The sequence below is a fragment of the Phoenix dactylifera genome, chromosome 8 (assembly GCF_051530095.1).
Source record: "Phoenix dactylifera cultivar Ajwa chromosome 8, Ajwa_hap1_PhDact_Kaust_v1.1, whole genome shotgun sequence".
NCBI lineage: Eukaryota > Viridiplantae > Streptophyta > Magnoliopsida > Arecales > Arecaceae > Phoenix > Phoenix dactylifera.
In genome coordinates, this window is record NC_143197.1 from 8,146,389 (window position 1) to 8,289,219 (window position 142,831).

At 41.9% G+C, this 142,831-nt stretch overlaps 11 protein-coding genes and 2 long non-coding RNA genes across 25 annotated transcripts; 6 read left to right on the top strand and 7 right to left on the bottom strand.

Annotated features, from left to right (window-relative positions):
* Positions 1-4,596: 4,596 nt before the first annotated feature.
* On the bottom strand, positions 4,597-4,971 carry LOC148702641 (putative ribonucleoside-diphosphate reductase small chain B). The gene has a single exon (XM_088702062.1). The coding sequence runs from the start codon at positions 4,969-4,971 to the stop codon at positions 4,597-4,599; it is 375 nt and encodes a 124-aa protein (XP_088558188.1).
* Positions 4,972-11,643: 6,672 nt separating this feature from the next.
* Positions 11,644-12,559, top strand: LOC148702642 (uncharacterized). Its single transcript, XM_088702077.2, has one exon. It carries the CDS (start codon positions 11,726-11,728, stop codon positions 12,293-12,295), a length of 570 nt encoding a protein of 189 aa, XP_088558203.2. The 5' UTR covers positions 11,644-11,725; the 3' UTR covers positions 12,296-12,559.
* Positions 12,560-15,795: 3,236 nt separating this feature from the next.
* Positions 15,796-25,262, top strand: LOC103720044 (uncharacterized). The gene is made up of 6 exons (XM_026809585.3): positions 15,796-16,123; positions 16,668-16,837; positions 16,931-16,989; positions 17,114-18,886; positions 24,170-24,311; positions 24,395-25,262. Exons 2-6 carry the CDS (start codon positions 16,732-16,734, stop codon positions 25,060-25,062), a joined length of 2,748 nt encoding a protein of 915 aa, XP_026665386.3. The 5' UTR covers positions 15,796-16,123; positions 16,668-16,731; the 3' UTR covers positions 25,063-25,262.
* A 3,019-nt stretch (positions 25,263-28,281) lies between these two features.
* LOC103720038 (uncharacterized) lies at positions 28,282-29,697 on the top strand. Its single transcript, XM_008809559.6, has one exon. The coding sequence runs from the start codon at positions 28,457-28,459 to the stop codon at positions 29,534-29,536; it is 1,080 nt and encodes a 359-aa protein (XP_008807781.3). The 5' UTR covers positions 28,282-28,456; the 3' UTR covers positions 29,537-29,697.
* A 7,171-nt stretch (positions 29,698-36,868) lies between these two features.
* LOC103720037 (desmethyl-deoxy-podophyllotoxin synthase-like) lies at positions 36,869-38,947 on the top strand. Its single transcript, XM_008809557.6, has 2 exons — positions 36,869-37,800; positions 38,179-38,947. Exons 1-2 carry the CDS (start codon positions 36,928-36,930, stop codon positions 38,845-38,847), a joined length of 1,542 nt encoding a protein of 513 aa, XP_008807779.4. The 5' UTR covers positions 36,869-36,927; the 3' UTR covers positions 38,848-38,947.
* Positions 38,948-56,511: 17,564 nt separating this feature from the next.
* Positions 56,512-67,332, bottom strand: LOC148703548 (uncharacterized). The gene is made up of 5 exons (XR_016396139.1): positions 66,986-67,332; positions 65,607-65,657; positions 61,586-64,232; positions 58,057-58,107; positions 56,512-56,682 (listed from the first exon to the last, which is right to left on the bottom strand). It is a non-coding gene; the product is annotated as an uncharacterized LOC148703548 (long non-coding RNA).
* A 2,733-nt stretch (positions 67,333-70,065) lies between these two features.
* Positions 70,066-72,149, top strand: LOC103720036 (desmethyl-deoxy-podophyllotoxin synthase-like). Its single transcript, XM_008809556.6, has 2 exons — positions 70,066-70,982; positions 71,316-72,149. Exons 1-2 carry the CDS (start codon positions 70,110-70,112, stop codon positions 71,982-71,984), a joined length of 1,542 nt encoding a protein of 513 aa, XP_008807778.5. The 5' UTR covers positions 70,066-70,109; the 3' UTR covers positions 71,985-72,149.
* Positions 72,150-74,894: 2,745 nt separating this feature from the next.
* Positions 74,895-75,663, bottom strand: LOC148702643 (uncharacterized). The gene has a single exon (XM_088702675.2). It carries the CDS (start codon positions 75,536-75,538, stop codon positions 75,032-75,034), a length of 507 nt encoding a protein of 168 aa, XP_088558801.2. The 5' UTR covers positions 75,539-75,663; the 3' UTR covers positions 74,895-75,031.
* Positions 75,664-77,238: 1,575 nt separating this feature from the next.
* LOC103720033 (uncharacterized) lies at positions 77,239-87,585 on the bottom strand. Of its 4 annotated transcripts, XR_015967890.2 has the most exons (5): positions 87,319-87,585; positions 86,523-86,575; positions 86,365-86,444; positions 86,062-86,232; positions 77,239-79,336 (listed from the first exon to the last, which is right to left on the bottom strand). It is a non-coding gene; the product is annotated as an uncharacterized LOC103720033 (long non-coding RNA). The 4 variants fall into 4 exon arrangements; XR_015967891.2 differs by lacking the exon at positions 87,319-87,585 and having other exon boundaries at positions 86,365-86,439; positions 86,523-86,823; XR_606071.5 differs by lacking the exon at positions 87,319-87,585 and having other exon boundaries at positions 86,523-86,663.
* A 28,523-nt stretch (positions 87,586-116,108) lies between these two features.
* Positions 116,109-127,507, top strand: LOC103720032 (protein FAR1-RELATED SEQUENCE 11-like). 3 transcript variants are annotated; one of them, XR_001880128.5, is made up of 6 exons: positions 116,109-116,711; positions 118,320-118,443; positions 120,125-121,132; positions 121,382-121,825; positions 121,903-122,845; positions 124,373-127,507. XR_001880128.5 is itself a non-coding variant. In XM_008809554.4 (5 exons), exons 1-5 carry the CDS (start codon positions 116,599-116,601, stop codon positions 122,761-122,763), a joined length of 2,550 nt encoding a protein of 849 aa, XP_008807776.3. In that variant the 5' UTR covers positions 116,109-116,598; the 3' UTR covers positions 122,764-122,982. The 3 variants fall into 3 exon arrangements, 2 of the variants coding, with proteins under 2 accessions (XP_008807776.3, XP_026665379.1); XM_008809554.4 differs by lacking the exon at positions 124,373-127,507 and having other exon boundaries at positions 121,903-122,982; XM_026809578.3 differs by lacking the exons at positions 118,320-118,443; positions 124,373-127,507 and having other exon boundaries at positions 121,903-122,982.
* LOC103720030 (uncharacterized) lies at positions 125,714-133,260 on the bottom strand. 8 transcript variants are annotated; one of them, XM_026809580.3, is made up of 10 exons: positions 132,966-133,207; positions 132,481-132,871; positions 132,126-132,256; positions 131,949-132,034; positions 131,513-131,607; positions 130,106-130,202; positions 127,937-128,051; positions 127,186-127,340; positions 126,943-127,068; positions 125,714-126,068 (listed from the first exon to the last, which is right to left on the bottom strand). In XM_026809580.3, exons 3-10 carry the CDS (start codon positions 132,217-132,219, stop codon positions 125,844-125,846), a joined length of 993 nt encoding a protein of 330 aa, XP_026665381.3. In that variant the 5' UTR covers positions 132,220-132,256; positions 132,481-132,871; positions 132,966-133,207; the 3' UTR covers positions 125,714-125,843. The 8 variants fall into 8 exon arrangements, with proteins under 8 accessions (XP_026665381.3, XP_008807768.3, XP_088558802.1 ...); XM_008809546.5 differs by lacking the exon at positions 132,481-132,871 and having other exon boundaries at positions 132,966-133,260; XM_088702676.1 differs by having other exon boundaries at positions 132,481-133,232.
* Positions 133,261-134,875: 1,615 nt separating this feature from the next.
* Positions 134,876-136,181, bottom strand: LOC103720042 (protein DOG1-like 4). The gene has a single exon (XM_008809565.6). The coding sequence runs from the start codon at positions 135,838-135,840 to the stop codon at positions 135,190-135,192; it is 651 nt and encodes a 216-aa protein (XP_008807787.3). The 5' UTR covers positions 135,841-136,181; the 3' UTR covers positions 134,876-135,189.
* Positions 136,182-138,203: 2,022 nt separating this feature from the next.
* On the bottom strand, positions 138,204-142,674 carry LOC103720029 (uncharacterized). Its single transcript, XM_008809545.5, has 6 exons — positions 142,154-142,674; positions 141,851-142,065; positions 139,711-139,951; positions 139,546-139,631; positions 139,371-139,462; positions 138,204-139,007 (listed from the first exon to the last, which is right to left on the bottom strand). Exons 1-6 carry the CDS (start codon positions 142,469-142,471, stop codon positions 138,739-138,741), a joined length of 1,221 nt encoding a protein of 406 aa, XP_008807767.3. The 5' UTR covers positions 142,472-142,674; the 3' UTR covers positions 138,204-138,738.
* Between the last annotated feature and the right edge of the window lie 157 nt (positions 142,675-142,831).

Consider the following 142,831-nt stretch of genomic DNA (forward strand, 5'->3'; position numbering starts at 1 on the left):
TAAGCTTCCTCAAATAGGGCCTTAGTGTCTCTCTCTAGTTGATCCGAGTAGGTAGCAACAAAGACTTGGAGGACCTGGTGATGGACCCTTAGTGGACGCCGGTAGGCGGTTTAGGTTACTAGTCCACTGTTTTACTTTTTTTTTTATAATCGAGTTTAATTCTGTAGAGAAAAAGTCATCTGTGTAAGGAGGTTCTAAAATCAAGATCAAAATTGAAAATCTTGATTAAATAAATAAAATCCCATAATCCATTAAGACCATTTCATTGATCAGGAATTTGAGCTATATTTGCAAAGCTTGATTTGGCAGGTTCTACTCGGGCTCGGCTTCAACTTAGTTGCTAGCTTAAAATTCAGTTCCAGGTATTATCGTCCATCTTTGGTTGCTTTAGATCGACTCAATTATGCGCCACCTGAAAAGTGGCTTGAATCAATCACAGCAGCCGTGTCCCAAAAGCTCCCAGTTAAATTATGACCAAGTGGCCAAGTGCTGCAGCCTAATAGTCCTTTTTTTTTTTCTGGCAGGACATCCTAATAGTCCTTCCGAAGATCCAATCAGCTGACTCGTTACGGCCTCTCTGTACGCATGGAAATATGAACTGCACCAAGGGCATGATGCATAGCCTATAGGCCGTAAATCCACCAGAATTAATTGGTTCTTTGTATACAACAGTTCAAAAGTACTAAAAATGAGACAGAAAACACGGCAACGTAAAGGATTTGTGCCTAGAAAGAAAATAAAAAAAGATTCCAACCCAAGTATATTCTTTTAAATGAATCGGACTACCAAAATTTTTAGATTCTCTTAACTTGATTGTACTTATATAATAGCTATATAAAATGCCAATTTTATTAAAATAATAAAAAAAATTTGGACACCCCCCCCCCCCCCCCCGTTTCTCCCTTCCCAATTATGTCTAACATTAAGAGTAAACCATCCACTCAAACAGAGCCAAGATGACTCCATGCCTGCATGGCTACACGCACGAATGCATATGGAAAGATAAGATGGAGCTGCCTACGGTCCTCCATGATGTATTAATTTTTATTTTTTTTTTTGACTATTTGTACATGTTATATATATATATATATATATATATATATATATATATGTATATATATATATATATATATATATATATAATAGCAGGGAAAAAAAAATAGAGCCAGGACGACTCCATGCCTGCAAGCCTACACACACGAGTGCACGACACCTATACATTCCCATGCACGCAAGAAGAGGAACAAAAACAGGAAAAAGAAAAAGAGAAAAAAAAAAGGAGGGGAGGAAGAAGAAGAAATCCACATCCCCTCATCACACACCCGGTTGATGATTATCCCTGCAGTGCAATCGACTCCAAAAGCTGCTGCTCGTAGAACCTCGCAATGAACTCCTCGGCCTTTACATCAATCTCATTCGGCTCTGCATCACCTCTATCATCACCACCATCTTTCTCGGCATCACGCTCGCCATCTTCGCCTGTGTCGAGTGCATGGAGGTCTTCTGCGGACGCATACCTGCTCATGCCATCGACCGACGAGTGCAGCGGCGATGTCGCGGGGGTGAAAACCTCGTGGAAGTAGTCCACCTTCGTCAGCGGCAGGGCCGGGAGGGCCGCCACCGGCTCTGGCGGCGCTACCTCTTGGTGCTCAAGCTGGTGGTGGTGGAGGGGACGCACGCCGGCTACTAAACTCTTCCAGAAGCTCGTCCTCCCTGACCGCACCACCTCATTGGCCTGCGCAGGCGCCACCTTCTTTGACGTCGACTGCCGGGTCACGAAGAGCACGGCCCGGAGGAGCCCCAGGGCGCTGCTGCGCTTCCTGGGCCTCGTGGGTGCGGTGGGTGTTGATGAAGCCTTCTTAGGGCTCATGACCATGTCTTTACTCTCTTCTTCCTTCACCATTGGGATGGAGTAGCAAGAGAGGGACATTGGCCGGCCGAATGGGTTTCTTGTCACTTTAGTAATGAGGCTTGGAACAAGAGTTGGAGCACGCAAGAGATTATATACGAGGGTCAAAAGGGGATGGTTAGAGGGGGAGAGAAGTGGTATATATGGGTCTGTGGAGAATTAATATTCTTAGAATGTGGCCGGCGTAACTGGTGGAACGGAAGGAGAACGGACCGTGGGGTCTGATGGCTCGGTTTAGTGGGGTCTCGTGTGGAGTTCGTGGGGACGGGACGAGGGAAAGGTGGCAACGCGGTTCGGGTGCTGAAGTCCTCGGCGTGGAAGAAGGGGAGATCCCGGGAGACAGGAGGTGGGAGAGCGATTCCAGGGAGACTGTTGAAGAGGTCAGCATTTGTCTCAGGTTGGCAGACCCAAATGCATGCTCAGGCTGGGTCGTGTTGTTGCTGGTTAGGTTCAGTCACCATGTATTATTAGATAGTCCTCAAGAAGATTTTGAATTACCACCGCTTTCAGTAAAAAAAAAAAAAAAAAAAGGAAAAGAAGAAGAAGAAGAAGAGTTTGAATACATATACTATGTAAAAATATGAAATTTCCGACTTTTATTTGCCGACACTAGAAAAAAGCATTGGCAAAAAATGCTAGATTGCAAAAAACTGCCGACGGTTGTTTGTAACGTCGGAAGTTGACGACGCTTATAAACGTCGAAAGTTCACCCAAAAGATTGATGACTCTTATAAACATCGTCGGAACCATTTCCGATCGCTAAATCTACCGGAGTGCCCACTCGGCCTTCTTCGCCACCGTCAGAACCATCTCGACAGCGCGAAAAAGGCGGTCTTTGTTGTAGGATTTCAGCATAAGAGATACACAGGGGCGGCCCGATACATTTGGGGGCCTAAGGCGAATCCAATGAATGAGGCCTTTTTTTTAATAATAAATTTTTTTAATAAATATAAAATATTTAAAAAAATAATATGAAAATAGATAGCTATCAAGTATACTATTTCAACAAAGATACATGAATCTAACAAAAGTAGACAAAAAGTTTTTTCAGTTTAATATAATTTTTGAATGGAAACATAGAAATGTAATTGCCGGGCCATAAAACTGATTAAATAATTGAGATAATGCTGGGCAATACTGTTTACCATGTCAGGCAAGAGCAGGATAAGAAAAGGTCATCCCGTGGCACTTCATGGTCAAGGTAAAGAAAAGAATTTGTCCAGAAAGAAGCCTCTCTATAAGAGAAAGTAGGGGCATTATGGGAAATTCACTCCATCTAATTAATAAAAGTCCCGTCCCACCATGGGTGGTTCTATATACACCCCCCCTATTGCTTCAGGACACCCCCCAAAAATTAAAAAAAAATTAAATACTCTCTACACCCCCCCATTTGCTAAGGACACCCCTAAAAAATTAAAAATTCCTAAATTACCCCCCACCCCCTCACCTAAATTGCTCTCTACACCCCCCAAACCCCCCCCCCACCCCGCTCTTCCCCTCCAAAACACCTCGCCAACGCCCAAAACCCCCCGTTCCCCCTTCTCCCTCTCGTCGCCGGCATTCTCCCGATCTCCGACCACCTCGCCGGCTTCTCCCGGAACCACCTCGCCGGCTTCTCCCGAAAATTTTTTTTTTCACGGTTCGTGCTCCGTTCGGCACTGGATCGCCGAACAAAAGGCTTCTGTTCGGCTGAACAGTGCCGGACAGAAGCCTTCTGTTCGGCACTGTGCAGCCGAACAGATCTGTTCGGTTGAGGGTTGCCGAACAGAAGGCTTCTGTTCGGCACTGTTCAGCCGAACAAAAGGCTGTTCGGCGATCCAGTGCCGAACGGAGCACGAACCGTGAAAAAAAAAAAATTTCGAAACAAGGTGGAACACGTACCTTTGCGGCCGATTCTTCGTCCCAAATCACTAGTTGCTTGTCCATGCTTCGAATGGGGCTTAAATCTCCTTCAAAGATCGCCTAAACGATGTAAATGGATCGAGGGGTTTAAGGGGGGTTTGAGGGGGGGTTTTTTTTTTCTTTTCAAAACGAAACGGAGGAGGAGGAAGGGGGGTGTATGAGAAAATTTCAAGGGCAATATGGTAATTACACTAAAGGTTAGTTTGGGTATTTTTTTTTTGGTTTTTGGGGGGTGTCCTGAGCAATAGGGGGGGTGTATATAGAACTACCCTCCCACCATCTCCCCTTCAAGTGAGTACCCAAGCAGCAACTGCAACATCACAGCACAGCAGCCATTCAACCCCCTCCCTCCTTTTCTCTCTCTACCACCCAAGAGGGGAGAAGAAACCCAGAGGAGAAAATTAAAAGAATCTCCACCCTCCAAGAACTCAAGAAGTCCATCTCCAATCAGGAGTAATGTGAGGGAAGGAAAACCAAGACTAAAACCAAAAAAGAGAAGGGATGAAAGATAAGAGTGGCTTCAGGCGTGTATCAAGCCAACCAAATCCCTCCTCCTCCTCTCTCTCTCTCCACCCAAAACAAAACTACTGTCCCCAACTTCCCAAATTGCCTCTCTGCAGGCCAGGAAACTCTCCACCTCCCTTCCATCAAGGGGGAAGACTCGTAGCCTTCCATCAAGGGGGAAGCTCCTGTTCCTGTTTTCACATGGGGCCTTTGCTTTCTTTTGGTCACGCCTCCCGGAGGCCCTCCATTGGCATGAGGCCTTAGGCGACCGCCTCGGTCGCCTAACGCTCGGGCCGGCACTGGAGATACATCTCGGAGTGGATGTTCTCGATGGCTATCTGAAAGCCGTAGAAGGCGCGGGCCTCGGCAATCTGGACATCGGACATGAAGCGGGAGGCGAGGTTCTCGAGGATGATGTTGTCGGAGGCGGCGAAGAAGGCGAGGATGGGAGAGGTGAAGCAGCGCTCGTTGGGGATGAGGGTGTGGAGCCAGTGGGGGAGGTCGGCGGAGAGGTCGACCTCTTCGGCAGTCCAGAAGGAGGCGACGGCCTTCTTGTACATCTCCCACACTTGGAGGTACCAAATTGGGAACATTGTGAGGCGGTCGGGGGTTGGGGCGAGCGGCTCCTCCAGCTCCTCAACGGCACGGGTAGGCATCGGCGACATAGACAGAGATGAGATCTGGGAAGAAGAAGAAAACCTAGAGATGGGGGTGTTTTCATAATTCGAGAAAGGGTATGTGGAGGGGACCTTCAGGGAAAATGTCCAATCGGATAGGTACTTGGCTTCCGACGACGCTTATAAGCATCGTCGGAAGCCAAATTCCCTCCTCCCACTTCTCTGGACCGTCGGATTCCGATGAGGGAAGGAGAGAGATGTCAAGAAGGAGGCCACGGATAGATGGCCATCGAGTTAGTCCCACATCGGTAGATCGATCGGAATAAAAGGAGAAAGAAAGGAAGCAACTCAGGAGCGAAAGATATGAGAATAGCTCCTCTGTCGCCGACTCCGGCGTTTGCTCCGCGCTCTTCAAGGATGGGGCCCCATGCGCGCCCAGACCGCCGCTGCCGAGCTCGCCGCCAACTATCCACATCTTCGCCTACGCGACGCTTTTAAGCGTCGCTAATACGCAACGCTTTAAAGCGTCATCTAATGCCGACGTAAAAACTGCGTGTCGCAAAAATCCATTTCTACGGTTGCATAGCCGACGAGATTGCCACGCTTGAGGGTGCGTCGAGAAGAATTTTAGAGACGCCTTTCAGCATCGGTAAAAGCCTAAATTAAAAAAGCGTCGGAAAATATTGTTTTTTCTGTAGTGATAATATCTCATTGTAGGTAGGTATCTGGCCCATTAGGACACCTATACTAGTAACGGCAGGGACGGGACATAATATGTTCCTCGAGAGTACTCTAGGTTTAAATGCAACCTAAGTAATAATTTTCTTATTTTTGATGCACGATGGCCGTTCAGTTTTTAAATAGTCGGCAAAAAGAAATATTTTAGGCATTTAAACGGACCACCATGTTCATGGCATCAACCTACGCTGCTTGCCTATGATATTTCTAAATTAAAATACTTGCCATTAAATGACTAATATAGTGATTATTTGTGGTTAGAATTCCTAACACCAAGGAATCTTAATTAATTTTTATTGTGGCATTAATATGGGTCTTATGACGACATGTAGGTTAGGTGCTTAATAGCCCCTCTGTTGATGTAACTAGTGATTCGTGGGTAGACGCCCTTCTTTTGAGGTGCTGGCCGACCATGGTTGATATAGAGGCAGCGGAGGGGCTGCGGGTGTGCGACCTCCTAGCACCAGGAGGGGTAGAGTGGGACGGAGCCAGACTTCGACAGCTGTTCGGGGCACACCTAGCTGAGAGGATCTATTCTATTCCGGTACCAGCATGTGGGGGGCCAGATGTCAGGGTGTGGGGTACCTCGTGTCGGGCCAGTGTTACATTGGATGATCTTTCCCGCGTTATCTAGCATGAGTATGAGCCGGGGCCGGATTGTACTTGGATCTGGAGGTCTGGGCTCCACCCAAGGATAGCCCTCTTCTTATGGAAGATGATTTGGGAACGCCTTCCGACGAGGGCAGTGCTGAGTAGGCGTGGCTTGGGGCTCCCCATAGAATGTGAGACATGTGGAGCTGAGGAGTCGGTGGACCATGTGCTTTTCCAGTATACATGGGCGAGGTCGATATGGCAGTGATCAGAGATCCCACAGGAGGCTTGGAGTGCGAGGACACAGTTTCTACCGGTGATGAGACAGTGGCTAGCCAGTTCGCGGACTTGTCAGAAGGCTATTAGAGCGACTTGCACGGCACATCAGATCTGGCTCGCAAAGAACGCTCGCATCTTCGGTGAGCATAGAGTGTCATCGAGGTTTGTTGTGGAGTTTGCTCGGGCACAGGCCACGGAGATCAGGCCCACCCACCCTTCAGATAAACCTTTGTTAGCTTGGGACACCTGGGGTTCTCCCTCTGCTTCGGCAGCTCCTCAGACGGTGTTTTTCACCTGGGAGCCCCCACCCCCGAGCTTCTTCCAGGTCAACTTCTATGGGTCGGTGCTGGATGGTGGTATGCAGGGCGGTACAGACTTTGTGATACGGGACCCGCAATCTAGGGTGGTGGTGGCAGGCGGCTGTCAGCTGTTTGACATGACGGTTCCAGGGGCAGAGTTGCAAGCAGCCTGGGCAAGTCTTCGACACGCGCGGGTGGTACTGCAGGCCCGATCGATTATTTTGGAGGGCGACTCGGCCACAGTCATCGGATGGATTCGGAGAGAGTCGAGGGGTGAGAGCACAGATCACCCCCTGATCCGAGACATAAGGATGATGATGAGAGATGGGGGGCCCTTCAGGCCAAGCATGTATTCAGAGAAGCCAACGGGGTGGCTGACTGGGTGGCTGCCTACCACTCAGGGCATACCTTTTGGTCCGAGGAGGGAGAGTTGCCATTGGCACTCTGTGAGCTGTTGTATTTTAACTTTATTGGGTGTATTCGTATACGTATGGTATGAAGCATCAAGGAAAAAAAAAAGCACGTACCAAGTGGCAAGTGTTGTGACCCCCCATAAGTAGGACTTGGACCCACGAGCATGCAAGGTGATGACCGATCAACAATAAATACAAATTAGTTTAACAACAATCCAACAATTCAAATTTTTTGAGTTCCAGCAATTTATACAAAACCAGAATATCAGAGAGAGCTGCAAGACAAAATCGTGACCTTCTATATCTCGGGCTTTGGAAAGAGAGAGAGGAAGGGTGAGCTGAATGCTTATTAATAAATTTCATATTTAAATATTTTCAAATAGCAATAAACAAATTATTTTTCAAAACCCATATTTCATATACAATTCAAAAGGACAGTTTATAAGTCTGTGAATAATAAATTATTTTCCAAATCAGTATTTTACATATAACTATAGTAAGCAGTTTATAAACTATTTTTTTCAAAGCCACTATTTCACAACTCATCAGCAATAAGACTGAATGCTTTATCTCTATCAAGGACCGAGAGTATTGCATTCAACCTCTATAGAGTAGGCCTAATATACCATATTTTGCCCCCTATAGAGTAAGTCCAGTATACACCATTTAACTCTTGTGGGGTAGGTCTAGTATATCACATTTAATCCTCATAGAGTATGTATATATATTACATTTAACCTCTATGGAATAGGTAAATTATAGTTTGAAAAGATAAGTGCCAATATATAACTCCTATTGGCAAGAACCAAAATATAGGCACATTGAGAGTCAAAAGCAAACACGAGTCCAATTATTTGGCAAATATAGTTTCATATATCTTCCAAATTATAGTGATGGCTCAAGCAATTTATCAAAATCCTCAATCATATAAGAGCATCCAAAGAGTTTCAAATATTTTTAAAACATATAAATATTTCAAGCGCACTCAAATATATATCATTTAAAGAAGAATCCATAACAGTTCCAAATATATGAGGTTTGAAGGATTCATGCAATAGTTTTCATACAATATTCCCTTTAAACAAGAAAAAAAATCATGCTTATGCATGTGCATGATTTTAAATATATTCAAGAGTTTAATTGCAATGATATTTACTTGCTGGATCCAACCTACTATACGTGTTCAAATGCTGGATGGCCTGCTCGGCCCACTCAAGCCTGAAGAGTGTCGAGTGGGCTTGAGTCTCGGTCCTGATCCTTCATTCTCTTCTATGGAATCTGTTCGCTATTTCGTTCTATGGCATGATGCAAATCCTCAGCTTTGAATCTGCATCTTCGAACATGAACTTGTTCTCTTTGTGTCAATGTTTGAGAATACATTCAAAGGGCTCGGCTTGTGTGATGCTGTGCTTATGATTCTGTTTCTTTAGAGCAAAAATAATTGTTCAAGAAGTTGGCTCGCATGATCGATGGTAAAAGAGTGAGAGTTCGTACTATTATTTATAAAATTGTTTATCGCCCAGTTCAAACTAAACGTGATGTAATAAAACTTATAAGCTCGACAGGCCGGGTTTGTCCTGAAATTTGAGCTCGCCCATTAAATGGGCTCGACTCGGGTTGTTGAGCTCGGTCGGAACTCAGAATTTATGTAATACATAATATATATCATATAATATAAAATATAATAGAAGGCTCACCGTAAGAAAGGCCTCAAAGACAAAATAAAAGATAAAAGCCCCCCTGTGAGTTCGCTTGAGACCGGCCCACTATAGAGAAGGCCTCAAAGATAAAACGGCCTTAGGCCCTCAAATACATTGGGCCGCTCCTGATCCTCAAACCTTGGCATCTCGACAAAGAGGAAAAGGAAGGGGAGCCTCTTTGACGTGGTGGACGAGTTTAGATGTTCCGTGTTCAATACTATAGATCGGAACGAGGTTGGAGAGAAGTGGGCCATCAGGAAGCTCGAGGCCTGCCCCGAAGCGCAAGCTCGAGTAAGGATCAGGATCAAAGCTAGGAAGTAGGCATAAAGGCCTCGCCGGGTTGGGCCTAGGCCTGACTCATTTTAGTTACTCCTTGGACTGAGCCCTGCTCGAAATGCAGCCTGGCTCGCTTGTTGAACAGGTCTAATAGCCACTCGATCCCTTGAGGGTTAACTCCAACAAAAATCAACCCTCTGCCCTTTCCGACTTGATACCATCCAAGAAAACTCTAATATGACCATTGAATCCAAAGGCATTAACATAATAGCATATGCTAAATGCTTTTGAGAGCAGTCATATACCTCTGGAAATAAAAAAAGTAGAATCACATACCATCTAAATAAGCTCCAATTCTGAATTTTAATGTTTGGTTGGACGGTTGTATATGTTAGTTTAGAAAGAGAGGTTTTTTTACCAATATTGTGCTTAAGTTTCTCTTCTGATTGCTTTGCACGCTCAATATATTTCACACGTCCTATTTTTATCTTCTCTAGTTCAGCCAAAGCAGCTACCATGAGAAAGCATGCATGCGAGGACCTCCCAAGTACCAAAGTAGGCTAGTGTGGCGAAGGTTTTTTTTTTTTATTGGGTGCAAGGGCGGTTCATATCCTGCGAGTGTGGATGTGGCCAACAAAATCAGAAAACAACAAAGATGATAAAAAATCCGACACTCTATCACGCTTCATCCATACAAGTCCGCAAGAGTGGTGGGCTATATAGGATGCAACCTAATCAGCTGCTCCATTCGCTTTCCTGTAGATGTATATGGTCTGGTGGGCATCATACTTCTGCAATAGTCTGTGAATGTCGAGAAGTAGCGGCTTACTTTCACCTGCATGACTCCGACTCTGGACCTAATCGATCACCATGGCCGAGTCGCCCTTGAGAATGAGCCGGACCGCACCTAATGTCCATCAGGCAAAAGAAATAAGTTGTTAGGCGACAAGAGCCGTTAGTACCGTAATACATGAAATGATAATTAAATTTTTAGATTTGCGTGGACGCGGTTTGCATGCGTTCCAACGGCCAGCACGTCTCCCTTCCTTTATCATTCATCAAACACAGCTTGCTCCCTCCGAACGACCAAGCCTTTTTAGGATCCTTCCTGCCTCCTACTAATTGATAAATACACAAGTACAATAAAAAATCATAAGCTTATGTAACAAGACAATCATATATAGTTATTAATTAGCAGTCATGTTGCTTGAAGAAATGATGTGGAGGCAGCTTCCAGCCGAATCAGAGGAAATGTGACACTGGTTTACACTACTATCTATCACTCTACTCAAATACCCCCCTTGATTGACCTTCTACATCATAGTCGTGCTAATTGTTACCATTTGGTGTCGTCCCACACAAAGCCAACCATGCATTTGTTTGTTTGGAGCTTTGATTGTAAATATGGTTTGAGTATATCCACCTTTCTTTTCCAATCATATCAGTTACAAAAATATAAATTTTGGATCACTATCCTTTTTACTTCAGACATGATGAATTGGAGAGAGCCAGTCTTCCAATAATGGCCGTGCATGATTGGTACGACAATTGTGATCCTATAACCCCAGTGTGGCATATGAGACAATGCATCTCATGAAATCTCATTGGCTCCTTCCAATCACGGTCTATCATACCAATCATGAATGGCAGTGTTTAGTGGATTGCCCTCTCTAGTCTATATCAAGAGATGAGAGGATCCAATCTGTTAGTTTTAGCGTACATGTAAAACATATTCTACAAGTTTATAGATCTTCTTTTCTCTGCTAATGAAAAAGTGGCACAATTATCAATTAAAAATTTATATCATTAATACTTCTTGGGAGCTATTAGTCCTGCCTTCTCAGTGATATGGAAGTTTACCCATGTCACTCTTTTTCTTTTCTTCTTTTGTTCATGTCAACTACCCAATCATCCTTCCCACCCATGGACAATGGACTTGAATGTAGATATCAACTACGAACATGAATAGACTTTACTAGCCGGTCAACCTTATTGCAAGTTTATCAGTATGTTGTTCAATAAAGAATCCAGATTTCCCTGGTATAGACTCCCTTATTCCATAGTCTTGGAGGCCACCTTCCTGGAAGAAACGTTCGACTTGACGTAACAACCATGCAATTACCTGGAAGTTAATCTTGCTCAAAATATTTGGCAAGTCAAAAAGATCTCATAGCTTTCGCTCGCATCTACAGGGTACTTTTGGAAAACCAAACCCCCCGCGTTAATAGCAAACCGTGTCTGAGCCCACGAAAACATCCAATTCCGCCGCTCCTGTCCACACTTTCCACTCAGTTGCGTTCATGCTCCTAAGCACACCCCACCCCCGTTCTCCTTGTTTCTAAGCTACCGCGTCACCCATCCACCCTTATAAAACCCACCGCTCACCCCTCTCCACCCCCAGCAAACCTCTCCTTCCAAGCCCAAAAGTATCCTTCCCTTCTATCATCACTGCTATCTCTATTCTGCTGCTGCTACTGGCACTAATAGAGACAAGTAGATGGGCAAGAAGAAAGTGGCAATGGTCGGCCGGGCATGGACCCGGTTGCGCTTGGCCCTCCAATGGGTTCGGAAGGGTGGTGCCTTCAAACGGGTCTTAGTGCTCGACCTCCGCCTCGTTCATGGCTACCTTAAGAGCCTTAAGCCTGGTGGCGGCCACCCCGATAGGTTTCACCATGGCAAGCGCGAACTCTCCTTCCAAGAAACCCCTGCCTTCCATTTCAAGACCCCATCCATGCGGCTCCCCCGCTTGCCCTGCATAACTCCTGCGGTCGACTTCGATAATGACGATGACTATATCTTCTTCGAGTGTGAGAAAAAGAATGAATTCTTCGATAAAGAATCGAAAAAAGAGTGTTCTATGGACAGTTGTGAAGGTGGTGAAGATGGTGATGTCGATAGTGATGATGATAAGGGAAGCAATTGTGGGGAAGTGATCGAGGTGGAGGAAGAACTAGGAATTGATTCGAAGGCGGAGGAGTTCATAGCTAAGTTCTATGAGGAGATGAAGCTACAACGCCAGTTCTCGTTGCTTCAATATAATGAGATGCTTCGTAGAGGCATGAGTTGATGGGTTTCTATTCAAAGAAATCGATGTGAAGATTTGAGTCGCTATGTTTTCTTACATCTCTGTTTGCTCCTCATACTTTCAATTCTTTTATTGCAGCGGTGGTGTAAATATTGAGAGCTTTCACGGGTGAGCTTTTGATGTGTTTGTGAGTTTATAAATAATTCGAGTTTTCTTGAGGTGTCATCTGGTCCCATTTGTTTCCAATTGAACTAAGCATGACATGAAATTATGGATGTTTGGATTGGCTTTTTTTTCTTCGATAAAAATGTTTGCGACTGTTTTCAGTGGGGAGAATATGCATGCTTGAGTGAGCCTTGGAGGGGAGTAATGCATTATAAATTTGGTAAAGAAAGAACAAGATGGGGTTGGCATATACAGAAGTTACAAGTCAGGCTGATAGCTGGAAAGACAAACGCTGTGCTCTGGTTTCCATCACCCTCTTCGTCCTTTCCCTCGCTCTCTTTCCTTCGTCACTTCCCCTCAATCCCACCTTCCCTCGCCTGCTGTTCCTCAAAACCCTAACCCTACCCCTCTCCTTCGGCCCCCTCCCTCCACCCTCTCGCTGCCAAGTCTGTCCTCCTTACTCTCATCTTCCTCCTCCGCTTCCATGCCCTTCGCTACTACGGTGCTGGCGTCTCCATCCTCGCTGATACCCTCGCTGCCAAATCTCTCCGACGATCTCTGCTCCTTTGTTGGCCCTTGCAGTGCCCACTACTGCCATCAACTCTGTGACCTCATGGCTCTACTCGTCATCATCTCCCTCCTCTCCTCATGGCCTTGCAGCCCTACTCGGCGTCCCCATTGATCCACAAAGATTGAGGAATCCGCTCTTGTATGGATCCGATTTGCGGGCGCTAGAGGCAGCACTCCGCACCCGATTTGGCCCCCATCACTGCCAGAGGCTCCCAAACGACCCTACAACACTGCGGTGAGAATAAAATTCTTCCAGAGTTAGATCTTGAGTTCTATCAATTTTTGTCTTGAGCACCCCACCAAATTTCTCTTGGATTACAAGCTGTACTTTATCACAGTCTTATCTCAAAGAAAACTGCTAATTTGATTTATCTATTTGGAGGTTTAAATATCATTTTATTCTCCTAAACAGCTCTTTGTGTCTTTTAGGGATGGATGCAATATTTGTCCAAAAAAATTATCCAATTTCAAAGAAAAGCGCCCCTTAATATGATGAAGTTATGGCTCCAGAAAGCTTAAGTACGTAATTAGTATAGTAAATCTTGTTCCCAAATTATTCTGTTCCAGACCTATAGAAATAGCCAGAATGATCTGGCGATCCTTCTAGATCACTATTGTAATAACTCAGGACCTCATCCAAAATAGCTACATGAAAGATATTATTTGGATTTCTTGATCCTATATAAGTACCCAAGATTTATCCAGCAAATAATTAATACTGGACTAAACAAACTCCCGCTTGGATCCTCACATACTCCACCGTTTAAGCGCTGATGTTTTTATCAGACTAAGGATTCAAATCTATTCAAATCTAATCATAAGCAACACGATTGATCCGTGGTTAGACCTAATGGATCCGTGCTGTAATATCCCCTAATCCACATAGGTTATGGATGGACCGGGTCTGCTCTGATACCATTTGTAACAATCCAATATTTTACCCAAAATAGCTAGCTGAAAGATATTATTTGGGTTCCTTGATCCTGTATAAGTACCCAAATTTACCTAGCGAATAACCGATGTTAAACTAAACACACATCCACACGGGTCTTCACAACTATATTCACAAAGATGTGGATTATTTAAGTAGGGTTTAAGTATAATGTTATTGAAATGAGTTAAGATTAAATATTGTCCAATCTTAGTTTTGATCTGGATGGGTTATGTTTTTCACTAAGATATACCTAATATTTGGCTATTATGGATTTTATTTTTGTAAATACCTGCTGCTTCACTCATCTGTTACAAGGTAACTCAGCTTCACCATAACCTTTCTTTAGCTATTTTCGCGCTGACGATTGCTATTATTTTCCAAAGATGCTTCATTAAGAGATTTAAAATATTTGCATGATCGCAGCTTAACATATGTGATACTTTGTTATACTATCTCTTACATCATTTTTTATTTTTCTAAAGCAACCTAATTTATAAGTTTGGGTCCTTTTATTTTAGCATTGAATTTGAGAGATTCAATACTACAAGCACGAGTATTCATGTATTGTACAAAGACCATGATAATATGGGCTGACGTGCTATACATGAGGGGCATTGTCTCGTATATGGTAAAGGTACACCATCATTATTACGATGCAATGCATGAACGGCCATGATCACTCAACCTCCGCAATTTAATTTCAAGCCGGAACTTTATAGTTTAGACACCCAACTCTAACAACACTAAGGGCTCGTTTGGTCCGCGAAAAAGAAAGAGAAGAAAGTGTGGTCCATAGGAAAGTAATAAGATACCTCTTGTTTGATTGGAGTTTTCAAAAGAGAGAGATACAAAAGTTGTATTTCCATAAGGATATAATTCCCACATTTTATGAAAAAATCTTTTCCATGAGAAACATGAGAAATTTACTTTTCTATGAGTCAGAAATTATTCTATTTTTATTTTTTTTAAAAAAAGCCTTTCAGCACTAAAGAAGCATTAAATACCTAATTTTTTTTAAGAATATAATAGGAATTACACAACTTTTTTAGAAAAATGGATGGTCAACCAAACATAAATATTGTATAAATATAGAAGGAAAAATACTTTTTGCGAACCAAACGAGCCCCAGAGATAACATGGGAATACATGGAAACGTCTTAGTTGTGACATGCGAACCAACGCGTTCGGTTCACGTGTCCAACGCTTTTCTGCGTGTTACGCCTTGGCTAGACATGCTCCCATTCAAACGTCTTAGTTGTGACATGAAGTATGTACATCAGACGGCTCTGATCAAAGTTCTGGCTCCGGTTGTGCCCTTCTTCTCTAATCCCGGGATCATTTCAAGCGTCGATTTTAAAATGGTCTTTAGGTAATCATGGACGGACGGTGGATTCACCGCTCAATAATAGAGCATCAGGTGACTTTCAACGGACTCCAACATGTGGGCCCTGTGCCCCGAGATCCAACTGCTTTATGAGCCCATCGGGCCCCACCGGCCACCTTAAACCTGCCTTCAAATCGAGTGGGCCTCTCACCCGCCTGTCCGCTGCCAAACAGCATTCACTCCCACGCACTGACGTGTCCTCCCTCGCAAACCTACACCCAGTAGGCCCCACCGAAATTCCAACGCTCCAAATCGCGAAACGCGTACCCGTTCCATTGTTCTTCCAATCCTACGCACAGAAGTTCTTATGCGACTACTTTGTTTTATGTATCACGTTGAGATCGAACGGAAGAGATAGCTTTCTATGGTCGACACGGACGGCCGATTTATTGCTCGCAGAAGAACTTTTATGCGCGTGGTTGGATGGTATGGAGAACATTAGTGCCGTTTGGAATTTCAAATGGGATTCCCTCCCCCCCCCCCAAAAAAGCCGTTGAGCTCTCGTAGTCTCGTTCGCCCCTCTTCCATTTTATCCTCGTTTTTTAATCATTTTCTTCAATTAATTTATTGCTCCTATAAAAATTTAATGTTCGATCTCACGGTGGCACCTCTTCTCTCGTCTCTCGCCATTAATGGTCTCGACCTGCAACTCCATCAATCCTGCCGTCTTCTGTTCTGTTCTTTTCCTCTCCTCTGCCCTTCTCGCTCGGAATCCCTAAACCTAACCCTAATTTGAGAATCGATTTTGGAAAGATGGGCGAGGTCGCCGAGGTCTGGCGGGGCGTCTGATCCCGCGTTTGCCGAGGTCTTCTTCGAGGTTCGTATTCTAGTTGATATAGAGATCTTAGGGGGTGGATAAAATTGGTTGCTTTCTTTCCTAGTTTTTTGTTTTTGTTTAGGGGGTTAGGGTTTTAGAGAATGAGAGGGGGAGGTGGACCATTGTGCAGCAATTAGTCTGTTTTTGCTTGTATTCTTGCTTCTTCTGTTGACGTTTATTGTTTATGGAGTAATTTGGTGAGTTTAGGCGGTTTCGTGAATGGAAATGAGGTTTTTAGTGTTGTTTCTTTCATAAGTAGATACAAAGCTGGTTCATCTGTTCTAATGGATATATCATTTGATTTTCTCTTGTTATTTCCGATTTCACTATATCTTTCTTGTTTTCATTATCGATTATGGAATCGATTATTTCTCTGCATTCTTCCTGCTCCATTTTATCTACCCTTTTTATTCGATGAATTAGCGAAGTATTAGGGTTTTTGTGGGCGAGTTAGCTTGGTTAAGTTTATGTGTTTTGTAGTTTGAGAAGTACGGCCTTTTGGTGAACTTCTAAGTACTTCAATTCTTTATTTTTGTCAATGTAGAAGGACCTTTGTTAAGAGTATAATAAATGTGGCACTGAAGAGTTCTTAAGATCACGGAGTGAGGATGGGTGCAGAAAAGGGAAGATCGAAGAGCAGCGGTTTCTTTCATCTGTTTGATTGGAACAGGAAGTCCCGCAAGAAATTGTTTTCAAGTGGAACCAGTTCACCTGGTAAATCAATATCAGTACAATGCTTGAAAGCAGCTATTTTTTTTCTTACTATTAGGAATTTCTTTTCCCTGACCATATGTGTTTACCTTTCAGAGGGCTCAAAACAGGGAAAGATAAGTGATTGTAATTTGCCAACAACACGATTCCAGTTGGTGGGTAGCCTGCTCTTTCAATCTGTTCTATTGTTTTGTATCAATGTAATTGGAATCAACTGCTTATGCTGTGTAAAAGGAGGTTAGTGTTTTCTAATATCATTCATTCGTTATATCTTGCCAGAATGGTGAGGATGAGGTCATTGGAGTATCAAGCATGAAAGGAAGAATTGACTGCAGTGGCGCTTCATCACTGACTGAGGAAGAAGGAAATGAGATTAGGGCCCCAGGAGTTGTGGCTAGGCTTATGGGTTTGGACTCTTTGCCAACATCAGGTGCTTTAGAACCCTACTCCACTCCTGGTTTTGATTCACGATCTCTTCGAGATAACCATAACCTGAAAAGAAGTCCTGAATTCTCCATGAATGATCAATTCAACCCTGCAGCCCATAGAGCTGAGGGCTATTTTCGGAAGCCAATAGAATTGCGGTCTCAAAAAATGCCAAGCAGCCCGATAGAGAAGTTTCAAACGGAGACATTACCTCCAAGATTAGCGAAGTCTCTCTCAATAGCCCACAACAAATTGTTGTCACCAATTAAAAATCCAGGGTTCGCTTCTGCTACTAATGCAGCTCAAATAATGGAGGCAGCAGCCAGGATTCTTGAGCCAGGATTTCAAGCCGGTACCAGAGGCAAAGTTTCTTCCTTAGGATCATCTTCAATTCCATTGAAGGTTCGTGATCCAAGAGAGAGCATGGCAGCCTCTCGGAGGACTTTAAGATTGCTGGAATTATCCAGAACCACTGTTCAGTCAACTGACGTCAGGTTTTCTAGAGGACAATCCTTGAATAGGGCTTGGAAAGGTTCAGAAGATATTGTCATATTTAGGTCCTCTCCAGATCCTTGTGGAATTAATTCAGCTAGTGCAACAGGTAAGGGTAAGTCCATCTCTTTAGCTATCCAAGCCAAGGTGAATGTCCAGCGAAGGGAAGGCTTAACTACATCTGGTAGGAATGCACTAACCCGGAAAGAGCATGATGAATGTAAATTAAACCAACCATTTAAGAGCCAACAGTATAATCAAAAGAATAAGCAGCAGAAAAAGCCATCAACAGCCAATGCTTCAGGGGTCCTGCGGCAAAATAATCAGAAACAAAATTGCCAATCCACCAAAGGCAAGTTGGCTTCAAAGCAATCCAATTCTAGTCAGCAGGGGAGGAAAATTCTTTCTGGAGATTCATCTTCTGGAAAGCACAAGAATGTAAATAGGCTCTCTGGAAATACAAAAAGTGGTTACAGGAAGGAAGTTTTAGTGACTGCTGATGTTGAAAGGGAAGGTTCATCAAGTAACAAGGATTTCCCTAGAAAGAAAAGATTGATAGAGGGACGTTTCAAATCAGGGAAAAGTGGTAGCATAGATAACTTGTCTATGGACAGACATGTGAAATTTGTTCAATCTAATGTTGTGATTGATGAATATTCTAGGTGGGAAGAAGATAATAGAAATGCCATGGATGTTGTATCCTTTACATTCACATCCCCCTTGATCAAACAATTGCCTGGATCTCAACCTTCCATTCCGGTGGTTGAAAAGGAGGATAAAAATAGTGGGCACTGTTTTGATTCTTGCAGTGAAAAGGATGCTTCAGATGCCAAGAGTAAAAGATTAACGTCGCTAGGATTGAATGTTATAACGGGTGATGCTTTGAGTCTTCTTTTAGAGCAGAAACTGAGAGAACTGACATCTGGGCTGGAACCTTCCAGTAACTTTCTCAGAGGAGGGAGTTTTGCAGCTTCTACTCCTCTTCTGCAAGAATCAAAGTCTGCTTACAATACTGAGGCAACACAACATCAGGAGTTCTTACTTAGGCATTGCAATGATAAAGCTGATGGCATATCTGATTCTAACTGTTCTTCAACTAATAATCAGATGTTTGAGATGAGCCATAAGCTGCGGGTATGTTGTGCTTTATATACCTGTGCTAATCTTCTTCTTTTTTTAAAAAAAAAAATTAAACATAATTTCTTTTGTTATCATATAATATTGTACGTTTAATTACCAAATGTACTTGTGCACCTCAACTGATTGATTCATGTGTAAGGAAAATGGATTTCATAAAATTCCTTTGATAAGTATTTTTATCTACTTCTGTCCACTAATTATTAAATTCTGCAAGAGTTATTATGGGAAATTACTGAGTAATAAGATACTTTTGTTTGTGTCTGCTTTATAATTTATGAGTTGTAATTTGTTATTATGTGTCAATGATGAGATATGCATTTGATGTAGATTTACAAGATACCTCTGCAGTTATTCATGTTCTTTGAGGGGCCCTGCTCTTGCATTATGTTATGTAATTCAAGGCAGGTTATGCCTCGCAGTTTTTCTTTGGAAGTTACACACTTGCTGAAAGAATCATTTATTTTTTTCTTTTAATTTACATCATCACATTTCATTGAATTTTTTCAATAGCATTACCCACACCATGGGAGCTAGGTTAGCTGATCAAAGAGTTTTGATATCCCTAATTCACTAATAGTTAAAGACACAAAGATTGAACGCTCAGAAATCACTCTTTTATATGTTTTATATATATATATATATATATATATATATATATATATATATATATATATATATATATATATATATTCAGTTTTTGTAGTTGGGCTTGTGAATTAAGTTCAGCATTATCTATCAAGTAGTTGTATCTTAGTAGCAGGAAATTTCTATCTAGGGTGATGTGCCCACTTTGAGAACTTTCTGGAAACTCAAATCTGTGGTTGCTTCCTAAGCACTCATCTGTTTTCTTGCACCTGCACTGATATCCGCTCTTGCACCCCTTCCCAATTCTAGCACCCAGGAGCTGGACTTATGTAGTAAACTGACACATTGTCATAGACATCCAACTTCGCAAGTATCGTTAAGGAGGAGAACCTTAAAAGCTTTACTACTTTCAATATCTATGCTTGTCTTATCTGGTTATCATTTACATACCGTGATCTTCATCTTTGAATATCTATGCCTGTGTCTGTGTTCACTTTTAAGAAGAAAGCTTTTGTTCTTGAGAGTCTGTGGTTTTGCATCTTGTTTTAGAAGAAAGCTTTGATAGAGTTATCACCACCAAGAAAGCATTAGTAGACGCAATACCAACCCAAATGAGACATGAATTTGTAAGAAAGAATATGTACTACAACTACATTTCTTCACCATGGGATAATCTTATAATGTCCTTGGTGTTATTAGTATAGCATTGTCTCATAAATCTAATTGTGATAAACCTTTTATGCAATAGTAGAAGAAACTTTTTACATGGTCTGAAACATTCAAAAGAATAGTGATAGATGGCCAATAATTTAAACCACCACTTTTAACAAATCCAGCAGCCCATTGATGTGTTCGGCATGTGTGAGGCATCAATTTATAAGAAAGAATATGTATTATAATTACATTTCTTCACATTGCCATAATCATATAATGTCCTTTGTGTTATTAATACAGCATTTTGTCTCATAAATCTAATTGCAATAAACCTTTTATGCAATATTAAAAGAAACTTTTTACATGGACCTGAAACATCCAAAAGAATAGTGATAGATGGGCAAGGATTGTGTGTGTGTTTGATGTGTGCATGTGCATGCGTGCATGCATCGTATATTTGTGTTTTCTATGTTCATAAGAGAATACTAGAACACCGCACACCTGGATCTGTGATTTCATGTTTGATCAAAACCCTTTTTTCCTGAAGATATTACCAAAAGAATCCCTTGTTAGGTATTATTTTTTCTCCTAACACTCTCCAGGTTTGAGTAACAAAAAAATTCATGGCTCAGCATATTACTATAATAAACATTTGATTGACAGTAATGTCCTATGTTGAAGGTCTAATGCATACTCAGCTGGATTCTCAAGACTGATGATTCACTTCAATGGTTTATCATAGATCACACTAAACATAGATTATGTCCAATATGGTGTCTTGCCCCCAACCCGAAATAGCGAGTTGGGTTTGCAGCAATTGCCGCATACTTATAGGAAACTTTTTTCATAAGCATGCAAGGCATCTCATCACGATATCATAAAGCAACATAGTGGAAAGAATTGAATTAAGTAAAATTTAAAATTCAATAATTAACGAATCCAACTGATAAATAAAGTTCAAGTTTCTTACATCAATTAAACCTCAAATAATAAATCTAAACTATATCAATTTTGTCGAATCTCGTTTTCAGCCTTACTCCCATTGCAGTACCTACGTTCGCATCTAAGTATCTGAATCTATAAAGAAAGATAAGATAATGAGCTCGATAACCTAGTAAGCAATGAACGCATTAACTAGATAAATCAGGCAATAATAACAATTTTATAGAAAATAAGCATATAAAATATGTCAATTCAAACTGAATCTAGATATGCAGCAATATAAAAACATCATACTTGTGAATCAAATTTGATAACAAATCTAATTTCTTTCAAAATTTCAAGTTCATCTCTTCAGTAATGAACTATGACCATATTTATACTCTGTGGCTAGGCCAAATAATGAGCTCAAAAATAGTCAAAGTGCCAATATATAACTGACAACGACAACGTATCGAAATGCCAATATTTAATCCCTATTAGTAGGGTATCGAAGTGCCAAGATATAACCTCCATTGAATGTATCGAAATATAATTTGGCTATGAGCCCAAATCTATCTTGAGTCGAAACTCTTTCTCAAAAACATATTTCATATTTTGAATTAAAAAAAATGCATAAAATCATATGGTATCAAAATTAATTGACATAATCCATATCAAAATTAATTAATCCATATCGAAATCAACACATTCAATCACGAGTTATATAATATTCCAGAAAAGGGCTAATTCAATAATAAACACCATGCATCAAGTTTATAAATCATGAATAATTTGATTCATAAATATCTTATATTTGTTGATAAATCTAAAAAAAGAGTTACATTACTTACCTTACAAATAGAATCAACCGACAAATCCAATTAACTCCGAAGATCCCCCTTAAATCCTAATATTCAAAGATTATATTTTTATCAGACATTTAGCTATGATTATTTTAAGAATTAATGCCCTCACAAGGTTGGCCAAGTCAGAGTGCCCGATGTTCCGGTCAGTCCGATCAAGGCAATTTCATCAGATCAAGATTGGACCAGGATACAGGTGGCTCAAAAAAGATTGGAGGTGATCAAATCTAACGGTGTCTAACAAGAACCAGGGTGGAGGCTCGCATGCTGCCCGATGGTTAGAGGTCAGGACATCCTTTATAGGGTCAATCAAAGTTATTGAGAAAAGACCCTTCTCTAGCATCCAACAAAACCTTAAAGAGACTGAGAGAAAAACCATGTAGAGAGAGAAATAAGAGAGAGAGAGTAGGAAAGAGAGGAAAAAGAAAGAATAGAGCCTCTCTCTCTCTCCTTAATAAATTAAGAAAAGAGTCATGGGAGGGTGACTGCCGGCCGGAGGGCCAATGATCGACCATTATGAACTACGGTCGGCGACAATAAATAGCCGGCAATGAAGAAATCAATCGGAAAAGGCAACCAAAATAGGCTTCGGCCCTAAAGCTAGGTAATCCATGGTATTCGGTGGTTAGGGCTGTAGCCATGGTCACAAACTGGCATGGAAAGTCAAATGAAGGCTTTAGCGATGAGCGCCAGTAGCAAAGTTAGCCTGAAAAGAAAGAATAAAGTTAGAAAATCCAAAAACAGAAAAAACAAAGCACCCATTTTCTAGCAAATATCCGATGATTAGCTGGCCGAAAATCAAGATCCAACAGGTAAGGAGAATTGAAAGGAGAACTAATTAGATGATTGATGGGTTGTTACCTGGTTTTTGGCATTGTTTGGCCATGGTAGTGGCCAACGACATTCGGGAAGAAGAAGATCAACCCAACGATTTTCCGATTTGGATGCCTAAAATTCGGGGAGATCAAGGGGAAGCCAAGATTGGCTTAAATAGAGATGGATTAGAGGGAGTCTAGAGCTCCTGAAGCTCCATAGTAATCGGACTCCTACGTGGAGTGGAGAAGAAGGCAACTCCCATCGGGAGTCTACCTCTTCTCCTTGCACGTGCGGCGTACGTCCCATTTTTTTTTAAAAAAAATTCTTTTTTTTTCTTTGTTGATTCTTATATCTGGGTCGGTCAAGTGGACCAGGCCTAGCTCTCAAATAGGCTGGGTGTTACATATGGCTATTGCGACCATACAAGTGAGGTTCTCCCTCGATCTCACCATAAAATTTTCAGGCATGAATTACTAAAAGGCTATCCTCTTGCTAAGTCCCAATTTAATTTCTTGGTGCACGACATAGCTGAGAGTGTTAATGTCATTTCAAATTGATGTGTTAATAATGTTCTCGGTTTCTATGGATACTTTTATTGATGAAGTAAATGATATTTTTAGGCACACTTGAACACCAGTTCTATTAGATGCTGTATTAGGTATGACAATGACTCTTGGTTTTAAGACATTTGCATGTTTGGGATGCTGAAGAGGAATGGTAGAGGGCATATTTATTTAAATATAGTAATTTTCCCTAGTCCTTATTGGGTGTCTTTCTCTCACCAATTTAAGTGATGTCACTTTCTTGGTTGATTTGGAGTTTGACATATGCATTTTATGACAAGACTTTTCCTTGGCCTGGTTTACACTACGACAGTCCATACTCATTATAGTTCTAGCCATTAGCTGCTTTTGAAATTTTCTATGGCTATTCGTTGGATTCATATTATTTTTGACATAGATGCATACTTGGTTTGAGACGTTAGATGTCAGTTATATGGATCCTCTAATTAACTACTTACAAGCATGACTAGATTGCAATTTGTTGACCACCCATGGAATCCCACGAAGACACCTAAACCATGCGACTCTCAAATGCAATCCTTCTCTCTGGTCTTGCTTGATGTTTGCACTGGTCTTCTATTTCATGAATATGATTTGACATGTTAGAAGAGTTTGCTTCCACGTTCTATCATGATGGGATTGCTTGCCTAAGTGGTTATTCTGGTGTGCAGGTGTTAGAATTAATTTTTAAATTTTCTTGAGGAAACAAACCTAATATTTCCTATGAACCTTTCTTTTTGATGTTGTGTTTATTTATTCTGACTTACACAATCAAATAATTGTTGAGACTTTCCATTTTCAAAGTTGTAACTTTGGGAAGTTTCTATGCTAATGAAGAAAGCTCCCGATGTCACCATCTACAAATGTTGTTTCAGATACCAGAGGAGTTGGATTGTATCAGCAGCAGCACTTCCCGGAAGGAATCAGACCACCAGCATCCAAGTCCTCTTTCCATATTTGATGCCTCCTTTTCGAATCAAACTTGCAACTCACCGGAGAGCTCTGGCAGCACTGCTGGTAAAACACTACCTAGCAATTAGTCTAATACTGTAAACTGTGAAAATTGCTGTTTTCATGAATAAAACCTTTCTAATTCCCAGGAAGCAAGCTGTGTTCATCTTATGTCCAAGCTCGTAATGTTGCTCCCCTGAGTTGCTCAAACAAAATTTCATCAATGGAAGCTGATATGGAGTTAACGGATTCAGCCTCCTATGCCTTTATGGATTTGGATGCATTAGAAATTGGCAGCGCTAGTCTATTGAAAGTGAACAGCAAGGATATGGATTACGTGAGGGAGATATTATGCAGCAGAGGGTTGTCAAAGGATTTAAGCTCATGTTGTTTAAATGATGCTGGTGAGATCTTGGATTCCCTTCTTTTCAATAAGTTGGAAAATAAGAGAAGTAGGTCCATACTTAAAGGGGATGACAAATATGGTAGGGCGAGGAGGAAGGTCTTGTTTGATTGCATGAATGAATGCTTGGAATTGAAATGTAGCAGTTACTTCCGGGCAGGATATCGTGCATGGAGCAGAGGTTTGGCAGTCATTGGTAAGGATCTGGCAGAAGAGTTTTATGAGGAGATTTTGAGGTGGAAGAGCATGGGAGACTCTATGGTGGATGAGCTTGTGGACAAAGACATGAGTACTCACTTGGGTAGATGGGTGGATTTTGAGATTGAGGTATTCGATGCGGGAGTAGAGCTCGAGGGAGAGATACTAAGCTCCTTGGTTGATGAAGTGGTTGCTGATTTATACACCAAAGGGTAGTATGTTTGCTTTTGTCTGCATGGAGTATGTCTACTTTGTTCTCTAATGTAAGTTGATGTCTACATTTTTTCCCCTTCTCTTTCAATTTGTGTTCCATATCTTTTTCTTCCTTGAATTATGTCCATTGTAAAGTTAGTATTAGATGCTACATTTGTGGTTCGTCATAATGATCAGATGTAAATGCTTAGTTTGGACAAAAACTTAGTTTGCTGATTGTGCATTTTTTGCTTTGGTAATCTCTGGTCTGTTATGTCTCAACTTCGTCTTTTGAGTGCTTAGCTCGGACTAGAGCCTGTCTCCTGCAGTCGGGCTGCAGGAAACCTTTCCTATTCCTAGAACCATAACCAAGCCAACCCTTCATCTAGATGGGCAATAGTCCTCCTTAACAACATAAAACCCATTTCTAAGCACAAGTCGACTCCACCCATTAGTTAAATAATATAATGTCCTGTAAGCCTTCGTTTTTTGGGGCTCTGTATCGTGGAAGGCATCTAATGATTACTGTAAATTGTACTTGAATTTTAACGAATGTTGCTTTGGTGAGAGTAGTAGTTTGCATTAAAGGCATGTTCTCTTTTTTTGTGCTATTTGCAGTTGATATAATTAAAGAATAACACTGCACCAAATTGTATGATACCGCAATATATTCACTTTATGAACACTTTGCAAACATCTGTACGTGTTTGTGATAATATCAGGGATCGAACTGTGCCAGATGATAGGGAAGAAGAAGAGAGAAAACCGGTCATCATTGTGGAAGAAGTCATAGAAACTCTTTGTGCTGAAAGCTCCAGACTTTCCATTTCCAAAAAAATAAAAGGTCGCTGTCCTCTGAAAGCTGTATATGCAACAGAATACTCCTCAATTCAGCTGGTTCCTCCTCTTCATTCTTAGTTATTAGATACATCATACATGAACTTGGGCCAGATGCAGGGAGATGAGGGACAGATTTGATATTCCTTGATCAGACTATCAGGATTGGCTGCAAGCTTGAGAGCTTAAGAGCAACTTGAGAGGTTTATCTCCAATCAAAGCATCATTCAAGAAAAGAGTGCTTGCCCCGTTGCTAACTCTATTAGCAATGTTAGAGAAGAAGTTCTTTCCACATGGGAGAAGCCAACCTTTTAAGGAAGTGCCAAAGCAACTCCATCTTCTCGACCACCATTTACTAATGAGAACTTCACTAAAGGAAGATAAGTCTTCAATCCTCAGACCAACCTCCTTTTTGGATCTGCAAACAATGTTCCAATTAGCTAGACGGAGGCCTTCCTGCATTGATCCTCTCCCCCTCCATTAAAAACTTCTTTTGATGGGGCCAATCTTCCTTCCAACCCAGACTGGCAGCATAAAAGAGAACCTAAAATAAGTGGGAAAGGCAGTGAGAACTGAATGCACCAGTGTTAGTCTGGCCCTATAGGAAAGAAATTTGGATTTCCACCCGGCAAGATGCCCTTCAACTTGAACAATCAGAGAAAACCAATCTTCTTTACTGAGCTTGGAGTGATGAAGGGGCAATACGAAATATTTGGCGAATCTCTCGAATCTGTCTGAAGAGGAACCCAAGTAATACAGGGAACTTTTGCAGATGCTAATTCTCAAGCCAGACGAAAGCTCAAAGCCAAGAAGCATAAGCTTCAAAGTGTCGATGGAATCCTCATTAGCATCACCATCACATAAGATTAAGGTGTCATCAGCCTAAAAGGGAGGACCAAAACTAAGAGGGCTACCACTTAATCCTTTCTGGCAGAGGAGTGGAACTCACTAAGTGCATATTCAGGATCGTGTCTAAACTGATCAAAAGTGATTCTGGGTCCAAAAACAAAATTTTGAGGGTTGTCTATAATCTAAAACTAATTTCGAACTGCGTTGAAGATCCTCCAAAATAGCATATTGTTTTTTATTTTTTTTTTAAAAAAAACTCGGCATAGTTCAAAACAAAGCAAGCATGTGCCACGTAGCTTGCTCATGGATTCTTTCATGGAGTTTGTATCATTCTCATGGATACGTTCTAAGTTATATTCCTGCAGGTGGCTGATGCTATTTGACAGCTTTTGTTGAAATGGCATAATGTAACAGCAAAGTTTTGGAAATATAATTTTTGTCTTGAAAGTCGTGCACAAGTCGAACATATGCTGCTGCCTTTGGGGGTGGGAGGAACGAACCCACTGGCCACCGCCAAGCGTGCCGCCCGCTTTCTTCGGCTCTTCCACCCACCCATGCATTCCCACAAACACGACACCTCCCTTCGGACATTGCCCAATAAAGTCAGGCTGTCGGACCGGAGAGGCCGGTCTTCCCCCCAAGCGACCAAGGCCCTTGTCGGCATCTCCGGAGCCGGGTCACCGGAACCAACAAAAAACTCGAACAGTGGGGTACTTCCGTAATTTCATCCCTAGAGAATGAGGCTCAAGTCGCCTCCTTGAACGAAAACAAGGAGAGCTAACTCCGTCCTCTCGGATCTCAGGGGGCAACGCCGGATGCCTGTGGGTCCCACTCAAATCTTCTGATGTTATCGACTCGACTCGACACGTCACCAACCGCGATCAAAGTCTATTTCCTTTTTAAAAAAAGTTTTGACTTGTAGCTTAAGAACCTGGTGCTTGTCTCTGCTGCACAATTTTTCAAGCTTGACAGTGGACACCATATTTTGACACGTGTCTCTAGATAAGTGCAAGTAGAAGAAAGTTCTTCCGCGAGTTCACGCTTCTGAATCTCCAAAAGATATGGTCGAAATGATAATTATATTTGGTTCTCGAGGAAATACCATCTTTTATTTTATTTTATTTTTTCATGCGGTTTAATTGCACTGCAGTCTGCATGCCGCAGCCAAAAACACCACTGAGGCGGTAGCCTAGTGAAACCGTGTCTTACTTCTAATCAAATGGTTCCAAATTTGAAACGCACGGATGTTAATTAAATTGTAAATACCAGATGTTCTCTGCTCGGATACATGGTTTGAGAGGGCTTATTGGTCTGTTGGTAGCCTTGATGGTACTAGATGTGACGTACTCACATGGAGGATAATCGTACTGGAGCCCAGATGGGTAATGAGCCAGACTCACGGATGGACAGGGTATGAGTAAAACCGGCCGGCGTGCCTGACACACGATCATTTCTGCCCGCATCAAACATTTTCCTGGGATGGAGGCTGTCATGCGGGAGTGGGCTTATCCTTTCCTCCTTCCTTCCCGTTTTCCTAAGCAAAAAAAAAAAAAAAAAAAGAAAAACCTCAGAAGAAAATGCCATTTCCGATATTATAGCAAACTGCAAGGCTTTAATTATTGAACAGTTATATCGCCCACCCTCGTTTCCATTTATAAAAACTAGCCTGCCTCTTCCCCTCCCTCGCGTTCTCTCGTCTTCTCCTCTCTCACCTCAGTAAGCGAAGCAAAATATGGAGCTCCGAGACCCCAACAATGGTGAAACGCAATCGGAGCTCGAAAACCATGGCAATGGAGGAATCCGTGATCTACCGGGAGCCCCTCCCGGCTCCGACGACGTCGACAGCTCCTTCTCCACCCCCTACGTCAGCGCACCCTCCAGCCCCGCCCACGACCCCGGCAGCTACTACTTCAGCGAGCCGGCGAGCCACATGCACTTCATCCTCTGCTCCCCTTCCTACTCTGCCGCGGCGACCCCGTCCACCGAGGCGGCGGCCTCCTCCTCCGGCCACTTCGAGTTCGAGTTCGAGATGCCCAAGCGGTGCCCCTCGGCCGGTGCCACCTCCGCCGGATCGATGATCTCCGCCGACGAGCTCTTCCTCAACGGCCAGATCCGGTCGATGAAGCTCTCCTCCCATCTCCAGCAGCCCCCAGCCCAGCCCCAAGCTATAGCCCCTTTACTAGACCTGGACGCCGAGGGGGAGAAGGAGGAGCAGGAGAATCCAGAGGTGGCGGAAGCTGGCGGGAGAGGGAGAGATCTAAGGATCAGAAGGAGATCGCTTCATCGGAGGACCAGATCTCTGTCTCCCCTGAGGAACCATAGGTTCCAATGGGAGGAAGAGGAGGAGCAATTGAGAGCAAAGGAGGCGGAGGCGGAGACGCCGACGTCCTCGCTGTCCTCGTCCGCTGGGAGGAACTCCTCCAAACGGTGGATCTTCCTCAAAGAGCTCCTCTACCGGAGCATGAGTGAGGGGAGATCCAGAGCCACGGGAAAGGAGAAGTTTTGGCGCTCCATTTCTTTCTCTCTGTCATCGAAGGAGAGATCCAAACCTCCGCGAAAGAAGCCCGGTTCGTCGTCGTTGTCGTCGGCAGCGAATGGGGCGGCGGGGAAGCGGAGGGGACCGGGCCCGGGGCCGGCGCCGTCGGCGCACGAGAGGCACTACACGGCGAACCGGGCGCAGGCGGAGGAGATGAGGAAGAGGACGTTCTTGCCGTACCGGCAGGGGCTTCTCGGGTGCCTAGGGTTTACTTCCCGGAGCTACGGCACCATGAATGGCTTCGCCAAAACCCTTGATCCCGTCTCCTTCACGTAATCCCCACTCACTCCCTATTTAGAAATTATATATCAAGTTTAAAACACTATAAAATTAAATGAAACGACCTCTGTATAGTTTTTTCGCCCCTTTTTTAAATCCACTTCATTCTCAGAGACACAAAATTGTAGCTTTTCGATGAAAAGACATGGTGATTATTAGCTTGTGTTCTTCTAAGATAGTGTGATTATTAAGAAAATTGATTATTAACTCGAGCTGCAGTTAGTTGTTATTTTTAGGTAATTGGATTTTTAGGGATTCAAGGATTATAGGTTGGAGATATAATTTTGTCAATCTCTAAGGATTATTAAGAAATATTATATATATATACGCGCATATACATATATGAATGGGTTGATGCAAATCGGAGCCCGGCTCGTTTGAAGAACGGGCCGAAATTCCCAGCCCAGTTTGGCCGACTGTCTGAAAAACCAGGCCTAGGCCAGTCCTAGATGTGCCGGGCTTGGATGAGCCACCCGGTTTTTGAGCAGGCCTATTTGAGAGGTGTTACTTGCATAGGAAAGGGACTCGTCATGCGCATGATTTGCCTGGAAATTGTTATGTATAATGTCATCTTATGAATAGAGTCATTTCTGGAACGGTAATGTGAAATTATTGATGTATTCTGGGAAACAGATTTTGTGGAAGGGGCTAAGGATGGAACAGGGGGGAATCGTGCATTCATGTATCTTGCCGGAGGTTGTGTTTTTGTTACAGTGGCCTATATATGAGTTGCAACTTTTACTATTTTTTGCTAGCATTACGCCTATGAAATTTCATCGTGAATGCAGAAGCGCGAGATGTTAGAAGTATTCCTGGAATATTTCATCATTGGGAAAAATTATAGTATGCACCAACGTGCACACCACAAATCACCGAGGTTCATATCTATAGGCCAGTCATCGAGATAAGTGCATGATGAATCGAATCTGCAGCCCCAACATGCATGGTCATATAGTGCATGTAGTGTACTATTATTGGGAAAAATGCACAAGCGTGCACACCACCAATCACCGAGGCTCATTTCTATGGGCCAATCATCGAGATAAGCGCATGATGAATAGAATCCACAGTAATACGCCCCCATGATTGGTGGGTGCATGAAGTATCCCATTATTGGCCAGCAATTTTGATAGGGATGGATATGGTGGGTTGTGGAGAAATTATTATCTACACTGCATACATCAGCATGGTTGTGTATGCGACCAATCAAAACCTCTGGTTTTTGTGGTGGTGCATCAAGGTACATGCTTGATGGATGAGGCCCGCAGAAAATCTATTATCAGCTCTGCGCATCACATGGTGCATGCAGTGTAGACAATAATTTCTTGTGGATTCGGCTATCTACTTGTTGCCCAAGTGGGGTTTAAAAGGAGGAGCGATGTGCGACCCAAGAAAGGGGCCTTGAATCCTTCTTTTTATCCTGACGGAACAAAGGAGCCTTGGATGGAGATAGGAGGTGGAGTTGGCGTGTCCCGTCTCTTTCCCCTAGCTATATTTACCATTTCGTCAATGTTCCTTGTTATTTCTCATTACTATTTGGCCAAGTAGGAACTGAATCTATTCATTTGGAATATATATATTTTTTGTTCTCCGTCCTAAGTAGGGAAAAATTAATAATAGAAATCAAGTGGATCAAGGAAAAAAGTAACAATGGGGCAGACTCACAACTAGTTTGGAATTCAAGCTAGGCTTGTTGAAAAGTTGATTTGCCCCGTCCAGCTTTTGCCAACTGGTGCAGTTCTTAAAGTTTTTGAGGATTGCTATTAAGCACTTGGGCTTGCACCCACCCTCACATGGATTTCACCCTAATTTCAGCCAGAATTTCTTCGGTTCTAGTTGGAAAAGAAGAAGAAGTATTAATTAGGTTAGCCAGCCACACCATAACCATGCACTAAGTACATTTCTCTGCAATTCTGAATTCAATCAAAGAAAGATATTTTAAAATACGTTTTTTAGTAATTCTAGTAGTCAAAGAATTCTCAACTTTTTGTGTTGTTTTACCGTTGATTTCCTATGCAACTCGACAGGACGCGCGAGTGGCTTGGTTTATTAACCTTTTTGGGTACTTTTGTGGGAGTGTCAATAAGTGGGCCTGGTCTTGGCGTTGGACTGAAAAAATGTCACCCTTCCAAACAAATCACAGCCCGAGTGAACTCCGCTCATACGGGGTCTTGCCAAAATGCACATTTGCTGTTAAAATGTTTATAAGACACCAAAATGCTTTGGGGCCCGGTTTTAGCGTCAACAAAAAGCTTCTCATTGACGTGATATGGCATGGGTTCCTCTTATATATAAAGTTTGGAGGTACTGCATTACGGCTAACTTCTTATCACTAACATTTCAAGTCAAAAAAGTGAACGACTGTGTGCATGTTCTTTGGGCGAGCGTGACTTCCTCCGTTCTTCGGTTTGGACACAAAGGCTGCTCGCCTACCCACGCCATTTGGCAATTGGCCCAGGCCATCCGGAGGCCCTTCGTGACTACCAGCTTCGCCTGTCCCCAAAAGGGTTCTAGGTCATGTACGGGCTTTGGATTGTAGAGTTTTAAAAACAAAAATTTGGGCCGGGCCAAGTAGAGAGAGTTTGAGGGTAGTTGGAAATTAGGCTCCGTTTGGTAAAGCTTGTGGTGGGCCAGAAAACACTTTTTGACCCTCCAAAAGTACTTTTGGATGGAATAGAGGTGTTCGGTAAAAAAATCAAGAAGCTGTTTTAGTTTTTGGCAAAGCTAAAAGAGCTTCTTGAGAGAAGCTCCAAAATAGAGCTCCTTCAGAAAAGCCTTTTTAGCATGCATCGGAAAGCTATTTTGATTTATAATTTTTTTTGGACCAAAATATATATAATAAAACATTATAATTACAGAAAATGTCTTTTTATATTACAAAAATATGCAGGAGTTCCAAAAAGAAAACGAGGAACCCAAAAAATAGTTCCTAAAAGTATTATATTAATAAGATATTAATATATAATGATAATAATTATAATATTTTATATCTTTATTATTGTATTATAGTATAAATATAATATTATATTACATTATATCGTAATACATTGATATGTTATGTTATATAATATCAAAATATGTTATATTATTATGCTATAGTATAAAATATTATATTACTATATTATAATAATATTATACTATATTATATATTTATATATTAATATATATTATATTTTATTATGCTCTGTTGTATAATACTATGTAATAGCAAATAGCTTTTTGTAAAGCTCTACTTTAAAAAGCTATACTGCCAACAGCTCTATCAAATGAGGCCTTACATGAAGTGGCTTCAATATCTGGTGCTAAAATAGTTGTCTTATAGATTTTCCAATTTGACTCTTCACAGGCCAACTTGATCAAATTGGTAATGGCTGCCAGTACTGCATCTAAGGAAGACACAAAGAACTTTCAATTATTCTTTGCAAGTGGGAACTTATGGGCAATGAAGTTTTCATCTAGCTTTGTTGAGGTTGCGGCCAATTTTTTGTAGAAAAAAATGTGATTGTATGTGATAATTAGAATAGTCTCGAGTGTGCAACACCTTATGCTAGCTTTTTCATCATAATATCTCCAACAGTACTTTCTTTCCTTGGAGAAAAGAAATACCGATTAGTTAACAGGCATCAAAGAAGTTTATATGGGAAACTTTGGTGAAAGGTCCTGTGTGCTTATATAATCAATTGGATCCAGTGAGAGGGTAGCTACCAAACTGCATAAGCTTCCAAATCTTGACTTAACCTGCTTAGCTTTAGCAGGAGTTTGCTCTGGATTGAAGATGATTGGGAGAAAGGAAGTGAAGTGAAAGGCTGGGCCAATGAGAGGGAGAGAAGCACTCATGCTTCTTCAAATTCTCTCCCTGGGGAAGCAACCCTACCTAAATTGTGCATACATAGAGATGGGTGCCATCCACTTGGAGCCAAGGAAAAATTCTGTGTTGAATAGTCTTCAGGGCAGCCATGTGATTACATTTCTATCAGGTTATGAGCTATATGGCAATAGTCAAGGGTAATATATGACCAGCATGATGCCACCTCATTTCATGAGACAATTCCAAGTGATCTGATTTCATTTCTCTCTAGTTTCTTTTCCACCACAAGCTTGCTTAGATATTTCTATGTAGAACATCGACATCCAAAGTTCATTAAGATAATGATAAGAGTAACAAAGAGAAGATGCGAAACTAGGAATGGAGCTTGGATTTATATAAATATTCATGTATTTTTTGAAAGAATCAGGCCCAAGAATCCAACCCATTTTTATTTTGTCAAGTATAATATGTTAAGCATGATGCCTCCATAGTTTCAAATTTGGTCTCCAATTTCTTTTCCCATGTACTTGATTAGATTTTCATTAGAAAGCAATTTGTCAAAGATTTATAAGTATTCGTTTATTTTTTCTAGGAAAGCACCGCACAAGAATCTAACCAGTTTATATAGTAAGAAGATGGAGAGCCATTCAAATACAGGCTAGGTCAAAATCACAGAACACCCATTACAACAAAATGATGGAGATATATATTAAGCTCGACTTTCCAAATAAGTTTCATAAATAGTCATCTATTTATTTAAAAATATTTTAAAAAATAGAAAAGAGTTACATGTCTAGATTCTCAAAAGTTTTTTTTTTATAGGATCCATTTTCATAATATTTTTTAATAGTGCAACAGACCTTACCTTCAACCCTATAAGTAGATTGCACACCCTCTAGAATTGTATGTTATGCCTAAGCCTATCAGCACGAGCCAAGCACATGACAGATGGCTGCGTATTCCGAAGGATTTGGCCTATAAGAGATGCAAGATGTGCCTGAATTTCTTGTTGCCAACCGATATGCATCAAGGCTGGTAGCTAGTGATTAAAGATAGAGCAAATGGACATTAAATTTCATCACTGTTGATTTCATAAGTTAATAATTATTTATGTTGGTGGTATAACTAACATGGTTGGCTACAAAGTCACTGACTGAATTATTTGATCAGCTGGGTCCTAAAGTTTTGAGCGCAAGACTATCAGCTGCAATATGTTATAACATCCTGAAAAAACAATTAATTTCCATAAATGATACTCCTTTTTTTTTGGCTAAAAAAAAGGGGTAGGGAGGAGGAAGGGACAAGCCCACCCCCGCGTAGCAGCCCCCACTGAGCCTCTGCCCCGCTAGGAGAATGTTCGATGCGGGCAGACAAGTTTTACTCAAACTCTCCCCACCTAAGGATGAGTACGTCACACCTGACACTACCAAAGCTACCAGCGGACCAATAAGCGCTCCTAAACCTTATGTTCAAGCAGTATCACCATATTTTAATCGACGCACAGGGCGATTCAAACTTGGAACTATGTGGTTAGGAGACAACGCCCAAAACGATACTTCCAAAGAAGTACTGCCTTCCACGTGCCAAAAAAATAACGATGGCTTCCAAAGAAAAGTCTTTCATGTGGAAATTTTGGAGCATAATTTATTGTGTTTCTTTAATGAGATGTTGTGGTTGAAATCTAGCCTGAGGGTTACTACGCCGGAGGAGCCGCCAGGCAGACTGAAAAAAGGGCACCATTTTTTGTGCACCGGCGTACCTGCACAAAGTCTCACCAGTGGATTTCGGTGAGGACCCTCCAAAGCTTAAGTTAGTGTGGATCTTCATTGGTCCAAAAATCCCCAGGCATTACCTGACGTGGGCTATTTATAGTCCCAGCAAAAGTGCCCAGGTGGCAAAGGTATGACCCATCCTCATCATGGGAGGAGATGGTTTTGGCCAGGTGGCGTGCAGTTAGGGCTTGCTTGAGGCACACAGTATGAGCTGTTCTTGTGAATGGCATGGCGCTGACAGAGGTGGCAGGGTACGGCCTTTGGCAGCAAGGCATAGCTCTGATCGACGGGTAGTGGAGTGGCTAGCAAGCAAAGTATGGCGCGATGAGGTTGCAATGTACGGCCACATGTGCGGGCGTAGGTGCGCGTGTGGATGCGATCGTGGGCGAGGTCGGACTCGCTTGGAAGCCGCAGCATATACTTGGCGAAGTCAGCTCGGTGAGCATTGAGGTCGGGCCACTTGGGGGCCGCGACATGTTTGGTGAGGTCGGCTCGACAGACTCTAAGGTCGGCCTAGCCTCCTCGGCTTTGAGGCCTGCTTGGTAGGGTGCCCCGAGCTCGGGCCAGGGCGTTATTGCCTGTGGTCGATGGGGCATCTTCGGCTCTTGGTCGACGTTGCAGGACGCCCCAAGCTCGGGCCCGGGACGTTACTATGTTACCTGCGATTGACGGGGCCTCTTCGGCTCATGGTCGACGGTGTAGAGCGCCTCGAGCTTGGGCTCGGGACATTATTATGTTACCTGCGGTCGACGGAGCCTCTTCGGCTCTTGGTCGACGCTGTAGGGTGCCCCGGGCTCGGGCCCGAGACGTCATTATGTTACCTGCGATTGACGGAGCCTTTTCAGCTTTTGGTCGATTCTACAGGGCGCCCCGAGCTTGGCTCCAGGACGTCATTATGTTACCTGCGGTCGACGGAGCCTCTTCGACTCTTGGTCGATTCTGTAGGGCGCTCCGAGCTCAGGCCTGAGACACCATTATGTTACCTGCGGTCGACGAAGCCTTTTAGGCTCTTGGTCGACATTGCAGGGCGCCCTGGGCTCGGTCCCAGGACATCATTATATTATCTGCGATCGACAGGGCCTCTTCGGCTCTTGGTCGATCATGCAGGGCACTCCGAGCTTAGGTTCGGGATGTCATTATGTTACCTGCGGTCGACAGAGCCTCTTTGACTCTTGGTCGACGCTATAGGGCGCCCCGAGCTCGGGCACGGAACGTCATTATGTTACCTGCAAGAATCGCTGCTGCCTACTGGTCATGGCAGTGAAAAGATCCGGTCGAGGTCGGCTTGGCCTTCGGTGAGGTTCCAGGTCGGACTGGCTCTTAGCATGACTGAAGTCTGGTCTGCTCGGGGCTAAGATTTGTTTGGCCAAAATGGGGTGGTCTGGAGTAGGACGATCCATTTTCCCCCAATCAGTTGGGTTCTTCACATGGCCATCAGTTTCCCTGACTACTAGTCTGTCGTCACTTTCTTGAACGCTAGCTGGTCAAATAAACGTGCACGATTCATTTCAATCGAGTAGAACCATATCAGATTTCTGAGTGCATGCAAGTACCGTCTTCAATTTCATCCACAAAAAATGGAAGTCCCGTCTTCCACAAGCGAAAAGATGCCGTTGCCTGTGGAAGTTTCGGGCTTTGTCCTGTTATACTAACGTATAGTCTATCGTTGAACACCAGCAAGTCAAATTAACGTGCATTATATTTTTCAACATATCAGAACGTTGAGCCTTAATTTGTCAGAATGCGCATGCTTATTTATAGACTCGGATTTCCATTGTATCAAAGCAGCAGAGCACTCAGAAACCCCTATGATTTCAGCCATGGAACTCCACTTTCCTTCCGCAACCATGAGATCTTCCTTCCAATTCCGGGCGGGGAAGCTGCCCCCAAGCCCCCCCGAGAAGCTCCCAGTCATAGGCCACATCCACCACTTGCTCGGAGCTATGCCACACCGTGCTCTTCGCGAGCTGTCCTCGCGGCATGGGCCTTTCATGCATCTCAAGCTCGGCCAAGTCGACCACATCATCGCCTCCTCCCCGGAGGCTGCGAGAGATATCATGAAGACCCATGACCTTGCCTTCGCCTCTCGGCCTCAACTACTCGCTCCTTTCGTCATGTTCTATGGTGGCAAAGACATTGCCTTCTCTCCCATGGGCGACTACTGGCGGCAGCTGCGAAGGATATGCATGCAGGAGTTACTGAGCCCGAAGCGCGTCAAGTCATTCAGCACATGCCGACAAGAAGAGATGTCGAACCTTGTGGAGGCAATCTCCAAGAAGAGCGGATCTCCTGTTAACCTTAGTGAGATGCTTCTCCTGTCATCCAATTCCTTTATCTCAAGAGTCGCATTTGGCAAGAAATGCAGGCATGGATTGAGATTTATCACAATAATGAAGAAAGCGCTTGAGGTGGCCTCCGGTTTTAGTATAGCCGATCTTTTCCCCTCATGGAGTTTTGTCGACGCTCTTACTGGAATTACCTCGAGAATAAAGAAGGCTCGCCAAGAGATTGATGAGATCCTTGAGGAGATACTCAAGGAGCACGAAGAGAAGAGAGAGGGCATAAGCAGCAAAGAAGATCAACTAGAGGAGGAAGATCTTGTTGACGTACTTTTAGATGTGGCGGAAAATGGTGAACTTGAAATCCCACTCACACGCACCCACTTGAAGTGCGTCATCTTGGTAAGTTTGCATTTGACCTGCTGGGGAGACGAGAGGAGCCCGGTGATAGCCCTTGCCGTTGCCTCCTCGTTTCCTTAATTAACTCAATCGGGCTTGGGCTGTAGTATGTCGGCTAAGAGATTATGTGCAGTATATGTATTATATAAATAATCGATCTAAACCTGAGCCCAGCCCGTTTTAATAGCTTTGTTCAAATTTCATACCCGGTCTAGCCGACCAAGCTTAAAAGTCAGGCTTAGGCTTGTCTGAAATGATTAGGCTCAAGGAGTCTGTTTGACATTTGAACAGGTCTAATTTGCATAGATATATTGATACCTAGAAAACAGAAATCTGGATGGACATTGTCCCTAGTTCTCATTTTGTTTTTATAATTTTTAGGATATGTTCGTTGGAGGGACCGAGACAGCGTCGACAACCTTGGAATGGGTGATGGTAGAGCTCATGAGACACCCCGAGATGATGCAGAAAGCTCAAGCAGAGGTACGACAAGCTCTAAAGGAGAAGGCCAACATCAAAGAGGAAGACATGAGTGAACTCCACTATTTAAAGCTAGTGATCAAAGAGACTATGAGGCTACACCCTGCTCTCCCACTACTACTGCCGAGGTTCAACAGTGAAAATTGTCAAGTAGGTGATTATGAAATTCCAGCAGGTACTCGGGTTATCGTCAATGCATGGGCTATTGCAAGGGATCCAAGGTACTGGGAGGACCCGGAGAGCTTTAGGCCAGAGAGGTTCGACGACAGCATGGTGGACTACATGGGGAGTAGCTTTGAGTTCATGCCTTTTGGGGCAGGGAGGAGGATATGCCCTGGGTCTACGTTTGCGATGGCCCAAATGGAGATAGCTCTCGCCTACCTCCTTTTCTACTTTGATTGGGAGCTTCCAAATGGGATGGAACCCCAGGATCTGGACATGACCGAGAGCTTTGGGGGAACCACCGGCCTAAAATCACCCCTCTGTTTAGTTCCTGTTCCTTTCAAACCATCCGAAAATGGGACCATGTTGCCTCATATTAGTATGAAAGCCCCACTGAACTATTACTGATAGGGCTTTAGGAGATAGTACATTATGTTGCTACTTGTTGTGGACTGGAAGAATGTATTCAACTCATAATGTTGTTAGCATGATGGATCTTGTTTTAGGATACTGGCACTCTTCTCCCAAAGATCATGAATTTGAGATGGTATAAATTAACAAGAAAATGTGTCATATCCTCTTTGTCAGATAAGCAAATAAAGTTTATGACAAAAATACATAGGAGTACAATGTATAAATTATAAAAGGCATTCTTTAGAATTTCACGAATATACAAACTATATGAACATATCGGATGCAAGGTGTAAAACATAATTCCATCAAAAAAGAAAGGTGTAAAAGATGACAAAAAAATAATCGAATAGGTCACGGTCATACAAGAAAATAAAGGGACATGAGATTTATTTGAAAATTTTCAAAGAAGAAAATAAACATTGGAACATGAGAAATTTGGCATCCCATGCATCATCCATGATCTATCAACATAGACACATGCAGACACGTGATGGGATTCGGTCACTACTTTATCTTGGATAATATTTGAGGGAGAGTACTGCTTGGCACACCCTCAACGAGTGCCAAACCAAGCTTTTATGTGTCATACACGGGACAAGTATTTGAGGAAAGGCTTCATTATCCATTTAAATCACTAGAAAGTAGGCTAACCCCCTCACTAGAAAGTATTTTAGGAAAGGTTTTTTTTCGATACCATGTAGAGGAAATTATGGTTTAACCCCCTCAACTTTTTTTTTTGTCTTTCATGTACACCTTCCAAATCTTTAAGGTATTGAAATGACTCGCATGATATTTCCATCTAACGATCTGTTGAACAGGCTTCATGTGAGCTTTAAAATCTATGAAAAAGACAGAAATATAGCCTGACCTGCTCCAACAAACCAGTCTTTAACAAAACAATCCAGCCACCAAGTTTTAATTTTTTTTTATATATTTTATCAGTTTAGTTATAACTTGTTTAATTAATTAATGATGATCAGCATTCGATTTGCGCATGGTGCCAAAATTGCTATTGCACATATGTTTCACAATACTATATACAGAAGATTATAGTTTAACCCCTTAACATTTGTCACCTTTCATACGTTCCTCCCATACTTTAAAAATTTTTAGTTACAGCCTTTAAATTATGCAAATAATCTAATGTGATACTTCTCCTGCATTAAATAGGCTTCACATGAATCTTAAATCTATGAATTATTTTGAAATGTCCTTGACATCTAAAGCATAGAGGGAGAATGGAAAGCAGGAAACCTCCAACCTGCTTGCCAATGCCGGCCTTCCCTGCCTCTCCCTGTCTCCTATATACCCCCCTTGCTTTGGTCTCCTCGGTAGCCTCCTTTCAATTTGTCGTTGCTCTGTTGACTCCCATGCCATCTTGCTTCACCTCCATCACCACCCCCACCCGAGCACCCTCTTTCGGCCTTTTTATCCCCCAAGTCGAGTGTATCAGTCCTCTCTTTTAATTTTTGAAAGTCCAACACCCACTCAAGTATAAGCTTTCCTCATCATGTTACTATATATCATTTTTGTCAATATGACTTATTGCCATATAAGCTAGTCTCACATCTACTAAGAAAAAGGGATCAAGAATCAAATGGGCATCACTCTTGAGATTTGTTCTATGGTCCAAAAAATTCGCTCACATTCGGGAAGCATTGCTAGGCCACAAAGTTGGCTCTTGCCATGCTCCACAACAACTATACTGGATTCATTGCTCATAAGATATTTTCATGAAGAAGATATTTTGATAAAGATCCCATCTTTTTCTAACTCTTTTAGTTTAATCTTAATTTGTGTTCCAAATCGGCTATGAAACAAAATTGGCAAATTGGTTTGGGAGCCTTTGTTGGAGTCGACTGGGGAACACACAAAGAGAAAGAGGGAGGAAGGGACCATATGTTGGGTCCACCTAGAACATAGAGAGAAAAGAAAGCGAGAGAGAACGAAGAGGGAAGGTCTTGTTAGAACAGAGGAAGAGGAGAAGGAAGGATAGTGGGTTGGTGATGACGGTGGTGAATAACAGCCGAAGCACTGGTGATAGGTGATAATTATGGATGATGGCATGCAGACAACAAAAGGAAAAAGAATTGAGTGAAACAGGGGATCTTAGAGGGCTTGAATTTAGTTAGAGCCTTATCTTGTTCGTCGGTGGGTAGGGTTTGACGTCGGCTATTGGGCACCGAGGAAGGACAGATGGAGAGGGAGGAAGCAGGGCAATTTGGCTTCAAAATAGGAGATGAGGCTTGGAAAAATGGTACAGAGAAGGATGATTGTAGGATATGGGAGGCTTTGATCGATGCAATCCAACAATTTTCGACAATAAGCAAGCTAGTAACAATAGTCCTATGCAATGTACGCCAGCAAGAGGGAAATCTGGAGGGTGGAGGGCTAGTACCTCCACTTTGGGGAGATTGAAGCCTTGGCATGGTGAGGGAATCTCTAAGAGAAGAATAAAAGAAAGAGAGAGAGAAAAGTTTCTAGTCGGTGATGTGGTGCCTTGAGGGGGATGGAAGGACTTCAAAAAGAGAAAAACATAGGTTCTCCTAGACTAATTCAACCCTTGGACCCTGACTTCCACCAGGAGTCATCGATAGTCGGATTTCCATCAAGAGTCCCTATGGTGCTCCCACATGCGAGGAGTACTTGCCCAGCCTATAAGCTAGGATGTTTTGGGTTTCAGGTTGGCATGGATGGCCTGAGGCTCATACAAAGCTTCATGGAGTTATAGCCATTTATGTATACCTTCAAGGTTTGGACTTTTTTTTGACAAAGAGGAAGCTATTGATGGATAGTTTGCTACCTTTTGAATGGCTTGGAGCTCTTATAGAGATGTTGAATAAGGAAGGAATCATAGGGGAACTGCCAACTTTCTAATCATGTACACTTGATCCTTTTTTTTAAAAAAAAAATTAAAATATTATTTAATTGGCTCTGTTTATTTACAATTGCTTTATGTGCTGCCAATATAGGGTATATAGTAGTGACCAAGGTAGTTGAGGAAATTATTTAGTTAAGAAGTTTTTTCGGTGCGCATAGTTCGAGTCAGAAAATGACTATCATCTATTTATGATAGCTAAAGTACTATTTATTTGACAAAAGATCAGATATTTTACGAGAAGATGAATTACATTGGTATCAAGTACCATTTTGTTCTTGATGTGTAACATAAGATGATATTGTTATTAATGGTACTGAGGATAATGTTATATTGACTAAGCCTCTAGTAGTGGCCATGTTTAAGCATTGCTTAGATTTGATTGGTATATGGAGCACTTGAGATTTATCCTTTGGAATCTTATGCGAAGAAGGTGGAGAGACATTTTACTATTTTGTGATGTTATCAAGCCAAGGTAGAGATTTGTTATATGTACCATGAATTTCTTGTTCCATCCTGCTCCATAATTCGGTTTGACAAATTTTGAGAGGGAGAAAAAAAGTTATTGGGAATTTTTTGTGTTGTCTATGGTGGTATGGAGGGCTTGGGCTATAGAAGGAGTTGAAAAATGGCGCCACTGGCTCTCTCATCGATGTTGATCTCAATATTGATTAGAAGAAAGGTAAATGGCTCCATCTACTAAGAAAAGGATAGAAGGAGAGAAAGGGGGAAGAGAAGAAGGGGGAAAAGAAGGAAAAAGGTGGGAAGATGACATGAAGAAAGTAGGGGGAAGAAGGGAATGAAAAGGGAGAAAGAGGAGAAATAAAAAATGCAGTTGGCCAAATTTGGCCACTGGATGTCCAACTGTGATTGTCATCCAATAGATTAGGTTGCCAGCAAACAAAAAGGAATGAAGAAAAATGAGGGGGAAAAAAAGAAAAAAAAGAAAGGAGGGAAGATACAAAGGAAGAGAGGGAAAAGAAATGCCCATTAAAGATGCAAAAAAGGACGGCTTTGCAGCAACATTTCATTGAATCACACCCTTTTGAAACTTGTAAATAGGGGATCAAAAGATAGCAGTACTATAGCCAATTACAAATGAGAAGATTGTAAGAATTCTTGATAAATTTATCATCTACCTTTAGAGTTTTGGTTTAGTATTATTCTTTTCCATTGTTTTAGCTTAGACTAGTTCTAATTCGTCCTTGAATTGTCTTAGCAGTGTGCACATTAAGGCGATCAAGAAGCGCTTTCTTATATATTGGAAGTAGATCATAAATTCTGCTTTACAGGGAGTGTTATCTATAGTGTTTCTTGATGTTTATTTTATTTTCTAACATATTTTTAATTATAGTTTCATGTTTCAATTATGATATAAAACAAACAGTTGGAGGATAGTTGGGAATTACATGAAGTGGCTTCAGCTCGATCAAATTGGCAACGGCTGCCGGTACGGGCTTCCTTCTTGCATGTGAAACTTGCACTAATTTTTTGCATCCAAGGAAGACACAAAGAACTTTCAATTATTCTTTGTAAGTGGGAACTTATGGGCAATGAATTTTTCATCCAGCTTTGTTGAGGTTGCGGCCAACTTTTTGTAGAAAAAAATGTGATTGTACGTGATAATTAGAATAGTCTTGGGTGTGCATGATATCTCCAACAATACTCTCTTTCCTTGGAGAAAAGAAATACATATTAGTTCACAGGCATCAAAGAAGTTTATATGGAAAGCTTTGGAGAAAGGTCCTGTGTGCTTATATAATAAATTGGATCCAGTGAGAGGGTAGCTACCAAACTGCATATGCTTCCAAATCTTGACTTAACCTGCTTAGCTTTAGTAGGAGTTTGCTCTGGATTGAAGATGATTGAGAGAAAGGAAGTGAAGTGAAAGGCTGGGCCAATGAGAGGGAGAGAAGCACTCATGCTTCTTCAAATTCTCTCCCTGGGGAAGCAACCCTACCTAAATTGTGCATGCATAGAGATGGGTGCCATCCACTTAGAGCCAAGGAAAAATTCTGTGTTGAATAGTCTTCAGGGCAGCCAGGGGCGGCCCGATACATTTGGGGGCCTAAGGCGAATCCAATGAATGAGGCCTTTTTTTTTAATAATAAATTTTTTTAATAAATATAAAATATTTAAAAAAATAATATGAAAATAGATAGCTATCAAGTATACTATTTCAACAAAGATACATGAATCTAACAAAAGTAGACAAAAAAATTTTTCAGTTTAATATAATTTTTGAATGGAAACATAGAAATGTAATTGCCGGGCCATAAAACTGATTAAATAATTGAGATAATGCTGGGCAATACTGTTTACCATGTCAGGCAAGAGCAGGATAAGAAAAGGTCATCCCGTGGCACTTCATGGTCAAGGTAAAGAAAAGAATTTGTCCAGAAAGAAGCCTCTCTATAAGAGAAAGTAGGGGCATTATGGGAAATTCACTCCATCTAATTAATAAAAGTCCCGTCCCACCATCTCCCCTTCAAGTGAGTACCCAAGCAGCAACTGCAACATCACAGCACAGCAGCCATTCAACCCCCTCCCTCCTTTTCTCTCTCTACCACCCAAGAGGGGAGAAGAAACCCAGAGGAGAAAATTAAAAGAATCTCCACCCTCCAAGAACTCAAGAAGTCCATCTCCAATCAGGAGTAATGTGAGGGAAGGAAAACCAAGACTAAAACCAAAAAAGAGAAGGGATGAAAGATAAGAGTGGCTTCAGGCGTGTATCAAGCCAACCAAATCCCTCCTCCTCCTCTCTCTCTCTCCACCCAAAACAAAACTACTGTCCCCAACTTCCCAAATTGCCTCTCTGCAGGCCAGGAAACTCTCCACCTCCCTTCCATCAAGGGGGAAGACTCGTAGCCTTCCATCAAGGGGGAAGCTCCTGTTCCTGTTTTCACATGGGGCCTTTGCTTCCTTTTGGTCACGCCTCCCGGAGGCCCTCCATTGGCCTGAGGCCTTAGGCGACCGCCTCGGTCGCCTAACGCTCGGGCCGGCACTGAGGGCAGCCATGTGATTACATTTCTATCAGGTTATGAGCTATATGGCAATAGTCAAGGGTAATATATGACCAGCATGATGCCACCTCATTTCATGAGACAATTCCAAGTGATCTGATTTCATTTCTCTCTAGTTTCTTTTCAACCACAAGCTTGCTTAGATATTTCTTTGTAGAACATCGACATCCAAAGTTCATTGAGATAATGATAGAGTAACAAAGAGAAGATGCGAAACTAGGAATGCAGCTTGGATTTAAATTACCAGGTCAACTGATTTGCTGAGATATTATTCGGAGAAATAGGTAATTGGTTTAGACTTTACGATTACATGTGACCATGAGGGCTCATTTGGTTGGGGTTCATCTGGTATGAGAAAAAAAAATCTATTGTCAGATTATCATGTTTGGTATGAAAAGGTGATGAGAAAGATTGTAAAATAAACTGTGCATCTCATGCTTATTTTACCAAAAGAGAAGGTAAAACAAATACTACTAGAAAGATGGTATTTTTTTCATATTTCTAATTTTCGATCTAACGATTTATTTTTTTTCCAAATTAATAAATTAATTATGTGGTTGTATTTAATTTATTTACTTAATAAAAACTTGAAAATACTTAAATTTATTTACAATAATAAATATATTTTTAAATATTTGTATAGTTAATTTAAAAAATATTTATTAACTCATGTTAATATATTTCAATATTCAAAATAGTCCATATTAATTGCCTTCATATAAGTGGATCATTAATGACCAACAAATGGACCCAAAAAAAAATCATTACTTGAATTGTTTATTCAAAGATATTATTGAAAATTTGGCGATAATTCTTATATAAGATTACCTTTAACTAAATATAGTATTTTTTTTCTGGTGTCAATTTTTAGAGTAATTTTACCACCAACTAAATGTGGTAAAATTAATTTCCTCCTATAATTATTTTTTCAGATAAATCATTCATTTTGAACAATCATCAAATTATCCCATAATTTCACATGGTAAATGACTTAGGAAATAAAGTGGCATGCTTGACACAAGGATAAGTGTGCAAGATACTCCACGAGGAATACTTTCTCTACTTATAGACACCCCACGGGTCCACGTACTACATTCAATGCATTGATCTCTTAGCCTATACAAATTCAAAACTTTATTAATATCTCTTCTTGGAATGAATCTGATCTTTGGCGGAAGGTGGGGGAAGGTTAAGCATTGAAGACGTGTTCACATTGCACTTAAAGCTTTATTCAATGCTAGAACCGTACGTATAACCCCTATAAATTAACATACGTTTGCTTATTTATAGAGACATGTCCACATTGCACTTACAGCATCATAGTGCTAGCCATGTGTCATGCCCCGACTTAAGATCACGAACTGGAGGTCGTATCAACTACCGCATACTTATAGAAAACTCTCCCCACAAGCATGCAAGATATCTTATCACGATATTAAAAACATACAGTGGTAAAACCTTAAATGATAATATTCAATTTTATTTCAATAACTAACTTAAAATTTAAGTGTCTCGCAATTCTAACAATATTCATACGTAATCCATCAATTTAAATAAATTCTAATCTAAGATACAAGTGCCAAAATTCTGCTAGTCGCTTTTCTATATTGAAACCTCCGTCAGGCTAGTTCTCTGAAAATGTAAAAAAAAATAAGAAGTCGTATAATGAGCTAAACAACCTAGTTAGCAATATCACTTTAGCTAAATAAATCAGACAATTAAATAGATAATAATTTATAGAAATTAAACATATATGTACTATCATGTGAATCAAATCTTTTTTAAAAATCTTTTTTAAAAATCTATTTTTTTTGCTCATGGATTCTAATTTGTTCTATTATTCAATTTAGCTTATCAATCATGAACTATGACCACATCTTTCTTGTGGCAGGGTCATAACACCATGCATCTTCTTACAGTGAGCTGAGCATCTTCTTGTAGCAAAGTTTTTCAGAACCGTGTATCTGCTTGTGGTATGCTGCGCATCATCTTGTGACATAACCTTCAGGACGAATAATGTGCCAATGTATTACTCTTTATTAGCAGCGTCCTCAATATTACTAGGTCGAAATTCAAATAGTTTTAGGGTCTTAGAGTTCTAAAATTGTGCGGTGTCAAAATCAATCAATCATCTCTATAATATGATCATATATCATCATAATATTCCAAAATAACATATTCAATAATAGCATACTATGCACCAAATTTATGCATCATGAATACCACTCAAAATTCATGAATATAATAATTTTATAATTGCCGGTAAATTTTGAAAAAGTGAAACATTACTTACTTTGCGAGCGAATATAAAGTATCAGTCCAATCAATTTTAATTTTTTTTTAAGATTCTAGTATTTAAAAATTATATTTCCATCAAAATCATGATTATTCTAAAAATAGAAATCCTAATTCTAATACCTTCATAGGGCTGACCTAATAGAAGTGCCCGACACCTTGGTCGGTCCGATCAAAGTGAAATTCATCTGATCATGCTCGCACTAAAATACTAGAGTTTCAATAGAGATCAGGAGGGATCAATTCTAACAATGTCCGAAAAGGGCCTGGTGGGGGCTGGCATGCCATCCGCCGAACATAGATCAGGTCCCTTCACCAAGATTGATCCAGAATTATGAAGAAAGGTGCCATGCTAGATCCAACATCTTTAGAGAAAGAGAGTCTAGGAGAGAGAAATAAGAGAGAGAAAGGATGGTGAAGAGAGAGGAAAGCGAGAGAAAGCAATCTTCTATCTCTAACCAAGGAACATGAAGGAAGAGGGTGGTTGTAGGTGGGGCTCGGGGTTAGGAACCTACGGCCGCCCACTGTAGATGGCCGTCGAAGGCAACTAGCGGCCGACGACGAGGAAAAATTCTCCTAAAATAAGAGTTTCGCTGTCTTATCTCATGGAATCAAGACGTTCTGGCGATCGGAACTCTGACCAAGGCTACATGCCGGTATGGAGAAATGGAGGGAGGCCTCGGCAACAAGAATCGATGGCGAAACCTGCTGAAATCAGAAGAAAAAGGGGTTGGGTTCCAAAAATAGAGGAAATAGGGCATCGCCCTTTTTCGTCAAAAATTTGGTGATCTTTGGCTAGAACCGAGCTTCTAAAAGTTACAGAGGAGGGAGAGAAGAGTTATCCAAAGATTGTCAGGTTCTTATCTGACTTTCGACGGCGTTCAGGCATGGCAACAATGTTGATAGCATATGGCGGAAGGGATCAAAGAAGTATCCGACGATTAAACTCCGATTGGAGTTGGTTCGCCAGCGGGGGTGGAAGGGAGGGAGGACGGAGATCAAGGAGCTCTTAATAGAGTTCGACTGCCACACGTGCTAGAATTCTTTTTTGTTTTTTTTTTTTTTAGATTTGGGTGAAAAATGGTTGGGCCAGCGGACCAGGCCTAGTTTGCTGAGTTTGACACAATGGAACTCTAGTTTCCTTGCCCTTCATTTCCTCCTTCCTCCTCTTTGTAGTCATAGTAATATAAGTTAACCAAATCCACAACAACACGAAAGTTGCCTCCAAGCCCATGGAAGCTTTGTATCATCGGTCATCCTCCACCACTTGCTTGGAGTTCTCCCTCACCGTGCCCTCCGAGAGCTTGTCGCAGCGGCATGGCCCTCTCATGAACCCAAGGCTCGGACAAGTTGACCAAATTATCGTCTCCTCCCCGGAGATGGCAAGAGAGATAATGAAGACCCACGATCTCCTCTTCGCCTCGCGGGACAACAACTAGTTTCCAAGGTGTTCTATGATGGCACTGGCATTGTCTTCGCACCCTACGGTAGCTACTGGCGGGAGCTGCAGAAGATATGCGTTCTCGACCTACTGAGTGCAAAGCGTGACAAGTCCTTCAGCACACTTCGACAAGAGATGTCCAACCTAGTGGAATATATCTCCACAATTCGCCAGTTTATCTCAGCGAGATGTTTCTCCCGACATCTAATACTGTGACCTCGAGGGCGGCATTTGGTACAAAGTGCAAGCATAGGCCGAGATTCATCTTAGCAAGAAAGCGCTTGAATTCTTCATCGGATTTAACGTGACTCATGATCCATTCCCCTCGTTGAGCTTTATTGACACTCTCAGGGGAGGTACTTCAAGGTTAGACAAATCTCACCGCGAGATGGATGAGATCCTCGGGGAGATCATCAAGGAGCATGAAGCAAAGAGAACAACCAAAAATAGCATCAACGGGAGGCAGCAAGAGGGGAAGATCTTGTCGACGTTCTCTTTAGGCTAAAAGAAACTGGTACTGGACTTGAATTCCCCCTCACACTGCATCAAGGCCGTAATCATGGTCAGTATGCCAAACTATGCATCTAGCTTGTTCTATAAAAATAAATAAATAAATAAAAGGCGCGGCAATACATATTTCTCCAAGTACTTATCATTTTTTGTTAAAATATTTAGAGCAAAAAAGAGAAAAAAAAAATATCTCTGTTTCATTATATCATGTACTCATATGTAGACTCCATGTAAAAAAAAATAATATTGACTGATATATGATCATGCTAACAAAGAAAAATATTATCGGTGATACATGTTGTTTTGTAATCCCTAAAATCACTCTAAAAAGTCACACTAAGAAAAAAAAATATAAATTGATACAGAATCACGCTAATAAAAAAAATATTATGGCTGATGTAGGTTGTTACGTGATCCCTAAAATTATACTAATACTTCTCCTCAAACTCAAGATGGTATTGTAGGTGCCAACTTGGGTTTGGAAACTAGATCACGAATGTACTCAGAAACTAATGTACTAGATCAAGAGTTGAAGTAGCAGCTCAGCAGCTGATTTGAACTAGGAGCTGACGTAGCATCTCAGAGGTCGATGTGGTGTAGAACAAGAGCTGACATGGTAGCACAAAGCCTAATGTGGCAGAACACTAACTGTTATAGCAGCTCAGAAACTGATGTACCAGATTAGGAGTTGTCATAGCAACTCAAATGCCGATATGACATTAATGCATCCAGCTGATGTGACAATATAGAATTTGATATGACAGAACAGAAGCTGACATAGCAGTTTAGAAACTGATGCGACAAATTATGAATCTAATACAGCAAACTGATGTGTTTGGCAATGCTGATGTAACTAACTGATGCGGTAGATTAATGCGTCCATTGACATGACTAACTAATATAGCAAACTGGTTTCTGTCAATGTGTCTGACTGATATGACAAACTGACGTATTTGCCGATGTGGTTGATTGACTTGGCTGATGATGTGGTTGTAAAAAGATATATAAAAAATGACAGTTGCAGCAGTGATAGAGCTCAGAGAAAAGACAACCGAAGGTCGAAGATCCTCGTACATGGAGGCACCATGGAAGAGGAGCAATAGATCTCGAACTGAATGGTGCAGGAGTGGAGTCAAAAGGCAACAAAAAATTGAAGATAGAGGGAAAGGGGCTTAGCGACGATGAAGAGAGACGACCAAAGATATGAAATTGAGGAGAAAAGCGGCGGAGAGAGGCCATGAATCCTTAGCAAATAAAGAATCTTCGGATATTAATCTACCAAAAATAGAGGATATGCAGATCTACTAAGAAATATGAGATCTTCGAATGTTGATTAACTAGAAAATAGAGGATCTATGGAGAAACATAGGATTTGCAGATCCATCAGAAAATACAGGATCTTCGGATGTTGATTCATCTGAAAATAGAGATCGATAGATCGACAATGAGGGTCTTCAAAGCTTCTAGACACGGCAACGACGGCTACATCAATGACGGAAGAGATGATGGCAACAGATTAGGTGATCGGAGGCTCTAATACCATGTTGAAATATTTGTAGAAAAAAGAAAAAAAAAAGAGAAAGAGAAAAAGGATTTTATATCTCTTTTTCATCACATTCGATACATCTTAAGGGTTATATATATTCGTGTGCAGACTCTATATAAGAAAAATAATATAGATTGATATGTAATTTTGCTAATAAAGAGGGTATGCCTTGGGGATCACCTTTGGTAAAGCCCAAGTAGAGATGGCCCTATTCCACCTCCTCTACTATTTTGATTGGAAGTTCCCCAATGGGATGGGCTCTAGGGATTTGGACATGACAGAGTCCTTTGGCGCAGCTGTGGGCTTGAAGCCTCTGTGGTTAATTGCTACTCCTTACATACCCATTTGAATGATATATATAGCTGAAGTAATTAGATATTGCTTTTAGGGGAGCAGACCATGTTGCCTGATACCTATGTGCACTATTGCAAGCGTGCCTTTGTGTTTGTGATATAGGAAATTATCATGTCTTTGCAATTAAAATAATGCTTTTATGGAGAAACAAAAGGGTTGGAAATAAAATAGTGCTTTTTTAGAAATACAATAGTGTACTGTAATTGAGAAATCTGAGGATCGTGCATGGCTTGCAGTCACTATATATATATATAGTGCTCTATTTTCTCAAAAATCCGTGAATACAAAAAATGAGCGGCCATATTAAGTTTGAAATTCAACCACATCAAAACACATAAAAAAAATCAATAATAGTACCTGATTTGAAGTCCTTTTTTTTGTAGAAATTTGGATATCTCCTCTTGTTTAGTTACAATTTGTCTGTTGTCACTTTCTTGTGGCGATAACTAAGCTGCAAGAATTAATATGTGGCTGTAGATAAGGTTGTAGAGCAAAAATTAGAAATTGGACACCCAGGGATAGGCATGTGTATGAGTATAAAATGCAAGCTTAGTATGATCATGAAAAGATAAAATGTATTGTTGAAGTATCTGAATCTTATTGAAAGTAAATGTCATGAAGCTTATCTATATAGATGTATCATATTTTGTATAATTTAATTGAACTGAATTATATAATTTTTCTTGATCCAATTCTATAAAATAGATTGGTTACTTATTGAGTTGTAAAGCTCATAATCTTCATCTATATTTTTCAGATCCAGAGACCAGACGAGTATTGACTTTTGCGAGAAAATAAATAGAGGCAAGGTTATCTTCCTAATTAGTATACTTAGTTTTGATTAATGATGTATATTAAAGTGTGGCCTGGATTTATATATAAATACTTAGATACTAAAAGTGTGGCCAGACTGGCCCAGTCCACTTCCAACCTTAACACATGAGTTTTCTGTTCCACTATGATCCCTTATGCTTCAATTGGTAGCCACCCCGTTGAAATCCAAAATGCTAACATAGTAAACGATAATGGGGGACTAATTTCTCAGCCGCGGGACATCGTCGTAGGAGATACTTCATAGATGTATTTTGAGGGCCTCTTTGTCCATTGTCTACTATATCAACGAACATAAAGACTAATTTCTGTTTCTGATACATGGTGAGAATGGGAGCAAGAATGAGGAATTAGGGTGGAGTTGCATACTTTTCCTGAAATTCTCATGTTTATTAACAAGCAAACCCCATTCAAGTGCATGAATGGAGAACTCAAGTCAAAATCCATCCTTTAGAAAGAAAAGATAACTATGTCATGGTCATGACAGAACAAGCTTTTGGTCACTCTCTCTCTTTGATGCTCTCTGACACTTTACAACAAGTTAATATTGGGTGTTAGGCATCAACGGAGTTGATTTTGGCAGATATATATTTACAATCGATCTTATAAACATACTAGGTTGTGTAAGATTCCGAGCTTAAGTTAGATATATAGCTTAAGCCATCTCCATCATTCATGAAGCAAATCTTCAATGGCCCATACCATAACAATGCTTCAAAGCTCAATGTCAAACCACACTCCATTGATCGGCATCCAAGCAGCAGCATGCTGTCAAAGAACTCACTCTTCTACAGGCCCACACTCTTGCCAACCCTCCAAATAGAGCACATGAATCTTCTCATCACTTTCTTCAGACTCCTCTCCTTCCTCAAACGGCTAGGTGTCATAGACCTTCATCACTGTGGGAGATGTCTTCGAGTATTTAGCGATCAGCATCCTCTCAAATTCTTTTTTGGATGATAAGGGAGGCAAGGTGCCACCCAACTTTTATTATTAGCATCCTTTCAAATTAACTGGAGAACAAACATGAAGACCCAAGGCTCTGCAAACCCAAAAAATAATTAAAAAAAAGCTCATAAAAGAACACAAAACCACAAAAAAAAAAAAAAAGGCTGACGAACAAGAACTGGTCAGGCCGAAAATATAGAACAAATGAGGGTCGGTCCCCAACCATGGCATATGGAACCAGCAGAAATTTTCTTCCATGGATTCTCTCTCTAAATCAAGTTGGATGTTTGATTTCAGATTATAAAATTAATAAACCAAATTTCAAATCCATCGTTGAAAACAACCCTGTAACTAAATCTAAAGAAACTTGCACCAAGCTTGAATCGAACTTGATTCTAGTCCAAGACTTAATAAGAAATATTATTAACTTCTTTGAGATGCATTTTATTAAAAATGATGTCTGCTTCTTGATGCTCAAAATATATGAATACTAAGCAAAGCTTGATCAAACCCGTGCTCAAAGAAATCGACTTGGCTGAATTACGTGCTATAGTTGGAAACCTGCATGATTACAGGGACGGTCAATTGCCAACAAGTCAAAGCTTAGCCTGGGATGCTCTGAAGTCAGACTGCGGTAACATCCCGGAGTTAATTAGTTATGCCTGATTATGACTAGCTTTAGTTCTCCTTTTGTTCAAAGATCTTTGGGTCCTTCACTTGACTATCTGTCTGGCTGGCTATTACCTCTTGTCACTTTGTGGAATGGTCTTAAAGCAACAACATTCATTAACCTCTAGTATATGTGAGTCAAGAATGGCCACTGGGCCTCCAATTGTTTCCCACGTGCTTGACTGGATTCTCATTAGAAACTTATTCCTGTTGAAGATTATAAATATTCATGTATTTTTTGAAAGAATAAGGAACAAGAATCTAACCCATTTTTATTTAGTCAAGCGTATATGTTAAGCATAAGCTTTCCCCGTCATGTTACTATGTATCATTTTTGTAAATATGTCTTATTGCAATATAATCAAGTCTCACATCTACCAAGGAAAAGGGATCAAGAATCGAATGGGAGAGGAAGAGAGAACACGCCAAGGGAGAACACGCCAAAAGAAAGAGAGAGGAAGAGACCCACTGTTGGGTCCACCTAGAACATATAGAAAAAAGAGAGATAAAGAATGAGAGGGAATGAAGAGGAAAGGTCTTGTTAGAAAAGAGGAAGAGGAGAAGGAATGATAGTGGCTTGGTGATGGCGGTGGTGAATAACAACCGAAGTACCGGTGATAGGCGATAATTATGGACGATGGCAGGCAGACAACAAAAAGAACAAAAAAAAAAAAAAGAACAAGAATTGAGTGAAACTGGAGATCTTAAAAAGCTTGACTTTAGTTAGAGCTTTATCTTGTTCGCCGGTGGCTAGGGATTGATGTTGGCTATTGGGCATCGAGGAAGGATAGATGGAGAGGGAGGAAGCGAGGAAATTTGGCTTCAAAATACGAGATGAGGCTTAGAAAAATGGTATAGGGGAAGATGATTGTACGACATAGGAGGCTTTGAACTATGTAATTCAATAATCTTCGACGATAAGCAAGCTGGTTGATGAGAGCACAAAAGTACAATCGTCATACTATCTTGATTAGTATTATAGCTAATCATTAATAATAAAATTAACTAATTAACATTGTATTTGTGTTTGAGTGCAAGTAATCCAAGAGACCCAATAACACTGGGTTTGAGCCCGAACTCGCGGCCAGCACCTCCCCGACGTCGTCTGACTCAGCATGTCTTCATCCCTGTCATCTTTCTGGAACAGCGGATGTTCTCCACGAATGTCCCATCCTCAACGTCTTCAAAGCAAGCATATGTCCACGCGTTCACAACGCGTCTGCAGCTCATTCCATTCCAGCGTCCGAGCGATTCTGCGAGTGATCCCCACGTCTGCACCCCCTCCTCTGCCTCTGCTTCCGCCCATGACGCATCCGGATCAAATCCCAGCTTCCTGCGATCCAGCCTCCACCGCGTCCGTGATCAATTTCCTCTCAGAATCCACGCCTGCCTCCCAGCAGCCAAGATTCACAGCCGGCGCTCCCATCCTCCCGTGGTCCAAAGAGGAAATCCACAAAGCTTCCGGTGATTCCGGCCGCCCGTTTCAAAGATCCATAGCTTCATCCCGTGCGGAAACAGGGGAGAAGAAAGGATCCCACGCCCGCTTCTAATCCGGCGTCCACAAAGCTTCCGGTGATTCCGCATCTCTTCCGGATTTGAAATCCCAAGCGTCCGCCTCACAGATCGCGTCCGCCTCACAGATCGCGTCCGCCCTCTCCTTCCTCCCATGATCAAGCCATCTACAAGCATCCCGCCTCACAGATCGCGTCCGAGCTCCACGGATCACGCCATCATCCCGGCCGGTCCAGCCTCCTCCGCATCCAAGCACCCGCGGCGCTCTTCATCCGGATCTACCTCCCGAGATCCCGCGCCCGTTTCTCCTCCTCTCCATGCGCAATCAAGGGATCCATGCTCTGGCTATCTATAAGAAGGGGAGGACGAGAGGAGGAGAGGGGAGTTCTTGGTTGGGGGTTGGGCCAAAGAACAGGGGAGGGGGCGCTCGGTTTGGGAGAGAAGAGAGAAAGAAAAAAAAAGAGAAACAGAGCATGGCTCTGTTTTGTTTGAAAAAAGAATAAAAAAATAGGGGAGAGAAGTTTCTTGTTTTTCTTTCTTTTCTTTATTTTATTTGCAGAAGAAAGGCAGCATCAGGCTACCAATCTTCATTTCTACCTTTGTAATCAATTTATTTTTACAAAATCTATCATTTCTCTTTCATGCAATCTTTGTTCTAGGTTCAGTTTAATTTCCGCTTTTTATGCAAAATTTTAATTTTTCTTTTATGCAATACATGTCTAAGTTTTAATTTAATATTCTACAATTTATTGTATGCATTCTAGAATTCTTAATTTTAAGATAATCTTGGAATTAATCTTTGCGGTTCGATTGACGATTTTAATTTATATTCTGTCTTTAGAAATCGACCCCTACTCTGCATCAGATTTCAATTGAAAAGTTTTCTTTCTTTTCTTTGTTTATTTTCAAATAGAAAATATTCTCTGCTAGACTAGAGAATCATTCAACATCCCCGAAGTAATGTTTTTCTTTTGTTATTCAAAAATCGATTTTGAATCCGAGTAAATATTTTGATTTTTATGCAACTCAAACCGCCTCCCTGTGGATCAATCTTTTACGACTACTATTCTTCGAGTAGAAAAGGTAAGAGTATAATTAAATTAAACTTTGTTTGTCGGTTCTAAAAACGATCTGTTTAGCGTATTTTTAGATAAACAGGAATTCGACAACACTGGTAACAACAACCGTATGCAAGTTAGGCAAGCAAGAGGAAAATCTGGAGGGTGGAGGGCTGGTACCTCCACTTTATGGAGATTGAATCCTTAGCGTGGTGAGGGTATCTCTAAGAGAAGAATAAGAGAGAGAGAGAGAGAGAGAGAGAGAGAGAGAGAGAGAGAGAGAGAAATTTCCAATCAGTGGTGATGGTGCCTTGAGGGGGGAGGAAGGACTTCAAAAAGAGGAAAACGTAGGTTCTCCTTGACTAATTCAACCCTAGGACCCTTACTTCCACCATGAGTCATCGACAGTCCGATTTCCATCAGGAGTCCCTATGGTGCTTCTACATGTAAGGAGTACTTGCCCAGGCTACAAGCTAGGTTCACTACAATAAAAAATGGTTATTGTCACGCCCCGGATCCGGATCCGTGACACGGCCGTGCTATTGCCGACTACTACCCGCAATAGCACGCAGCCTCATACCTGGGTAATAGGGTAGTCAAACCAACCGAATCTTTTCATATGAAAGCATTCTTAGTACAACATGCTGGTCAGTACCCAAATACAGAGCTTCTACATAGTTTATGTACACAAAAGTATACTTGCTTTACCCCAGAAGCCCTGATACCAAATTAACGTGTCTCTGGCAGCTATCAGTGGTGAGGATCTGAAAGAAAAAGTAAATGAACGGATATGAGCTACACGGCTCAGTAAGTAATCATACATAATCTTACCGGATCGAACATAACGGTAACCATGTTTATGCAGGGTTTGAGAAGCTGACATGCATATTTATCTAATCATCTTCATGGCATAATATGTATGCAATTTAAAGGAGATATCGGTTATAGCAAAATACAACATTTCATAACGATATATTCAAAACCCGTTGTAAAACAATGTATGCTTTGGTCAGGCACGTTCATAAATGTCACGGCCCGCCTGCGCAGGGCACGTGACTATCGGGCCCACATGAGGGGGAAACACGGGGCTCCCCTGCCAGATGTTGGCCGGTTCCGGGGCTTCACGCAAGCGTCCTTCACCCCTCACCGATTTTGCTTCTCCCCAAAAACACATCTGCAGGATTTGGAAGCACCCGCCTCATATACCCAATCTCTGAAACGAGCCTCATGATCATGCTTCAAATATCATTTTCATAAAGTATGCAATTTAAACAAAGCAGTATTGCAAATCACAAAATTTTCATAAAACATGCACATGAAACCGTGCCCCCGGCATACCGTGGTCATGCTCTTAAATGCTACTGCGAAGTCATTCTTGGCCACTGGCGGGACCGGCTCAGTTATTAGGCGGCCACTGGCGGGGCTGGCTCAGTCATTCTCGGCCACTGGCAAGGCCGGCTCAGTTACATTGGGTCAGTAGCTCTTAAGAGTTCATAAATAATGCTCAGTATAGGTAGTACCTCATAGATGCTACGGCGAATTCATTAATGGTCACTGGCGGGGCCTGCTCAGTTATTAGTCGGCCACTGGCGGGGCTGGCTCAGTCATTATCGGCCACTGGCAAGGCCGGCTCAGTTGCATTCGGCCCGTAGCATTAGTAGTTCTTAGGTACCCCCTTACAAGCAATATGCAGCTAGGGCAAATCATTATCATTCTTTACACTCATGCTAAGAAAAATCATAACATGGAACTCCATTCATTTTGCATGTATCACAAGAGCTATGAAAACATAATATGTGCACAACTATGAATTATGTGACTGACATGTACCACTCATGTTCATGTTTCATAACTCATATCTTAGCATGTAACGTAATCCCAATATTTTGTAGGCATAACGGAATATAAAACATATATCATCACATCTTGTGTAACTAGAGCATGTCGGATACACATATCATTCTTAGCCTACAGTACATGCATAACATGTTAAATTTCATGTATGATCCATAAAGATTAGGGCAGATTACTTACCTTTCTCACCAATCATGTATACAATTCAAGTTGTATGAAAAGCACTGGTTCATCTTATAAAACATAATACAGGATCTACGATAAGATTAAGATAGATTACTTACTTCAATTCGCTTTCCAAATTGCTCAAGTCCAGGTGACTAATCCTCAATCACCTAAAACAACATCATAGGGATTACATTATTCCCCATTCATTTATTATAAAATTTCTTAGTTCATCATACTATGAACTTACTTGCTTGGATCCTATCCAAGGATTTAGCCCAAGTCCAATTTGAAGCCTTTGGGGTTCGATTTAAAACCAGATTGGGTCCAACCTTTTCTAGCCAATTGGGTCCTCTGATTTGGTCAACGTGGCTCATTTGGGTCTGAGTCAGGATTAGCCCAAGGTCAATTCGACCTTCTGTCAGTTAAATTGGGCTTGAATTGGGCCTGATTTACAATCAATTAGGTATGCTGAGACCAACTCAGCTTAATTGGATTCGGACCCAATTTGCAGTTTGGGCTCGTCCAGACTTAGCCCAATCTTATTGGGCTCGGGTTCAGGTTCAATTGGCTAAACCAATTTCTTATTATTGGGCTTACCGTGTTTCGGATCCGAACCCGATTCCGGCCCGTTAACCCACTCTTTTCTTTTCTCTTCTCATTTTCTTTCTTTTCTTTTCTTTTTCTTTTCTTTTCTTTTTTCTTTTTTTTTTTTTTGTTTCTCTTTTTCTTTCTTTTTCTTTTTCTTTTTCTTTTCCTTTTTCTTTCCTTTTCTTCTCTTCTCCTTTTTCTTTTCTTCTCCTTCCCGAAGCTTCCTCTCCTCCCTTCTTCTTTCATCCCGATCTCCCCTTCCTCTTTCTCCTCTACTCTCCGGCGAAGAGAGGGCGACGGTCTCCTCTTCTCTTCTCCGACGAAGGGAGGACGTCGAGTGGAAGGGGGGCGGCGAGCGGAAGGGGGCCGGGCCACGACCGGCGGCGTCCCCGGCCGAGCCTGCATCGCGCGCCTGCGGCGACGGTGCTCGCGGCCGAAGCCGGCGGCCGCCGCACACGACGACGAGGATGAGTCCCCTCTGTTGCCCAAGGTGACAACCCAAGAGGGGGGGTGAATTGGGTCTTTTAAAAACTTTTCAACTACTTCTAATCTTTTAGAGTTAATTAAGCTAAGTTGTATGGATGCATAGTGGAATTTAAACTTAGCAAGAGTATGATTCTAATCTAATCAACTATTAAGCAGCGGACTCAATAAAAGATTAGTCTAAGTTTGCCCAAGTATGCAATTCAATACAATGAGTCTTAATGTTGTTATATTGAATGAGACTTGATTAAGTAAATTGAATATGCTTGCAACTAAAGGATGCACGGAGAAGAGTTAAGCAAGCAATGTATCTAAGTAAGTAAGTGAGTGAGAAAGTTAGATAACAAAGAGCATCACAAACACAACAAAAGTATAGTGGTTCGGTGCATCCCAGCACCTACATCCACTCCCCAAGACCTCTTGGAAATTTCACTATAATCCCTCAGATTACAGCCGGTTGTTTTACAAGCTCACAACCCAACTTGTTGTTTTGCGAGATTACAACGAACTCGGTCGGTTTTTCCAGGCTCACCGACTAGAACCTCCCCCGATTGTTTTCCCGGGCTCACAATCAAACCCTTACACACGTTGGTTTTAACTTGGCTCACCAACCAACCTTACACCGTTGGTTTTCCCTTCGGCTCACCAACAAACCTTTAACCCCTTGATTCAATCCCTTGATTGAATCAAGTTACAAGATATTAAAACAAAGAATAAAAACAAATCAAAGCTTCTTAAACAAGCAGATATGACAATATAAACAAATAGAGTAAAGAGAAGCCCTCAAACGAGTTTTGAAGATGGAGGAGCTCGGCTTCTTCTTTACTTGATCCTCCTCTGATTTGGCATGAAGTAGAGGATCCCCGAGGCAGCACACGGATGGAGAGGAAGCTTTGGGATTCACTTGGATGCTCTTCTTCTCTCTATTTCACTTTGAATGGCCCTTTTGTGCTTGTGGGAGATTTCCTTTGTAATCTCTTTGAGATCTCTTTCCTAGATGATCTCTTCCACTTCCATGAGTTCTCCCCTAGCTCTCTTCTTGTTTTTATAGCTTTAGATGGCGTGGAAACAAGAATATAGCCGTTAGAGACAAGAAAAAGAGCCGTTGGACACAGTCTGCATTTCCTGACAATGTTACCGTTGGGATCGGAGTCGACTCGCGCGATCAGGAGTCGACTCGCCTGTTGCAGGAGTCGGCTCGTGCTTTACTGGAGACGACTCGGCCACTATTCCAAATTTGAATTAAAGTGCATGCCTTGACTGGGAGTCGACTCGTCTTAACCTGGAGTCGACTCGCCAACTTCTGGAGCTGACTTGGCAATTTCGGAGTCGGCTCATCCACTGAAGTCCGTGGATCCAATTTTGAATTTTGTCCTCTCGAGTCGACTCGACTGTCCTGGGAGTCGACTCGAATCTCAGAGCCCGAACTCCCGATCCTCTGTCTTTTGGCTCGTCCAGTCTTGGAGTCGACTCGGCTCTCAGTTTGCGAAACACAGCCTTCTGCCATCTTGGTGTAGCGCTGCCTTGGAGTCGACTCGAGCTGTCTGGGAGTCGACTCGAATCTCAGAGGCAGTAACTTGGTTTTCTGTCTGTTGATGGTCGCGGAGTCTCGGAGTCGACTCGTGCAATGCGGGAGTCGACTCGAATCTCAGAGTCCCAAAAATGCTCTCTGACTTTTTCTTTGTGTTCCGTTGAGAGTCGACTCTTGCTTTCTTTGGAGTCGACCTACCAACCATCGGAGTCGACTCGCGTTCCACTGGAGTCGACTCGAATCTCAGACCCGAAAACTGCTCTCTGACTTTTCTGCCTGTGACTCCTAGGAGTCGACTCATACTTCTCCGGAGTCGACTTATACTTCTCCGGAGTCGACTCGAATTCCACTGGAGTCGACTCGAAGACTGTTCTTTTGAATTTTTCTTTTGATTTTACTCCTCCAATTTGAATCCTTTGAACTTTAAGCTTGGGCCAATAAATTGTAGCTTTCTTCCAACTTGAGAGCTTTGGAGGCCTTCTTGTGTTCTCCCAACTTGCTATGTTCCTTGCAAAATAAATATCTTTCTCCTTGCAACATAAACATTAGTATCTATACTTCAAGGTTTTGTGATCATCAAAATCAATCTATGAATCAATCTTTGGGTCATCACCCTCTTCCTCTCTTCTTTCTTTTTTTTTTTTTTTCTTCTTCAACCTTCCTTCTCAACCCTCTCATTCTTTCTTCTTCTCTCTTCTCCTCCCTTTCTTCTCTCTCCCGAAGGCTCTCCCGAACCCTTTTTCTACTCTAATCTCCTCCCCTTCCCATCACAAGGAAGAAGATGAGGGGGCTCGGGAGAGGCCGAGCTTGGGGTCACGCCACGGCCGGCGGCGCCCGCGGCTGATTCCAGCGGCCAATGGGCTCGTCCGTGCTCGCAGCCGGTCCGCGGCCTGTACCTGCGGCCGAGCCGAGGCCGGCAGCATTCACGCTGTTGGCGACGTCCCTGGCCGCGCACGGTAACCCCCTCCCCCTTCATCTTCTTTGCTTTCATTCTTTCTTTGTTATCCTAAATAAATCAGGAGGAGAGAAGGTAGAGGGCTTACCTAGCTTTTGGAAGAAGCCACGAGCATCTTCTCCGGCGACGGAAGTAGGTTTGGCAAACCCACTCTCTCTCGTTCAGTGCTCTAGGGGGTCTCTCACTTGGGGTTGCCGGCAGAGGCTTAAATGATTATTTAGAGGATGAAACCCCCCTCTGAGAGGTCCCATCCTCTCCTTTCCTCCATACCTCGGGACTGGCCGCCGCCCCCCCTTGTCTCCGGCGCGCCGGCATCAGCTGCCAGCAGGGGGTGCGGGTCACCCTTCCCTGTCGGTCTTATCCCCTCGTTTTTTTTTTTTTTTTTCCTAATCACGTAATTATACTGCCACAGTAAAATTTGGGCCCAAACCTTAAATGGGCCTATTCCTTATTGGGCCTAGTAGGTTGTGGGCCTGGACATTACATCCTACCCCCCTTAAAATAATTTCGTCCTCGAAATTAGTCATACCTTAAGGTTCAGGCTTTAAAAGTATTCAACCATCGAGTCACCCTCTAGTTCTCGGTTAGTCTCCCTCTTAAAATGCTTGCTGATAAGATTTTGGCAAAATCATGGCACCTCAAAACTTGATCCCTTCTATTTATGATATAGGAGTTCTTTTGATCTCTTCCAAAAGAAGACTAATCTTTCCACCTTAGATGCTATAATCCTTGGCCCGAGAAATTAATTGCTTTTGATTAAGTCCACACAAAGATCGTAATCGGCTTAACAAAAATAGGTGAGAGCATTAGCATCAAATACTTTTCATAATCTATAATCTTCTTTCTTCTCTTAACCTTGCCTACAATTTTATGATCAACTTTTATCCTAGCAAAACTTCAAACCCCTTTTAGATAGGTAGATCGAAGATGTCATAGCTAGGAGTAGGGAACATTTCAGGTCTAAGCCCAACCAAGGCACCATCAATCCGTTAATACTAAATTTAAGATGCCAAGATTCTCCCGGGAGTTACCAATAATAGAAAAACTCACGGGTGAAGATTATACAGCTCTCTCTCCAGATTATTCATAAAATCAACATCTTAATTCTGAATAAGAAGATCAAGTTTCTTTGTCAAAGTATCAACTGCTCTCGATTACCCGATCTATCACAAGATTAGATCATAAACAACTTCAATCCACCCTTGATAGATATTCATCAAAGTCAATTGACAACCTTAATTTCTTTCAATCGAATAAAGGATGGATATTAATTAAAAAAATTCAAGCTTCAAATTTAGGAGGGAGAAGGTTCATACCAACATATTCTAGATCCAAGATCAAAATCGATGATCTATTAATTCATGTCAAAAGATGCTAAGAAGTTTCTTAGCATGACATAAAACTGGAGAATCTAGGATAGCACAGTGTTATCCAGAAATCAGAACATTCTCCTTTTATTTATCCAAAAAAAAAATCTTACTATACAAGAAAACAGATCAAAACTTTCCGAATCAAAAGAATAATACTTCTGGCCAACTTAGATAAATAATTCCGATCACTATGTTTTCGCTGCGCATTCTGATCAAATTCCTTTGAATTCACAAATAACTTTTGATCAACATACTATTTGCCTACAAACAGAACTATTTAATTCCTCATCTGTATTTGCATTTCAAATCTTTCCTCCATCTTGATCGAATGTTACTTAGCCAAAACTTCTTTTTACTTTTCCATGAGCGAGCAAAGAAAGGGTATCCCAACATAAGATCCTCTTAAATAAGCGACAATGCTTTAAATAAATTTTACATTTTCAGCAACTTCATTCATATAAAATGAGCCAAAAATATTCTTCAAGATTGGAAATTATCCCAGAATTTACTAAATGACTTCCAATCAAAATACCAATCTTGCATTGTAATTTGAAAAGATCTAATATGTCACATTCCAAGTAAACAAAGGAGAAACTCTTAAATGTCATTCTCAGATATATTTTCTTTCTATACAATAGTTTCATGCATAATTGTCATACAGATTTTGACCTCAAAGAACATAAAAGCTTTCCTTGTCCAAGCCTTAAACAACTTATGGATGAACCCTATCCTGCCATCAAAATAATTAACTTCAAACTAGAAGTATCATCCACCGTACTCAGTATCAAGTTAAACTTTCAAAATCACCTATATACTGATACACAAATAATCACAATGTACTTTAACATTCCATGGCTAGTACTCCACTTAATATCAGTCAAAATCATAATCCAAAATACAAATTACTCTATCGAGAAATCTCCAAACTAGCTTATTCTTATTTTGGCATGGCTCGCTACCATTTTGTTTGAAAACACCAATTTTTTTTTTTTTTCCCTTTCCAAGGATGCAGAACCTTACCGAATGAGACTTAACTACCCATTCCCTTATTAAAATTTGAAATTTTTACTCATGATTAACCTATTGCTCTGATACCACTAGAATGTCACGCCCCGGATCCGGATCCGTGACACGGCCGTGCTATTGCCGACTACTACCCGCAATAGCACGCAGCCTCATACCTGGGTAATAGGGTAGTCAAACCAACCGAATCTTTTCATATGAAAGCATTCTTAGTACAACATGCTGGTCAGTACCCAAATACAGAGCTTCTACATAGTTTATGTACACAAAAGTATACTTGCTTTACCCCAGAAGCCCTGATACCAAATTAACGTGTCTCTGGCAGCTATCAGTGGTGAGGATCTGAAAGAAAAAGTAAATGAACGGATATGAGCTACACGGCTCAGTAAGTAATCATACATAATCTTACCGGATCGAACATAACGGTAACCATGTTTATGCAGGGTTTGAGAAGCTGACATGCATATTTATCTAATCATCTTCATGGCATAATATGTATGCAATTTAAAGGAGATATCGGTTATAGCAAAATACAACATTTCATAACGATATATTCAAAACCCGTTGTAAAACAATGTATGCTTTGGTCAGGCACGTTCATAAATGTCACGGCCCGCCTGCGCAGGGCACGTGACTATCGGGCCCACATGAGGGGGAAACACGGGGCTCCCCTGCCAGATGTTGGCCGGTTCCGGGGCTTCACGCAAGCGTCCTTCACCCCTCACCGATTTTGCTTCTCCCCAAAAACACATCTGCAGGATTTGGAAGCACCCGCCTCATATACCCAATCTCTGAAACGAGCCTCATGATCATGCTTCAAATATCATTTTCATAAAGTATGCAATTTAAACAAAGCAGTATTGCAAATCACAAAATTTTCATAAAACATGCACATGAAACCGTGCCCCCGGAATACCGTGGTCATGCTCTTAAATGCTACTGCGAAGTCATTCTTGGCCACTGGCGGGACCGGCTCAGTTATTAGGCGGCCACTGGCGGGGCTGGCTCAGTCATTCTCGGCCACTGGCAAGGCCGGCTCAGTTACATTGGGTCAGTAGCTCTTAAGAGTTCATAAATAATGCTCAGTATAGGTAGTACCTCATAGATGCTACGGCGAATTCATTAATGGTCACTGGCGGGGCCTGCTCAGTTATTAGTCGGCCACTGGCGGGGCTGGCTCAGTCATTATCGGCCACTGGCAAGGCCGGCTCAGTTGCATTCGGCCCGTAGCATTAGTAGTTCTTAGGTACCCCCTTACAAGCAATATGCAGCTAGGGCAAATCATTATCATTCTTTACACTCATGCTAAGAAAAATCATAACATGGAACTCCATTCATTTTGCATGTATCACAAGAGCTATGAAAACATAATATGTGCACAACTATGAATTATGTGACTGACATGTACCACTCATGTTCATGTTTCATAACTCATATCTTAGCATGTAACGTAATCCCAATATTTTGTAGGCATAACGGAATATAAAACATATATCATCACATCTTGTGTAACTAGAGCATGTCGGATACACATATCATTCTTAGCCTACAGTACATGCATAACATGTTAAATTTCATGTATGATCCATAAAGATTAGGGCAGATTACTTACCTTTCTCACCAATCATGTATACAATTCAAGTTGTATGAAAAGCACTGGTTCATCTTATAAAACATAATACAGGATCTACGATAAGATTAAGATAGATTACTTACTTCAATTCGCTTTCCAAATTGCTCAAGTCCAGGTGACTAATCCTCAATCACCTAAAACAACATCATAGGGATTACATTATTCCCCATTCATTTATTATAAAATTTCTTAGTTCATCATACTATGAACTTACTTGCTTGGATCCTATCCAAGGATTTAGCCCAAGTCCAATTTGAAGCCTTTGAGGTTCGATTTAAAACCAGATTGGGTCCAACCTTTTCTAGCCAATTGGGTCCTCTGATTTGGTCAACGTGGCTCATTTGGGTCTGAGTCAGGATTAGCCCAAGGTCAATTCGACCTTCTGTCAGTTAAATTGGGCTTGAATTGGGCCTGATTTACAATCAATTAGGTATGCTGAGACCAACTCAGCTTAATTGGATTCGGACCCAATTTGCAGTTTGGGCTCGTCCAGACTTAGCCCAATCTTATTGGGCTCGGGTTCAGGTTCAATTGGCTAAACCAATTTCTTATTATTGGGCTTACCGTGTTTCGGATCCGAACCCGATTCCGGCCCGTTAACCCACTCTTTTCTTTTCTCTTCTCATTTTCTTTCTTTTCTTTTCTTTTTCTTTTCTTTTCTTTTTTCTTTTTTTTTTTTGTTTCTCTTTTTCTTTCTTTTTCTTTTTCTTTTTCTTTTTCTTTTCCTTTTTCTTTCCTTTTCTTCTCTTCTCCTTTTTCTTTTCTTCTCCTTCCCGAAGCTTCCTCTCCTCCCTTCTTCTTTCATCCCGATCTCCCCTTCCTCTTCTCCTCTACTCTCCGGCGAAGAGAGGGCGACGGTCTCCTCTTCTCTTCTCCGACGAAGGGAGGACGTCGAGTGGAAGGGGGGCGGCGAGCGGAAGGGGGCCGGGCCACGACCGGCGGCGTCCCCGGCCGAGCCTGCATCGCGCGCCTGCGGCGACGGTGCTCGCGGCCGAAGCCGGCGGCCGCCGCACACGACGACGAGGATGAGTCCCCTCTTCCTCTCTTCTTTCTTTTTTTTTTTTTTCTTCTTCAACCTTCCTTCTCAACCCTCTCATTCTTTCTTCTTCTCTCTTCTCCTCCCTTTCTTCTCTCTCCCGAAGGCTCTCCCGAACCCTTTTTCTACTCTAATCTCCTCCCCTTCCCATCACAAGGAAGAAGATGAGGGGGCTCGGGAGAGGCCGAGCTTGGGGTCACGCCACGGCCGGCGGCGCCCGCGGCTGATTCCAGCGGCCAATGGGCTCGTCCGTGCTCGCAGCCGGTCCGCGGCCTGTACCTGCGGCCGAGCCGAGGCCGGCAGCGTTCACGCTGTTGGCGACGTCCCTGGCCGCGCACGGTAACCCCCTCCCCCTTCATCTTCTTTGCTTTCATTCTTTCTTTGTTATCCTAAATAAATCAGGAGGAGAGAAGGTAGAGGGCTTACCTAGCTTTTGGAAGAAGCCACGAGCATCTTCTCCGGCGACGGAAGTAGGTTTGGCAAACCCTCTCTCTCTCGTTCAGTGCTCTAGGGGGTCTCTCACTTGGGGTTGCCGGCAGAGGCTTAAATGATTATTTAGAGGATGAAACCCCCCTGTGAGAGGTCCCATCCTCTCCTTTCCTCCATACCTCGGGACTGGCCGCCGCCCCCCCTTGTCTCCGGCGCGCCGGCATCGGCTGCCAGCAGGGGGTGCGGGTCACCCTTCCCTGTCGGTCTTATCCCCTCGTTTTTTTTTTTCCTAATCACGTAATTATACTGCCACAGTAAAATTTGGGCCCAAACCTTAAATGGGCCTATTCCTTATTGGGCCTAGTAGGTTGTGGGCCCGGACATTACAGTTATACCAGCAGTTAGATGCCGACGCTAGGAAGGAGCGTCGATAATTTTGGCATTGCGCCAAAATTTGCCAACGCTCTTGAGTAACGTCGGAAGAAATTCGATTTAGACGACGCTAAAAACCGTCGTCGGAATCCTATGACATTCCAACGACGCTTTTTAAAGCATCGTCGGAAGCCATTTCAGCCCCACATAGCTAAAACAACGCTTTTTAAAGCGTCGTCAGAGGCCTAATCCGAGACGACGCTTTAAAAAGCATCATCAGAGGCCAAATACCGACCTAAAACTACGCTTTCGAAAGCATATTCGGTGGGTAATTGCGGATTAAACCGCCCCCCTTCTTTCCAAACCCTTCTCTCTCTCTCTCTCTCTCTCTCTCTCTCTCGATTGAATCCCTAACCCTCTCCCCCCAAACCCCCCAAGGAGATGATCCCAACCCCCTCTCTCTCTCATCCCTAACCGTCTCCCCCCAAACCCCCCAACGAGATGATCCCAATCCCTTCTCTCTTGCTGTCGAATCCCTAACCCTCTTCCCCCAAATTCCCCAAGGAGGAAGACCCACCGCTGATCCTCCAGGTGGTCTCGAAAGCCGACGAGGACGAGCTGATCCTGCACGCGGAGGTCCACTTCTCGAGCTTTCTCCGGTGTCGTCACCGGTGTCAAGGATCATGTACAACCCTTGCCCTTTCCCATGGTCCCTCCGATTTGCTGTTTTTTCCTTCTCCTTCCCCATCAAGACCCAGGACATCCACCACCTCTAGGCCCACCCGTCCTCCTGCGACCCCGAGACCCTTAAGGAGTTCGATTCCTCCCACACCCGAATCGCCAAAAGGTTCAAGGTAAATCTCGGTTCCTTTTGCTTGGATTGGAGCAATGTAGATCTCGTTTCCATGGCTATAGTTTTTCATAATGCGGGCTTTGATCAGAAACTGGTTTAATATGTCTTAATATGAAATCTTTATAGCAATCTTGCTTTACTCTGCATAAACTATTTGATGATTATGGTTATTTCTTTAGGTAGCTGGCAACTGGGTTTTTAGGAAGAATATGGATTCGAAAAGAAGGAAGATAAAGACCAAGATGAAGAAGATGAAGGCCGAGGGATGCTTTCATTTCTACTGTAATTTTTAATTTTTAATTTGTAATTATACTTCCTATGTTATTTCTATTTTAATAGATTTTTATTGTAATTTGTAACAAAAAAACATCAATGAGCATTTGGTTTGTTAATCTCTTTTTACAATTTTTTTTCCAAAAAAATTAATTAGATTTTTATTTTTTTTTAAAAAAAATAATTCTAACGACGCTTTAAAGCATCATTAGCATAAGTATTGCCGACGGTTTTGAAAAACGTCAGCGATTTATTTTTCCACTCTAACACAGGCGATGCTTTGGCGACGCTTTTACAAGCGTCGGAAAATAATTTACCGACACTTATAAGCGTCGGTAAAGAGCATAAAAAGCATCACCAAAGCTTATTATTGTTGTAGTGGTTGTTTTGGGTTCCAGATTAGCCTAGACGGGCTGAGCCTCACACAAAGCTTCATGGAATTATAGTCATTTATTCTTGTTGAATATTATAAATGTTTCATGTATTGTTTGAAAGAGTCAGGCCCAAGAATCTAATCCGTTTTTATTTAGTCAAGTATAATGTGTTAAGCATGATGCCTTCATAGTTTCAAATTTGGTCTCCAATTTCTTTTCTCATGTACTTGATTAGATTTTCGTTAGAAAGCTATTTGTCAAAGATTTTTTTTTTTTTTTAGGAAAGCACTGCACAAAAATTTAACCAGTTTATATATTAAGATGATGGAGAGCCATTCAAATACAGGCTAGATCAAAATCACAGAACACCCCATTACAACAAAATGATGGAGATATATACTAAGCTCGACTTTCCAAATAAGTTTTATAAATAGCCATCTATTTATTTAAAAATATTTTAAAAAATAGAAAAGAGTTACATGTCCAGATCCTCAAAAGTTATTTCTTTTATAGGATCCTTTTTCATAATTTTTTTTTATATGCATCAAGGCTGGTAGTGATAGAAGATACAGCAAATAGAAATTAAATTCCATCACTATTGATTTCATAAGTTAATAATTATTTATGTTGGTGGTATAACTGACATGGTTGGCTACAAAGTCGCTGTCTGAATTATTTGATTAGCTGGGCCCTGAAGTTTTGAGCGCAAGACTATCATCTACAATATGTTATAACATCCTGAAAAAACAATTAATTTCCCAAAACGATACTTCGTCAGTCAATTATTTGGCCAGTGATAGCTTACTCCACACGTTCGTCGACTAACGTGCATTCCAGTTGATAGTTTTGAAAGAAGAAGTACCGTCTTCCACATGCCGAAAGATAATGATGGCTTCCGAAGAAAAGACTTTCATGGGGAAATTTTGGAGCTTAATTTATTGTGTTTCTTTAATGTTTGGTTCTTCAGATGGCCATCAGTTTCGCTGTTATTAGTCCGTCGTCACTTTCTTGAACGCTAGCTGGTCAAATAAACGTGCATGATACTTAAATCGAGTAGACAGTAGAAATTTCGGGCTTTGTCCTGTTATACTAACGTTTAGTCTATCGTGGAACACCAGCAAGTCAAATTAACGTGCATTATATTTTTCAACATATCAGAACGTTGAGCTTTAATTTGTCAGAATGCGCATGCTTATTTATAGACTCGGATTTCCATTGTATCAAAGCAGCAGAACACTCAGAAACCCCTATGATTTCAGCCATGGAACTCCACTTTCCTTCCGCAACCATGAGATCTTCCTTCCAATTCCGGGCGGGGAAGCTGCCCCCAAGCCCCCCCGAGAAGCTCCCAGTTATAGGCCACATCCACCACTTGCTCGGAGCTATGCCACACCGTGCTCTTCGCGAGCTGTCCTCGCGGCATGGGCCTTTCATGCATCTCAAGCTCGGCCAAATCGACCACATCATCGCCTCCTCCCCGGAGGCTGCGAGAGATATCATGAAGACCCATGACCTTGCCTTCGCCTCTCGGCCTCAACTACTCGCTCCTTTCGTCTTGTTCTATGGTGGCAAAGACATTGTCTTCTCTCCCGTGGGCGACTACTGGCGGCAGCTGCGAAAGATATGCATGCAGGAGTTACTGAGCCCGAAGCGCGTCAAGTCATTCAGCACATGCCGACAAGAAGAGATGTCGAACCTTGTGGAGGCAATCTCCAAGAAGAGCGGATCTCCTGTTAACCTTAGTGAGATGCTTCTCCTGTCATCCAATTCCTTTATCTCAAGAGTCGCATTTGGCAAGAAATGCAAGCATGGATTGAGATTTATCACAGGAATGAAGAAAGCGATTGAGTTGGCCTCCGGTTTTAGTTTAGCCGATCTTTTCCCCTCATGGAGTTTTGTCGACGCTCTTACTGGAATGACCGCGAGGACAAAGAAAGCTCGCCAAGAGATTGATGAGATCCTTGAGGAGATACTCAAGGAGCACGAAGAGAAGAGGGAGGGCATAAGCAGCAAAGAAGATCAACTAGAGGAGGAAGATCTTGTTGACGTACTTTTAGATGTGGCGGAAAATGGTGAACTTGAAATTCCACTCACACGCACCGACTTGAAGAGCGTTGTCTTGGTAAGTTTGCATCTGACCTGCTGAGGAGACGAGAGGAGTCCGGTGATAACCCTTGCTGCCTCGTCGTTTCCTTAATTAACTCCATCGGGCTTGGGCTGTAGCATGTCGGCTAAGAGATTATGTGCCGTATATATATTATATGAATAATCGATGCAAACCTCAGCTCAGCCCGTTTAGTAGATTTGTTCGAATTTCAGACCCGATCTGGCCGACCACCAAGCTTAAAAATCAGGCTTAGGCTCGTCTAATTTGCATAGATATATTGATACCTAGAAAAATAGAAATCTTGATGGACATTGTCCGTAGTTCTTATTTTGTTTCTACATTTTTTAGGAAATGTTTATTGGAGGGACCGAGACATCGTCGACAACCTTGGAATGGGTGATGATAGAGCTAATGAGACACCCCGAGATGATGCAGAAAGCTCAGGCAGAGGTGCGACAAGCTCTAAAGGAGAAGGCCAACATCAAAGAGGAAGACATGAGTGAACTCCACTATTTAAAGCTAGTGATCAAAGAGACTATGAGGCTACACCCTGCTCTCCCACTACTAGTACCGAGGTTCAACAGTGAAAATTGTCAAGTAGGTGATTATGAAATTCCAGCAGGTACTCGGGTTATCGTCAATGCATGGGCTATTGCAAGGGATCCAAGGTACTGGGAGGACCCGGAGAGCTTTAGGCCGGAGAGGTTCGAGGGCAGCATGGTGGACTACAAAGGGACTAGCTTTGAGTTCGTGCCTTTTGGGGCAGGGAGGAGGATATGCCCTGGGGTTACGTTTGCGATGGCCCAAATGGAGATGGCCCTGGCCTACCTCCTTTTCCACTTTGATTGGGAGCTTCCTAATGGGATGGAACCCCAGGATCTGGACATGACCGAGAGCTTTGGGGCAACCACCGGCCTAAAATCACCCCTCTGGTTAGTTCCAGTTCCTTTCAAACCATCCGAAAATGAGACCATGTTGCCTCATATTAGGATGAAAGCCCCACTGACCTATTACTGATAGGTCTTTGGGAGATAGTACATTATGTTGCTACTTGTTGTGGACTGGAAGAATGTATTCAACTCATAATGTTGTTAGCACGATGGATCTTGTTTTAGGATATTGGCACTCTTCTCCCAAAGATTATGAATTTGAGATGGTATAAATTAACAAGAAAATGTGTCATATCCTCTTTGTCAGATAAGCAAATAAAGTTTATGACAAAAATACATAGGAGTACAATGTATAAATTATAAAAGGCATTCTTTAGAATTTCACAAATATATAAACCATATGAACATATCGGATGCAAGGTGTAAAACATAATTCCATCAAAAAAAGAAGATAAAAGCACATGAGATTTATGTGAAAATTTTCAAAGAAGAAAATAAACATCCATGATCTATCAACATTGACACATGCAGACATGTGATAGGATTCTGTCACTATTTTATCTTGGCTAATATTTGAGGGAGAGTACTGCGTGGCACACCCTCAACGAGCGCCAAGCCAAACTTTTATGCGTTATACACGGGACAAGTGTTTTAGGAAAGGTTTCATTATCCATTTAAATCACTAGCAAGTAGGCTAAGAGGAACCCAAAGCATTTTCCTTTGAGGAATAGATTTAACTTAAGAAAAACTTGCTTCCCTTGGTAAGAGCCATCCATAGACAAATGGATGATTGTGACTGGTCAAGAGCTGCTATATTTATTTTATTTAAAATTGTAAATTTGCCCTTTCCCATGTCCTTTGCATCTCTATGGACTTATGCATGTGCCGGCTTCCACTTCTTTTTCTAAGTAGACTTCTTATAATTTGATGTAGGATTTAAGAATCTAATATTGTATTCTAAGTTGGATTTACACTTAGTGATTGATGGAGAAGAACCAAGAAATATATCCTGCCTTATTCCCAACAACCTAGTCTTGAACAAAAGTGTAACAACCCAGAACTTCACCCAAAGAGGCTAACTGAAAGATATTATTTGGGTTCCTTGATCCTGTGTAAGTATCCAAGATCTATCCAACGAATAATCAATATGAGATTAAACACACGCCCGCACAAGTCCTCATCTATTCCCCCATTTAAGCTCTAATATCCTTGTCAATCTAAGGGTTCAAATTCATTCAAATCTAATCACAAGCACCACAATCAGCCCGTGGGCAGCCCCAATGAATATGTGTTGCAGTGTCTCCTATTCCACATAGATTATGAGTTAGGTCCACTCTGATACCATTTGTAACAACTCAGGACCTTACTTAAAAAGGTCAGTCGGAAGATATTATTTAGGTTCCTTAATTAGTCCTGTATAAGTACCCAAGATCTCCTTTCGGATAGCTATTTTGGGTGAGGTCCTGAATTGTTACAAAAAGAGCCCAATATCAAGCTTTAAACTTTCTTATATATCTTATTGCTTTAATTATAGCTTAGAAAAAATAATAGATATTTGCAATATTGCAGTATTCCTTTGGGTCTATCGCTGGCTATATCTTCTCGATATCTATGTAGAGACCTATTCCCTACTCCTGCTCCCCCAAAAAATAATCCCATATAAGGTGAAGTACCTTTAAGCGGTATTGCATCTTTATCTTTCTTATTTTATCTATTAGTATTCAGCTTCCATTTGTGTGATTCTATATCCATCTATATTGTAGCCAACTTCACCATAACCTAGCATTAGTATGATAAGTCTTCGGTGATCTTCGCTTTCTTTTTGCTAGCTCTGCCGAGGAAGATGCAGAAGAGAAAAAATAAAATGAACGTAATTTACTAGAAACTTTGTTAAAAATTTGCTGCTATATATATGTTTCTGCAATAGCAAAATTAAATAATTTTTTCCTCGGGATTGCATTATTATTAGCATTTTTTTTTATGTTGCTTGATTAAAGCCCACCGTGCAGCACAGGCCATTTGCTAGTTCAGCATAGATTCACTCATCTTCATTTCATGGAGCTATCTCAGGCCATTTCATGGAGCATAGATTCTCTCATGTTCATTTTTATTAGATTCTCTCATCTTCTCCTCTCTCTCTCACACGCACACACGGACTCACACAGACACTTCCGCACACGCATACAACACGGTTCGTGGGTAAAATTAGTCTAGCTTCAATTTAGCACATTTATTTTGGAATAGTCAAATCAGCTTAAGTCGATACCAAGCACCTACTTTTCACGTTCATTGAATAAACCAGTAGACAAGTACGCTTCAGAGTCCAGAGTTCAGTCAGAAGTGCGTTTCCAATTCCAAATGCAACAAAATCAACAATGGCTTCTGCAAGAAAACTACTCAAAGTTGGGACTTCCAAAGCTTTCTTTCGTTTTTTTTGCTTGGTCCTACACTACGCCTGGTCAAAGAAACGTGCATAACGATTTGTCTCCTCTTTTGCTATGCCCGGTCAAGAACATCGGGCCCTAGATTATAACTACACGGAGTAAATTACAAGCAGGGCGAACTCTGACAGTGCTCGACATCTATTCAAGTACGTTGACGGCAACGTAAAATCACCGTCACTAGGCAACCAGAGGATCTATTTGGGCTAACCTCGCCAAAACCCACCCATAGTCCAATGCCAGCGTAAATCACCGTCATGGTAACCGGCATATTTCAGACCGAACCGCAGCCATACAGATGCACTAAAGATCAAGAATAAGAATAATAAAGTATACATCCTTTGTGGAAATTTCGGAGCTTTATAGTCTTTTACATGCATAAAATCGTTTCGACTTTCACTTAAACAACCTTATCATTGTTGTTCCTTCAAACCTTGACCATTTTTTACTCTCATAGTAATAGTTAACCGAATCTACAAAATAATAAAGCCACCTCCAAGTCCAAGGAAGCTCCCTCTTGTCTGTCACATCCGCCGCTTGCTCAAAGCTAGTTAAAATCACTGCATGACTTAAAAACTTAAATTGGTAGGATGAAATAGATTTATTTATGTATTTTATATTTTCTTATATTTCTCCTAGGCCGAACTTTTTTTTAATAAATTATGTGAAATTTAGACGACGGGTACCTCCGCCTCCCCCTCTCCGGCGACGGGTACCTCCGCCGAGCGCCTCCCTAGCAGCGATGCACCATCTCGGAGCACTTGCCCTTGAACCAGCGGAAGCTCCTCCGGATGGATTGCTTCACCTTCCCCTCCACCGAGTATACCTTGTAGCTCACCACCCGCCGCCGCCGCTTCATCTCCGGGTCGCTGAAGCACCACGCCCCCAACCCCACTCCCGTCGACGATGACGACGACGGGACCGGCGGCGGATCGGGGGACCGGTTTGGCGGGGGCCGGGTCACGTAGGTCTGGTTCGCGCTGTACACGTTCCCCCGCACGATCTCCAGCCTCCGGTTGCCGGCGCCGGCACCGATCGAACTGAACTCGTTCCGGTAGCCGCGGTCGTAGTTGGTTGCCCCAGCGCCGCCGGTGTACAGCACAAGCTCTTTCCGGATGCCTTGGTCGTAGTCGCGGCAGCCGCGGTCATAGACGCCGCCGCTGTATGGTTGGATTTCGCTCCGCCGGCCGCGGTCGTAGTCGCCGCCGGCGCCCCGGTAGGTTCGGGCGAAGTCGTCCATCGGAGAGGGAGCAGGGGCCGGGGGGTGGGGCGATGGTAGAGAGAAATGGGTCGTTGGGTTTCCTTTTTTTTGGGCCGGGCGCTTTTTCTTTTTTATTTTTTAAGGGACAGACAGCCGGATGGAACGACATCATAGCCGTCCGAAAGGCCAGAATGGCCGGGAAAAGGAATTCTTTTTTAGAAAGAGAGAGAGAGAGAGAGAAAATATTCTTACAATGAGAGAGAAAGAGGTAGGTGGTCGGCCTAGATTCTAGAAGCTATGGACACTGATTTCGTGCACATGAATATCCTCGTGCAAGTAAGGCTTGCCACGAGCAGCTACACGAGCTCAGATCCAGCTCGGGCCGAGCTAAGTTTAGACGTAAGTTGTGGGAGATAGGCTCGAAATATATCAAAATCCTAGTATATAAATAATTCAAATATAATATATTATTTATAGTAACCATTAACCAATAACCAGATCTCATTCACTTGATACTTTCTTGATATTTAAACAAGTTTAACAAATTTCAGTGCAAGGAACTTTCATGTGTCAACAACTCAGTGCTTATAACAGTATATGTACACGTACACGTGCATAAAGCAATTTGGCTGACTTCAAACTGGCAGAAATTGTCACAACCAGGCCCAACCCAACAACATATGGCTCAGCCCGCACACAATGGGCCCGGTCAGGTGAGGGGTCATGCCATCTGCCTTTCTTTGTCTTTCTTCGTCTTGAATATGCGTCATACACTCCACCATTGAGTCGTTCATCGGCACCTCTTTTTTTTTATTTTTTATTACAATGGCGGCTCGCACACTACAAGTGTGAATATAGCCAACAAAATTAGAAAAACTGCACCCTTGTATGGCTGCATATTAGCTATTAAAGAGTCAGCATTCATAAAGGTCTTTTGATGGAAAGCGTTCATAAAAGTTTCATCAGGTAAAAACAGAATTAGATTAATTAAAGATTTCTTAGAAAATCACAAAATAAAGAATTAGATATAAAATCCAAATCACAAAAATAAAGAATTAGATATAAAATCCAGCAATCAATAAAATATTGAAGATGGTGAAGGTTCAAACAAGATCAAGTAAAACATTGGGCCTACAGAATAACAACACATAAATAATTGAGGATAACTCAAAGCTGTAATTGCTTTCACTGACAACTGCACTCTAGATATTTGAAAATTATTGAAACCTGTCATCCGGTCAATGAGATATAAATGATTTCATTTTATCCGCAAAGATGAATTGTTCTAGAAAAAACAAGAAACATGGGCATATGATCCTTGACCATGCTAGAAATTATACGAATTCACAAATCCAGCTTATAGGCATAAGTTCGATCCATGGATGTTGTTCACTGATGAATGTTAAACAAACAGATACATTGAAAGCACAAAAAACTTGCTTTCTTTGACAATAAGAAAGAATGGAGTAACCTTCAAAACAAACATCAGGCACTTTCGAGATGGTCTGGGCCATGCAAACGTCTGTTCTGGTTGAATCCCTTTTGCTTCATTGAGAGATGGAAAAGTCAAATGCTACTTACGAGAACAACCAAACATGGGGGGAAAAAGGGACTACCATAAATTAGGAATTCACTTGAAGATTGCAATTTGTGCTAATAATTTTTTGACAAAGATAGAAACTTTTATCCCATAAAATAAGGAGACCTGCGAACCAATCATCCATTCAAAAGATAGTATATCAGTATCTTCCATTGGAAGGCTTTTCAAGTCTATTGAAATCCTGATCACAAATGATAGTCCATATGGGCATTTAAAAAAGAAAAAGTGAAAATTATGCTCTCACCGCAGCTACTAAACCCAAGTTCCACTCAGACTCCATCTGATTAAAAAATTTTAATTTAGTCCCTCAGGTTACTTGATTGACCCCATATCATCCTTTACCCTATTAGCCATCCAACACCATTCCAACACTGTTCCAAATAACATAAATACTCTTTCCATCTTAAAACCCAAAATCTTCCATAAAACCCAAGCCCCTGGCTCTCCGTCGCTAGCAGGTAAAGCCCGTAACCATAGCCACCTAACTCATCCTCTCGCCACTCCCAAAGTCTGCCGTCACCTCATCAGAGTCCACCACCCTGCTGGACTATCCCACCCTGCCTCTATTCCCATTCATCTCAATTTTCCTCTGGCATAGGGAAAGTAGCTGCCACTGTCCCTCTCGCTGCCACCAGAATCAGCAAGCTCAGCCTCCAACTAGTGGATTGTAGCAGCAAGGAGCGGGCGGAGGAGAAGCAAGAGGGTCGTGGTGCATGCCAAGTGCTCAGCCAGTCGCCATGATTCGGCCACAGCATGCATGGTGACGAATAGGTTTTGGAGAGGTAGTAAGATTGATAAAGCAGAAGCAGAGTCCTCTCACCCTCGCAGATCACCTCCTGAAAGGCTGGATCCCTATACTTGCTTGCACTTCACCGAGAGGGAATTCTGGTGGTGGTGAACTCCACCAACAGTTCCTGCTGCTCCACGTAGAGGTCTTCTTCATGTTGGACAAAGCTACTGGGGGCCACCACCAACCCGCCATGAGCGTAGACAATGGAGCTTACCCTAGACAGGAAGACGAGTCCTGCATGACCATGCTCACAAGTCACGGGCATGCACATGGCAAAGGCATCCTACATTGGTGTCACCAAGTAGTTGTTGTGCTTGGGTGATTGCTACTGTGGCGTGTCCCCAAAGCCAGATGTGTGTATGGGGATTCAGAGGAGGCGATTTGTATCATAAAGGCTGCCACCAGCAACGGATACCAGGATAACGGCAACCATCTTTCTTGGCATCCACTGCTGCTGGCCATCGAACAGGAGCGTAATGGTGGTGTAGCGGCACTCCTGGCAGTCTTCAAATACCTTGGTGGCCTTCCAGAGGGTATCGCTGACACAAACCTTGGCCATTGCTGGAAACCACCAAGCACTCCACAATCAGGTGGGCAAAGCACTGGCCAAGTCATGACATCGGACGGAGGGAAGGTGTTTGGTAGCAACAAGCTAGAAGGCAACCATGCGAGGTGGTTGGCAAAGCCCAAAGATGAGATGGCCAGACAAATGGCCTACTTCAGCATCTGGATCTTGGCCTCTGTCATATCCTTGCTCACATCTAGCACCGTCGCTAGCTCGATCGAAGTGGGGTGACACCAACTAAGCAGGGGCACAGTCACAAGGGCCTTTAGCTTGAGCGTTCAATGTAGTTTCGGTGCCTCTACTCAGAGGACACCTAAGTCTGCCTCTGGCCATTTACTCCCTCGGCATGGGCCCTCGTGCCGTAGTGGCCTTGCAAGATGGGGACCGGGAGCAATTACTATTGTTATTATCCTTCGCTGGGTACCCATGAAACTCTTCCTCCTCCTATGCCTCCATCTCATCATCCTTATTGCCTCCATCATCATTATCTTCGTCTGCATCTAGAAAGGGATTGAACTAGACACTGGCGCCACCATGGGAGGTCTTGGTGGAGGGCAGTAGTAGCTCGTCATCATCATAGGCCTTCTTCACAGCAACCATAGCAAAGATGGGTCTGCTCTTCTGATCTTCACTTCTGTTGCACTTGTCATCCTTACTGAACCTCCGGCTGTGCAGCAGCTTCCTGTCTCCTACCAGCATAGGAGGGCTGAGGCTCATCCTTTTGATGGTGGCAAAAGCAAACAGGGTGGATGAGGGTGCCACCACCACTAGTCGGATATGGACCATGATGCAAGGGAATTGGAATGCATGGAAGCATTCCACCATGAACACCATTGTCCCCCCACCTACCTTTACACTCTGCACTAATACGCCGCACCTGCTCTGCACCACCAAAATCACTGCAGCCAGTCCATTATTGATTCAATCAAATCAAAGAAGGGCAAGGCAAGTAGTAAATAGCAAACAGAAAGTCACAACACAGCGGCACCATGATGGGAGCAAGAGGGGAAAAAGTAGTGGGACTAGAAATAGCAATTTTGATGAGATTGGGGAAAAGATGCTTGAATCTGAAAATTCTTTCTATTTTTCTTCATTATTTCACCAATCAAGGATACTTTGGTCCTAGAAAGTCGGAAAAATATGATGTGATAGGCACATAATACAGACTATATTAAGGGGGCATTTGGTATGGGGTGATAATAGATGATAAAATCACCGAGTTTGAATGCATCACAGTGATTTTACATGATAGTGATCCCAAATCAACCCCACTCTTCAAAACATCGCCCAATCTAGTGATGGTATACTCATCCTTGAGTTCGAAAATCCAAAATCACCCCAGGGCAATAATCTTGGGCTAAAATTTGAGGATAAAAATATCCCTTAGTCCAAACAAAAAAATTGGTATATTAGTATGCCGTCAATATATTATATCAATATTATATATCTGATACTATATTATATTAATAATATATATATTGTATTTATGGTATATATTATATCATAATATATTATTAATCATATTATTGTCGTATTAATATTAAATGATAATTTTAAATTATAGTAGAAATATATTATTGTACTTTATATTTATATAATAAAATTATTTAATATATTATTTCTATTTTCCTTATTTTTTAATCAAAATAAATATTAGTATTAAAAATAATATATTATAAGTATAAATTAAAAAATTAATTCTATAATACCAATTAATATATCTTTATAGGATTAATAATTTATAGGACTAGTAAATATATTTTTATGGAATATATCAAGGATAGTTTTGGTGTTATATGATCAACGATTTTGGATTTCTATGGACTACCAAATAGGTTATTCGAGGATATCTGAAAACTTTTAATCACTGGAACATAGCGTACCAAACACGGTGATCTTATATTATCGGAGATTAGATTACTTCATAATAAGGATCACCAGTGATCTAAGAACACCTTAGTGATCCCATCTGGGTCACCAAATGCCACCTAACAGAGATGGAGGGTCAAATAAGTAACTTGAGAGACCTAATTAAAAAGTTTTAAACAAAAGGAGGTCAGAGTGGAATTTGGACTAAGTCGGGGGAAATGTAATTTTGTCAAAAAATGAAGATGCATTTAGACTTTCAAAGACTTGTTTAAAGCGCACTTACACATCTATAGTGATATTTTCACCTTGGTTTGCTACTTAACCATCTTTCCTATTTCTATAACCATTTAAGGTGGGCTTTGCTTGGCATCTTTGCCCCTTTTCATGATTTTAAAAACCAGAAGCAAACCATTTGTTCTGGTTTTGTTTCCAATTGTTTGAATACAAAAACAAAGAGTCACAACTATTTTCATTCTTAAGGGCAGAAAAATAATAGTGGTGATGGTGATGCTGGTCCCAATGAAGATGACAAGGAATGATAGCAATAGTGGTGCTTGAGGAATGGCAGTAAAAAGTTTGGTGGTAGCTACAACAATGAAAATAAAAATACATACAATATAACGAATTGAATCGATTTAATGTATTTAAAGTATAAAATGCATACCATCTAAAATTTAATGGAGTATCGATGTGACTTGTAAATGTCAAGATCATAATAGTATTCTGAAAAAGCTTCACACCAATTCTCTAAGAGGTCCATACTGAGATAGGCCTCCAAGATCTTTCCATAGTTCACTAGATAGCTAATTTAGGAAGAGTCATCCGTCTGACTCTGAGACTGGATTGGCCATTTGAAGATGTTGATAGCAAAATCCGACCTGAAAAATAGCTGGGATTGTGAAGGATAGTAACCACTTGAGTATGACACCTCAGACGATCCATGTGCATACAAGTCATAGGATTTTAGTGTAGAATATGATCCAATGTGCGCCTCAAAACTCGATACGTCTAAGGACCCTACTCCAAATGCAATATCATTTGTCGTAGCAGCATCACCTTCCGAACGACCAAAAGAGCACATCACCTATATGCAATAGTATCCTTGTAGGCTCTATCAAATCATGCACCATGGTCTCTATCCTATGAAGCATAAGTAAACTATGACTCACCAGTGAATCGAAGACTACCTTGGAGCTATGAATCATAAACTGTGGCATCCTATGCCCCACTTCTACCTCTCTGACCACCAAATGCATCATGTGATGAATTGTCATCATTGGTATCGCATGATAATCTGGGAAACTGATCATCAGATGGCTCACCGATCTCCAAATCATAGTCAATGAAATTCTCCTCGAGTCTCTCCAAAGAATATGCAATTGCCTTTTCTTTGTTTTTTTCTTAATGGCCTAAATAACTGTTTTCTTGCTCTGACTCTTCTAGAAGGATCGATTGAACCCTCCACCCTAACTAGATCGAATACCGTGGTGGCTTCTCCTCAGCATCTCTTGATCAAATCATTAGAAAGATGTCTCCAACATGAAGCTGTGCGACAATCGGTCACCCTCCGACCCTTATGGCTGATCAATATGTCTTTCTGCCAATTGCTCTACATCCACCCTAACTTCTCTAGCTACGAAACTGGCTGGTTGAGGAGATGATCCTAACTCCGCCAACTCCGACTCCTGTTGTTAGCCCTCAAGCCAACATATCGTCAAATCCTCTTCATCATGCATGAAGTCGTCGTGAAGTTGATTGTTGTATTTCAGCTCAACTTCCTATTCAATGCACCTCAGCCACAGATGCAGATTGTTGTGAACGTATACAAGATTATTCAGCCGCTTCTACATGATATGGTTCTTCTATTTGCTGTTAATGAGGGCAAAGGTAGACTACTTGCACTCATAATTACTAGAAGAGACTGTTTGTAAGAGAATCCAAATCATATATAGATTTACATCATATCATGATATCATACCAAAACTAAAAAATTTGGAATGCCCTCCTCCAATTTTTCCATTTTATTACTAATTTTTGGCCTCTAAACAAAAAAAGGAAGAAGAAAAGAAATGATGAGAAGAGGCTCATTACCTAATTTTAACTTGCATCCGGCTCAAATGGTGCAAAATCCAGCATTTTCCCTCTTTTTTCAAGATTTAAAAAAAAAATGAAAGGAAGAGGAGCTGAGAAGGCACAGGAGACCTTCTCAGCATCCCTCTTCTATTATTGAAGCGAGGGGGCAACGTAGAGCCCGAACCAAGCCTGAGCTGGTGAGAACCACCCGATTCACACCGGTACAGCTCAGAACTGCTTAGTTCGAAGCGATTCATATAATTTTTCAAACCAAATAGGGGAACCATCTCGATTCCCTCTCAATATGGTTCAGTACGCCCCAAACCAGATAGTTCAGAGCAATGCGATGAACCTTGATCCCACTCACATCCACCTGCAAATTTTAAGAAATTATTGTACAAATTAGAAAGACAACTTTCTAACTTCCATAAAAAGAACATAATCTTATTTCTCTTAGCAAATCTACAATTATGATAATAATAATAACAATAACTGTTGTTCATATTTAGAGCATAATAATAATATAAAGTTTCAAACCTCTTCGCCAGCTTGGTGCTTGAGAGCACCTAACAAATATAAAACTTAAAAAATTATTCTAATATGATTAGAAAGATGTTGGCATTTGTCGGCTCAGTGTCAAAGAGATTATAGCTATGATTCTTAAATGAAGGGGTACATGCTAGTGATGATGGATGGGCAAACTTAAAAGAAAGAAGACAGGTAGCATTGAAGAGTAAAACGACATAGGATTATCCATCATTACAGACAGAAGTTTAGTAGCTATTTGAGTTGAAGGATCTTGTAGAGACCCATCAGGTGTGCTCAAATTGTTTTTATGTTAGACCGATCAAACTTTCAAACCTAGATGCATGTTGAAAAGTTCTGATGGTAGGGGGAAAGTGGAATGTGTAACCTCCCAATTCGAAACAGACAATCTACAGTCACTTCTTCTTAGTGCTCCAGTAAGCATGAAATGGAGCAAAGGTCGTGTGCCTTAAAGGGTAAAGCTTTGAATCTAACACAAGTTTCAAGAAGGGATTTTAGACAGCATGGATAGCACTTCATACAGATGATTATACAAGATTCAAAAGCAAGAAACACAAAAGGCATTGCAACAGTCCACAATAACATATCTGTACATTACGAGGAATTCGCTATCTCATGGTAGTACAAAGCAAATCAAAGCCCCATCTTCGCCCATAAAGGAACACCACAAGATGACACTATCCACCCAAAACACATTGTCAAATACTCAGAGATTAGCAAAAAATTTGCACTGATCCTTAAAATAATTGATCGTCGCAAAAGGATCAAAATATCATTGCAGCAAGCAAAACAGCTAGTTTATTAGGTTTTAACTATAGTACACATACATGCATATTGTATATGATTTTTTTTTGATAAAAATTGTAAGTGATACTATTTTTTACATTAAGATAAAACAGAAGTTGAAGAAAAGCTAGATATGCCACTAAAATTGGAAAAGAAAACAGAAATCAAACAGAGAGTTAGATATGTTTCCCAAGAAACTTTAGTGCTTCATCAGAAAGCACATAGCTACAGTTCAATAATAAGGGCTATGCATTGTTCTTTATTCAGAACTCAACAGCCTTACTAAGGCCCTGTTTGGGGGAGCTTTTGGCACTTTCTGGCCCTCCAAAAGTACTTTTAGATGAAAAACTATGTTTGGTAAATTTTTCAAAAAACTGTTTTAGCTTTTGCGGGAAGCTGAAAACAGCTTTTGGGAGGAAGCTCCAATTTGGAGCTTTTGGGAGGAAGCTCCAATTTGGAGCTTTTGGGAGGAAGCTGTTTCAGCTTTTTCGGAAAGCTATATTTTTGACAAAAATGCCCATATTAAAATAACATAATTACATAGTTTATCCCTGTATAAACCTAAAAATCTGCTGGAGCCAAGAACCCAAGCCGTCAGACTCCCTTCCGTAAGAAAAGGTATTTTTCTTTTCAATTTTTGTATGCATCTCTTGAACCACATTTTAGAAGAAAAAAAAATTTTAAACCTTTTCTATACCTTCCAAAATCAATCTATTGTTTTTTTTTTATCATCAACCTCGCGGCCCACGCTGAGGTCCTCCTCGAGCGTGGACCATGAAGAAGAGCCCCTGGATCGCGGAAAATTATTTTATGAAAAATTATGAAAAATTATTATGAAAAATTATTTTATACTAATAATTATAATATTTTATATCTTTATTTTTGTATTATACTATAAATATAATATCATATTATATTATATCATTATACATTAATATGTTATGTTAAATAATTTAATATTATATTATATTATATTATGAAAAATTAATTTATACTAATAATTATAATATTTTATACCTTTATTTTTGTATTATACTATAAATATAATATCATATTATATTATATCATAATACATTAATATGTTATGTTAAATAATTTAATATTATGTTATATTATGAAAAATTAATTTATACTAATAATTATAATATTTTATACCTTTATTATTGTATTATACTATAAATATTGTATTATATTACATTACATTATAATACATTAATATGTTATTTTAAATAATTTAATATTATGGTATATTATGGAAAATTAATTTATAATATTAATTATAATATTTTATACCTTTATTTTTGTATTAAACTATAAATATAATATCATATTATATTATATCATAATACATTAATATGTTATGTTAAATAATTTAATATTATGTTATATTATGAAAAATTAATTTATACTAATAATTATAATATTTTATACCTTTATTTTTGTATTATACCATAAATATAATATCATATTATATTATATCATAATACATTAATATGGTATGTTAAATAATTTAATATTATGTTATATTATAAAAAATTAATTTATACTAATAATTATAATATTTTATACCTTTATTATTGTATTATACTATATATTACATTACATTATAATACATTAATATGTTATTTTAAATAATTTAATATTATGTTATATTATGAAAAATTAATTTATAATATTAATTATAATATTTTATACCTTTATTATTGTATTATACTATAAATATTGTATTATATTACATTACATTATAATACATTAATATGTTATTTTAAATAATTTAATATTATGTTATATTATGAGAAATTAATTTATACTAATAATTATAATATTTTATACTTTTATTATTGTATTATATCATAAATATAATATATATTACATTATATCATAATACATTAATATGTTATGTTAAATAATTTAATATTATGTTATATTATCAAATATTAATTTACTCTAATAATTATATTACTATTATGCTATATTAACATAATATTATTTTATATTACAATAATATTATACTATATCGTATATTTATGTATTAATTTATGTTATGTTTTATTATGTTGTGTTGTATAATACTATGCAATGTCCTTTATGGTAATTTTGTCATATAAAAGTACTTTCTCAGTTTGTTTACCAAACACAAAACAAAGTACCACAGCACTTTACGAATGTAGTTACCAAACAGCAAACAGCTTTTTATAACAGCTCTACTTCAGACAGCTCTATTTCCAACAGCTCTACTTCCAACAGCTCTACTGCCAACAGCTCCCCAAACAGGGCCTAAGTAGTTCATGATTGGTGCATAAAAAAATATATTTAAGTGAAGAAAAACTTACCACATGCATAACATTCCTTCAGGAGATAGACAAATGTTGCAGGTGAAATGTGTGACAAATCTGAAAAAGCATGCAAACAAATGACCCCATTTCAATGGAAGCATTCTTCAATTGCATTGCCTCTCCCAAGTTTTCCCCAATAATCTCCCATATTTGAAGGGAATCTTCAGCCTAAAAAACAAATATGCAAAAAGAAATAGCATAAACCAGAATATACTACAAGATTTGAAAACTCAAAAAGAAAACTACAGGACGAACTTTAATTTTATTGCCAAAACAGTACACCATGAAAATCTCACTAACCTCCCTTTCTGGAAGCAACTACTGAACTTCTCGAGTGACTAAAAAGCAATGCTCCATTACTACAACTCTGTGAGCCTAAGCTGCAGCTAGAGAACATCATTTGTTTGGGAAAGAATGACAAGGAAAAGAGAGCATGGCAAAGTTAACATATAATTTACCTTCTAGACACTCAAGCTATATCATACATTCTGGTTCTCAAGAATCCATGGAACTGCTCCAGAGGAAAATCTTCTGTTTCAGCATTTCGCAATCCAAAGAAAATTCCAAGCAAGCAAAATAAGAAGAAAACTAAGGGTAATTTTTCTCTTTAGCAGACCCGAAACTATTCCTATGTTTAATGTATTATTTTAAGAGAGAATAACAAAAAAACAAGTGGATTAGGGTAAAAATACCCTTTTCTACTAACTTATCAGTAATATTATCTGCTCAAGTAAACAATCGAAAATTCCTATTTTTTCCTTATATACAGTAATTTGTCTAGTTAGATGCAATTCCAGCACCCTCTACTTCAAATATATTTGTGAACCTTTTTAAGATTTGCCTATAACAGCTAACCAATTGGGCAAACACCTTCGAGCCAAGTCCTTTGAAAGTCCAAATGCTTCTCCATGATCATCGCATTACTTCACCCAAATACTCCGTAACTTTAGGGCAAGCTATACAAGAAAACCCACAATAAGCCAACTCTCAAAAACCAAAGATTCAACCTATCGGTTAGCACATCAATGTCCTTTAATGTACATACGATTACTCCACGAAAATCTTCGGATCAATCAATTGAACAAACAAGCAATGATTCGCATCTCAGAAGCCGAAGCTTCAATTTATTCGATTCTTCGAGTAAACAAATCTACTTCAGAAACAAATCAAGATCAACAACATAAATATCAACCAAAATCCTTAAAAAGAATGCAAATAAAACAAGATTGAAATCTTCCAACAAAACACATATACCTTAACAAGCTACCAAAAAAAGATGAAAAAGAGACAGATTGATAAACATTTTTTGTTGTAAACAGCCGCAGCTCCTGTCCCAAGGTGGAAGAAGGAAAGGGGGCGATTCGAAGAGGGTTCTGGAGGCAATTCTTTCCTACGAAAAGGTGAACGGGATTTTGGATGAAACCCTGGGTTTTTTCTAAGCTCCTTTTTTTTTCGCCATAAACGAAAGAAAAAACTCCGGTGCGGCCCCGCTCCGCATACGCCCCTTTTCGGTCCTCCCGTGGTTCCCGGACTGCCTTTCTCCAGCTTAATATCCGGATCTACTGACACGTGTTATTTTCTCCAACTTCGTGCAATTTGGCACAGAGCTCCATTGGTGTCGGCGCCGTAGAATTGCTTCCCGAGTGACCGAGTCCGTCAAGGCGTCACGGGATCGCGACGGGAGCATCCGAATCTCAGCGTTTTTCATCCGACGGTTCTCGGTGTTTAGACGAGTGTATACAAGGATTTGGACGGTGGATTGGTGGCGGCTCCGATGTTCCTTGTAATTATTCAATTCCTGACGCTGACCAATTTATCTCGGCCAGCAGCAACCTTTATCATCCCCAGTTTAAACGTCGGTTTAATTTTGAATCTCTAACTGTCATACTAAAATTGATGCCTAAAAGTATGGGATGATAATTAATTTTTTTTTAATAAACATTGAAAATTGTCACACAAAAGGTTTTCAAATGGACATAGTGGATTTTTTCTTATCAAAATCCACAATCTTCATCTCAGTTTGGTATCAAGCATTCACTGAAAATTCGCTGCATTTTGATGTTATTAAGGTATGAAGTTTGCAGTATCATTCACTTTTTCAAGGATGCCCCTATTTTGGTTTAATTCCAACACTTTGCATTGCAGAAAGTTGCTGTGTCCTGCCCGTCTTCACTTGAAACCATCACAATATTGATTGACTAATTTTTGCTGAAATTCAACTATATCCAGTCTTGAATAGGCATCATCTATTTGAATTGCATGTCTATTGATTCTAAACAATTCATTTGGGTTTTACAAGTGTGAATATGCAAGTCCTTTCTCTCCACACTTGTTAAATAACAAAAGTCCTAGAAAAATGTGGTTGGTCGACTGATTAAAATAAAAACTTTGCCAATAATTGATTTTATATCAATCAATATATCTGCATAAATAATGAAACCCCATGTATTTCACCGCTGAGTGCATATTAAAAAAAGTATATAAAAAAAAAAATTCTTCGTATTAAGAGTTCTTTCCTGAAAAATAATAACTAAAAGCAAAAACTCATGAAATGCGAATATGCGATTGCTTATCCAAACAATGTCACATTCCGGACTTCTATCATGCTGTTTCCGTTCCCCCTATCAAATTGGTATTGCCCAGTGTCCACTCACACGTATAATGCTGGCAGCAATCTAGACTAGATATTTGACAGGGGCCCACCAAAGCCTTAAGTTTGTCATCTTCGGGACATGAAGAATCGAAGCTGTGGCAGGATATTATGATTGAAATTTAGAACAACTCAAGTCCCAAAATTTTATTAAATTAAAGTCGTGCCTGAGAATTCCCACAATTCCCACAATAGCATCTCACGTTTCGAACTAAAAGAATCAAGGAGCCGAGGAGGGGGCGAGGCTGAGATGGAGATCGATCCCGGGGTCGACGTCGGCGGCCGTCCGGTCGGTGGCGAAGGGCGGCGAGGGAGGAGGAGGAGGGGCAGAGGGCCAGGAGGAGAGCGGGACGTGGAGAGGCGGAGCGGGGAAGGGGGGCGGTGGCGGCGAGGCGGCGGCGGTGGGGCACCAGAAGGCGGCGCGGGGGAGCGGATGGTGGGGAGCGGGGAGGGCGAAGCGGCGGGCTGCGTGGAACTGGGCGCGCTTTGCCCGCTGGCGCTCCTTCTTGTGGGCGTTCTGGTGGCCTCCCAGAGCCTGGGAGTTGGCGAACTCCCGGCGGCAGTACTGGCATTCGAACCTCCGCCCGCCCTCCCCGCTGCTGCCGCCGCGGTGGTCGTCCTCCCCGGGTTCCGTCACCGCGAAGCCGAACAGTCTCATGCTGGGTCTCGTGTCCTCTCCCATTATTGTTAGTATTTTTCAGAGAGAGAGAGGGGTCAGGGGATTCAGGTGGGATAGAAGTGCTTCGAGGTCCAAGGGAGAAGGGGGAGTTCGGGTTTCATGGTGCGAAGGGAATGTTTATGTATGTATATAAAGGAGCAAGGATCTGCTCACCAGTTGGTGAGCTTAGGAAAAAGGTGACGGTACATGGAGGTAGAAGAACATCCGGGAGACGAATGGATAAACTCGTGGAAAGTGAAATGAAAAGATAGAAGCCGTGATAGAAAGTTCTGCTGCGGTTGACACGGAAAGAAAGAACCGTGAAGACTGTAGCATGGTAATGACGGCAAGGAGGCAACGTTTTTAAATTGGAATCTAAGTCCCTTTATAAAATTATTTTTAAATTATAATTTTTTTATTATTCAGTTAGATCGGCTAGTAAAAAAAAAATGATCTATATTGTTCTTTTTTTTTTTTAAGATTATGACTCGATCAAGTTGGAATATTAGGTGATTATTTTGGTAATACTATTCTCCATTTAATTTTGATATAATTATCATAATTGAATCTATGACATCTATATTATGAGGATCCGTGTGGGCGTGTGTTTAGTCCCCACATCGGTTATTCGTTGGGTAGATCTTGAATACTTATATAGGATTAAGAAACCCAGATAATATCTTCCGGCTAGCCATTTTGGGTGAGGTCCTAAGTTGTTACAAATAGTATCAGAATGGACCCGGCCCATAACCTATGTGGACTTGGGGACACTGCAACACGGATTCATTGGGGCTGACCACGGGCCAATTGTGGTACTTGTGATTAGATTTGAATAGATTTGAACTCTCAGCCTGACGAGGACGTCAGGGCTTGAACGGCAGAGTATGTGAGGACCCGTGTGGGCGTGTGTTTAGTCCCCACATCGGTTATTCGCTGGGTAGATTTTGGGTACTTATACAGGATTAAGGAACCCAAATAATACCTTCCGGCTAGTTATTTTAGGTAAGGTCCTGGGTTGTCACATATATACTCTTTATTATTTTTAAAAGATTAAAACATATCAAATTTAAATTGATTATAGACACTTAGATTAGTAAATTATTTTTTAGCGATTTATAAATATTGAGTTATTGTTTGTTTTTAAGGTAAGAATTTTGTAAAAACAATATGATTCATTCTATAAGAGCTGATATTAACATGAGATCAAGTGACATGATAATATTAATCTTTTTTTGCTGCTTTTTTTATTAAAAATAACAAAATTATCTTTACTGAGCTTCGATCATTTTTATTAGATTTTTTTAAGTATATATCCTCCTAAATATGCATAATTATATGAATATTTTTGTAATGTTGCTATTTGCATGTATACCCTTAAAAAGTTTTTTTTTTTGCTTGTCTACCTGTAAGAGAATTTCAGTCATTTCAAATTTAAATCGTTTATTTTTTAATGTTGTTAGATGGTATAAGTACATATATAAAAAAGAAAAAAAAAGAGTACACATGCAAAATACATATTTTATGAGAGTATGCATGCAAATAGCAATTTTACAAAAATATTCATAAAATTTTATATATTTTGAAGGGTATACAAGCAAAAAATCTTTAAATTATGAGCCAATAAAATGCAGTATATTTTACATCCGCTGATCGGTTCGAAACAAGGCATGTTTATTAAGCAGAGCAATATAATATTTCTGATAACATTCTAATGGCGTATAATTCACAAAAAAATCTATTAAATGCAGTTCCATGGCTTCTAAATTACATATAGAACAAACTTATAATAGAGTTTGATAGAATCTTCTATTCAATTATCATCATTTTTTTTAGTTTTTAGGATACTTGGATTGGTTGGATTCGTGGTTGTATTACGTCCCCTTCATTTGCTATTTTGATTAATTACACTCTGTCTGATACTTTCTACTCTTCTATTGGTCTGAGATAACGATATTCTTTATCGCCCTATTTACTTATAATTTGTGCAAATGCTTTCTCCCGAATGCTAGAAGCTGCAGTTGAAGCAAATACGTAAGCCGTGTGTCGGCTGGCTTGATGATGGGTAACCATCCCTCATCTTCTCTTTGCTAATAATTGTGTTTTGTTTTCTACAACTATACTATCTAATGCAATGGTTTTATTTAGCTATGATCATAAGAGAGTATTGTAGAATGTTTGGCCAGCATGTAAACTTAGAAAAATCTACGATCAAATTCAGCACAACGGTTAATATACTCATCAGATAGCATATCAAGAATCATCTTCATATCAAGGAAGTTGATGGTTACGCAGTATTTAGGGGTTTCCATCACGGGCAAGAGACCATCTTCAGCCGACTGTAGTGATTTGTACAGAAATTTTATGGATAGAGTTACTCTTATTAAATCAATATTATCCACGATTCCTATTTATTTAATGATGAAGACTGTTATCCCTAGAGGTTTGCTGCTAAAATTAGAGGGCAGTATCAGGAATTCCCTATGAGGCTCATCTGACACTTCAAAGACGGTGCATTTGATAGCATGGGACCAGTGTATCAGCCCATCTAGGATGGACGTTTGGTGATTCCCCTGTTGGTTGCGAGGCATAATGCTTTAAAAGCTAAACGTACTGCAAGATTTCTGTTGTTCCAAGATGGTTTCTGGAGTTCGTTTATGTGGGCGAAATATGGGTCATGGTCATCTTTCTTGGTTTGTCCTCATAGTGCTGCTCCAGTGTGGAAGAAGATTTGTTCTTATGCTTCACTAGTCTACTCTAATCTTAAATGGTGCATTGGTAATGGGGTATCTATTAATATGATTTATGATCCAAGGTTATCATCCACCTCTCTTGCACAATGGCCTACTTCTCTGAATTCCAATTTTCCTCGAGGTCTGATGGTGCAGGATCTATATATTTGTGGCCGGTGAAAGAAAATGGAATAAGCCTCTAGTCTATCAACTATTTGCTAAGGAGTTAGCCGATAAAGTTATTTCTATTTCAAAACCGGTTGGTGACTTTGTGGACAAGTTGGGATGGAGTCCGTCTTGTAGTTTTACAATTAAGGTGTCAGATTTTTTTAAGATTTTCTTATCCAAACTACACCAAATCACGGTATCCATTGTGTATTCATGCTCAAGTTGCTTGGCATCGACTTTCTTTTAGAGGTATTTTACATCAACGCAGCCTTCACATTCCAAGCCAGTACCGTGAATTATGCCCCGATGTTGAAGGGTCTATTCTTCATGTCATAATCAATGTAGATTTAGCGTATCAGGCATGGAGACAGGCTCCGATCCAGGACTTAGATATCTTTCATACTCTCACCCTTGATGATTTTCTCTAGGATATTAAAGACGGATCTTTTATGGAAGATAGAAGAAATGAGACGGTATTTGTATTATATTGTTTATCATATTTGGTTGGCTAGGAATGATGATATCTTTTAATTCTCCTTAGAGCATCCATATATACCCAAGAGTTCATCCAGATGATTGCTTCAGAAAGATCTTTATAGCAGGAGAAATATGTGGCTCTTTCATGTAGCTTTTGCAATTCTTTATATCAGGATCAAGCGCTATCATTACACCAAAAGCAATTGCTGATAGTAAAGGCGCAACTTTATTTTCTTAAACCGCACTAAGCAGTGCCTCGAATCGACTTCGACCAAGCCTCGCCCAACCCGGACTCCGACAGGGCCTCACCAATGGGCCCCTATGTCCCACCCTACTCCTCCAGGCCATCCATGCTGGCAGGCGGCAGGACTGACTCAGCCCTTCAAGCCTCCACCAATGTTGACTTGGCCCCTCAGGCCTTCGCCAACAATCCTCCCTCCCAGCGCGATGCCTGAGTTTCGAACTTGAGACCTCTGGCTCTGATACTAATTGTCAAGATCAAGCGCTATATTACACCAAAAGCAATTGCTAATAGTAAAGGCGCAACTTTATTTCCTTAAATCGCATTGAGCAGTGCCTCGAGTCGACTCCGACCAAGCCTCGTCCAACTCGGACTCCGACAGGGCCTCGCCAGTGGGCCCCTGCATCCCACCCTACTCCTCTAGGCCATCCACGCTGGCAGACGGCAGGATTGACTCGGCCTTTCAGGCATCCAACGTTGACTCAGCCCCTCTAGTCTCCGCCAACATTTTATATAATATATTTCTCTTGGGAACCACCATCTTCCTCCTTCCTCAAAGTTAACCTTGATGGTAGTGCACAAGAAAGAGGTGGTTTTGATGGAGCAAGTTTTGTTATTAGGAGTGCTAGTGGTGCTCGAGTTGCTGCTTGTGATGTCAAGGTCCTTAATATAGTGGCTTTCAGACTCACCATTTGCAGATACTTGACTCCATCCTCTTGTGCAGGATTGTTGGCGGCTTGTATGTTTCTTGGTTTCTTTTGAGGCTAAGTTTTCTAATTCTCATATGAGATATCAGCTAATAATACAGCTAATTGGATGGCTTCTTATGTAGCTAACCATATAAGAACTGCATTATAGAATTTAGCTACATATATTTCTCTTTCTTTTTTTGACGATTTTGTATTCTAATTCTCATGGATATATCTGTTCATGCATGGTATAATATATCCAATTTACCAAAAAAAAAAAAGATTTGGGCGATATTTTTGGATGAGATATCAATTCTTCTACCAATAAAATCCAATTTAAAACTATTTTATAAATGTTAATTTTTAAATTTTCTCATTAAATATATTTAAAAGATAAAAAGGATTAAAAATATCGGTTGATGTGAATATATTATATTGGCCAATATCTCAAATTTTATCAATTAATCTTGATCAAGATTTTTGCATATATCACATTAGGAGGCGTCGGATACTGATATAAACCAAGATCTCAACTAAAATCTTGGCCAACATGAAAATCTTGCAAGGAGGTTGTTGTTTTGTTGTAGTTATATGCAACATCCACTAATAGCTAGCAAGGCTTATAGTTTTAATTAGTATTATATAAATTTATAACTTGGTCGGTACGATGCTGATGAAAGTTTACCAAACTATTTACTCTAGCTGTAGTTTTGATTAATTATATTAATAATGCATCAAAAGCATGATATTAAAAATGTATATCAGGGATAAAGTTGATAGCTTGAGAACACATTTACAACTTCTGTTAGGGTGCACAACTAAGGCCCATCCCCTAGATTCACTATTATTTTTATTTAATTTTTACTGAATGAAACTCTTTCTGGCCGTTCTTGGTATCTTATGGTCATTTCATATTTATTCCCTTATTTATTTCTAAATATATACGAACGAGAGATAATTGTGTATAGGATAATAGGAACAAAATATAAGCAAAACCCTGATATATCTAGCTATGTTTGAGGATTAACTGAAAAAATGCTACTTGTGCTAAACACAAAATGACTATAAAATAGGGTTTCAACTGTTTTAAATATTTTTTTTGCATCTAAAATGGTATTTAAATTCTATAAATTTTATTTAACAAAAGAAAAACTAAATCTCCATGTTCATACTGAATTTTCTACATTGAAAAAGCAGTTTAGGGAATGTTGGAAACCCATTTGAACTTCGCATGGCATTAACCTAGAGCGTAGATCCTCTGCGGTGCATGTGCGATACCGCCGAGCGCTGTGCAGCTATGGATAGCTACCATCAAGAAATAGACAACCATCAAACAAGATAGTCCACAAGTGCGTGCTGTGTTAGACAGTGCATATTCTTTGATGACCGTCCATCTCTCAGTGGCAGCTATCCAAGCATGCATAGCATTCCGTAGTGCGCGGGCCATGCCGCAGAGGATCCTGATTAGCTTATAATTTTCCACCATTGCCTCATGGGTTCACAGAACTATCCAGGGATGGACGACTGGCCGTGTTTAATTAGGAAAACGGCGTAGGTTTTCTTTCTTCTTATTTTGGAAAGAAAAAAAAGAGACATTCATCCATGCTATGATTGACGACGTTCCCATATTCTGGGATGCACCATTGAGGACGGACTTGAATTCAAAATCTTTGATTGCTAGATGGTGAGTATGACCATTGGAGCAAGCTTAGTTCAGGGAAAAAGAATAGATTAAAATCATGTTGAGATGCTCCAGAAGTTTTTGATTGCTGTTAGCTGCCGGTTTGAGATGCATGCGAAAGATAAATGTGGAAGGGCACGAATCTAATCTTAGTTTGGATTTGCTATCTATGAATCGTACAACTTCCAGCGTAATGTGACCAAAGAATAATCCTTTCGAGCCTCTAGTTCTGGTTCTCCTTAAAAAAGAAATTGTTTGTTAGCCAAAAATGCAAAAATGAGTATGAATATCACTTTCTTAAGTGGAACAACTTTATCTTGACATGCTTGGATAAGATAACAGGTGTGGAAGTTGGATAAGATATGAAAGCAGTCTACTTTGTGATGTTTGGGAGAATCAAGATAAGAACTCATCTAGTAAGTATATCTAGTAAAATATGCATGGGAAACAATTACTCTTTATAAGTGGACTACAATCACATGTTGTAAGCTTCTGATCATCTATACTTTCGACTGGCCACTATTTGACAGCCACTTTCAAGTGGTTTTCTTCTTCTTCTTCTTTTTTTTTTTTTTTTTTTTTTCTTTTTTTTTTTCGAGACGGATGATTCATATAATTTTAGTACGGATACATAAAAAAAAATCGAAACGGACCACTCTAGGCATTTTCTTTTTTCTGACTCACATAACGCTTCTGGAATAATTGGTCACATATAAAGCCACGTAGTCTGCAGTCCTGTTGGCCTTTCTGTATAAAAAGTGATTCTTTTTATGAGCCAAATATTGAAACATTTTTTTTTTTTTTTTGTAATAGAGAGGCAAACCTCAATACATCAGTATATCCTTTTTAAACATGGTTCTGGAGCTTATTTTCCGCACTTTCCCTGAATGTTGGATGAGTTTTTTTACCACTAGAATCACACAATTTGGTGGGATTTGCATAGACCCACTAAAAAAAGAGAAAAAAATCCATCTTAAGGCATCAAATGTTGTCTGGATTCTCATAAATCAGGAGCTATATATGGCTTCTATCCAAGAGGGTACTCGTTCAAATGCAACAAATAATTGTTTGGAGCAAGCCCTCAAAACAAGCTATTTCTCCTTTTTCCTGAATGCAACAATACACTAACAACTATCCCGCAAAATAAAGAAGGTTCCTATCAACAACTGTTGGCGTAGTTTTAAAAAATAAATAAATAAATTGTTAGCTTGACCATCCTATGGAGTAAGAAATTATAACCACTGTTATATATTTGTGCAGGAATGGTGGAGGAGATCTGTTGCCTTGCGCCCCCTTTACCTCACCTTTTGTGAAGTGCAAATATATCTTTGATTTACAATTTATTTTACATGCATATAGTTATATGTATGAATTATACATGTATGGAATAGTTATATATTGTTAATCAATCACAAAAAAAAGTTCCTCATCTTGATGACGCTGTTGTTCCAGTGTGCCATGCATCATACCAACATGCCAGTGTGACACGTGGCAGGAGAAGTTTATGTGATTATTTGGAAATGTTTCTCATAATTAATATTGCTTTGTTAGCAAATAAATTGGACATTTCCCAAGTAAGGGGGGAAGAACTTTCCACCTCACTCCTAGTTTCTGGTACGTGTATCGTCACTTTTCTCAAAATATATGTATGGATTACCTAATTTGTCATGATTCATGCCTTAAATGGAATGCAGAATTTTAATCTTAGAACATACTAATTATAGAATGGATTACCAAACATTTCCTGATGATGAGATAATAGACAGCTAAATATGGCATTAAGCAAGTAAATAGTCTCGGGGAAGCAGCCCAAACTAATTCTTTTTTTGAAGAAATAAAATATTAGTTTTTCTTTTGGGTATCTAAAAAATACTAGTTCTTTAATTGGAATATCGTACTACTAAATTTGGGGGAAAAAAAGAGCTTATTCCTTGGAAACCGAGGTGCCCTTAGTTTGAGGGCTCGTTTGGTTCGCGGGAAGCATTTTTTCTTCTAGGAATATGATTTATGAGAAACAAATTCCTAGCAAGAAGATGCCTAGAAAAGTACTTTTGGCATGTTTGGTTGACTATGAGAAAGTGACAAATTTCTAAAGTGCTTATGTTTGGTTAGTCATCCACTTTCCTAGGAAAGTTATGTATAATTCCTATTATACCCTTAATAAAAATTAGGTATTTAATACCTTTTTAATGCTTTTTTAATGCTGAAGGGCCATTTTGGGAAAAAGTAAAAATGGAGTGATTCCCGCCTCATGAGAAAGTAACTTTCCCATGTTTTTCATAGGAAAGATTTCTCCATAAAATATGGAAATTATATTCCCATGAGAATACAACTTTTCCGTCTCTCTCTTTTGAAAATTCCAACCAAACAAGAGGCATTTCATTACTTTTCCGTTGATCACACTTTTTCTCTATTTTTTTTTTTCTGCGAACCAAACAAGCCCTGTAGGGTTTGTCTCATATAATCAACCATCAGAGGAGGAATAGGTTTAAGGTTTTACAGGACATGCCGTGCCACAATCTAAACTTAGTAGCAAGGAGAGTGGATGTCGGCCACCAAGGCATGCCCCTCGCAAGCTTCCTGGCTCCAACTGGGTTCGCTCGCCACCCTTGTGGACGAGATACTCATGTCTCCCACGACGCAAGCTTGATGGACCCGGTCTCGAATTATCTTCTCCCATTCGTACCAATTAATTGTCCTTCCACTAACCAGTTGGCCATCAATGTCATCATTCCACTGTTTTGAAAGAGCAAAAGAAAATTTTTAAAAAAGCCTACTCGATTATTGCATTCGGTATAAAAATCAATGATTGGTTAAGCAATAAGAGACCCTCAACTAATGCAACTAAAGTTGTAAATGGATCGGGTACTCCGACCCAACTCGGTTCTTTGTTTGGATCTTAATTTTGGACCCAATCCCAATTTAATAGAAGATCGAGTTGGATCGGATCAAATCCACTGCTACAATTTTTGATCCAACGAGTCATTCGGCTCAGGTCGGGTCGGGGTCCATGTATAATCCGGATCTAATCCAAAAAATTCGGATCCAGATCGGATCAACCCATCATGCCTTCTTAACTTATTTGCACCCTTGCAGACTGCGGCTCGTAGGTCCAAATAATTTTATAGGTTCGGATCAGGTTGTAGGATTTAAAATCCAAAATTATCCAAATTTCAAATGGGTCAGATCAAGTTGAGTCTAAATGCGGTAAACCTAAATCCGACTCAAAAAAATGGCATGGGTCTAATTTTAGCATCCAATCCGACTCCATGGGTCCTCCAAAATCGGTCAAGTTTAAACGAGTCGAGTTGAGTTGGGTCACGGATCAATCTGATCCAGTTGCAGTCTTAAATACAACCAATATTGTTTTATACCACACCAATCAACGATGATGATTAGCTGCAGTACTCAAGGAAAAAACCTGAAAAAAGGAAGAAGAAAATAATGAGGAGGGTTAGGAATGAAGGTACGAATAACTCGTGCGAGAGAATTGTAACCTTGGTAATTGCACTTTCTGTTTTTAGTTCAATGATAATATCTGTTGGGGGAACATGGTTTTCCCCCCAGCGACATAATTACCCCTAAGAAGTTGCACAACCGCCGACCTTAGACAGCCGAAGTCGGCGTCCGACCTTGGAACGTCCGACCTCAAAACCTTCGACCCGGAAAAATTTCCAACACCCGAGGTCTATTCTTGTCGACCACCTACTACGGCCGTACCCCTCCGAGGTCCGGCCGAGGGCCATATCCTGCCAACTGCCCCAGCATTTATTGCGCATGACCCCTGCAAACCCCCGGTTCACTCAACAATTAATGCGGATCTCCGGCTTACTCCACAATTAATGCGGATCTCTGGCTTACTCCACAATTAATGCGAAACTCTGGCTTACTCCACAATTAATGTGCGTGGCTCCTGTTATCTACGGACTCGCAGCTCTCCACGGCAAGTCAGCCCAGCAGAGTCCAATCAACTATGATAAGTCTCTTATCTCGGCCTTACCTCCGACATCAATGCAATGATTCGCCCGATTGCGTGCCAGCTCGGGTCGTACGACGACCTCACCTCCGACATCAATGCAATGATTCACCCGATCGTGAGCCGATCCGAGCAACATGCCGAGCCGTACAACGGCCTCGCCCCATCACATCACAGGTAAACCAACCCCCCTATAAAAGGGAGCCCTTGCTTCTCAGAGGGGGGTTGGACACACCATACTCTACAGATACTGTTCCTTTTCTTTTCCTCAAACACAATCTGCCCCCTCTGACTTAAGCATCGGAGGGCCGGCGCCGGAAGACCCGGCCACCGGCTTTTCTGCAGGCACCCAGACGGAGGACGCCGCCCGCCGACGGACCGCCGCTCCCCTGTGTCCACCCGCTGCTCCCCCTCCTCGACCGACGATCGCCCCCGGGTCCAATTTCCAGCAACAGTTGGCGCTAAAGGAAGGGCCCGAATCGCGATCATGAAGTTGAGAAGCAAGGGGGCCTCCAACATCTCCCGGCGTCCCCCACAGAGTCCTGGACATTCCGTCCAGAATTCGCCTACTCCGGCTGACCCGGTTCCTCAGGTCCAGCCGGAGCAATTCAATGTCCTAGTGCAGCAAGTCCAGGCCTTGGCCGCCGCCGTTCAAGGCATGCGGCGTGAGGAGGCCTTACCAACGCTCCCCCCTCAGGCCTAGGTCCTGCCGGAGTTTCTCCCTAACGGCCCGGTTCTCCCAGGCCAGAACTTTCATGGCTCCTCCAGAGCCAACAATGAGGGGCGGACCTCCCCCCAGAGAGAGCTACCGGGGGAAGGTCTCAACAGAAGACCCCAACCCTCTGAAGTTGAATCAGCCCCAGACCACCGTGAGCCGGAGCAAACCACGGTGACGATTCCACGGGTTGGAGAGCTCGACAGGAAAGTTGAGCACTTGGAGCGCCAGATTGAAGCGCTCCACAGTAAGAAAGCAAGGCAGGAGGGAGATTTTGAGTTCACCACCAAATCCCCTTTTTCCCGCCAGATCGAGGATGAGCCGGTCCCCACGAGGTTCAAGATGTCTCAAGTGGAGCCCTACAGCAGAACCACTGACCCCCTCGACCATTTGGAGAGTTACCGAGCCCTCATGGCCCTACAAGGATCCTCAGAGGCCGTACTTTGTAAGGCCTTCCCGGCGACTCTTCGAGGGACAGCCTGGCTTTGGTTTTCTGGGCTAAAGCCGAGCACTGTATCTTCCTTCGAGCAACTCGGCAGGCAGTTTGCTACCAATTTTGCCGCCAGCCGACGCCAACGGCGGACGTCAGACTCCCTCCTGGACATCAAGCAGAAGGAGGGGGAATCCCTCAAGGAGTATCTGGACCGCTTTACTGTCGTCACGTGGAAAGTTCGCGAGCTAGACCAGTCAATAGCCATGTCGGCTCTGAAGACTGGAGTTCGCTCCTATCGATTCCTCTTCTCCATTGAGAAGAACTTCCCGGTCGACTTCACCGAAATGCTGGCCCGAGCCCGGAAGTATGCCAAGGCCGAGGAGGCAGTTGCCTCCAGGCGGGGTACGATTGAGCCCGCCTCGAGGAAGCAGAAGAAACGCCGCGAGGAGCGCAGCCGACAGAGAAACCGATCCCCCCGTCGAGAGAAGAATCTTCCCCGGCTGAGGAGCCCCCCTCGGCAGCAGAGACGACCTCAGCGGAGGACCCCGCCTCCACTACGAGAAAATTTTTCCGAGCTAACTGTGCAGGTCGGCTCCGGCCTTGGCGCCCGCGAGAGGGATCACCTCATCAGCTTCCTGCGGGACAATGCCGATATCTTCGCCTGGTCGCCCGCGGACGTACCGGAAATTGACCCTGAGGTCATGGTCCATCAACTTCAGGTGAAGCCAACCAGCAGACCTGTAAAGCAGAAGAAAAGGGGCTCCGCCCCGGAACGGCAACGAGCTGCGGCCGAGGAGGTGGATAAACTCCTCGAAGCCGGCTTCATCCTAGAGGTCTCCTACCCAGACTGGCTCGCCAACGTAGTCCTCGTAAAGAAAGCCAACGGAAAATGGCGCATGTGCGTGGACTACACCGACCTGAACAAGGCTTGCCCAAAAGACAGCTTCCCCCTCCCAAGCATCGACCAGCTCGTCGATTCCACCTCAGGACACCAACTGCTGACTTTCATGGACGCCTTCTCCGGGTACAATCAAATCCGAATGGCGCCAGAAGATGAAGAGAAGACGGCCTTCATCACCGACAAGGGCACCTATTGCTACAAGGTGATGCCCTTCGGCCTGAAGAACGCTGGAGCCACCTATCAGAGGCTGGTCAGCCAAATTTTTAAAGACCAGATCGGTCGAAATATGGAAGTTTACGTGGACGACATGCTGGTGAAGAGCCGAGCGGCGGAGCACCATGTAGCTGACCTCAACGAAACGTTCTCCAAGCTCAGGAGATACCGAATGAAGCTCAACCCAGCGAAGTGCGCGTTCGGAGTCACCTCGGGCAAGTTCCTGGGTTTCATAGTGACCCAGCGCGGAATTGAAGCCAACCCCGAGAAAATCCGAGCGCTGCAAGAAATGACGCCTCCGAGGACAGTCAAGGAGGTGCAGCGGCTTACCGGGCGGGTTGCCGCCCTGGGAGATTTGTCTCCCGATCGGCTGAGCGCTGCCTCCCATTCTTCAAGATCCTCAAGTGGCTAAAGGACTTCCGGTGGTCAGAAGAATGCCAGCAGGCCTTTGAAGAGCTCAGGAGCATTCTAGCCTCTCCCCCGCTACTCACCAAGCCTCAGAGGGACGAAGTCCTTTACTTATACCTGGCCGTCTCCCCGGTCGCGGTAAGCTCGGTCCTGGTCCGGAAAGAGGACAAGCTTCAAAAGCCGGTCTACTACATCAGCCGGGTCCTCAGGAATGCTGAGACCCGATATTCTAGACTCGAGAAGACTATCTTCGCTCTTATCATCTCAGCTCGGAGACTCCGGCCTTATTTTCAAGCACATACAATAGTCATACGGACCGACCAGCCTATGAAGCAAATCCTGCAAAGGTCAGATCGTGCGGGAAGGATCGCCAAGTGGGCAGTCGAGCTCGGAGAATTTGACCTCGAATATCGGCTCAGGTCGGCTATTAAAGCTCAAATACTCGCCGACTTCCTCGTTGAATGCACCCTGCCAGACGACCCCGAGCTACCATCTGAATCCATGGGGGAAACCCCGAGGCTACCATTGGTCCTACACTCGGACGGGTCGTCAACTTCAGGGGGTAGCGGGGCCGGACTCATCCTCACCAGCCCGGACGGAGTGGTGGCCGAGCAAGCCTTGCGCCTCGAGTTCCCGACCTCAAACAACGAGGCTGAGTACGAGGCTCTCATCGCCGGGCTCAAGTTAGCGAAGGAGCTGAAAGTGGAAGACCTGACGGCCTTCAACGATTCCCAGCTGATAGTAAGCCAGATCCAGGGAGACTTTGAAGCAAGAGAGCCATCAATGCAAAAATATCTCCAAAAAGTGCGGGAACTCACGTCTACCTTGAACTCTTTCAGTATTCAGCACATTCTCAGAGCGGAGAATCTCAGGGCAGACCAGTTGTCCAAACTGGCGACCTCCCGCATGAGCGAGCTTCCCAAGGGGACAACGCTCGAGTACCTTCAAACGCCCAGCACGGAGGAACCCGAGCCCACCATGTGCATCGACTTCGAGCCGAGTTGGATCGACGAGTTCGTCCGCTATCTCCAAGACGGAACCCTTCCACATGATGGGACAGAGGCTCGCCAGATCAAGCGCCAAGCTTCACGGTATGTCCTATATGAAAATAGACTCTATCGTCGATCGTTTACTTCTCCTCTTCTCAGATGTCTCCGCCCCTCTGAGGCGGACTATGCCCTCCGAGAAGTCCACGAAGGGATTTGCGGAAATCACCTGGGAGGTCGGGCGTTAGCCCATAAGATCCTACGGCAAGGATATTACTGGCCCACACTCCAGAAAGATGCGACGGATTTCGTTCGGAAGTGTGACCGGTGCCAACGGAACGCTAACATCCAACGCCGACCTTCGGCCCTGCTGACTTCAATCATCGCCCCCTGGCCGTTCGCCCAATGGGGGATTGACATTTTGGGGCCTTTTCCTCTGGCCACTGGGCAAAGAAAATTTCTGATCGTCTCCATTGATTACTTCACCAAATAGGTCGAAGCCGAACCTGTAGCCCGGATCACCGAGCAAAAGATGCGGGACTTCGTGTGGAAGTCCATAATCTGCAGATTCAGACTTTTCCGTATCCTTATATCTGACAATGGCCGGCAGTTCGACAACGTCCACTTCAGAAAATTTTGTTCTGAGCTCAGCATCGACCACCGCTTCACCTCAGTCGCCCATCCCCAGACAAACGGAGAAACTGAGGTAACTAACCGTACCATTTTGCAGGGACTCAAGGCTAGGCTTGATCGGTCCAAAGGACAGTGGGTCGAGGACTTATACAACGTCCTCTGGGCATACCGGACTACGTTCCGATTGCCCACAGGGGAGACCCCCTTCAACCTAGCATATGGCACTGAGGCCGTCATCCCACTGGAAATCGGCCTCCTTTCTTCAAAGGTGGAGCATTACGACCCCGACACCAACTCTTTCCGGCTCAGAAATAACCTGGACCTCGCTGAAGAGACACGAGAGGTCGCCCGGGTCCGTATGGCAAGATACCAACAGAAAATGGCCCAATATTACAACTCCAGAGTCAAGCCCAAGCTCTTCAAAGTAGGGGACCTCGTCCTCAGGAGAGCCGAGGCTTCTCAACCGACCGAGCAGAAAAAGCTCGCCCCAAATTGGGAAGGGCCGTATCAAATCGTCCGAGTACAACGACCCGGAGCATACAAATTGAAATCCCTAGAGGAGACTCCGATTCCGCAAAGCTGGAACTCCGAGAATCTACGAAAGTACTACCAATGAAACCCCTAGGGGTTCAAGACAATCAGGAATGTAAACTCAGTCTCCTTTCTACAAATGATTCGCCCATTTCAATAATTATAATTATCTCTTCTAATGTCGGGTTATCTGTGATCCTCAGATTCCTCGACTAAAATCGGGATGCCTCGAGGCTCGACCGAAGAGTCCCAAACTCCCTCGACCTCGGGAAGTATCGCAGGACGATGAAGTATCGACCTGACGAACGATTCCTCGACTAAGGTCGGGATGCTCCGAGGGTCGACCGTAGAGTCCCAAACTCCCTCGACCTCGGGAAGCGTCGCAGGTCGATAGAGCATGCCCAGACCCATCGACCTGACGAACGATTCCTCGACTAAGGTCGGGATGCCCCGAGGGTCCACCGTAGAGTTCCAAACTCCCTCGACCTCGGGAAGCGTCGCAGGCCGATAGAGCGTGCCCAGACCCATCGACTTGACGAACGATTCCTCGACTAAGGTCGGGATGCCCCGAGGGTCAACCGTAGAGTCCCAAACTCCCTCGACCTCGGAAAGCGTCGCAGGTCGATAGAGCGTGCCCAGACCCATCGACCTGACGAACGATTCCTCGACTAAGGTCGGGATTCCCCGAGGGTCGACCGTAGAGTCCCAAACTCCCTCGACCTCGGGAAGCGTCGCAGGTCGATAGAGCGTTCCCAGACCCATCGACCTGACGAACGATTCCTCGACTAAGGTCGGGATGCCCCGAGGGTCGACCGTAGAGTTCCAAACTCTCTCAACCTCGGGAAGCGTCGCAGGCCGATAGAGCGTGCCCAGACCCATCGACCTGACGAACGATTTCTCGACTAAGGTCGGGATGCCCCGAGGGTCGACCGTAGAGTCCCAAACTCCCTCGACCTTGGGATGTATCGTAGGTCGGCAAAGCGTTCCCAAACCCACCGACCTGACGCAAGATTCCTCGACCAAGGTCGGGATGCCCCGAGGTTCGACCGTAGAGTCCCAAACTCCCTCAACCTCGGAAAGAGCCGCGGATCAATGAAGCCTTCCCAGATCCTCTCAACCTTGGCGGGCGTCATCGGGACCATGAGAAGCCCGAGCCCCCCAACAAGTCAAAGAATGACTCCGAAAGTCAACAAGGGAATAGAACAACCCACTCCGCTATGTGGAGCACAACTCTGGAAATACAAAAGGTACATCCTACTCGACACTCGCCTTGTCATATCTTATCTACGTGTTGCCAGCGAAATCTCGGTCAAAGTCGAAACCTTATTTTGGCCAAAGTCGGAATACTTCTACGAGTCGGTTTAAGACCAACTCCCCACCGACCTTATGCGTACCCCATTTATTGAATCTCCACGACAACTTATGCAAGTCCTCGTAAACTAGGGCCCAACTCGGCCCCCATACGCAGACTCCGATGTCGAGCTATGAAAATAACCTCGACCACGGGCGTACTGATCGAGTTCAAAAATGCCGAGGTATTCTCTAAGGGTTCCAACCTCGCTCACCGAAACCTCGGCAAGGTCCGAGGACGATAATTATAAAAACCCTGGCGACAACTCGACTATTAGCTCATGCTCCCTACGAAGGATAACGCCAACCCTTCTTGTGGTCCTACGATCCGGGAGCCGAGTTCGGAAGCCTGGCTAGACCCCTCGGATAGCGGCCTACACAAATCTAGCACGACCCCGCTTGGAGGACTAAGGCCCGATTTCGGTGCCTCAAAAACCTAAAAGCCAAACATGGCAACCTCTGCGATCTTAGAGTCCGAGTTATAGGACTTAGGAAAATTTTCTAAGAACCTAAGCTCGAAGCTCCCTCTGGTTGGTATGATCAGAACTTGGGAGAGCGAAGATACAGCCAAAGAAGAAATATGCCTCTGTTAAACAGCTCGAAAGCCAAGATACAAAGTTAAAAGTCGGTGAAACGATAAGTTAAGATTCTGGCCTCATTTACGACAAGAGAAGGAAAGATAAACACAGAATGATAAAAGGAATTCTTCATTAATAAAACGCCAAAAGGTTAAGTACAAAATTGGAGGTCGGCCGTTCAAAAGTTCGAAGGCCGACCTCGATCACAATGAAAAGGAAAAAGTAAATCTAAGTCCTAAGGGGCGGCGGTCGCGTCAGCATCCCCCTCGGGGTCATCTATGGCGATGACCGGAGGGTCTTCAGCGGGCACGGGCTCGGGGTCTGCGGCAGGGGCCTCGACGGGTACCTCGGGGATGCCCTCTAACTCGGCCACCGCCGTCGCAGGCTTGGCTGTGCCAAACTTGTCTGACTCTGCCTCGGATGCTAGGACGGCGGGAACCTCGTCCGAATCGGAGCCGTAACCCAGCTTCATCCTCGGACGAATCCTCGAAAGATCGAACTGGGGGCAGATCCGGGCCATCTGCTTTCGGAAGTTGTCGAAGCCCCGGAGGAACCCGTCGACGGTTTCCTCCTCTAACATGTCGCGGAACTCTTCCGATTCTTTGAAGGATTCCACGGCGTGTTCAGCTCGTTGGAGAGCCCTCCTCTCTCGAGCCTCTAGTTGCTCGATCTTGAGGCGCAGAACCCCGCCCTCATACCTGAGGCCCGCGGCCTCAGACTGGATTTCCCCCAGGCGCGCCTCCGAGGCACGCAGAGCCGACTTTGCCAAAGAGTGGGCGGCCCTCTCCTCTTAAGCACCTCGACCATGGCTAGGCGCCCGGCCTCAGTGGCCTCCCTCCGCGCCTCGGCCTCGGCCAGCGCCGCCCCCAACTCGGCAATCTTCTTCTTAGCCAGGTCCAATTGCTGGCTGACTCGCCGAGTCTCTTCTTGACACCCTTGGGCGATGAATACCAGGGTGTCGACTTCGTGGATATGCTGCAAGAGAAAAAGGGTAAAGCGATTACGAGTTGAAAAGCATAACGTATTCGCCAGTAGTCTAAGGAAAATTGGAAAAGTAGCTTACCCGAGCGGTATTGCGGTAAGTACCGTCGACAATCTCTTCCATCGGCAAGCTCCGGAACTCGGCCTGGTCCGCTGGAAGCATCGCACGCCGAAATACAGCGCGTGCGACATCGGCGTCGTGGATGGCCGAGCTCCCCTCGAGGAGTGGGGATCCTGGCTCGGCCGACTCCTCCCTAAAAACCCTTGAAGAGCTCGGCTCGTCCGAGCTAGGGATTTCGGGGCCTCTGACTTCGGGGCCTCTGGTTGGCTCAGGCCCCGGGCGCCGTAAGCGGATTACGGTCGGCCCCTCCCGCTGGGCAACGGGGGCGGGACAAGGAGGGGCCGCTGGGCCCGCGTCGCCGGCGGCCCGTGTCCGCCCCTGATCAATTGTGGAGGCCCCCGCCTCCGGGCCTCCCGTCCCGACTGATGTGGAAGCACCGGCCGACCTCGACTTCTTCCGAGGAATAGCCCCCCCGGCCTCGGCCTCCCGCCTCTTTAGTCGAGAGAAGAGGGACGTGCTGCTGGTCGGCATATGGGGGATGTCTGAAACCAAAAATTTTCTTAAGTGTCAGACCAATGTTAGTAAGAAGAGAAAACAGATAAAGACAAAGCGATGCGACTACTCTTACCCTCGGGGCGCGCCGAACTCAAGCCCATGCTCGCCAAGGCCTCCTCCCGTAGGAGCTCGGTTAGGTTGAACCCCTTCCCGAGGGCCCGTAGGGAGTCCAAGACCCTCAGCTCCCTCCCCGAGAGCTCGGAGAGCCTGTTGAGAGCCTTCAACCGAGGGTGCCCCCACCTCGGGTTGAACCCCCACGGCGCCTCGGACGCAAGAAAGAAAAATTTTATCTTCCAATCATGAATAGAGGAAGGGGCACCCTGAAAGAGTGACATACCGCCCCGAAAGATGAAGTATAGCCACCCCGCATCCGCCGGATTTTTTTTTAATAAAAAACAACGGCGGAAAATACTCACCGAGATCGGGATCCCGTGCGCAAGACACAAGGACAAGAACCTGATTATGGTCCTCCACGAGTTCGGAGCAAGCTGTGCCGGAACGAGTTGATACTCTACCAGCAAGTTGTTCACGAACTCGTGAACAGGGAACCGCAGACCGGCCCAGAGCGTCTCGCGATGGATTGCGATCCGACCTGGGGGCGGCCGCGTCACCCTATCCTTCGGCCCCGCGGTTTCGAGACGAAACCCGGGCTGGAAGAAGAACCGGGAGCGGATTAATTCCAACTCCTCCCCCGACAAACCCGACCCTACTTCCTCTGGACCGAGACCCATTTTACAGAGAAATGAAATAAACTAAAGGTAAAGGGAGTAAAGAGGAGGAGGAAGAGGAACCCTAGCTAATACAGGGTGGAAACCTACGGAAAGTCGCCAGAAATCGCTCCGGGCACCGTCGGCAAGGTTTGGTCGAAAGGTGAAGCGAAGGAGGAGACGGCAAAAATGAAAGGCAACCAAATAGAACTCTTAGGGCAGATTCGTGGGGTTTATATAGACCCCCCTGACGGCCCAGATCGACAAAATCGGTTCCCATCCCCCGTCCGGATTGCGCCGCGTGTCGGCCTCAGAAGCCGAAGCACCTCATTCACCCCGAATCAATAAGTCGGGTACGAAATCGAAGCGCCGTCCCATCGGATCTCACGGCCTCATCATGGGTCCGCAAAACCGGACCACCTTGAAAGACGAGCGGACGTCACCCCCGCTCCCTTCATTTAATAAGCCTCCGGAACATGTGGAGTGCCGATGTAGCCTCCGCCTCCCCAGATCAGTATTCTACTAATACGAGACCGGAAACGTCCGACCCCAGATCATGCCGCGTGTTCATTTTGAAGCGCGAAACGGCGTACCCATTCATGAGGGGGGGGCCTCGACTACGAGACCGAGGCGCCCCCCATCGGGTCCAGGGACCCTCATCATGAGTTCGCTGTACAAGGCGATCTCGAAGATCCAAAAGGCGCCATCCCCATTGCAGCTGCTTCGGGAAACGTAAGGACGCAGATCCCATCATAAGCTCGCCGACTAAAGCGACCTCGAAGCGCCAAAGGGCGCAGGTTCCGTTATCAAAGCTCCAAGACGCGTAAGGGTGCGGACGTGATCCCCTCCAACTTCAATAATGATCTCTACTTACCGCGTCCGAGCCTGCAAGCCGCTCGAACTCGGAAGTCGGGGGTAGTGTTGGGGGAATATGGTTTCCCCCCAGCGACATAATTACCCCTAAGAAGTCGCACAACCGCCGACCTTGGACAGCCGAAGTCGGCGTCCGACCTTGGAACGTCCGACCTCAGAACCTCCGACCCGGAAAAATTTCCGACACCCGAGGTCTATTCTTGTCGACCACCTACTACGGCCGTACCCCTCCGAGGTCCGGCCGAGGGCCATATCCTGCCAACTGCCCCAGCATTTATTGCGCATGACCCCTGCAAACCCCCGGTTCACTCAACAATTAATGCGGATCTCCGGCTTACTCCACAATTAATGCGGATCTCCGGCTTACTCCACAATTAATGCGGATCTCCGGCTTACTCCACAATTAATGCGGATCTCCGGCTTACTCCACAATTAATGCGAAACTCTGGCTTACTCCACAATTAATGCGCGTGGCTCCTGTTATCTACGGACTCGCAGCTCTCCACGGCAAGTCAGCCCAGCAGAGTCCAATCAACTATGATAAGTCTCTGATCTCGGCCTTACCTCCGACATCAATGCAATGATTCGCCCGATTGCGTGCCAGCTCGGGTCGTACGACGACCTCACCTCCGACATCAATGCAATGATTCACCCGATCGTGAGCCGATCCGAGCAACATGCCGAGCCGTACAACGGCCTCGCCCCATCACATCACAGGTAAACCAACCCCCCTATAAAAGGGAGTCCTTGCTTCTCAGAGGGGGGTTGGACACACCATACTCTACAGATACTGTTCCTTTTCTTTTCCTCAAACACAATCTGCCCCCTCTGACTTAAGCATCGGAGGGCCGGCGCCGGAAGACCCGGCCACCGGCTTTTCTGCAGGCACCCAGACGGAGGACGCCGCCCGCCGACGGACCGCCGCTCCCCTGTGTCCACCCGCTGCTCCCCCTCCTCGACCGACGATCGCCCCCGGGTCCAATTTCCAGCAACAATATTTGTACCCACATATTTTGCTTGTGCATTTAAATATTTTCCTATGCCAAAGAGTAAAAAAATGTAAAATAGATGTTTCCATAAAAGATACAAGCATATCGCATGAGTCAGGAAACTAGCTAACAAGGTTACTCAGTTCAAGGATAAACACATCGAACCCATCATTTTCCTAGACCTCTCTATCAATGCTTGAACTCTGCTGCTCAAGAAACTCTCTTTGAGAGATTATACTTGGGCCATGGCTTTTTATCACAAAAAAACAAAGTGGTTAAAGGAATTAAAAATAAAAAGGTAACACAAATGCAGTTCATGATACTCTTACACTTGGGATGCCGATTAATGGCCATGTCAACTCAAGTCACGTTCTCATGTTGTACTATGGATGAAAGATGCTACACCATGCTAGATTTGGTTCACTAATGGTCCTTTGGACATGATGCATCTTCTTGAGTTGATAAATCAAGGTCTAGTTAGTCTAATAAATGGATCTTGGGAAATATTTTAGATAAATTTGAAAAAAAGAGAGAGAAAGAAACATGCCTCGACAAACTCCTGCTCATGAGTCCCACTGCTTTACTAACGTATCAACTTCAGATTCTTTATCTGCTTCGAGAGTTGTGGGGGATAAACCAAAAGAATGACCTCTTGTTCCGCTTTATGGTGCTATGTAATCTTGTTACCTTTGGAGCTAGGAGAGGTGGTCCGTGGATGGAGAAATGAAAATTCTCAAAAAAATAATAGAGCTTTGCTCCTTTTTTTTTTTTTTAAACCTCGGAGTGATTATGCTAATCTTTTACCTTCTCTTGACAAATGCATACGTGCATGTGTGATTATGTTGTGAATCAAATAGGACCATCATCAAAATGTTACCTCGGAGACAGCTGGTCCTCACCCAATGGAATCTAAAGATGCCCTTTATTGAATTGGTGACATGGGAAATGACCTACAGAGGGCAATCAAAATGTTCCAAAGTCCATCGAGGGCGAGATCGAGGTTGAGGTTGCTACGAGGCCAGCCATCCTCCCGCATGTTGCAAGAGAAATTATATCCTCTGCATGCACCCATGTGGCCGTACATGCCATCATTCACATGCATTCATTTCTGTAGCAACATACGGAGATGCCTGCTTAATGAATGAGGTCCGTTAAAACGAGTAGCTATGATTGGTGGCATGCACGATCACATGGTGCATATAGTGTAGGGTAGGATTTTTCGAATCTTGTAGGATGGAAAAGCAAGCTAGAGACACAAGGTGCTTCAGAATTCAAGTACACGTCCAACAAAGTGTTCACTTTCATGATCCACTCCTCTCTCTCTCTCTCTCTGATCTCCTCTCCTTTAGAAAGAGTGATGAATGGGGAAGTGGGGTGATAGCCACAGAATATAGACTCTTTCATGTTTCAATGCGACAAAACATTGACATCAAAGGTGGATGGAGATCCATCGACACTTTAATAACTCGTGTCCCCCAAAGGCATTTGTAGGCAGCCCCCGGGGGGGGACGGTGAGTACAAACAAACACTTTCGCGCGGCTCATCCAAAACCACCCTTGAGACACACGACAGTGCTGAAGGGACCTTGGTGGGAGCGCATACAATGCTGGAGTCTTGGAATCAAATCATGAAGAGTGATGTTTTTCCTAGAATCACTAAACACAAATTAGGATGCTATGCTTCCAAATTATGTCTAGATAACATCAATTACAATCTGATGGTCAGCAAAACTTTGAGATTGCCGGAATCGCATCATGGGTCCAGTGCACATGTTAGAGGATCAGACGTGTCGATTGGCTCGACGGGACACGACGCATGTTGAAGATTAGCCATTGCTTTCGTTTCTTAAGCCAAGGTCAACTGCATGAGCCAAATGACCCATAAATTTGTTTGAAGCTGGATTTGCAGTAGGTCTGCCTTCCACTAGTTAAGCTTTTTCTGTAATCACAAGAGGCCAAAAGAAAGTGCATTGAGGCAAATCTTCACATATCTCGTATGCACTAGTGGCTTGGGGCCCTTCTTTAACTTCAAGGAAGATGAGGTTTAGGTATATGAGTCATGGAAAAGGTTCCTGCTGTAGTTGCAATGATGGGAGGTAGAAAAAGCTATAAGTGCAACTTGATGTTGATCCAGGCTTGGGGTCTGATTAATGTATGATTATGAGAATCATGAAGACCTGCTAAGGTGAAGTTACCTGTGTGTGTATGTTGGCAACTTGATAAACATAAGATAGACTGAACCAATGACCCTCAAAATGGACCGCTTTGATGGACTTGGGTTGGGTTTTACCAGAGGGGGGGATTTTGGCCATTGTTATTTAATAAGGCTTATTATGCAATTAGGCTATATTTTGGTCTCAGGACTTGCTTGACTCGGGTCGTTAAATTAGATTGATCTTGAGGTATATGGTTCTCTCTTGCCTGACCCATGCACCTTCCCCAATATGATGCTAATTTGCAAAAAAAAAATTCTTAGACCCAGAGATTCAACATTACTCTAACAATGAGAAGGTAGGCTTGTTAACAAGGAACCATTGTTAAAAGACCTCAAATAGCTGCATTAACAAAGAAGAAGAAGAGGAGGAGGAGGAGACGGCAAAGTTAAAATTTATTCTTCACCCTTTGGATAAAATTGGATACTTAGATGAGATGCATTATTCTATATTTTTGTCCCTTTATCTTCCTTTAACTTTTTCTTTTTTCTTTTCTCTTTTTTTTTTTTCACGTCAACTCTAATCTCCAGGTGAGAAGATTGTGCAAGAGCACTATCTGCTGATGCCATTACTCATTGTTTGATTGGTTCCTGCCTGCTAGTGCAAGGTGAGAACTTTTTCTTTATAGAAGATTCCAGTGGAATGGTGCAAGTATAAAAAGATTATTGGTAAAGTTTGGTTAAGTTGGACTGCACATAAAAGGGGATTTAGGCTTAGTATGTTGTTGCTTGAGAAGAACATTGATTTGGTGGGAGATTTTATAGATTGCGGAAGAATTTATAAGATTCCTCTAATACGCATGATGGTGAGAGGTTTCTTAAGGTTTGTAGGTTTGTAGGTCACAACACAAAGTTATTGAAGTTCCATTTTGTTCAACATGGATACATACTAGATTTTTTTTTTTTTTTTTTTTCATTTTAAACCAACATTGGCTACAAGTTGATAAGATAAGATGCCTTTATGGGAAAAAAAAAAACTTCACCACACCCTTCAAATCCCTGCATAAAGCACCGAAGTGTAGGCATTGTTGGGCCTATACACCGGGCTCGCATGTCCCCCGATAACATTGAGGTCTGCCGCTCTCAGCAGTGGAGGGGTGCGATGTTGGAAAATGGCATTATTTAGAGGGGGAATTCTCTAAGGTGCAGGTTTTGCATCGTACCATTATGCATAGCTACTATATCATCCATCTCGAATACCGGAAGATCTCATTTATTCCAAAAATATGTTTAGATACTTTTCAACATGATACATGGCGTATTGAGAGATAAATGAGAGTTACATATCTTCAAGATAGATAATGTGGTCGCTATCGATAATGGTATCATTGTTTATGGTGCAAAAGCCGCACATTAGAGAATCCCATTTGATTTATTATTTATGGGAGGAAGAGGTGCAATTATGTGCTAGAGGTGCAATAAATAAAATTCTTCTGATACCTAACTCTCGAGATTTCCTATAGTCAGGTATATGTCATTTTTAAATATAAGTATAGCAAAATAAACTGAAAAATATTGTATCCTATGTTAGATGTGTCTGGTTGATCAGTTTTTATATCATTATATTATAAGTCCATTAGGCCCCTTGTAGTAGTCATTATATTAGTTCAATTGTAATTGGTAAATCCCAGGTCACTCAAGCACATCCCAACTGAAATAAGCCAACCTTGGTTTAGCCTCACCTCCTCTCTCCATCTGACCCATGACGTTATGATTATGCTGTTTGTTGTATTAGCCCTGGAATTCTAAATCCAGTGATCAATGTGCCTACTCTAGAGCTACAAGCAGGTTAGATTGGGTCAAAAAATTGAACCCAAATCTAATCCAATTTCCTTTTGATTAGATCGGATCAAATTGATTCTATCAATCCATCTAATTTTCAGGTCAGATCGGGACAAAAATAATCCAAACATAAGTCATGGTAATAAAATGACCGATTACCTGATTATATCATAAACTTATTATATGATAAAAAAATAGTCAGCAATACGTAAATATTATCAAAATATATTTTACATAATGTCTAATGAATAGCCACACAATTATAACTAACAATATACATTATTGACAAATTATATGATAAAAGAAAATAAATTTCTTATGTTCAACAAGGGTTTTGGAATATGCAATATACCTGATTTGGATTTCTTCGAGTTCGGATTGGGAATTTAAAAATTTAAATCCAATTCAATTAACTTTCGCATGGATTAGAATTGGTTAGTTTTGAACTGATTTTGATTGCATGGGTCAATCCAATCCACTTGCAGCCCTATCTACCTTTTGTATATAATCCAGCTATACTTGTTAGGCCTTAATCTTGCATAGATAGAGAAATTATATCTTGCACCATATGCACCAACATGGCCATACGCCATACCAATCATCGAGATATATTCTTATAAGCAAATCACCGAGATAAGCATATGATGGGACCCATACATATACGTCTCGACGACCTGCGTGGCATATAGCTATGTGGTGCACACAGTGCAGAGTATAATTTCTCACATAGGTGACTTATAGTAGGCCATTTTATTTATTTATTCATGCAATTAAGAGTAAGAGTACACCTATCAATTCATATTTTAGTCAATATATATTTTGTTGTGGTTCAAATTTGGCCCGAGGGTCACTATGTCAGAGAGTCGAGGGAGCTACCGGTTGGGATGGGAAAGGACGCCGCTTTCTGCACATCGGCGGACTTGTACAAAGCCTCACCGGTGTTTCCAGTGAGGACCCTCCGATACTTAAGTTAGCGTGTAGTTTATGTTGGCCAAAATTCTCTTAGGCGTTACTTGATGGGGCTATTTATAGTCCCCGCGAAGGTGCCCAGGTGGCGAAGATATGACCCGTCATCATCATGAGAGGAGATGGCGCGGGCCAAGTGGCGCGCGGCCACGGTTTGCTTGAAGCACACGATTTGAGCTGTCCCTGCGCGCGGTATGGCGCTGATGCGTATCGTAGGGTATGACCTTTGTCAGCAGGCATGATTGGGGCAGCAAGGCGTAGTGCTTTATTAATGTATCTTGGTGTGGTCATCAAGCGAAGTATGGTGCGGTGAGGTTGTTGCAAGGCATGGCCGCAGCGCATACTGGGTGAGAATAGCTTGGCCTTTAGACGGGGACCGAGGTTGGCCTTGCCGGCTTAGCAGGGCACTGAGGTCGGGCCAACTTGGGGGCCATAATATACGTTTAATGAGGTCGGCCTAGCCTCTTTGACTTTGAGGTCTACTCAGCAGGGCGCTCCAAGCTCGAGTTGAGGCGCGTCGTCGCATAGGGCACCCTGAACTTGGCCGAGGCAATCCTTGCAGTCAAGGGAGCCCTTGGGCTTGCAGTCGATGTAGCAGGGCATCCCGAGCTCGAGCTCGAGATGCTATTATGATCACCAGAAGAGGTTGCTGCAAGTCGTAATAGCGAAGAGATCTAGCCGAGATCAGCTCGGCCTTCGGCGAGGTCCGAGATAGGACTGGCTTTCAGCAGGACTGAGGTCTAGCCGGATCGGTGTTGAGGTTTGCTTGACCGAAACAGGGTGGTCTCCTGTCTTGAGCAGGACGATCCATTTTGCCCCCATCAATTTTGAATTCAAATGGATCACAACCATTCGTCCTCATTTCATATGCCAGTCACCAATTGGGCTGGGAAATAAAGGCCGAAACCCCACTCCAAAAGCTTGTTACATGGACAAGCTCCACACGGCGCACGCTAGATCCCGTTCCTACAACGTGGGCTCTCCCCCCACGATCTCCTAGGGTTTCCTCTAACCTGCGCCGAGCGTAGGCGGCGCTCCACCCCGTTCCGCCGCGCGGGCCGTCGCATCCGTGAGCCCCAAGTCGTACGCGCGAGTTAAGGGCGAGGATTCTGTCGGAATCCCTGATCCGACGGCTATTGACCCCTAAGCACGATAGCCCCGCCCATCCCGGCGGTGCACGATAAATCCAGCCTCCATCCCCTCTGCATGGATGCGGTCTTCTCCTCTCCCGCTCTTTCTTCTGTTTTCTTCTTTTCCTCCCTTTTTATCTAATTTGCTGGAAGTTATTCCGATTTTCCGCTGAGATTATAGGGTTAGGGTTTGTTTTTTATGAATTGGAATGGTTTGAGCTGGGGTTTGGCGGGAATGGAGATGTGATCGATTCAAGGAGAGATGGAGAACCCATCGCGCCCGGCGATACATAGAAACCCGTACGAGGTGTTGGGGGTCTCTAGGTTTTGCTCAAGCCTCGAGATCAAGGTTGCTTACCGGAAATTAGCACTCAGGTAATTTGATCAACGAACACCTTTTTCTTGTGATTTGTGTGCTTCTTTTCGTGCTCTTTTTTCTGGATGTACGATCCTTTTACTTGGATAAAAATGGCTCCCCTATGTAGTTTTCTGGAGTGCAAATTAAGCTGTTTTCATTCTCTTGCGTAAAGACCGACATATTTAAGAACCAGAAAAGTTCTGGCTGCGGTCGTTATATCACTATCCAAATTATGCTGTTTTCGTGTCCCAATGTACGGGCGCAAAACTTTTTTTGTTTACTGTTATAACTGAAATAACGGCCGTTATTTGCCTGCCCCGGTTTTTGATTGGATTCTTGTGGAATATAATAGTGCTTGTTAGAATCGCTCTTCGTAGTTATTGTAACGAGAAATAACGGACAATAACAATGAGCTGTCTGATTATGTGCTTGTTAGTAAGATGGATTTCACCCCCTCCTCTCATTGACATGGATATGTGAATTTGATAATAATCTGATGAGTCACGAGTTATATGATAGCTGATATAACAAGATAGCAGCTAATATCAGCTGTTATCCAAGAATCTTTTATATATAATGGACACTTTTTCAAACCTTATACTCAACTGACAACTCCTTAGCTTCAAAGTTGTTGAAACATTGTACACCAGAAGCACTTCTTTGTTTCATTTGATATGCTTTGATTTGTCATTACTTCTTCTTGTCTCTATTCTTCTTTTTTTTTCTAAATATAGTAGAACATAATTTTAACCATCTCCATTAAGCCTTGTCCCTCCCATTTGGGGTTGTCTTTTTTGGATCCTTATTCATTAGTCATTCTTAATAAGAGCAACATCCAAGGTTGCTTCAAGCTTTTCTTGTATCCTTTCTCACAACTTCCATTCCATGTTGGTTGAAAACTTCTCATCTTTCATCCATGTTAACTGGGAACTTCTCATCAACATAGTTTAAAGCACCTATCTTTGTTAGAGTATCATCAAACTTTCTTTTAACATGTCTATATCACTAAATTAGTTATATTGTACTATTCTGGTGTCACTCCTGCACAATTCTTACTCTATCTTTCCTAGTTTTACCATGGTGTACACATCTGTCTAGTTTATGTCAAAGCCATCTTCTTGGGTCACTAACTTTGTTTGAGACCTTATTTTCAACTCTATGTCCAGTAATAAACAAAATACTGTGTCATGTACTTGTAAATATCAGCCACTAGTTCATATATGGAAAGTTAACGAGGTCTAACCCTATTGCCAACCTTTCTATAGAGGCATTGAAATATCAAAAACTTGCTTCACTTGCTCTAACTACATCTAATGCTTGCAGTTTCTCCCACCGTCTCACATACATGTCCTTAATAATTTCCGTATATTGCTTTGCTGAGCATATCTTTCTCTTAAAGTTCACCAAATAATTCTTGTGTCTTCTACTGTTTGCCTAATACAAGTCACAAAATCCATGTGTTCGTTCTTTCTATCTATACTAAATCTTCCCTCATTAAGATTTTAGTTGGTTTTCCCTACAAATCAAAAAATCAATGTGTTAATTATTTCTCTTTAATACTAAATCCTCCCTCTAGTTGAGATTTTAGTTGGTTTTCCATAATCTTATTTTGAGTGATCGAACAGGTACCACCATGACAAAAATGTTGATGATCCTGAAGCTTCCGAGCATTTTAAGGAGGTTTCTTATTCTTATACCATCCTATCTGATCCAGAGAGAAGAAGACGTTATGACAATGCTAGACTGGAGGTAACACCACAAGGGTGCATTATATTTGTGGAGAGCCATAAGAGCAAACTGCTTGATGTATTATTATAGAATTGTTTTTATTCTTCTTTTGTTTTGCAGATGATAATGAGACTATGATCATGGTGTGTTATAATGAGTATACACTGACAAATTCATAACTTGGAGTGATTAATGGAAATTGCAGTAGAAGTAACTTGTTACAATAATATAACTTAATATGTATCTCTTTATACATATGTATGATATATATACATGTGTATGTACATATGTATTTGTCTTTATGTCTTGCATAGTCATGCAAGAACATGTTGCTCATGTGGCTAGTGAGCATTCAAGATGCAAGAGTGTTGACCTGGGATGGAGGATCATGGGTTAGGGTAAGATCTCTATAGTTTTAAGAGGAAGATGAATTTATATGGTTTCTCATAAACTGGACAGGGTAAATACATTTTAAAATTTTGTAATCTTATGAGGCACCAGTGGTTGGAGAAAACCATTTTAGAGGCTAGTTTGAAGGATGGATATAAAAACATGATATGGATTTATGGTGTTTGAGGGAGAGTTCAATGATAATTTCAATAAATTTGAACCAAGCCAGAAAATAAATATAATAGTGGATATTCATATTCACAACCTAGATGATATAGAGTTATCACCTTAAGATGTAAATGTTATCATGGAGTCACACCATGGGGTAAAGAGAAAATCTCTAAATGTTAATCAGGAGGTACAGTGTAGTTCTAAAAGAGTCATCTTTTATAACAAGAAGATGTTTCTTGATTAAAACACAAAAGAAATTTTAGATCATTTAGAATTCCAATAGTTCCACACATCTAATGTATCTTTCTAGGCCTAGGTGTCTGCTAGCTTAGCATGGTACAAGATAAAGCTGTCTTCCTTCATGCTTGATCATGAGCAGAATACACATATTTATACAAACGTTGTTTCAGTTGTAGCTGTGCTCTTCATATGGGAGGGTGATAGTATCATAAGTTTTTAGTTGAAATCTTCAGAGAAGAAATTTTTAGGTCATGATGCTTCCTGTACATGAGGAAACCCAAGAAGGTAAGGCTTGAATTTGGCACTGATAATAAGGTTCAAGAAGAGGAGAATCTTAAACCTATTACGTGGATGTCAATAGTGCAGAGGGCTCTGGAAGGTCTATGATTATATGCATAAGATGAAGTATCACTGCAGATGCTGCATATTAGAACAAGACCTTCTGGTTAGCATTGTTATTTCTGGAACAGGAGCATCTTAATATGGAATCTTAGACAATATGAGGGAGGCAGTCATCTCAAAGGCCGGAAAATTGTTACTACTGTCACTGATAGTTTGTCCTCAAGAGTATCACTATACTGTTTACAACTCGCTGCACCTTGCAAGCCATTTCCTGCTAACAAGCAGCATGTTTGTCCATTAGAAGTTACATGTTTATGGTTTTGCATAGCCAATGTTCATGTATATCGCCGATCATTTGTTCGTATACTCTGTCTTCTCTTTGTTCTATCTTCACATATAAAATATACCCCACTGGGAGGCATACTTTGTGTTGTTTGCTTTGCTTTATAAATTTCTTTACATGGCACATTTCTGCTTGTTAGCTTTAGCTTTTCATTACGCTAAAACTATAAGCTTGAATTTAAACTTCACTAAAATGATGAATGTGTGTTTAAATCAGGCATCAAATTTTAGCTCAAGTTTATCTATAACGGACAAAGCATCAGAAAATCCTGGGCTGGTTATAGATGCTCCTGATATCAGCACTGACTTATCTCCAGAAGATGTTGACTCCATAGATGAAATGCCTGAAGATGCAATTCTATCAAAACAAACTTCTGTAAATCTTGTCCCATTCATTGGCCAAAGATTTGAATCTCAGGATGCTGCTTATGAATTTTATTGCAGCTTTGCAAAGCAATGTGGCTTCTCTATTAGACGTCATCGCACTAGAGGAAAAGATGGTGTTGGTCGAGGAATCACCAGAAGGGATTTCACCTGTCATCGTGGTGGATTTCCTCAGGCAAAGCAATCAGATGACAGCAAGGCGCAGAGAAATCGAAAATCATCACGTTGTGGATGCCAGGCATACATGAGGATAGTTAAAAGGGCAGACTTTGATGTCCCTGAATGGCGTGTCACTGGCTTTAGCAATGTCCACAACCATGAACTCTTGAAATCAAACCAAGTGCATCACCTTCCTGCCTATTGTACCATATCAGCAGATGATAAGAGCCGCATTTGCATGTTTGCTAAAGCAGGAATGTCTGTACGGCAAATGTTGAGACTAATGGAGCTTCAGAAAGGCGTGAAACTTGGTTGTCTACCCTTTAAAGAAATAGATGTAAGGAACTTACTACAATCTTTTAAAAAGGTGGATCGGGATCATGATGCTATTGACCTTCTTGCGATGTGCAAGAAATTCAAAGATGAAGATCCCAACTTCAAATACGAATTTAAGATAGATGGACATAACAGATTGGAACATATTGCCTGGTCATATGCTTCGTCGGTTCAGTTATATGAAGCTTTTGGAGATGCGGTGGTTTTTGACACAACTCACCATGCCGATGCTTATGATATGCTATTAGGAATCTGGATTGGAGTGGATAATCATGGAATGAATTGCTTTTTTGGATGTGTTCTTCTACGAGATGAAAATATGCAATCATTTTCTTGGGCTTTGAAGGTATGAAATTAACAAGGTTTTAAGTACTTGTTTTGGTACCTTTCCTGGTGCCGAACAGGTACAGATCATGTGAGTGTTGGTATACAATTCCTTGGTACCAACATTTGATTGGTTTGGGGGGGGTAGCATTTCCCTGCTTGTATGGTACGCTCTGTCCCATACTGGCCGGTAAAGACCGTTACTCAAAGCACTTAATTTTCTTGCAAAATTAGTGATTGTTACCCTAACATTCTGTTTACCTTATCGCAGACATTTTTGGGTTTCATGAAAGGAAAGGCTCCACAAACAATTTTAACAGATCAAAACATGTGGCTTAAAGAGGCAATCTCTGTTGAAATGCCGAGTACAAAGCATGCCTTCTGCATTTGGCACATCATTGCAAAATTTTCTGATTGGTTTTCAGTACTTCTTGGGTCACGGTATGATTATTGGAAGGCTGAGTTCCACCGGCTTTATAATATGGAGGTAGTTGAGGAATTTGAAGTTGAATGGAGGGAAATGGTTAATGCTTATTCACTTCATACAAATAAGCATATAGCCAGTTTATATGCATTGAGGACATATTGGGCATTGCCATACTTGAGATGTTACTTCTTTGCAGGAATGACTGCAACAATATATTCGGAGTCAGTAAATGCTTTCATCCAACAGTTTCTTAGTGCACAATCTCAGCTTGATCATTTTGTAGAGCAAGTGCGTAGTTATTATCTTTTATTTCCTTCTTGTTATTATATATTATCTATCTGATCCTTGATTTGATTTATCTGCAGGTGGCAGTTATTATAGATTCTAAAGATCAAGTAGGAGGAAAACAAAAATCACAACGAAAGCTCCACAAGATATGTCTCAAAACAGGGTCCCCTATGGAGTCCTATGTAGCTACTGTCCTTACCCCTTATGCCTTTTGCAAGCTCCAGGAGGAGCTTGTATTAGCTCCACAATATGCATCATTTCCAATCGAAGATGGATGCTTTCTTGTGAGACACCATAAACAGGTGGATGGAGGGTGCAAAGTAATTTGGGCACCTCAGGAAGAGCTCATAAGCTGTAGTTGCCATCATTTTGAGTTTACAGGAATCCTTTGTAGGCATGTCCTTCGTATTCTTTCAACGAATAATTGCTTTCGCATTCCAGATGAATACCTACCTAGTCGTTGGCGCCGTGTCAACTTGCCTCTGACTAGGTGCTCTAGAACTGCTCTGAGAGAACATGCTGAACGAGTTCATTTATTGCAATCTCTGGTGTCTACTCTAATGGCAGAATCAGTTGAGTCAGATGAGCGACTTGAGGTTGCTTTGGAACAAGTAGCCATGGTGTTGTCTCGCATTAGAGAATTTCCTGGCTCCACACATGGTATGAGCGATATTGCTTATGGGAGCCCTTCTGAGTCGCTGATTATACCAGAAGTAGAGGACACTGATGGCATTATCCAGAGCTTTGCTGCTGGGCATACTCATGAATCTTATACTTTGGGCAAGCTAAAAGAACGACGGGCAAGAGATGGGGTAGAGATGTCAAAGAAAAGGAGGCATTATCCAGCACCTTGCTGTGGGCAATTTGGACATGATGCTAATGACTGCCCAATAATGGGAACTGAAAGTTTGAATGGAGATGATTTGGGATTCTTGTAGGACGCCTGGCTGATATATAAAATGATGATAGTTCCTTCAGTCGTTGTACATAGATGTATTCTTTTTTCTCCCCCAAATTCAGGTGCAATCTCCCATCTCTTTTTATTCTCCCAAATTTGTAACTAAAATTCATGTTACACAGCCTTGCATCTGTTCAAAAGATCTTTTTTATTTTATTTTTCGAATTCACGAATGAGATATGGAACTCTTTCTTCATCATATGCAATTTCTTACCTGTCTTGGATTTTTTTAATAAGTATAAACAGGATGGGAGGGGTCATATTTTATTTTTACTGAAAGTAAATTTCTGTCTATGAGAAGGAAACTGTGCAGTCACAGTTTTCAAGTTTTGGATTAACATGGACCATGTTCGTTTCAAGGTTACCTGCTACACTTTAGGATAAACTCTGAAGCATATGATTTGCTATAGACCGTGCTCCGAAAATTGGAGCTAGTGCTGTAGTGGGTACCTTATGAGTTCTTCCTGCTGAAGTCAAATTCTTTATGTACAATTTTGTGCGCAATGCATCTGTAGGTTAACATATATTGTCTACATCTGAGATTTTTTTCCTCCTCTGCCCACAGCTGGGTTGGTTTTCTCCGACATTCCATGACTATGATGGACAAAGTAGATCAGGATAAAATGGAACCATAAAATGTCTTCAGGGGGTTCTAATTCTATATAAGTTATGTAAATCACAAGTAAATATTACATGAACTACAGAAAAATGAAAAATATTCTGAATAAGCTTTAAGATGAACATTCTAATTAGATATTCATATAATCTACAGTCCAATAGGATGTCAATACTTTGCCACTCGTTAAATGAATATACAGCAAACAATTTAATAAAGAAAAAATAATAGGCATGGATGCAATAACATTTTTGTTCTAAAAATAATAAATAACATATATTACTTTTCTAGGACAGAATTAAGATAAGCCTTATGTTTGTAAGGCTTCATATTTGACTATTAGTTATGTCTTTGGAAGTTCTTTTCTATGTAGTTTTAAATGCGTACAAATTGGGCTGTGATATGTGCATCATAGAAGAATTTCCTATTATGTTCTTCACATGCCCTTGGCTATTTCAAAAGATGGGTCCTCTGAAGACATTTAACTCTTGATATAAATGTGATGCATGTGTACAGTATACTATACAGTATACTATATCAGGATGCTGATCATACAATATACACATAAGTTTCAATAACTGATTGAACTTAATGTTTAATACTCAATAGCTTATTCGGGTATGAGTTGCTGCTTGCTAGTGGGTGATGGTATGGTGGCTATTTGTATTGCAAGGCTTGCAAATCCTGTAACTTTAATCTGTTATTCACTAAATTAAGGATGTAATGTTGTCACATATGAAGGTTCTCTGATGTCGTTGTAACTGATCAAAGTTTCCAGCCGGCGGCTTTTGGAAATATGTCGAAATTAAACTATAATGTATTTTATGGATGCCCTCAATTATCTACCTTTGGAAAACTACTCAGATTAGAATGCAATTATATTATGCTGATGCTCCAATTAGTGAGATGTATTCTTACCATGACTTGCTTCATTTTTTATATGGATGACGTCTACTGGTCCATTACGAGGTAGGTCATGCTCAGGCGAGTCGCACCACAAGATATCAGCAGCATATTGCCATACCAAGAAGGCAAGGTTCTTTTCTTTCCTTCTCTCAAACTGAACTTACCCACATCTGTCATTCTTTCTGATGTCTGTGATAAGGTAGAGATTTGAAATTAAGGCAAAGATTTGAAATCAGTCACCAAGTTCAGCCATGTCAAATATGTTGGACCGTAATTGATGCAAATTCCTGCCAATTGAACTTTCTCTATCGTCCTCTGATAATTTACACTTAAAGCTAAACTTGGAATGGCAAGTGAGTTGGTCAAACAATGCAAATCAAGTATAATTATTTTGCATGAGTAATCTGCTCAACTCAACTAAACTAAGCCTTAACCCCAAACTCATGGGTGTCGGCTCCAACTCAACTAAACCTTAATCCCAAACTAGCATGCCGTGCTCAATATTAACTTTAAGATTTCTGATTTAAGTGATTTTGGACTTAGTTGACCATATTAAATTAAAGTCCAAGCTTATATATGAATTGTTTAGCCACTGAAAATGTCTAAAAGTAGCTTCATCTACTCATCTGCATTATAACCACGAAACAATTTGGAGTATAAGGTTATGCTGAACGAAAGATCACAGTTTACACTCTGAGTTTCATATCCATTTGGAACACTCTTGTTTCCTAGTCAGAGTACATATGAGTTGGACCTGCTACACAAAAATGTTACCTTTATGATGCAATCTGAATTAGTGCTTTAATAAAATTTTGAATGTCATGTGACTGGGGATTGCCTCCGTAACCACACTCCTTTGCTTGGCAACCAGGGGTCCTCGGTTCCACTATTGGGTGGTGCATCCGAAAAAATCCAAGCTTGGTTTATTGTTGTGCTTGTGGATCTCCTCAGTTTTTGTATTTGTATCTAAAACATCTGACAAGAAAGGGCTCCTTACCCATAGATAACATCTCGCTATTACCTTGTTGAAACCATATAGATCTTGGAAAGCACAACCCGTCCCAGCTGCGGTGAACCACATGAGGTGGCAAATGCTGAAGAATTACGATATATGGCGATCTAAACCAGTTCCAATAGTTTGAGCTAATGTCGGTAACGAAGTGCAGGCTTTAGTTCAAAGTAAATCCCCATATTGTCCCTCATAAAAGCACAAACCAAACTCTAGCCTAATGTCAATAACTTCAGCTCTCTATGTGCACTAGATTTGATGATCGAGATACCTTCCACTCTTTGAGGGTTGTATATATAGATGAGGCACTCCAGCATAAATATTCAAAAGCATCACAGTTCAGAAAAGATAAAATTTTTAATAAAGGGGGGAGAGAGAGAGAGAGCACTCAAATCCATGTAGGCGAAACAAGAAGCATGGATTAATTAAATGCTGCACGGATGTCAATGTAATACAGTTAGACAACTTTCTTCTAACTTACATGAGATTGGATAACCAATCAGTTGCTGAACTTCAGGCCAGAATTGGTTTACTCCAGAATTTTTTTTCTGATCAGAGATCCAGGCATCCGCTGCAGTTTACAAAGCTCTCCCATCTTTTGAGCAGCAGCATTTAGAGTGGCCTCGCTCTTGCAGAAAGCAAACCTGACATATCTATTGCGGTATTCCTGAACATTAGGATCTGCATGAAAGAAACCACAGCCAGGTACAGCTGCCACCCCTGCGTTCTCGATCAACTCCGTGACGAATTCTAACTGCAAAGCAATGATGTATTCACCAGATAACCAATTATTGTTGCATCATAACTAGTGAAGCACCAACCATTTCTGGTTGTCATAGAACATGTAGCTAGGTTGCGAATCAAAATCCATCTCAGATAGGAAACAATAGTGAAGAACCAATAAAGAAAACTAAAAAACTAGTTAGGACAGCCAGAATAATCCCAGCACATGCTAAACTGGGATAGAACCCCGTTGTTACCCTTTTCCATTTGGAGGAATTTTTCCAGGTTCAAATGTTGAGATGTGTTTCCCCAAATGTTTGAGCCAGGCAATCTCCCATCATTTCTTTGAAATGATGAAACAAAAAAGGACGAACAAGAAGACGGTATGTTCATCTTAAGTTCATGAAGATGAACTATTTAATAGTTAAAAGAGATATTTCAGTCCAACTTCACAAGAAACTATGCTTAATCATGTGCTTTATTAAAACAACTAGTAATAAGTTAATAATTTCCCTTGTTTTAGACACAACGAACTAGAAAAGTTTGCATCTACCATACATTATACTTCAAATTTTATGAAGACAGCTAGCTGGGTTTGACTAGAGAGACATAAGAAAGGTACGGAGAAGCTCCATTCCACTGAAACTTAAAGTGCAAGTTTTGAGCCAGTTGATTTCCCATTTTCAGCATTGTGAGGAATATCTTCACAATTTTCTTCAGGTGCCATTTTACACTCCCATCACCTGTCAAGTAGAATTCTCGAATTTTTCTAATTGAAAAAACAAAATTTTAAGTGTTATATAGTTATTTTATTGCTCATACTAAATAGTAAAGCATAATGACCTACAAAGTTACAAAGTTGGAGAAGTCTAAAAAGTCTGAAATAGCAGTTGAAGAACACATACATCAGAAAGTAACCAGTTCTCAGGTAGCTCTGCAAATACAAAAACTGAACCCTGTGGTTTGAACCGAATTTGAAAACCAAGCGATGAGAGCATCTGAACAACAAAGTCTCTCTTTGCCTCGTACTCCTTTAACATGAAGCAATAACAAATAACTGGAATAAGCCTTTTTGCCACGTGTCCCATTTGGATTAGTTATATTCACAGAAAAGAGATGTTGCTTTAATTAGAAGAATGCATGCTCACAGCTTTTAAAGATTTTAAGTATGCTGGTGGGCTTTGCAGTGCAGTAACAGCAGCTTCCTGGAAAGGAGCAGGAGCTGAATCCGTGAGCTTGACATGAATGCTTCTTATTGCAGATGCAATGCTGGCTGGAGCACAAGCCCAACCAATTCTCCAACCTGTGAACTTTTCATAATCATCACTATGATGACCTGTACAAATACACTCGACAAGAAGACAATATACTGTCTTTTGCAAAATTGAGGCCTTTACAAAATATTGAAGAGAGCCTAGAATATCCAAAGAACTATAAGCACAATGAAAAGAAGAAAAATACTTTAGTTAATTATCTGTACTTTTTAAATTTATCTACTGTTCATTTTTTCATCCACTGCAACAAGTCGAATACCATAAGTTTTAGCTTAATTTGCACATTATTACTTGTGATATACGTCTACATTTATTAGATCCATTTTTGAACAGTTTGCAAACAATAGCAGACCCTAATAAAAATCTCTCTCAATTTAGGGGAAATGCTTGTAACAACTTGCATATGCACTTCATATGAAGAAAAAATAGATCTAATAAATATTTAACTTCTTCAGAACATGCTAATTGCACAAGATGTAACAACTCCCGCATGCAGCACTATAGACTCTCCAAATGTTCAGCTGCCAGAGGATAACAACCAGTCAGCTGAGAATCAGTAAAGAGGTACTGCTCTCAGCATCATGTGTCTGTTGGCAGCTCAATCATGACAGAACGTGGCGCTTACCTGTGACGCTGAAAGTCTTAGACAAGGATGATGTGATGACGGTCCTTTCTTGCATGCCAGGAAGTGTGGCAATGGATATGTGCTTTTGCTTGTCAAAAGTTATATACTCATAAACCTGAAAGGAAGGAATGAGCATCTCTCAGTGAATCAAGCAAAATACAGGAGTAGAAGGATACCTGAAAGGAAGGAACAGATCTCTCTCAGTGAATCAAGTCCAATTCACGAGTAAAAAAGAACTTTCTTAAAAATTTCTTTTCTAGAACTTTCTGCATGATACAATGCAATATAACTTAAATTATTAGGACATCATGGCTATAAAGAATAAGAGTTGCATCCAAGACCAAATATAGACAAATCATTCTTACGAACATAATAAATGCTTCACAAACATCATATATGGTCATGCAAAATTAGGGTCGGAGGAATCGGTACCGGGCACCATACTAGTTCTCCGGCGGAACGTGTCGGTATAGGCCCGGCAGGGTCGGAGGAACCGGTACCGAGCACTATATCAGTTCTCCGGCGAAACGAGTCGATACGGGCCGTGCCGGGCCCGTACCGAGATAGGAAACCGCCGGAGCCGAAGAAGGAGAAGAGAAAGAGAGAGCGAGTGGGGGAGGAAGGGAGAAGAGGCGGCGGCGGAGGGCCGCGGGGGTGCGGCAGAGACCCCCCCCCCCCCCAATAGCCCTCCGCCGCCGCTCATTCTCCCTCCCTCCCCCACTCGCTCTCTTTTTGTCTTCGCCTTCTCCGACTCCGGCAGCGAGCCATTTTTAATGGTGGAACCGTACCGGTGAGCCACCGGTAAGGCTCGAAAGGTGGAACCGAGCCGAGCATTCTATGTGTCAAATATAAGATATAGAATAGTAGATCCATCTCCAGGTCTTTCTTTTTTAAAAAAACTGTTATCTCTCTATTCAGTCTTATTGTTTCATATTGACCATTGACCAAAAAGACCATATACTCCATGTTGAACTTAATACCGTCTATCTTCATACATTTGTCCAACTCTTGTTACATCTTGCTGCCTTTATTCTCAAGTCTATCCACTAAAAGCAGTGATACCCTGCCAAAGAGGCATGGTTCGCATTCTAGACACATAACAAACCATTTAATCGACTTAATAACTACCGTTCTATCTATAATATTAAAGCTTCATCAGATATTCCAAGGAGACCTAGTCAATTAATTCTATATCTTAAAAAATCAATAGGAACAGAGGTATATCACCCAGCTGTTACCTTGCACACAATAATAGCCCCGAGCGTACTGAAGCAGTCTTGTTGATATGAATTAGGTTAGCTGTTAATGAAGAGAAAGTCTTGGTTCTCACAATGCAATAGACATAGCAACAAATCCAGATAAAATAAAACAAAGAAACAAAAAAAATCAAAAAAAAAAAAGAATGCTCGAATTTCTTTCGTATCACCAACTGAAACTAATATAGTTTGTCCCTTGATGCATTGTTGTCGTGATTTTAGTATGAAAATGCTTTAGTAGTACATGAAATCTCACACGTAAAACCCACTCTGGCAGCCATGCAGTGCCAGTTCAAAAGGGAGCAACAGGGAGTTATACATAAACTTTGTAACTTTTCTGTGGGATTTGTTTTACATCACTTTGCAAAATCCCACAGGTTGCTACATAAGGAACTCAGTAGCATTGTTGTACTTCAAGCATAAGCCTAGCTGACACTGCATTATGACATCCATCTCACAGGACAAAATGCAGGAGTAGACATAGTTCATGATTCAGACTTAGATCATAACATTTGGGAAATTGAATTTGACCAACAACACGTGTCCTGGTCATTGGGAAATGTCGATCGATATGAGAGAATAAGTCAACAACAACCATTATGCAAGTCTCGCATATCACGATCTCCTAGGAATCAACATGAATAAGGCATTCAAATGACACAGTTGAAACAGGATTTGGAAGATTCTAATACTTGAAAAGTCAACATATTTGATTTTCAACAACTTTTTCTTACCTTCCTGCTTCTTTAACTATTTCTATTATTATTAAATTGAAGTTAATTAAGATATATAAAGGCCATATAATTCAGTGACTGCTGATATAAATATTTAGCCATTTTCTGAATATTATGTGCTGTTTGTTTATTTGAATAAAAATTCATGAAGAATATATATAAAGAAAATGAATGCATACTTCATCTGTAATAGCAAAGCAGTCCATTTTGCAGCAAGCTCCAGCAATGGCCTGAAGTTCTTCCTTGCTGAAAACTTTTCCAGTTGGATTGTGAGGACTGTGCCAACGTCAATTAGTTTTTTTTTTTTGCACCAATCTAAAATTGTATGAGAAGATTAACTGCAGTACTTCATATTATTCTAGTGAGCAAAAACTTTAAGATTAAGTAACAATATAACATATGAAAATCAAGGTGCCATAAGTATGCTTTCTGTGCAGTAGAGGTAAATTAAATCCATTCAAAGAATATAGAAAAACCACTAGTTGAATGGACTAGGCGACTAGCTATATATTATGACCTATGATGAGTCATGCAAACAACAGGAACCTTTAGTAGTAGTCCAGAGGATTGCCATGACACCACAAATTTTAGTAAATTAGCACTTATACAGTCATAGAAGTGGAAGAAATTGTGCTAAAAGGCCTTGCCTGAACAACCTGGTTCAGCCTGCCAATATAAATTCTGAACTTCATTTAAAGTTTTTGATATTTACACCTTGATTCATCACTTGTAACAGTCACAAATAATGATGATTTAATCAAATCCAGGAACTGGATTTAAGATGGGCTAAGCATGACTTGAGTCAGGTCCAAAATATATTTGAATTCTATGCTTCACCTGCAACACTGCTAATTTGGTCAAATTATACATTATTTTATGAATAAACAATCTCCATATTGTAGTAACAGTAATCAGTATCAGATTTGCAGAGGCACAAACTAATCTCCAACATATAGTATGACCTTAACTATCATTTAAAAGTCTTAACATAGTATAACAGAGAGTTGAAAATAGATATAATATTGCTAGAATCACAAATGCAGCCATGTAGGGACAACAAGCCAATGCAAAATATCCAAACGACCACATCCAAATATAAACAGAGGGTCTGCCAATGTGAAATACTATATTTGTAAGAAAGCTCCCTTTCAAGTCAGAGTTCATTTGGTTTCAGGTATAACTTACAACATCATGATTTGCCTTGACCATGAAATCATGAATAAGTTCAGTTTGTTAATTAATGTCAGTTTTACGTTAATGAATCATACACATAATATCCAATGGCAGGGTAGTTTTTTGAAAACCATATCAAATGAGGTAAGGAGAAGAATAGCTAAACCTTAGAACATATAAGTTATGAAAACACCAAGTACTGCTACAACTATTAAGAGATTTTAATAGAATATATCAAAGATAGGGCATCAAGAATCAAATTAAGAAGACAAGCAGCAATCTACAGAATAGTACTATTTCTACAGGATATGGGTTTATTGTTTCACATTTCACATGCAGAAATTGCTAAATACAGAATAAATGTTTGTAGAACACTGTTTTCTGATGTCATTCCTATAGCAATCATTAGTCACCTGTTCAAAACCACAGCTTTAGTTCGACTGGTAAAAGATTTCATGAGTTTGTCAACATTCAGAGTCCAGTAAGGTGGATCCAATGGCACATAGACCTAAATCATGCAGTTAGCAGTTCAGTAATCAGATTGGTTTAGCTAGTTCAGAGAAACAGCTTAGACAAATCAAGGAGGTTATTCACTCAAGGCGATACAAGTCATATAACATTAAAGAATTGAGCAATCAATAGAATTCACTCAGCTGCGAAAATTCAGTATCCAACAAGCTAGATGTACATTTGATACGTAATCTTCTTGTTGTTGTTTTTTCCACTTCTTGGCAGAAAAATGGATGGGAAAACCCCATCTTCGATGCACAAGCAAGAAGTTCTCAATTTTTTCGCACATGGAATTCCATAAAGCCTATTAGAGGTTAAAATTAAGAAGATGAAACTCACAGGAATTCCTCCAGCTAAAGCGATGCATGATTCATATGTTTCATAAGCAGGATCAAACAACAATACTTCATCACCCTGGTTGATTGCTGTTATAGTGGAATTGATCTTAAAATTTTAAGATTAAAAAAGAAAGAACTTGTATGCAAAGGCTCCAGTAACATGCACAAGTATACATACCTGCAAATATCGCTGCTGCAAATGCCTCAGACTGGCCACAGCATATCACTACATCTGTAAGAGGATTTATATCAAGACCATAATTTTGTCTCATTGTTGCTGCCAAGAGGTCACAGATGCCTTGCACATGCCTTGAAGAAAAAGATATCCCTAAATTATTGGAAATAAAATCAAGACAAACCAAGCACGAATGAAAACAAATCTTTGTGGTAACCAAAGGGGCATGGACAGTTCTGTAGCCTCTGCATAAGCTATTAAGTTCTTGATTTATGTAATTTCATGATTTATTGGATACTAAAATAAACCGCACAGATAAAATTAGATGACAGTAGAGCTATGCTACGTATACTATTACCTCTCACAAAAATGATGGGTTGTTTGCCTCAAATCAACACCTCTCGCTTCAAATCTTCCTATTTCAGTGCCATTGCTTTATTATAAGACAAACGATTTTCGAATTCGGGGGAAATTAATATATAACATTCCATGCCCCAGATGCGGGCTTTACTGGTTAATAGTGCCTTTTCCATCCACATTTGTTGAACATCCCTCAATTTCAGTCCATCTTCCTCAAGAAGTCACAAACAATTCCACTCCATCTTCACCTCCTCAACTGTGAATTTATCTCCATCCAACAAACAATTTCCCCTTCAAACAAGAATCTAGAACCAAAAACGGCATCGCTCCATCCTACAAGCTCACCAGTGTCCTCCAACTCCATTTCTACCTCCTAAGCTCTCAGTCAACTGCTGAGAATTAGCTTTTAAGCTTCAAATATCAAGATCTAATCGCCAAGAAAATCGAGAACCCGCGAGAAAAGAGGAGGTGGAGAAGGAGGACCTGTACTGGTTGAGATCGGCATTAATGGCGGAGATGGCGGCCTCCTTAACGTGAGGAGGGGCAGGGAAATCGGGGAAGCCCTCGGCGAGATTGATGGCGCCGCATCGCTGGGCGAGATGGGAGAGCTCTTGGATGGGAGAAGGGGTTAGGGTCCGCGAAATCCTAGAAAGCTTCGCTTCCATTGCCTGCCTTCCTTGCTTCCTTCCCCTGTTTGTTTGAGCACTCGTGCGACCTTATCTCGGAGAAGCGAGCTCAAAATCACCGATCCCTCCCTCTCTCTCTCTTCTTCTTCTTCTTTTTTTTTTTTTTTTTTTTTTTTTTCTGCTGAAAAAAGGGAGGGGGGAAGAAGGGACAAACCCATCCCCGCATAGTAGCCCCCACTGAGCCTCCGCCCCACCAGGAGAATGATCGATGCGGGCAAAAATTACCGTGTGTTGGGCACCCCGACCGGTTTTACTCATGCCTTCCCCAACCGTGGGCCCGGCTCAGCTACCTCTCTGGGCTCTGGCTCGAGTTCCACGTGTAAGTACGTCACATCTAGCACCACCCCGGCTACTGGGGGTCCAAGAGCGGTTCTATTCCTCATATCCAAGCAGCAGCCGAAGCCACATTTTAATCGTCGCCGCAGCGACTCGAACTTGGGATCATAAGGTTAAAATCCTCGCCCAGTACTATTAGGCTACCATCTTGGTAGCCACCGATCCCTCCCTTCATCCCATCTATTGGTCGAAGGAGTGGAGCAGTTGTCGTGTACCAGACAGCGTACATCACTTTTGAGGCTCTAAAACTAAAACTATAAGGGTGGCTAAATGTAGAGAGAGGTTAAGATGGTCCATGGACATTTTTGGGAGTCGGATAGCCTATATCTTAGTCTAGGATTTTTTTTTTTCTTTCTAGGCTCATACACTTCTAGTATCTAGTATGACATCTAAAAAAATAAAAAAACAGTAATTTTTAAAGTGCTCTAGATAACTCCCTTCTTCCAACCCACAGAGCCCCCTCGAGTGATCAACCACATACAAGACCACCCAATCCACGGCCCCATTAGCCTCTCTGTAAATATACTCAGCCTAAAATATGTAAAACTGATTATAGAGATAATAGGTAGAAGAATCTCGAGGTCTCGAAAAAATCTCGACCAGTATAATTTTTGAGGCCTAAGGATGCACTAGGCAACCTTATAGGGCTTGGATGATCCGACCTAATAGGGCTCAAATGATATTGGGGTATTGATCTTTTGATTGTGTTCGAATATTTAGACAAACTAAAAAGGCTCGGGCTCTTGGAGATTGGAAGGTTAAGTTCTGATAATTTGTTGATGTGGTGCTTTATGGATATGGATAAGTTTAGTTGAACGTGAATTAGATGAGTAACGTACAAATTGGATCGCGTCCAAAAATACTAGCTTACAAGTAAGTAAATCTGATTTTCTAATTATAATCTTATAAGAAATATTTGTAATGGTGGAATCCAACCCAAACAAAATAAAAAGAGCAACTACTGCTAAGAGGATGTCGGGTAGACTCCTAGAATTTGATTTACTAATTAACAAACTATATTTAAACTAGGCAAGCAAGATACGTAAGATGCATTAAGGATGCACTGTATGTAAAAATAGTTACCTTACTAATTTAGAAAATCTTGCCGTCCTCGTAGCATCCTTTAATATGCAAACCATGGAATAATATGATGACAACAAGCATTACAATGCTATTTTCTCTGAGGACCTAGATTGAAAATTATGCTGCTTCTCTATATAGTTTTCAAAATACCATATTTGAATTTAATGTGTAGCAAAACATCTAAACAGACATCTTTTTACAGACGGTGAGTCCTATGACATTCTGTTCGAACATGATAGAGTAATGAAATAGTTCGTATATTGTCAAAAGTATACACGTGTAGGAAAATTCTCAAAAAGTAGACACTATATATATATAGTATTATATTAAAGCAATAGTACAAGCCACAAGTTACTTTTGCTTGCATGGCCACTCCGGATATAGCTACTTGAATTTCCGTGGTGTTTATAGGCTTATTCCTTAGGACAGACACAAACACAACGAACACCAGACCGAGCCCAAACGCATTGACGTATTCCAATAATATGAGCCCTCGAGGTTCATACTGACCGATGGCATAACGAACGTACCCCCTTTAATAAGTTTCTGACGAGCCACTTTAATAAGTTTCTGACGAGTAGTTTAAAAGACGCGAAGTGTTCTTAATCGCTGCTTCGGCCGTCCCTCCGCATCCCCCAGCGGTGGACGCGGAGGCGGAGCTGGGCGGCGGCGAGGAGGAAGTCTACCGTCTGGGCGGGGGTGAGGATATCGACGAGGCGGGTGACGGTGCGGGCGCGGAGGGCGTCGGCGGAGGCGAGGAGGAGCTCGAGGGAGCGCACCACCATCTCTGCCGCCTCCGCCCGGGCCTCCCCGTTCCGCACCCCTCGCGCCGCCGCCAGCACCTGCGGGAGCGCCATCGCCTCCTGCGCCCGGGCCATATCCTCCGACAGCGCCCGCTCCGCCGACGCCGTCTCCCTCTGCAGCACCGCCACCGCCCGCCGCTGCTCCGGCGAGTGCGAGGCGTCTCCGTCGTCGTCGTCGTCGAGGGAGCGGAGGAGGCGGAAGGCGATGGAGGGCTTCCATCCGGCGATCCAGAGGAAGGAGCGCTCGAAGGGGGTGAGCCAGCGGGGGGAGAAGACGCGAAGGACGTCGCGGGCAGCGAGGCGGGCCTTCTGGTGGTAGTAGTCCTGGTGGTGGGCGAGGGCACGGGCGACGAGGGGGCGGAGGACGTCGGGGCGGTCGCGTGGGGCGGAGAGGAGCTCGTTCTGGAGCTCCTCGAGGCCGGCTATCCAGGCGTCAAAGAAAGCCTCCATTGGGGGATTACCAGGGATCACAGGGAGCAGCGTCGGTGGAGCTCTGCGAGTAGAAATTTCGAGGATTTCTCTTCTCGTTCCTTCAGTCGTAAGGAGGCAATCTCCATGGTTGGAAATTTCGAGGTACGGTGATTGAAACTTGAGAGCGGTTTTCAGTTTTCCTTTCTTAGGGGGAGAGACACAGCGGCGGGCTGTGGAGGTCGTGGGGAGCGGTGGAGGGTGTCGTCACTCGCTCACCATTGCGGCTGCCGAATAGAGCAAATATTTGGGGGTTTTAAGGTTTGGGCCCCTGGCGTTTCCCAGGGGTCGGGACACCTTCTGCGGACGAAATACGGACAGGACTCGTTGTGTACTACCCATCCTTGAATAAGGAGAATTTTTAGTATTTGAAATCGATCTTGGAGCATGAATTAATATTATCTTTGAGCGAATTTTGTTCATACTAGATTGTTGTTGGTGATCCAGCAAGTTGGCTTCAGAATATAATAAAATCAAAATAAAATTTTAGCCAGCAAAACAAGTAAGATGAACTAAAATTCTTCTCGACATTACAAACCATTAAAAGAAAGGAGACTTTCAACACCTATGTCACTCGATGCTGATCTGTGGGCGGCTCTAGCTCTCCATCTTCGGGCCCACCGTTCCAAAAGAGCTCGCAGAGGCGCCTCTCTAAGTATATCGTAACGTTGATGTTAACAAAATAAAGAGTAGCAGAGCATCCAGACTCTTCAGGGCTGGCAGTATTTGGAATTCAAAGGACAGGCAGCCACCGAGAAAGAAGTAGGGTGTCTTATGTGACGGGTGCCATGTGATCTTCCTTCACATCGGACGGGCCCAGCTGGTCATCCAGGAACGTGCACTGATGCATAGAAATGATCTTATCTATTAATAATTTATTTTATTTAATTGATATCTATTGGAAGAATTATCATGGGAGTGGCAATAATTAGGAATTTAGAGTTATAGAGATATAATTTTGGGGGAAACATTTTCCTTGCTTCCAACTTAAAACCTTCTAAGTTGGAGAACGCAACTAATATCTATAGCCCAACTTGCTTATGGGCTGATAAAACTTTATCTCCTATTTCTCGTATTTCTTTTTTCATAACATTAGAGATATGACATCAATAAAATTCATTCCAGAATAAGAGCATGATGGAAAAATATTGGACATTTTGATCTCGGATTGGACTGACTTTCTTGACCTTGGTATTAGTCGAGGTGAACAACTTCGGAGAAGACCGAGTTACCCCTCTGCTCATGTTAATAAAAACCAACAGTTATGATAACGCTGTAGTCAATGCATATCGGCATAATTATTGTTGTGTATTGCTCATGTGGGATGGTTACGACATTGTTATCATACAGTCGACCATTACCATATAGATAAGATACGTCGTGCCAAATCAGGTAATGAATCAGTATGCTATCCTATATAAAAGGATAGCCCGAGAATCCTCATGTAAGCTCATTTGGAGAATCTTCTTTACAAATTTTCTTTATTTCACATTATTGCTATCTTCCTCACCTCGGTCTCATCCGACCTGATTCCGTTCGATTTTCACTAACCTCAAAGCAAGCCGAGCAACGCTCCGACCTTGATTTAGAATATAGTGGCAACAGGGCGCCTCTATGATAAGCCCATGATCAACCTAGATTACCCATTATTTATCTAAAGCTAACCCTTGATTTTGATCTTATATATAAGATAGTGTTTGACACATCTGACGCACACAAGAGAGATAACAAATGGTTGCCATCGTCCATCTGAATAAAGAGCTTCCTCCTATTGATTATCTTTTAGCTGCGGTTCCATTTTTTTCAGGTCCAATTTTGTTGTTTATCCCATGCTGATTTTACCGATTACTGGCAGAACCAACACACTGAACAAAGAGAGGGTTATCCATTCCAGATTTGTCCCACAGTAATCAAGATCGAATCATGTTGAAAGGTGACATGATATTTTCTCCTTATAGAGAAACTGCACGCTACACCGGATGCACTATGTTGCCGTACATGCCACTAATCACAACCGCTCATTTATGTAGAAGTGCACTAAAATACACGTTTAATGAGTAAAATCTATAGAAATAAGTATCTACGTGCATAATACAATCTCTCTTTTCTTGTGACTCTTCGTCCATGTATAAATATCATCAAATAGGTTCTATGGGTTCATTATGTTCTCAATACCCGTACCGGCCCAGAGTGGTCTTCAGTGGTTCCAGGACTTGAGAGCTGGATTTTGGTAGGTGAAGCTTAAATAGAAAACTCCCACCAGCATGCAGTAAATTAAAATCTGTTAGCTGTTCTGGTTTCAGAATAAAAGAGGGAAGACAATTTAACACAGTGACATATAGATATAGTTAATTCATCTCAAACATCTAGAATTAGCCTGACATTTAAGTATATCAAGAGCACGAGAAGTAGCCAACTTAAACATATTTTCTTCATCATCACTAGATATTATGTGGATAGACATCATTTAACATCAAAACAAAACCCAAAGGATGTGATACCCCTTTCTTTGCATCGACCAGCAACCACCCTCTCGTGCTGCCATCAATCACATCAGCTCGTGCTGCATCTGAACGCCATTGTCCTCTGCACCCTAGTTCTCTATCACAGTTCTCTTCTTTCAGGTCCATAAGCCCGCAGCCATCATATTCTACAACGTTTTCTTTCATAGAACGCCATATGCTATGGCAATTATCCATAGTAACTCCAAGGCATATGTAAACTGTGGTTAGAGAAAAATGCACACCCAATTCCTTGCAAAATGGGATCAAAAGGCAGCAAGCAGTACATGGGGGCGTTCGTAATCAAAGCTTCTGGAACACGGGGTTGGATTGATACACCATTTGATCAGAAAGAGCCATGTACAGAACTCTGGAACCATCACCTCCCAGATGAATTGCGGTGGGAGAGGAAGAAACGGTAGTCTGGATGATCCACCCGTAGATGGCAAAGCCACCTGTCAGCAGATTGCAAAAGAGAACTTTCTAGCTGCCGCTCATAAAGCCCATTTTGGGTGCACATAGGACCCTTGAATTTGTACGAAGCAAGCCCAAATACAGGTAGTGGTATCTTCCCAGAGAGGTCAGCGGAGCTGTTGACATTCCTAATGTTACAAGAACCATAACTCTCAGGATATACATTGTTACCATCTGCCCAAAAACCAAGATACATGGATTAGCCAGATAATTTTGGTTATCAAGTTCTACCCTCTCTCTCTCTCTCTCTCTCTCTCTCTCTAATTCAGGTTTTAGATCAATAGTCAAAATTCAAAAGATCACTAGAATTCAGACCTTATTAAGGTTCACAATCTCGATATCGAATCTTGAACTAGTACCATATTGGCACAGTATTAGTATGCCTAATATGAAAGATGTTTTAGTGTATTAATACTCAGTATATGCCCCGTACAAAGTATCAGTCCGGTATCGGCATGGGGTGGAACATATCGATATTGTGAACCTTGGGCCCATCATCTTGTATGTGATGTGAATCACAAAAACCATAGTCCTTACTTTTCATAAATGTGGACAGTGGGTGGAAGGTCAAAAAGCAAGCATCCAAATCCTGTAACGTGGGTCCCGTTGGTATCCTATATATCGGGTACCTGCAACCAACTCAAATACTAATATGATGCACATTCAAATGGAAATCAGTGGATATTAGTACCCAAAGATGATGAGGGAATACCAAGCTACAGAGATCCAACTGGAGGGAAGCAGATCACAACTCCTATAGGTCTTCAAATCAGGAAATTTACTTGCAAGAACTGAAATCTGCAACAAAGATTGGCAGCATCTGTTAGGTGAAATATGCATTTCTGCTTGATTGCAACTAAATTAAGAATAAACGTGCCTTGTCTGCTAAAGGTTGTCTTCCATATGGTGGATGATGCTCTAGGTACTCAAATACGGGTAGCTGCAGTTGGTTGCAAGTCTCACTATCATCACTAGAAAAACTTTCTTGGCCCACATGGCTGGTATTATTCAAGGATTCCCTTATACCTCGAACAAGTCTCTCAGTATCACTCTCACTACTGCCATTGCTGCTTGTGTCCTGGCAAATGTCAGCATCACTTTCCTCACCAGGTCGGCTTCTGTGAGAGCAAAGTCATTAAATACTTTGAACTAAAAGAAAAAAGATATCTCATTAAAACCCTAAGCAGATTTTATTTAGCAGATACAGAATGAACCTTGAATATTTGATGTGCAAATCTTTAAGGACAGAGAATTACTATTAGCAGCTAAAAGAGAACATCTAAAAAAGGTTATTACTGGGGATGTATTCATACTAGATTTGTGTGATTCATCCATCTTAGCAAAAAAAAAAAAAAAGGTTGTTACAAGAAGAAGAGAAAATATGATAACCTTCCCTGTAACACATCTTGTCAAAGGTGAATGGAATATGGATAGTCTTGTAAATGAACCATCCAATGAGATGGATTATATGGGGTAAACGCACAATGTGAATGTCAACCTGGAGCAATCATTCTTTAACACGCTATGGTGAAGTAGAACAACAAGAAGTAATAGAATGGTGAATCGGCCCGGACAGTTTGGGGCATGCTGAACTGGACCGGCCAAGAACTGAAATGGTTCAACGATCTGATTTGGTCCTGGAACCAAACTGGATTCAGTTATAAAAATCTTCCTCTCTCCTCTCTTCTAGTCCTCCTCGCCTCTCACGAGTCATGATTCCACCCATCTCTCATGATTCCCCTCGCTAGGGTTAGGGTTCCATCACTACCGCTATCAACGATGATGGAGACAATGATCATTCTTGGCACTTGATTCGGTCCCAAAACCGTTGTTGCCATTGTGGACAATGCTAGAGTTAGGGTTAGGGTTATGTTACCACCACCACCACTCTCTTTCTAGACACCACATTGACACTATCAAAGATGAGGACGAAGGGTACCAAGGCCTGGAGATCAGAGATCAGAGCTAGAAGGTATACCTGTCCCTCCCTCCCTCCCCTTCTCTCTCTCGCTCTCTCTCTCTCTCTCTCTCTCTCTCCCCCTCCCTCCCTCCCTCCCTCCCTCCTTCTCTCTGTTCCTCTCCTTCTCCCTCTGCCTCCTCTTCCTCTCCTTCCCTTGTACACACACAAAGAGATAATATATGTATTGAAACTAAGTAATGAAAGAGATGCTTTCCTCTTTAAATATTACAAAACATGATTTCATTTATTAAACTCAGCCCAAGTTTAAAATGTAGTCGGTTAGAGTATTTGCCATAACATCAAACAAGCAAAGATTTAGGTTTCACGGCAAATTCTATTGTAACTTTGACCTTTTGTATCCAATGTTACTTACACACTTGCATCCAACTGCATGAATGTGTCAGACATTCGGGTACCTATAGAATTAGCTATGTGCAGCTTTAAAAGATTTGTGGAGATCTAAAATATACCAACAATGAATTACACCATCCATTTTGACGTTAGAAGTGAGTAGGATAAGAAACATGGCTATTAAAAGGCCTCATAGACAATGCCTTCAAATTTTAATATATAAATATATATGATTATTCAAACTACAATATAGACAACTTTAAAGATACAGACAACTTAGATCAAAGATGCAATCCATCCTAGTATGTAAGAAAGAAGAGAGAAAAATCCATCCCAAAACAAGATGATCAAATAACAAAAAAGTTAGAGGTAGCACACAAAAGCAAACCAGAAACCATAACATAAACAAGATACAAAAAACCAATTTAGCGTCCATAGCATTGTAATATCAGTAACCAGTGTCAAAAAATCTATTTTCAAATGATCCACGAAAGACATAGAGTATACAAGATTGCTCTCAACACTCCACAAGGGATATAACTAATGAACAGTTTTCCCTCTTTTCTTCTCGTTCATGAGTGACAAAATAACAGATATCTATCATTCGACAGAGCATATAGCCATAGAGAATCACTCAAGATGACAGACAGCAGATAACGAACACAGTTTTTAGCATACTATAGTTATAGCAGAGACCCAATCATACCTTGCGTTCAAGCTAGGCCTCGATGGATCCACGAACAGCTGGATACCGGACAAGAACGGCACATAGTACTGGATTACACTGTCGCTCCCATTCAAAACCAACGGCACCCCCGCTCCATAAGCACTCCACTCCCTGAATGACTCCCAAAGATCTCCAAGATTAAAATACGGGCCCAACTCCGCCTCATCGCAATTCCTGCACCCCCTCACGCTCGTCTGCCACCAGCCAACCCTCCAATTTACCAAAGAAAGAGGCAGAAAACAAAGAAAGGGAACACCTTTGAACTAACAAACCGAGTTTAACCTTGGGGAAGTACTGAGCGGGCACGAACGGGGTGGTGGACTGGAGGAACCGCTCCAGGTTCCCGGCAGGCGGCTCCAGTCTCGGGGACGGAGACGAGGGGCCCGACGATGAAACCGAGGTCTTGGACGAGGAGTCGTCCGATTCAGCCGGCGACGCCGCCGGTGAGAGCGGCCGGGCCTTCGCCGTCCTTCGAAGAGATTGCTGCTTCTGCTCTTGCAGGACTTGCCGCTTCTGCTGGAGCTTGCAGCGGATGGCCGGAGGGTTGTAGAAGCGATCGACTCCGTGGCCGCCAGCGGAGGAGCCGCCGGAGAGGACCATTTCCGAGAAGGAAGGAGAAGGGAGAGAGAGATCGAAACCCTAGAGTTCTCAATGGAGTTCTTTGTTCGAGGGCGGCGGCGATCGGGAATTCGAGTGGGAATTAGGGTTTTTATCAGGTGGTTTTGGATCTAGCAATGGTGGTGCGAGGGCGACTGAGTTTTTCCGATTCCCGTTTCCTCCGTTTCCTTTTTTGGCAGAGAAAAGGTTCAAAATAAAAGAAAGGGAAAGAAAGAAAGAAACGGACGAGTTGGTATCCCGTCACTGCTCACCGACAGCGACCACGGCGAAGAGCCGTGCAGTCTCCGACACGTAAGAAAGGCCTGTGCTCTTGTTCGGAGGTTGAGCCCACTTGCGGTGATC

Bases quoted from the DNA above. Each gene is read 5' to 3' on its own strand.
- LOC148702641 (XM_088702062.1), bottom strand. From the start codon at position 4,971: ATGCCTACCCGTGCCGTTGAGGAGCTGGAGGAGCCGCTCGCCCCAACC.
- LOC148702642 (XM_088702077.2), top strand. From the start codon at position 11,726: ATGGGCAAGAAGAAAGTGGCAATGGTCGGCCGGGCATGGACCCGGTTG.
- LOC103720044 (XM_026809585.3), top strand. From the start codon at position 16,732: ATGGGTGCAGAAAAGGGAAGATCGAAGAGCAGCGGTTTCTTTCATCTG. The intron at 18,887-24,169 runs GTATGTTGTGCT...ATGTTGTTTCAG, and splicing joins AGATGAGCCATAAGCTGCGG to ATACCAGAGGAGTTGGATTG. The intron at 24,312-24,394 runs GTAAAACACTAC...TCTAATTCCCAG, and splicing joins GAGCTCTGGCAGCACTGCTG to GAAGCAAGCTGTGTTCATCT.
- LOC103720038 (XM_008809559.6), top strand. From the start codon at position 28,457: ATGGAGCTCCGAGACCCCAACAATGGTGAAACGCAATCGGAGCTCGAA.
- LOC103720037 (XM_008809557.6), top strand. From the start codon at position 36,928: ATGATTTCAGCCATGGAACTCCACTTTCCTTCCGCAACCATGAGATCT. The intron at 37,801-38,178 runs GTAAGTTTGCAT...TATAATTTTTAG, and splicing joins ACTTGAAGTGCGTCATCTTG to GATATGTTCGTTGGAGGGAC.
- LOC103720036 (XM_008809556.6), top strand. From the start codon at position 70,110: ATGATTTCAGCCATGGAACTCCACTTTCCTTCCGCAACCATGAGATCT. The intron at 70,983-71,315 runs GTAAGTTTGCAT...TACATTTTTTAG, and splicing joins ACTTGAAGAGCGTTGTCTTG to GAAATGTTTATTGGAGGGAC.
- LOC148702643 (XM_088702675.2), bottom strand. From the start codon at position 75,538: ATGGACGACTTCGCCCGAACCTACCGGGGCGCCGGCGGCGACTACGAC.
- LOC103720032 (XM_008809554.4), top strand. From the start codon at position 116,599: ATGGAGAACCCATCGCGCCCGGCGATACATAGAAACCCGTACGAGGTG. The intron at 118,444-120,124 runs GTAACACCACAA...TGTTTAAATCAG, and splicing joins ATGACAATGCTAGACTGGAG to GCATCAAATTTTAGCTCAAG. The intron at 121,826-121,902 runs GTGCGTAGTTAT...ATTTATCTGCAG, and splicing joins TTGATCATTTTGTAGAGCAA to GTGGCAGTTATTATAGATTC.
- LOC103720030 (XM_008809546.5), bottom strand. From the start codon at position 133,147: ATGGAAGCGAAGCTTTCTAGGATTTCGCGGACCCTAACCCCTTCTCCC. The intron at 131,608-131,948 runs GTGAGTTTCATC...TGCATGATTTAG, and splicing joins CTTTAGCTGGAGGAATTCCT to GTCTATGTGCCATTGGATCC. The intron at 127,341-127,936 runs GTAAGCGCCACG...AAAAGTTCACAG, and splicing joins TAAGACTTTCAGCGTCACAG to GTTGGAGAATTGGTTGGGCT.
- LOC103720042 (XM_008809565.6), bottom strand. From the start codon at position 135,840: ATGGAGGCTTTCTTTGACGCCTGGATAGCCGGCCTCGAGGAGCTCCAG.
- LOC103720029 (XM_008809545.5), bottom strand. From the start codon at position 142,471: ATGGTCCTCTCCGGCGGCTCCTCCGCTGGCGGCCACGGAGTCGATCGC. The intron at 139,632-139,710 runs GCACGTTTATTC...TCTTTGTTGCAG, and splicing joins GACAACCTTTAGCAGACAAG to ATTTCAGTTCTTGCAAGTAA. The intron at 139,008-139,370 runs GTAAGGACTATG...GTTTTTGGGCAG, and splicing joins ACTGTCCACATTTATGAAAA to ATGGTAACAATGTATATCCT.